We start from the raw sequence: 121,896 nt of genomic DNA, 5'->3' as shown, positions 1-121,896 counted from the left end.
TACACAAGTATGAATTTATTATCTATATATCATATACATATATATAAATTATATATCAATAAAAAAAACTAAAGCCTTATATTACAAGACACATTATAGTATTGCTTAAAGTAAAACTATTTAATATTTTAATAGTACACATAATAATAACTAAAAAAAAGAAAATCATTATGAACAGAATTACAAAATAATTCGATATAAGTACACTTTAAACTACAATTAGTATCTTTACATTGCTTATATGTTTTAAATAAAATAAATTCAGTCATTTTGTTTAGACAAAAGCAATAAATTATATGTTACGTTAAAAAAATCATTTTGTAAAATCAAAATGATATAAAAAATAATAATAGACTATTTCTCTTTCAGAGATACTCTAAACATATTTAAAATATAAAATTATATTATATAGACTTTACGTATAGTTAAATTTACCACGTTCCAATTTAATTTTATACAACGGAACGTTTACTGCAATTTGATAACCTAAAAGGCTCAATGGTATTGCCAAAGTATTCTAAATATGACTGATATTCACCGAGGTCTAATCCTGGGTCTCTATTATACACTATAATATGTTCAATTAAATAATATTCGAAGCATAAGTGCGAACGAGCTCATTAAAAGTCTTCGTTCGCCGCAACACTACATCTACTTTTGTTGGCATATCTAGCGTATGACTTTCAAAACAATTATACTCATATAAATATCTATATTATATTCATATATATATATATTATAGTTAAAGTAAATAACATCTATGACTTTCAATTTGACAATATATTGAATATATTATGTATAAGTAATCTAAAGAGATCTTTTAACGATCCTCTATTTACAACTAAACATATATTATACACATTTAAACGCTCTTTTTAAACATATTTACATAAAAGATAGTATTGGTAAGCTTTTTTCCACCTGTAGAACATGTTCAATTGGCATGTTATGATAATATATTATAATACAAATAGAAAAATGTGTAAAATGTAACTTGAAAAGTTGAAACTATTTTTTTTATATTATATAATTTTTGATATATTTTTTTTTATTAATGTTCAGATCCTAAAATTACTCAGATGTATGTATATAAACAATGTTGAAATTTTAATATGTAACATGTCATCGTTGAATTCATATTCGCATAAACTACTCTTGACTAGATGACATTCGTTTACGTATCATGTAAAAGATACACATATTTATATTCACCTAACCTATGATATAACTATAAAGTATACAATGAAGGTAGATTCATTAATAATTAGTCTCACAGGATCCAATCTAATTATTAACTAATTAATGACTAACGATAGGAAATTTATGTACATACATTTTTGAGTCATTTACTTTGCATTTTTAAGATAATGATGGTTTGCTTGTAGCCTGTGAGATGCTGCTCTTTTGGTCACTTGTTCACACCTAACAGTTTGGCTGCTTCGTCAGCAGACGATAACAATTTGTTGATCATACCTCTGTCGCTGATTCCGAGCAGGTTGCCGATCAAGTCTCCTCCGGATTCGACTTCACTCTCTTGTGCTTCGTTGTCTTCGCTCGAATATCTGTTCCTGTTCAAGATGCTGGGTCGGACGTCTCTCTTGTTGTGGATCTTGAGCTTTCCTTCGTATAGCTGAGCCGGCGGTGAATTGTTGTTGTTTACGTTGCTCGGTATCTCCGGACTCGACATGTTCTTTGTTTGCACCAATAGTTGATAGGCGCTTAAGAGATTCATGTTCTTCGACGATATTGGAGTAGAGGTGTTGGCGTGAGATGAATAGTTATTCGGAATTGGAGATAGAGTCCTGGTTGAGTTTGTAGAATTGAGCGTCGAGTTGGTGGTCGGAGAAGGAACGTCTTCGTCTCCGCTGGCGGTGGAGAGATCTTCGCAGCTCCTATTATCATACATGGAATGCTTTTTGCGATGACGCAGCATGGAATGCTTGAGAGTGAAGCGGCGACCACACATGTCGCAAGAAAACGGTCTTTCTCCAGTGTGGGTTCTCATGTGTCTTCTCAGATCTTCTGCTGACCAAAAGCGGCGCATGCAAAATGCGCATACCACCTATGAAGAAAAAATAATTAGTTGACTCATAAAGGCATCAAAATAACACAACATATTTTTTCCCACAAAGATAAGATATCATTTTTTTCTTTTAAAAACACTTTTGTTTAATTTTTGTTTGAGTAATTAGTCAATAAAATAATAAAACAAAACAATTTTTTTGACAACCAAGCCGTTTTAAAATATTGAATTTATAATTAAAATGCTGCGAGCGTTGAGAGTGTAACGGACCATTTCTGCTTGAATTGTACAACCTCAAAGTATCTGTGGAAGGAACGAAATGCTCGGAGTGTCTTTAAGACTTATTTAAAACACATTTGCTTAGAAGATTTTAGTAGTAATTTGTCAACAAAATATTAAAAAATCACATGTCATTCTATTTCTACGATTGATTATGATATGAAATAAAACATAGTACAAGATGATCTAATTCGAGTTAATTATGTTGTCAGCACTATAAATCAGACAGCAGTCAATAATCACGCGTGTTGAAAGTGTCAAATGTTGGTGTGCAACAGAACATTTACGAAATTGATAGCTTAAACATCGCTCAACGCATTAAAAATTTTACACGTTAAACATAAAATAGCATCAAAATAATCTTACCTTTCTGTTAGCATAATCAGGAAATTTTCCTCTCAGTTGTTCGATGTTCTCTTCACTTCCATGTTCCTCCCCTCCTTCGCTTCTATGACCAGAATTAGAAGAACCCAAGTCTTCTCCGAAAGAAACACTGCTCTCCAAAGCTCCTTTACATAGAAGTAATTTATATTCTGCTCCATGCGAATCTTTGATGTGATCCAGCGCCGATTGCCTTTCACCGTAAGATCCTTCACAAAGATGGCATTTGAACGGCAAGTCTGAATTCTGAACACTTGACGACGCTTCTTGGTGATTCATCGGGCTGCATTTCGACGAAGAAATCTGATTTTCCCAATCGTTCTTCTCGTTCGAATTATCGACCTCCAATTGACGGGGAGACTTTTCGCCGTCCGATGAGAGTTGCGCGTCGTTCTCGCAGCTCTCTCTCCTCGAGTGAGTGCCGTCGGTCTTGGGGCTCTCAGGATAGTTATCAGGAATGATCACGTCGTGCTTGCAGTGCATGTGCTTCTTCAAATTGCTCAGAGTGGCGAAGGTGCTGCTGGGGCAGCTGGAGCACTTGTACGGCCTCTCGGGCACGTTCCTCATCATGAATCCTTGATTTCCCAACTCCGGGATCTGAACTGCATCGGAAGAGTTGATCATAGACGTGTTTTGAATCGTCTGCTGCGTCGTGTTTCCGTGTTTGCGCAGAAGGTGACGATCGCAGTTTGATTTAGTTGTGAATAGCAGCGGGCAATGGGGACACTTGTATGGCTTTTGTCCAGTGTGAGTCAAGACGTGACGGCGAAGAGAAGAAGACCACGGGAATTTTCTGTGGCAATACGGGCAAGAGACTCTGTTCGGAGCTAAGCTGTAGGCAGACTTTTTCTTTTGCGGAACTTGAGTTGTAGCTTCAGATTCAGATCTGGAATAAGAATAAAACATTAGGCACATAACAAAAAAATGGTTAAACACAACATATATTAGAGCTCAACATACCTATTTTCATCGCTACCCGAATTATTTCCTTCACTGGTAGATCCAGAAGAAGCTACCAATCCTTCCTCGTCCTCTTCCGAGCCCTCTTGTTGTTCCTTTTGTAGCGACTCTGAAGACTTTGAATAGTCATTCTTGAAATACTTTCCGAACGGATCTTGAGAAGCTGCGTTATCTAACAGCTTCGAGACCGAAACAAGATCTCCCTCTTCGGATTTTATTATCGGTTTATTTTCGTTCTTATCAGATCCAATTTGAGATACGAACGTTGGAATGTCAGTTGATTGAGATGTGACCACGTTCTGCGGATTTTTGCTTATTAAATTCCCAGTTATCTTCCAATCGAAATCCTTGGACGTGTCGTTTTGAGTTGTAGCTGTCATCAGAATTTCTTGGGCGACTTTCTTCGCCTTTTGATTACTGTCGTGCTGAACTATCTTCAGTGATTTTTTATCGTCGATTGACTCTTCATCAATGACTAGAGTGTCTTCTTCGTCTTCATCTTCGTTATCGCCGTTTACGATAGTCTCCATTCGATTTTTGATGTCAACGGAATGTGAAGATTTCAATTGTTGAGCTAATATGGCGTATTTGACTTCGTCGGAGATCATGTAACCTTTATTCAGCGGAGAGCCTGCTGAGTTGACAGGTGAGCCCGATCGTCTATCGTCTTCGTGCGAATGCAAGTTTTTTACATAATTTAAGTGACTTAAAGAGATGTTTTGAGGAACAATGTTTTGCGGAACTAGAGATACTGGATTTTTGCGCGGTAAGCTACCGAGAGAGGAGCGCTGCCTCTGAGACCAATATTGAGGATGCTGCTGTTTGATATGGCGTTCCATATTCGATCTCAAAGTGAATCTTGCGGAGCAGTGTTCGCAAGAAAACGGTCTTTCAGTTCTATATCTTCGTTGCTTCTGTTTAGGCATCAGCACTCCGTTTTTAATCACCATCTTCACCGAATTAGGACTTTGACTCGATATTGTCTCTTTTTTCATTATTTTTGGAGATCGCATCATAGGCGACTGCATATTTTGCGTATACTGAATTCCTTGATTATCCGTATTGATGTGCAGCTGCTGCGGTTTGGAATCATCTTCGGATTTTATGATTGGATTCGGCGTGTGATTCTTCAAATCGTTAGCGGTCAAGTTGTTCAAAGCTTGTTGTTGAAAAGCTTGAAATCTCTCCTTGGTAGCCATAGCGATGTTATTTATGATGTTATGCTCCATTCCTACAAGTCCTCCTCCAGACAACTGCAGTCCTCTGATGATCTCCTTCTGAATCCTATCGTTCATCTCGACCAAATTTTGCGTTGTATTTTGAAGAAACGGATTCGTAGGCAAAAAGTACGGATTCAAAGGAAAAGATGGCGGAATTCCCATTCCTGCAAACGGACCACCAGCTCTTCCGTACAATTGTGACAATTGATAAAAATTAGCAGTCGGATCTAGCTTTGGAACTCCTTTAAGAAGTTGTTGTCGTGCAAGCAATAATTGAGTTTGCTCAAGCATGTTAGGCATCGGCTGATTGTTGTTGTATTCGAGAGTCTTCGGTAAGTAATTATCGCACTCCATCGCGTGATTCGACTTCTCGTCCACCTTATCCCTCTTTTTCTTGCTTAAATCTAGCACGTCTTCTTGGCATTCGTTAGTGCTGAGATCCATAGGAGCTTCAGACATATCTTTGGTGTCGAACGAACTGTCAGTCGGATCAATCTCTTCGTCGTCGGAATAGTTTTCCTTTTCGTTATCAGACTCTGTATATTCCGGTATTTGGGTAAGCTGTCCGAGCCCTTTGACCTTTATTCTAGGTTGGGCGATTTCTTCAACGGGTTGATGGTTTTTTAATATTTCTCGCGGCTGAGGAATAACGATCGATAAGTCTCTCGGTATAGGTATCGGTAGAGCATGATCTTGGAAGTTGAGAACTTCTCGAGGAAAATGAGAGATAGGCGTGGTTCTCTCGGTCTTGATTCGATCGACTTCATCGCGGCGGTCGTTTTCTGGAACGTACAACTGTGGACGCTTAAGCTCTTCCCTTGAAATATTCAATTTACTGTTGACTTCATCGTTGTTTGGATCTTCAGACGGATGGTAAATGATCGATCGTTTCACGTCATCTCTGGTTATCTTCGAGTGTCTATTCCGCAAGTGACGCTCGCAATTGGCTTTGGTGGTGAAAGCATAATTGCATACCGAGCATTCATAAGGACGATCTCCGTTGTGCGTCCTCATATGACGAACGAGGGCCGCTTTGTCCAAAGAAGAATGAGGACACATATTGCATCTATAAGGACCGGCACCGTTTCCACTGAGATGCACTCTATTGTGGCCTTTCAGAGCTCGCAAATTCGGAAAAACTGCGGTGCACAATCTGCAGGGGAACTCTCCTCTCAATTTCATCTTGCGGAACTCCGCAGCGAACACATCTTGGACTTCTTCTTGCTCTTGATCCTTATTCACATCGCGCGCTTTTTGAGTCAATTGTTCTAATAATCCCCCAGCTGAAGCAACAGTTAGTATCGACTGAATATCTGCTAGATCTCTGGAATTATTATCAATGAAGCGGCGAGCGTCTTTAGGCATGGAGTAAAAATCGTTGTTCAGCTTAGTCTTGAAATCAGTCACACTTCTTTTCTGTTCAGATGTAGGCGATTTGTTCTGAAGATCTAGATTGGCGAAAAAGTCATCGCGGCGGATGTTTTCTTCCAATTCTGGAGATTTATTCTTACGTTCGTCTTCTGCTTCAAATTCATCCGAGTTACATCGTTTGAAGTGGATTTCCAAGGCACTCTCGCAAGGAAAATCTCTCGAGCACAACTTGCACCTAAATTTCTGTTCAGTGACCGACTTGTGCACACTTTGTTCGCACACTGTCTTGGCGATTTCGGGGAACTTTTGACTGGAAAAGTCTATGAAAGTACAGTCATTAAAACCGGACACGGAATTCGAATTGACTTTTTTCTTGTTATCTTCCTGTTCTGAGTAGTGGGCCATGTATTTGTGGTGATTCAGAGCTCTATAGCTCTTGAAACTTAGGTTACATGAGACACACTTGATTAAGAAATCTGGATGAGCATCTTCCATGTGATTTTCCAAAACATTCAAAGATCCAAAGTCTTCTCTGCCGCACACGACGCACTTGAGTTTCATTTCAGCGATGAAATTGTTGTTGATCGTCTTGGATTTCTTCTTACTGCTAGGCGAATGTTCTTCTTCGGCGCTATTGTCCGCACTGCCGTTGTTGTTGTACTCGCATCTGCGCTTTCTTGAACTTTTGTTTTCGACCGATTCAGTGTGGTTATGCTTTGAGCCGGAGGATCCTTCAGATTCATCCGAATCTGAATAATGCGAAGTGGTCTGCTTGTGGGTCTTCATGTGTCTGAGAAGACCGGCGTTGGTGGTGAAGGTTGTATCGCACATTTTGCACTGTAAAGATTTTTCGCAAGCGTTGAAGTGTCTCTCCAAGGCGGCGCTGGTCGAGAAAGTCTTGTCGCAAGTCTTGCAGGCAAACTTCTTATCTAGATCGTTAGCTTTTAAATATTCTTCTTCGGGCGAATGATCCGCGTCTTCGACGGTCTTAGTTTGCCTCCTCCTGTCTACTGTAGTCTCCTTCTGCTGGTTTCTGCTATTCTTTGGCATAGTTCTCGTCTTCTTGTCTTTGGTATCGGAGAGTGACTTGTCCAGATGAACATCTGAAAGGTTCGAAACAGACTGTTACATAAAACGGTTGATACGGCACGATCATGCACAGGCGACGCAGGATGTATGCGGTCGAAATTAGGTGTTTTCCGATAAGAACACTCCTTAGAGATTCGTTATCGTTTCCTAGTACATCGTGGTCTGAGTGTTGTTAATACGTCAAAAAGTTAACGATTCTCAACCGAGATCTGAATATACGCGAGATTTTCGGAATTAGCGAGATTAACGCGTTCGTTTGAAGTTTGATGTTTGATTTAGTGGCTACGAAGATAAGGATTTAGTCATCGCGTTGTGAATTAATCTGAAATTTTCCGCGAACATTGGATCATATCCCTTGGCTTTTACGTCACCGCTGGGCTGCGGCCGCGGGCGTGTCTATTGTTTCTTACAAAAAAGATAATAAAAACATTAAGGATAATTTACGGTAGTTGCATTCCTGGTAGATAAGTAATTAACTGTGTACGTTCGGACTTGAGATTGTCGCATGTCCTGATATGGACGAGTACAATGCATTTAAAAAAATGCTAAATTTATATTTATTATTATGTATTCAAGTGCAATTATTTGTCAGTATTACTAAAAATATTTATAAGAATAAAAACAGGCATACCTGATCGTAGAACTCTGGATGCTGTATTTCCTGGTTCGGTGACTATACACGACATACCCTGCATCTCTCGCGTGGAATTGCGTCAGATCACCTGTAACAACGACAAAAATAAATAAGATGAGATTATTGCGTTTTTCCGTTAGTCGGAGTCATATATGTCAGTTGCACAACATCATATCGCTCAGCTTCGAAGCTTATCTTATCTCTTTCGAGTTCGATCCCCGATCGTTTAACAGCGTTCTTTTTACGGGATGTGGTTTTGAAGACGCACTGAGTGCGTCACTCGAGCGAAATACGTATGCATAAACACACGCACAATGCTCATTAAACAAATATTGTAAAGACTAAGAGTCACCAATGCCTCTGTCCATTTTTTGTATAGAACAATAAATGCATCTGGTCTATGTCAAGCCAAGCGTTTTCCGAACGATTGGGAAATAAATAACGGCGCCATTGTCGTCGACAAATACGGTCTATAAAATGTGTACTTTGTATCTGTGGCTCATCTCACGAGCACTATATATGTACATGCGCCGATCTGTTTGCACACCTGTATATCTATCTTATCGTTTCGACAGGTTGGTCCTATTCCGTTCATCTCGTAATACGCTTTGAACAAATATGTAGCAATTGATTCTTTAAAAAATAATAACGCGACACAATTACGCAATACCTTTTGTTAATTGTGACGCTGCGCTTGCGAGTTATTTTTTAAGACAATTTGCGTTAAAAGCATTATTAACCTTTAGAAGTCCAAAGGCATGTACATATGTCATGCCCAAAATGGTTTAACCATTACAGTTCAAAGGCATCTACGTCATGCCCAATATAATTTATATTTTTTAAAGTCATTTTAAATTACTTGATGATAACATTTCTAGTATTTTATTTTATTAGTTACTCAGAGATAGTTCTATCAATATATTTCGGTAAAAAGGATTTCAAATCAAATTTGGATTTTGGAAACAATTTTTCTGTGCCAACCGCGCAAAACCTAGACGTGTAAAATGTTATCCGTGGTTCTCAATTTAAAAAGTTTTGCTTTTACATTTACGTACAAATTTTATTTAAATAAATTAAATTACTGTTTTTCATTCAACTTAATATTTTGACAATATATTTTAAAAGCATTAAATCCGAATCGGAGAAGTTGATGTTGACGAATCAATTGTCATATATTTATTATTTTGTGCCGCAGTTGTTCGATAGCTTTTTTCAATACATTGTTCATGCTAAAGGATATTATATATAAAGGCTGATCCAATTTTTAAAAGACACAGAAATTTAATGATATCTTCGTTTTTTCTGCTTTTTTTTCAGGTTGTGGTCCCAACATCTGGAACGGGTACAGGGTATACCTTAAATAAATTATATATAAATAATTGGTAAGAAGCGTTATTTCTGTGATTAAATAAATTGAACCACAGTTTACTACATATATTCAGAAATAATCATGTATCAGATTTTTGAGTTTTATACATACACAATTACGTGATTTGTGAACGTATCATATTTTATTTAAGCAACTAGTCTTTTGAATTTATATGGCATTGTTGCATTAATAGCTATATTTTTAATTAGCACCAATATATGATACACATAGTGTTTTGATAAGTCCGAAATCCCAATAGAAAAGTATGGCAAAACATTTCAAAAGGGTATTTCGAAAGTATAGATCAGTCTTTAATAGTAATTATTTTAATGAGCATATATTTTATTTAATATTATAATTTAATATATTACAATATTAATCATAACTAAAAATATTTTATTCCCTTTAAAACGAATTGGGATCATATTTATAGCATTGAGATATAGGCGTTTTAATGTTTGCGGTATGTGATAGCAATATGTCAATCACGAGAAAAAATCTAACACAGAAGATATGATCATGAAATAACAAGTATAAGCAGGCTCAGATTATTATATAAAAACCGTCCGATCGTAAACCAAAATTTTGACTTGACACCAGACACCTATTGACCTCTTATCGCATTCGGCGCGTGTTCGAGATCTTAACCCGTTATCTCAAATCGAATCGTGTGCACAAGCACATGCAGCTCACGAGCGTGTCAATTCCACGATAATAATAATAAAATAAAATCAAACAGGAAAGTCGCGAGATCCTGCAGTCACCAGTTTGTTATACCACTTAACGAATCCGCATCCGCAACTTGGTAGTCCGCAAAACGCAACATCCGTTTCCGTACACGGAATCTCGTGATTTCGGAATCGGCTTTTGGACCACCTTGTGTACATAGCAGGCAGCATCGAGAATAGAACCTGTTTTGAGAAGAGCATGACAAGAAGTAGGGGAAAACCGCCCACCGCCCATAGCGCCTGCCCACTTCGATTGACCCTTTCCACTTGGAAAATTAATTCAAATGGCCATTGTGTTAGATATGAATAATCGGAAGTCATTGTTTATATTTATTGTCATTTGATCAGTGTTAAAAATACTGTTCATGTCCAACATATACGCAATACAATATACATATACACGCTATAACTGTGATCGTATGCGGAAAATTTGGTGTGTGGCTAATTTTAAATGCGCCAATTACTCAATGTTATGATGTTGTATTTTTTTGATTAGATATATATAATGTTTTGTAATAGACGATAACGTCAATTGATAGAGGAAGAGATAAGTGTGCCAATTGAAAATGTTAATTTAATAGAATTTCATAATTAAATGATAAAAAACAGTTAAAAAGAAATTTTGGAAAATTAGTTTCATTTTTTTTTAATATTTTTAATTGAATTTTAAATTTATTTTACAGACAAATAAAATAGTTTCGCAGGCGTTATTCCCAAAACTACATATTATTGCCAGTTTGCGTCACTGTTTTGATATATATGTTATGATAAACTAGCTTCTCAGAAATTACAAGTAATCATAAAAAAGGGGCTAAAGAAAAATGTATTCAATTGCCGCAAAAAGCGCGGCAAAAATTGTCAAAAAATAATCTAAAAGATCTAACTAATATTTAATTTTGACTAGTAAAAAGTTTTCGGTCCTTTCTATGAAATTAGGCAATTTACACTCAAACCATAGACATAGTATATAAAATAAAATGTTTATTAAATATTTAAATTTATTATTTTATTAAATAAATATAATATAAATTACATATATTTAATGATTATTAAATTATTGAATTAAAAATATTATTTAATAATAGTTAAAATTAGATATGTAACTTTAATATTAATCAGATAGATTTATGTGTTTGAAAGATAATTTGATTTTTTTAATATAAATTAAAATATTGATTCTCATTTTGCACTCTAGATGCAATTTTTTATTTCTTGCAAAAGCAAATTTGTATATATAAAAAAAAAATAGAAATCGATTTATATGTACTATATAATATAATTACGTGCTGGGTTAAGATATGACATTATTTAGGGGTCTTTGAGTTTTTTTCTTGAAAAAAATACTATTTTTCTTTGTAGGTGATTTATGATATAAACTTATTTTTGTATATACATATTTGTTACGTATTTCTACATTTCTGTATAATAACTACGATGTTATATGCATTTACTCGTTTTAGCACTTGTTACATTTCGACTTTGTACTAATTTGTATATGTACACTAAGTATACATCACCGGAGCGCTCTGCTCCACTATTTTAATACTTAATTTAATACATATCTCAGAAATAGCAAATAATCATAAAAAAGCGTCTAAAGAAAAAATATTCTAATGTCACTAAAAGCAACACTTTAAATGATTCGACGCACTAAAATAATAATCAAAAGCCAGAGACGTAATTTAAGCTTTTTTTTAAAAAAGGAGGGAGATGTAAAATTTAATTTCATTAAGATTAATAGTATTTCATTAAATTACATGCATTTTTCGGGCCAAAGTGTGTTTAGAATCCACGTCAAAAGCAATCAAATCGTGTCGTCGCCTTCGCAGTGGAAACTATCGGTTATCTAGCGTCCATATTAGAACTTTTTTTAACAGTATAACGATTTACAATCATAAATAAGAATCAAACGAAGCACATCTAAACCGAATTTTACCCAATAAAAGAGCCCTTCTCAGAAGTCAAAAATCCACGTCAAAAACAATGTAATCGTGTCACCGCGGTGAAAATGCTCGATTATCAAGCGTTTATATTTAGAATTTTTTAACAATATCACGAGTTAGAATCGAATAAATTACATCTAAACCAAATTTTGCCCAATAGGAGAGCGCAGAAAACAATTATCACTTCTCAGAAGTCAAAAATCCACGTCAAAAGCAATGAAATCGTGCCGACGCCGATGCAGTGGTAACGCTCGTTACCGAGCGTTCTTCTGAGAAGTGATAATTGGTTTTACGCTCTCCTATTAAACGAAATTCGTTTTGAATTTTCTTTGGCCAATACTTTCATGTAAGAAGTCAGTAGTAATATCAATAAGGATAGCTATAATATTTTTAAAACATATTAATATCGAAGTGGAAACAAAGTATGGAGCAATATGCGAGATGCGACGTCTACCGCTTATTTTCACCTCAGAGAAATATTTTAGACTTGATGTAATGAATGTTCTAAAACTATAATTACTTTTAGAACTTGCATTAGGTTAGGTTTGGGTTTGAACAGAAAATAGACGTTTCGCAACTGTCAAATAGAGTTTCATAAATTTAGACCGGCATATAATTTCGCTAGCGCCTATCATTTAAACTATATGTTCACTAGTAAAAATAAATATCTACCTGTGAAAATGTATTCCAATATGATTTCACTAAAATGATTTATTTAAAAAAAATATTTTTAGGATAGATTTGAGACTTTTTTTGGGGTTTAAAGAGCCAGTGGTTGCTTTTTTAATATATCAATTTCATTAAATGATATGCATTTTTTTAGCTAAATTCAAGGGAGGGGAGCGAATGCCCCCCACATGCCCCCACATTTGGCAATATTTAAATATAAAAGTTCCTGCCAACAATGGTTGCAATAATCAAAACAAATACTGTTTTAAAAGCGATTTGGAAAAAGAATTTCTGAATTGCCGCAAAGAAATAAGATAATTCGTTATGTATACGTGCCAATTATAAATACGTCATTATTTTAGTGCTTTAAATGAAGTTTTTCTTAAGTTTTGTCATATTTTAAAATAAAACTATACGTGTTGGAAAATTGGTTAAAATAAAAGATCAAAATCAGCGCATATTAAAATCTTATTGGCAAAGAAGTATAAAAAAATGCAATCGCGGTGAAATATTTAGTATCGTTATGCGTCACGTGAAGCCGTAAAAAATGAGGCATTATTCTGTAACTAAAAAATATACTCCTAGCACTGCCCACTAGAAAGTGTAGATTTTTGTGTCTTACAGATATTTTTTTAGCTAATACATTATTTACTAATTTAGAATTTTATGAACAGAGTTATGAATAACGAAAATTTTTAAACAAGATGTCGGATCAGATTAAGTAACGAATTAACATAGTTCATTTTTCAGAATATTAGTTAAAACTACAACTTCATGTGTTATCAAAACCCGTTATATCCCATATCTATAATATATATAGATTATCATCTTGACCGAGGTGATAAAGAATGCATTAATATTTTTTCAAGTTATTTCACGGGTTTTTCCTGTTGTATTATATGTATTGAAATATATTTAAGAAATTACCAGATAAATAAAATATAATTATTAAAAATGGCATTTCTATATGAATTTTAAATAAAAGAAATTTATAAACAAGTATATTATAAAATTATAATAAATCTATATTGTTATTAAAATAATAATATAAAAGCTATTATTATATTTAATACAAATATATTTTATGTAAGAAAATGTTATGTATAAAGCAATAAAATAATATAAGATATAATAATTATAAAAGCAGTAGTTATATAATACAATAGCAAAAACAAATAGTAAGCTAATTAATGTATGAATAATATTTAGCTCACCATCGCAGAGCAGATTTGATCTACGTCCTCGCTCGTCCGAGACGAAGATCGGAATGGCCTTAAGCCTTAAGGGCTCGCATTTCGCGCACAGCTCATTGTGTAAACACAACCTCATTGGTCTACGAATCGTGTTTCGTAATCAACAAACATCTGACCCTCCTGCCTTATCTTTCACAACTTGGCTACCTGGAACGCTTTCTCCTAAGCGAAAGAAAACGAGACGCTTGCTCGCACAAAGGATTTTCCTTTAAAACGCATACATATAGATTGTTTTCGAAATCGAAAAATATGGAAGAAAAACGTTTGAGCAGATGTCGCTGCTATTATTCCGGAGCGTTCACAGCGACTTTGCTGAATTTGCTGAAGAAGCATTAGCGATCTGTTGTGCGAAAAACAATGCGCTAAAAAAAGCAAACGGCTTGTTTATGTGTTTTGTTTGCTGAAAGAATGAATGGAGAAACATAACAACGCGTGCCATTATCAACAGGCGAGATTCAAACGTCAGGCGAGTTCGTTGTCTATGCGCGCTCATAATTAACACGTTCGCGGCCACATACCGCTAATTAATTAATAAAAATATTTTTCACACCGAATGCTTATCAAGTAAATGAAACCATTGAAGTACTTGAAATATTAAAAATAATTAAATTATTATAGTTTATTTAAATTATATATCAAAATATTTAGCTATTAATTATAAATTAGCATTAAAGCTTACACTTAATAAATATCATCATCATGACCTAGATCGATTATTTAAAACTATATATTTCGATATTCATCCGCGAGATTAGGAAAACATAAAACGTTATTCCAGTTACAATGAAAACTGAGAAACACTAGATTCATATGGGATTCAACTTCAGGCTTTTCAGGTATTAGTCATTAACTTACCAATATTTTATAGCGTTAAAATGTGTAAATATTTGTCTAGGCATTGCATCGCGAAAATTGAGAAAATTGAGAAAAAAAAACAATTGTTAATTTTCAGATATATACATTTTTGAAAATAATAGCATATTTTTACATATGAACTGATATTCTACTTCAAAAAGTGTGTGAAGATTCCATTTTATATGCGTAACCATAATTTTACTGTGATGTATACCGAGTGTGCATATCATCTTATTACAAAAACATTTTGGAAATACAGTACATTTTTAAAAAAATTTTGATTTATAATTTATAAACTTTTCTTAAAAACTTTTGTTGCATAAGATGATTTTTATAGGTACTTTTCTTTTATGGTAAGATTTTAAATATTTTTTTGCTTTAGATTCATTATGTTTTTTGTTTGAAATTTCAAAATGAATCGTATCTATCAATGATTCGCACAATATTCCATTTTTTAAAAACACAGCAAAACTAAACAAACATAAAATATTTAAAAAAAATACACGAAACAATAAAGTATCGCATTTGAAAATATACTATAATACATAACATAGTAATGGAAAACGCAAACGAAAGGAACAGACTCATTCAGCCGCGCAGCGTAAATTTTTTCGACAATTTACACTTTTTAAAAAACCGCTACATTCACCTGATAGAGCAGAACAGATATTTTGTAAAGCCTTTAATTAATTAAAATCTCAAAAAATTGCAGTACCTACTGCTAAACAACCCCCCACCCTACCTCTTCATACATTTTCATACAAAATAATCAGATCTAAAACTGGTAAGATTTCGTGGAAATGCATGAAAAGAATCTATTGTAAAATCTAGGCAAATAAAAATATCTCAACAGAATTAGAGGGAGACACTCGATATTAACAAGATAAAAACGTAACATAAGACTTTCTCACGGTTTGGTCGACGTGCACATTGCTGAATTTATCAACAATCTTTATCTATAAAAAATGACGCTTTTAGTTAAACCGTTCGATCTGTATTTATTTAACAAAAATATAAAACGCGACACACACGACAATGATTCATTGAAAGTTATAAAGAGCGCTTATCGCATCTCGGCGTCGAATTTTCCTTTTCATCTGCCGCCATTATTCACGCATAAAACATAAAGTAGTAATTGATAAAAAAATGTACATGCCTCAAAATCGTCGCTCTATTGCCAAAGCGCACAAAACAGCTTCGTTCACCATGACGCCGCGGCAACGCATGCGTTTGTTTACGTCGATGACAGGTGACAACACTACGCGATCTTCGAGTGTACGAAAAGCTCCGGAACGTCCGAACTCGAGCGCCCGTCACGCGTGAATGATAACAGATGAGCGTCCAGGGAAGATCGCCGATAATCAGCGCCACAACCCCCACCACTCGAAATCGTACGTCGCGATCTTCGCCTCACCTTTAACGTCCTTTGTTTATTTTCGCGTATGGCAACACGGATTAATTATTCAAATTTTTTTTTTAATGGGAAATCATGGTCGTTGATTTGCGTTTTAAGGCGTGTGTGACGTTTAATCATATGATGAAACGACTGTACTATGTTAATCGTTCTTTCTCTTTTGTTTTAATTTAAATTAAGTCTTAAACGGCGGAGAGAATATGTAAATTAAAGATGAAGGATAATAATCACCGAATTTCATCTATATAAAAAATATTATCAGAGCCGCCATGTGTCACTATGCGATTAAATTAAAAACGATCTCGTTTTAAAAGTATTGATCAACCTTTTTCAATATGGCAACATATTCATATTTTAGTTTAGTTATTAAAAAATATTACAATTTTTCTGTTTTAAAACAAAAAATCGTAACACTATAAATATTGATCCTAGAGAAAAAATAATAAGTGAAAGAATGTTGTATTTTTTATAAACTTTCAATTTAATGCAAATAGTACTAAATTATGTGGTTCATCAATTTTTTTTCTTTATGTGATAATTTGTGCTTACGAAAAAAATATATGTGTATTAATTTCGCCATTTTAATGATTTCTCGTTAAGCTCGGTTATATTGATTGATATTAAATTGTTAATTATAAAACGAGTTTAATTAACTCAAATTCTCGATTATATCAAATATTTATGTGCTGATGATTAATTTCAACAACATAGAAATTTAAGGTTTATTGAACTGTTATGACATACCTCACCACACAATTGTGAAAGTATTAAGGGTCTGTGTGCAATTAAATGAAATCAGGTGTACTAAGCAAAAAAACTTTAACCGCGGACCTGCTGAGAAACTATCGAAATACTGCGAAAGCTAGGTTATTAAACTTAATGGAATATATTAGAAAATAAACGAGAAAGGTGATATATGTGCGCATATCACCGATTCTAAGAAATTCCTAATCGTACAATCCATAACCTTCGCAGAAAAAATTTGCGACTTGAAAGTAAATTATCATAATTTAGAAGAAGTAATCTTGTGAAATTGTTCATGGTTATGTGTCAAGCAATGAACATTACGTATCATTCGCGATCAATAATGTAGTAATTATTAATGTGGATATACCGAAATTTTAATTAAATTGAAGTATCGCTTTAGAATGATGTTCAAGATCGAATGGTTTCACAGCTATAAGAAGAGATAAAACCGGCTTATCTACGATACGCCATAACCTTATCGCGACCGACAATGGTCAATTGAGAAATAATGGTATTTTTTTGGTTCCAGTGTCAAATTGTGTGCTCGCTTGATCATTCGTGTCTTAAAAGATAAGAGTGTAAAACTGATTTTGAATAAGTACTTTGTTCTGGAATTATTGTCACAATATTTGCTTTCGTTGTCTCGCGAGATGGATCGCGCACATTGTTCTGAGAAACTTGGACCACCTGTGTCAATTTCAGAAGGATGTGTGTACCGGCAATGCGAGCAATAATATACAATTGTGTGATGAAATTTTAGATCTTTTACTCTGACGCTGATCACCTGCGACGGTTGAAGGAACTCTATAAGAGTTCAACTCTGGCGAGAACCCGCAATAATGGCTCTGGCCGTTGACTATTTTACATGTCACTGAGTCACGGATGATGCGTCACAACGATGCTAAAGAACTATTATAAAACAATAATACTAGAGGGTTGGATTTACATGACCATTGCAATTATATGGGAGAAATTATTGCCTTCAAAGAAAGAGACTTTTCTAATATTTATTACGTGAATTATTAGCAAGTATTTTTTAATACAATAAAGATCTTTGATTAGATGCATTAGAATCAATATCAGATTTGTCACATATGCTTACTTTTAAGTAAAATGCAAAATATTGTATAGTATTTGTCTAAGATGTTAATAAATGAAGAGCTAGACTTTTTAAAAGATTGTAGATCAAATGAAATAGTTTATAGTAATTTTATTGCATCTCACATTCCATTAGCAATTACTTGATTATGTAAACTAAAATCAATAACAGATGGGTCAAATTTATTTACTTTCAATTAAAATGCAAAACATTGTATAGTATTAGTACAAAATATTTATATAAAAAGAGAGAGGATAGTGACAGATTCTAGATTATAGTTAAATCATTTATGATAGGTATTCTTGCATTTTACATTTGATTAGCAATTAAAAGATATTGTTTTAAGGCCCTTTGATTACGTGAACTAAAGCACCAGATTTGTTACATTTACTTTTAAATAAGAGTAAAATCATCACATTTAAATGTAAATTTATATATTACTACGGATGGAAAAGTTGAAATGTGCCAGATAAATTATGTTTTCACCGGTAAAAATATATTTCTACCAGTGAAAATATATTCCGATAAGATTTCGCTGATATGCCATATTTAAAAAAATATTTTCGGGTTCGATTCGAGACTGTTTTTTTTTTAATTTTCTTTGTGGGATAACCCAAGAATTTCCGGTTTAGAGTCAGAGACATAATTTCACCTTTTCTTTGGGAGTGAGGCAAAATTTCGCAAGTCTTTTATTATAAAGATTTTATTAAAATTTATAGTATTTCAGTAAACACATTTTTTATAAATTTTAAAAATATAGGTAAATCTGCAAATATATTGTGTCACATATATTCAATTTATGGAAATATCATTAATTAATCCGAGAATGCATCTAATTTTGCTGATTTTTTAATGTGATATGCTCATGATATTGACGACTAATAATAGTAGTTCTATTTAAAATAGTAGTATTAGAATTTCTAATTTTTTAAATAGTATGCAAACTAATAATGGGACCGGAAATTCATAAAATTGCTCTTCTTAAATAGTTTGTGCCAATTAATTGATGCTGATATGCAATTTACATAGAAATTATTTATCACTACGTTACAAAAGCAATTCAATTGAATTGCAATATTGAAATTTCCTAATCGTCAAATTCTTGGTAAATCGGTCAGTTTAAAAAAAATCGTTGAATAACAAAAATCACCCAGAGATGAGATGATTGATGCATTTCATTAAGATGATTCATTCGAGTTCTGTCGTCGACACGCAGCAATAAAATTATTCTGAAGCGAAACAATGGTCGCTTGGAATTCTGTCGTACTTTGGAACCACGCACTTCCAACGACGAAATGCTGAGGATACAAGAAGTCCAAGTCTAATCAAATATACACGAAAATAATTTAAAATTATATAGATCACGTCTTTAGATAATATAAAATATAGATAGCTATTTTTACTGAATTTCTCTCATATCTAGATACAAAAAAGAGATTAGAACTTCGCTCAATACGGTTTAAGATTACCATTATTTACGATATAATCAGATCTATAAATATGTTTCGTTAAAACGTGTGTATATAATATAAATAATTTCTTAGTCTCCTTGCATTCTCAACAAGATTAAACCGTAAAATCCAAGCAGGATTTTTCGAATTTTCTCAACGCGATTTCCGTTTCTTGTGGTTTTATCGATAGCTAGCGGTTTCCCGTGTACAGACCCGCATTAAGGAACAAGTACAATTTAAAAAAATTATCCGATGTCCAATTCATCATTCCGATGAATATTAGCAGGTGTGTACGATCCGCTTTCACCTTGAAATTTTGCTGCGACCGATTCTCGCGATGGCCGCTGCTGCAGTTTCGCAATCGATTTGCGAGCAAGTACATACGATATAGGTAGCACATAAATTATTGTCATGTCTCTATCTCTGACTTTGTGTGTATGTGTGTGTTCGTCGCTTATAAAATGCATATATTGTATATCGACTGGTGTACACTAATCGCATTTAACTCATTATCTACTCTTTCATTGCGTTTTTCTGAGAAGTTTCGTAAAACAGGTAAAGTAAGATGATAAGCTGATACATAAAAAATGGTTGTTAATAAAAAAATAACAATGAGTCCTTTACACAGTAGTTAAATATATTATTAAAGAATGCTTTTCTTGATCGATATATTATATAAATTTAGAGCAATATACAGACAAATATATGATAGTCGTATTAAGATGTGGGGGTTTACTAAATTTTTTTTTACTTAGAAGGTTTGCATTAAAAAATTGTTGTTAAAAACTAATATTAATAAAATAAAATAATAAGTCGCTCTAGTTATTGCTGTGATATATTGTTCGTATATTTTATATTTTTTTTATTTATTATTCAATATATATGAACCATTAGCCTATTTTTTCTTTAAGGATAAATATTCACGTAATCATTCAATTATTGTTTAGTGGGTTTTTCCATTCTTTATTCATATCTGATTTGGCCTTTCAATACCTACATATTGTTAAAAATAAATATCTCATTTAACTCTCAGATTACCGGCATGTTTAATACAACTGTATTGGAATTTTATGTATTATTTTTAAGGGCTATGAAGATGATACTTCATGGTCAGTATTCAGCACGTAAGTGTATCGGAACGATAAACGCCACTACACAAGGTTGTCGATATTGGAGACCTTGTCACTACAAGTCGTAGTTAATATTTGTATTAAAAACATTCATTACCGTCAAAACACTGCCACAATTAATGCAGAATCGTTCATTGTCCTTATCGCGAATATTTTAAATGAATGCGGTTTTTGATCGAGACTAAACCATACAACATTGCCAATGACGTTAATTGGTTTTTAATTATTATGATAAACTTTATTCGCCTTCAAAAATCGAGACGTTCTTGGCACATTTTTTCGTTATGGGTTATTAATACGATTGACGGTTATGTTATAATAATGGGTCATAATAACCGTTTGCCCATGTCATGTCATCATTGCGATTCAATTTCTAAACTTTCCCTTTTTTGTAAGATCGTTCATTCACTGCTATGGGTGATCTATTGTATCTCGTTCGTGCTGTTAACTACTGCAATTTTTAATCTATAATCATCGATCTTGTAGAACGTCTCATCTAATTTACACATGTGATTATTGAGAGGTCTGGTATGCGAATACGCAAGGTGCGTTTCGTTAATTCTGAGAAATACGTCGTTTTGATGTATCGAAATGAAAGCATGGTGAAATTGTCTCAATTTTCGAATTAGTCCATCCATAGTGCGAATGATGACGCTTACAAAATGTTAATCAATAGAATCATCAGGTGTGATACTTTTATGTGAGTTTTAAAATGTCTCGTAGTTAGCAATGCTGATAACATATTTCTAAGAAAATATTAAATCAGTAATATTAAATAGCCGATGAAAAAAATCACATTGCTTAAACGGTATAGTTTTTATATATGAATAAAATGTTTTATTGGATATTATAAATAATATACAATCAAATTTTATTATCTGAAAGGACAATAATTAGTAGCATTTTTTTAATATCAATATGAAAACAATTTTATGTGTATAATAAATATTTCATGAAAAATTTACCTATTTAATTTTGTTTGAAATAGAATAATAATAAAATATATAATATTATTTTTTTATAAGCAATATATATATCCAATCAGAAAAGTTGAGGGGGGGGGGGGTTAAATTAAAAATCAAATTTATTGTTACGTTATTAAAAACAATAATTAAATTAAATTTCTTTGCACGTTGAAAATTAAATATAATATACAAAAATATTTTTATGCATAATTCATCATCATTTTAAAGAAATTAATATTGATTCCATACAAATTAATTAAAATGCAATATATTCTCTATAAATAAAAATAAATTTAAAAAAATATTTTTAAAATTGCTAATTAATTTATTAATTAAAAACATAAAATTTGAGATATTATTTTTGAGATAAATTTAATATTTTATTTTCATGGCATTTTAAAAGCAAGTACCTTAATGTACGTTGAAGATGCAAAATATAATGTGATAAGTGTTTTTCTAAAATAGTTTTTTTTATTTTTTATTTTCTTCTAAAGTTGTTTTTAATTTATTGCTGTTTAAACTAGTAAAAAAAAAGCATAATTAATATAATGTTACTATTGTAAAACACTAAATATATTTTTAACACTACATAGATTTTTATTTTAGGATTTTGAGGAAAACAGCTCAGGAATCTTTGCAGTGTAACGTTTTTCTTTTATTAAATATCACTTATTCTCTAATTGCAATTTAAATTTGACTAACGTATTAAAATTAAAAGAATAATAATATGGCTATGACTGCTCAACATTTTTTTATAACTATAAACGTAATTTTTTTTTAAAATTATTTATCAAATAAAATTCTACATATATTTATGTATTGAGATATTAAAGAACATTTTTTAAATATTTTGTTGTTCTAAAATATAATATGGGAAAAATAAAATATAGTTTTAATAAAAAATGGCTAAATCTTCTCGGTTTGATAAAATTTTCTATTAAGTAAATAAATATAAAATGCTATTTATTTTATGTAGTATAAAATAAGTTTACTTAAAAAATATATTTTTCAAAATTATCCTGTTTTATTTTAGAAATAAGTGATTGCTGTCTGAAACGGGGAGGTAAAATTCAACTCATATTCATATAATGAAATTTTAAGAATTTAAAAAATATATTCATAACTTAGCAAAAATTAAAAAAAATATTTTTTTATTTTATGCTAAGAATACCTCTATGTGAATTAAAAAAAAAATTCTAAAATATTTCTAAAATATACTTTATGAAAATTTTATTCCAAAAAACACGTTTATATAATCACATAAAACTGTGGATCATTTATTATTTTACACATATTTTATATGAGACGTTGAGAGAAAGGGGAAGAAGAAATTTCTATTATTTTGTTGTTATGGAATTTTTAGAACAATTATTTGCTTTTTGTTAACGAAATTAGCAAAATATTATTCGTTATTTATATAAAACATTATAAATTGTAATTAATTATCCATACAAAATAAGTATATTTTTTTTTTTAAATATTTTTTTCAAGTTTATATAGTTAGCGATATAATACATCTTATCTAATCATGGGAAAAAGAGAGTGTAAAAGTGACGGACGGGGGGGGGGAGAGTAATAAAATTATATCAATGCTATTGAATTTAAAGAATAAAAATATATCGTGGTATATATAAAAGCAAACATAAAATACAATATCTTTTATACAAAAACTTACTGTCTGAGATAATTAATTAGTATCAAATGCCATTAATTCTCTAAAAAAAATTAAATTATTTTTATATTTTCACATAAAATTTGTAATATGTAGGAGGGAAGGGGGAGGCAGTGACTCAATTTAAATTATTAATTATTTCTTAATTCTTAAAGATTAATGTATGAGCATCATTTATCAGTAAACAAAAAAAAAAAAATTATTTGTGAGAGAGATACTGAAGCGTGAAGAAAAATAACAGTTGACTCACAAATTAGTTGCAGGCGCTTAAAGGGTTCAAACAATGTTTAATTTTTGGAATTCTAAAAATATAAAAATATGGTATGTATAAAGTAAATATGAAATAAAATATATTTTTGTTTAAATATTTAAGAAATTCTTTTTTGTCTGAGATGATTTATTATAATATATATAATAGTATAAAATTAAATCTCTGTAAAATGTAAGTTTACTTTAAAATTAATCGTTTTTATATTATCAATCATTCTAAAAGAAATTTTAGATGTTTTTATTTTGCGACATGTTTTATTATAATATAGTTTTAACGAGAAGGAAGGGAGGGATGGAATTATTATAATGATTTTAATTATGTTTATGTTACGAATCTCTTTGAAAGTAAAATATTAAATACAATATATTTTCGTTTATAAATTTTTATCTAAACTAAATAATTTAAATAATAAGTTATTCTCATTAAAATAAATTAAAATTCCATTTTTATTCTATTATTTTTTAAAGCTTAATATGGATATTATACAATATTTTTGTGTTACTATTATATTTACACGTTGCTTGTTTAAATCAATATAGTTTTAATTATATATTTTTTTTGTCAAATAATGCATTAATCTTTTATTGCACATGGGCACTTTTATTTCACAACCTTGAAACATATTCATGGGATGCTTTTGTACCGCAACTCTGTTCAAAGATTTTTATATACCTGGTTAGGGATGGTTCATTGACATGGGGTTGCCGAAAGGGATTTTTTGTCACACTTATCACATTGTGATAGTTTTACTTAATTATTATAAATGATTCTTCAGCGTTTGAGTTTAAAATTTAAAATTTATATAAAATTAGACAATAATTTACTCAAGCCATAGATAAAATCCGTTTTATGATATTTGAGCTGATTTGCTGTTAATATCTTATATTTTTAATTGTATTGAAGGACTTCTTGCCTTTGATTTGATTGATTCAAAAGAGTTAAATTGATTACGTATTCATAACTTTTATGATGATGTTCATAATGCCGCGTGAGTCGAGTTTGTTTGCATTCTTCACTACGAATAGATTGGAATGCTGAAAGTGAAGATTTTTTCTTCATCATCCGAAATCACATTCAATCATCTCGCTTCTGCACCCATCGACGGGCGAAAAAGTGAAATCCGCCATCATCGTGCGTGGTGCAAACAGAGCGTGCAGAATTGGCGACTTCTGGCGGTGGCGATAATAAGAGACGAAAGTGTTTGGTCATCATCGCGGATGTCGCAAGGTGATGAACTTAAAATGGGAGAACAATTCAATTATCCCCGTCTATATTGCTTTGAGTTACGTAATGAATTCAATATTAATCATATACGATACGGTAAATCGCCAGTGAAATCGCCGTTTGGTTAAGTAATCATAATATTGCTATTCTTCGCAAGCCGCACTGTTACCATTCATTACCATACGTGTGTATAAAAATTCATGGTAGAGCGCCACCGGAGAGTGGCGCAGAGCCATACAGAGATGACAAGATGATTTTTTTCTTTATTTATGTATTATCATTATCGCCGAGCATGGAAAGTCGTCGTTATCGTACGCTTCGAGAGGCAGGCTAGTTTGTTTTCAAAATTTACCACCAACAAAAAAATACGGCATGGTAAATTTCATGGGTTTTGTCAAGCGTGGTTTAGGTATACGAGAACGAGAGGGAAATTTGACATTAATCGCTTCATTAATTATTACAATCGTTAGGCACAAATTAGGTTATATAATTTGCGTGCGATTGTTTTGCAATGCAATTAATCGAGAAATTCATATGTATTTTCAATTAGATGATTAAATTAATTACACTCATTTTTTCATTTATAAGTACATTTCCAATTGGAGCTATTTTCAAATGTACTACCTATAAGTAGCTAGTAATAATAATAATCTTTTTTGCCACAAATAAAAATGTAATTAGATTTAAAGTCAGAATTGCGTGTTGATTGAAAATCTCTCATTATCGTTTAATTTATAATTTAATGGTTTTAAATATAGTTTCAATTGTTTTCATTATTTAAAAAATCGTTTTTTAAATAATTAGCCCAAATATTTACCAGATTAATTTAAAAAATAATAATAAAAATCAACAGAAAATTACGACACTTATCATTTTCTCAAAAACGCTCTACATAGAAAAAAAACGATTAAGAGCGGTCTCATTTTTGTCCGTAAATATATTATCCTATGATGTACATTAAGTGTACATATAAAAATAAGTTGCGAAAGTTATTACAAAATATTTATTATATAAATATTCAAAGTCTAAAAGTTACAAGTATTGTAATATAAGTGCTTAAAAGGAGTAAATGCACTTGACATATGTATATTTACTAGATTTATTACCCGCCTTTGTTCGTAATAGACTCATTCTTTATTCTTTATAATAATTTTATTTATCTTTGTCTTAAAAAAATATTTAGTTATATACAATAGTTTTAGTATTGTAGTAGCACGTAACTGGTCGTTGCTGTTCAGTTTCTTCAGCGCTTTTATTGCCACGTATTGCAGTGTATCACATTTTCAGTCAGTATTTAGCTGCTTTTTCAACTTAAAAGTTGGAAGGTAAAACTAGCACAGTTGACAGCCAGAATTATATATGCTAATGTCACGTCGCTACTGTTCACCGTTTGGGAGGAGTTACGAGGACACATGTATTTTCTGTTTTATATTATAGATATCAATCTCAAACGCTCGTCACAAAGAAGACAAGCAAACTCTGGCGTTTATTAGTCAGGGTTTTTAAATCCTATTTATTAAAAAAAAAAATTTGGCAAAATATTTATTTTATTTAAAATGCATATGTATTACCAATAAATAACGAAAATATGACTTTTTTTATAGAGATATTCACATAATAAGATGCCATGTACACTCGATATACATCATATGAAGGCACAGGTTAAAGCTACTTTGCATCATAATCTAGCATGATCTATTGATAAATATTATTAGATTTATTTTATTAGAATTTTTACTGTATTTTTAAAGCTTAAAAATATAGTTACAGATTGAACATTTGCATGTAAGTTAGAATTTAAATCGATGTGTTTTATTTTTGCCCTAAAAATATAGATGTAAAAATTTATTTATGTTTAAAAACTAAATTATTACTTTTATTTGTTTGTTGAATCGTAATAAAGTATGTTTCATATAAGTAAAAAAATAAAAATAAATTAGAATGAAACAGAGTTAATTATATTCACGAAACATAGTCAAGATTTGTGACTTTTGAGACTCTCCAGAGAGAATAAGGATGTAGTATATAATGGAAAGCGTATACACATGCTTTTCACTTTAAAGAGCTTGCGGTTATTGCGGCTCTTAAGCCAATGTTTAATAGAAACTGTGCGTTAACTAGCAAAAATATAATTTTAATATACAAGTATCGAAACCTAAGATTAAAAACCCTCAAATTGATTTAGAAGCAGAGACACGCATTTTAATGTTTAAAGATTATAAGCTTAACATATTTTAAAGTATTCTTTGATTTGTTTAACTGCTTTATTGTTCACTTAAGGAACGAAATTGAAACGCATTTATTAAATGCAATTATCAAAACTACAATAGTAGTAGTATTTGTATTATGTTATATAAATTAAAAAATATGAATATATACAGTTTCACAATGGCAACTTCTGAAATATAATATGTGAAGCAGGCCGTGGTTAATGGTCGAGCTTAATTAACGTGAAGATGAAAGCGGAAACTGCAAATGAAACGCAACAGATACGAAAACGAGAGGTCCGAAAAAAGTGTCATAAGAGCGGCCGTGACGAAAAAAACTATAAAAAATGAATAAATAAATAATTAAACAAAAACGAAATCTGAGGCAAGGCCGACATTGAATTATATGGCGAAAATTAAAAAAATATAAATCATAGACACTTCCTAAAGCGATGTTATTATATAAAAATATATTTTAATTGAAAAATATGTTAACACCATCACCACGCCTCTCCTTTTGTCGTTCAGGGACGGCGCGTTCGAGATTTTTCAAAGTTGAATATTTATGAGTAAATCTCGTTCTGATTAATTACTTCGGCGTATGTGTTGTTTTTCGATTGGGATTGGAATTTATTCATTTCTGTATATTTTTAGTTAAGGTTAACAATATATTTAATTTAATATTATGAATTGGATAAAAATTATATTTTTTTGTAATAAGAATAATAAAATAAGAAGCTAAAAATTACTGGATTGTAATATTTACATTTTCGAAATATTTCTTGACACATCGTACTTGTTTAGATGTGTTTACCTTGTGCCTACGAGGCATTTCTCTACAAATCTTAGAAAGGTGCTCTATTAAGACTAAATTGATAATCAAACAATTCCAATGCCATCTTTGCAATTATGAAAAAGAAGCTCGTTGCCAATAACGCGCAGAACGCTCTCAACACAATCGCTCAATTGCGGAACACTAAAATAACCTGTTGTTGCAAACTCGGACAACTCCGTACCATGGTCTTCTTCTTCTACATTAATTAGAAAACGTCCATGTGGAAGATAGAAAAAATGAATGGTGTGTAGATACATATTTGATGTGGTGGGCGATTTTTTTTGTAGGAGACTCGCGTTGTCTTGGCACGCCTCTCGTTTTTTGACCAACGATCCGATCATGACCAATGAACGTTTGGTTCGTCAGTGACGAAACAGTGTCCGTGGTCGTTAGGAACACGAAAAGAATGTTTCCCTTGCATAAGGCCGACTTGAGCGGGTCCGGTTTTGAAATCGTTCTGCCACACATGATTGAAACCTACTCTGGCATAATCATTTCAGATGCACGATCGTTATGAAACTATAACTTTAGATATGGAGCAGTGAAAATGATTATTTTTTGCAATATATTGATTAAGAATAAATATATTTTTTAAATATAATTACATAAGTAGATCTTAAGATCTTCTTCATAATCTACATCGTGAGTACATCCAAACCAGTTTGGAATCATGGTCAAATTTGTGCAAAATAATTTTAATAACCCAATGCACGATTTATTATCTTTTTCAATGAAATATTCTTAGTAAATATACTCCACAGTAAAACTATGACTATAATGTCACTGAGTAAATTATATTTGCTTCAAAGACATCATATTTACAATTTTAACAATTTTACACTTGTGTCTCTCGAATGACGAGCAAATCACATGTGTACGTATGAGAGAAATTCTTCATAAAAGCACATGCGTGACGTAACTGGTGTAAAACCATCACTTTTCTTAAATTAAAAATAAAATACAGAGTGATTCATATTTTATGTGAGGCAGTATACTAAACAATCCATATATATTTTTCAGCAATATTGAGCCACTAAATGTATATGGTGCTACATACAGAAGTGAAAATATATTTTTATATTTTTTATTACAAATCTGACTATCATGACATGATAAGTTTCCCCAATACATTATATAAATAATAATTTAAAAAGTTATGGTGTATACCTAAAACATATGAGCACCATCCCACATACATTTTTCAAGCTCATAATTTTTTTTAGCTTGAGCCCGCAAAGCTCGAAAGGCAAGCGGGCTTTTTGACGCTTTCCAAAATTTGTGAACGACATACTTTTTTTTTGAGTATTGGGATATCGTTCCTTGAAAACCATTTTGGGTATACCAATAAAAGTACAAAGTAAGAAAAAGCATCAATATTCAAAGAATTAAAACTGTTTATCGTGCCATAAAAAAGCTTTGATAGGAAATATGTGAGAAGAATGTGTTTTATAACTAGTTAAATACATTCATTATGTATGTATACCTGACTTGATCTGGTAAGTTTTTAAACAGTAGAAATTGATTACCGTAACAGATAAGAAATATTATTACAACATACTCCACATGCTCCTGAACAAAATGTATATAAATCTGAAATATCTAATCTTTTAGAATTCGAATCACCCTTTATTCGCAGAGGTGTTTGTGCGCGTTCAAATATTCATTGGTATTTGTTTGTGTATGTTTGATTTGTAACACACAAACGCACAGCGGTCGATTTGAGAATCGTCAGGTATTTCACGCTCGGGTTGTGTTGAAAACGGCAAAAGAAGAACACGCATCGTGGCGTGTCCCGTCTCTGTGGCTGTACAGCAGGGTTGCCTGACGAAAGGCGAAACAGGATGACATGATAGCAGTCGATCGTGTCACAGTGGCGCAATTGAGCGAAAGCGCAGTGAAGAAAAGAGATGAAAAGCGATCATCGATCGCGCGATATCGTTGATTGTAGCGACGGATGTTTTAATTAATTACTTTATCGTGCGTGCGCAGATTCATGATGATGGCGCAGACAGGGCGCGCGAAACCACGGCGCGCTATTTGAAAACAAATCTACTTTTATGCATAAAATACTTTTTCCATGAATAAAATATTCAATATTATGAAAATTGCTGGTTGTTGTCACATACAGCATTGAATTGTTATGCAATTATAGCAATTTCGAAATCATATTTTGGTCTCGTTTGAACGCTCAGATTGATCAGATATTTATATAATATTTTGTAATTGAAGTGTCATATTTTAATTTTGCATAAAATAAATCAAGATATGCATAATATAGGTATCTAAATCAAAATTTCTTTTAGCATATATATTACATTTTTAAAATTTAAAATTAATGAATATATATACATATATTTTTTAATTAGACTCACAGTAGCTTACATAATATTACAATTGTATATATCGTTGATGTAAATATTTTACGCAATTTTCGCAGTTAAAAAATAAAATAAAATATTTACTATAGGCTTTTTTAATAGTTAACTCTCACCAGTTTATCGCACATCTAAATAATATTCACTATGTCAGAAATACATGTTATTATATGTTGAATATATAGTCACTTCTTACAAAAATATAGAAAATCAATAACAAAATAACTGTGTGATACATCCATAGATTACGTCGTTAATAAATAAATATTATTAATATAATTTTATATTGAAAATGAAATTTTAACTTTTATGGATATATTTATACCTTTAAAAACGGCCAAAGAAACGTGCAATCAAAGTATGTATTTAATGTAATCACCATGTTAATATTTATTTATTATAAACTGAACTAAATTACACCAAATTTATAATAAATATATTATATATTTACAGAAACATGTTTGCTAACATAAGAAATAGGCATACCATTAAATATTAAAACACGATTTGCTATTTTTCATTGAGACTATTTTATTTCTTTCAAGGAAATTTTGCGATATATTTTAAAATGTACGAAACACGATACACGAAATATGAATAATTTAATAATCAAAAAAGCAAGATTTTGAGCGCAAAGTGCGAGCATATGAGCGTACAGCGCAATATCTAATGAACTGATATTATATGTTTTTAGTCGCAGTATTTATTATTTTTTTCCTAAAAAATTCAATTAAAAAATAAAATAATATATTATTTTTTTATTAATTTAGCACCCAGAGATGATAAGGGGTAGAGTGCAAAATGCAACTTTACCTTTTAATTATATAAAATATTTATAATTATCTTTTAAGTTAACAATTAATAATAATAATAAAAAAGATTTCAAGGGTAAATTGTCAGATTATGAGCGCATAGTGCAAAACATTTTGTAGACCGAAATTTTATGATTGTTGCTGAAGTATTTATATTTTGTTTTGTGAAAAATTTCATTAAAACATTATATATTATATTTTTATTTTCAACTAATGAGCAAATATGTTTTTTATTTATTATTTTTAGTACCTCAAAACAGTGAAAGATCGATCGCCGTACATGTACGGCGATACCGCTCAATAGGTTAATAATGAATTGTGAGTTACACTATAAAAAAAAAGCAATGTTTCGAGCGCGAAGTACTAGATTATGAGTGTAGATTGATATTATATACTTTTTTCCACAGTAGTTATTATTTTATTTTGTTAGAAATTTCGTATATTATGTGTATACAGTATACATATTGATCGATAATTACAGATAGTTTCCTAGATTTTCCTAATCCTATCAAACTAAGTCATGCATCCATGATATCAAATATATTTAATATTGAGCTAAGTTTTAAAAGTTAATATGAGAAATGGCATATATGAATAAATCAAAAATAAAATTTATGTTTAATATCATGAAAAATTATATTTTCGATGATTTCTATGGACATAGTTGCTAATAATAATTAAGTGTTTATAATATTATAAAAAAATTAAATTGCTTTATTAATCATTCATGCGAATTTTCACAAAACAGCAGAAGATTTAATTTTTGAATGAGGAATACTTATTTTTAAAAACAAGTGAGGATGTAAAATCAAAAGAAATTTTGAAAGAGCTCTGATAATATTATTGACAATATCAACAACGGTAGTCATGACTAAAAAAATCTTAGTAAATCAATATAAATTAATCCTGCGCGTCGCGATTGTAAAATCTGTACAATATTTTTTTCACCTGACTCCCGAATTTTGTGCAGTATGTTTATAATAACTTTAAGCAAGAAAACTATGTAAACCCGATTATTAAACAAGTGAGTATAAAAGTGATGTTCTATTACCTGACTATATATATATTTTTTAATATGCGGTGAAAGTCCAAAATATATATTTTCTCTCAAAAAAATTCGATATTTACATTGATTATAATACGGGGCTAATTTTAAATGCGCACCTAATAATTTATATCCAAGAAATGTTATTATTTATAATATATAAACATATGAATCAAGCATATATAAAAAAATCGATTGTCATTGTAAAGTAATAAAAAGTTTAAAACACAATACCGTTCGGGAAAACCTACGGCGCCATTTTCTCGCCGACCGACCGGCGCTTCCGAGAAAATTCAAAATGGCGTCATCTCGCCCCTAGTGCGGAGAGAAAGAGGCACTCCCCATCCAACCCCCGCCGCCCACTGGAGATTAGTCGCTTTCCTCTCTTTTTGGAGGAGCCAACGCCCCGCGAAAGCCTCCCTTTGGGCGCGCCACCCTCGGTCAACCCTATTTCCAGCCGGTCGCCATGGCGACCTCTTTTATACCCAACAGATACCTCCCCGCCCACGCCTACCCCCACCCCACTACTCTCCGTCTGCTCTTATCCGCCATTTTCATCTAAATTCCGCCGTTCGAATTTCGTTTTCGTTCGCTCTCTTGTGTGTGCATGAATATTCAAATGGCGATAAAGAGCTGCTTTGTTTTATTTTTCTTGAATCAGAAATTAATTATAAATAAATATACATCGAAAGATTAAGGTTCTGCTTATCGAAAAATCTTGATATACAAGTAAAAATATATTTTTATTATTAAATATAACTATTTATATTGTCTAATCAAATATTATATAGTACACTTATTCCAACGTTTATTATAATTTAAAAAACATTTGTGGAACGTACGCCATCATAGTTCACTTTAACCTTATCTTTGCTAGCGAAACGTTGTTTTTTCAATATCCTCTTTATCTGCGGGAACAGACAAAAAATCACAGAGGGTTATATCTTATGAATATGCCAAAAAAATATGAGTCAGTGCGTTGTCGTGGTGGTAAATCATAGTCGTTTTACACATATTGCATGATCTGGTGGTATGAATTAGTAGTGGAAAATACCATTATTATCAACTAAAACAGTTGAAAGAACATTGACATTCGATCGAAATTGATATGCTTTTTTTATTGGATCTGTTTTCCTGTCATAATCATAAAACTATGATTTGTCACATGATATAACGCGTCAAAGCAATTCTAGATCGTTAGTGAATTCATTCAACAATTGCTCAGATTTTTTTATAAGTCTGTTTAAGAACGAATTTTGCGCAAAATCTTAGTAAATATAGCTTTGAATGAATCACATGAGATAAAAACTTCTTCAATAATCTTCTTTGGAGATTATCAAGCACAATGTTCTTAATTTGGTTGATATTTTCATTGGTAATTGATGTGCTTGGCAGCCTATCTTTTTTGTCATTTTCAATGTCTTCTCGATCCTCTTTTGCCAAAAGCGCCCTTTAAAAATTTTAACCCATACTTTTACTACTTTTTTTATATTTTTACCATTTTGATATATTAGTACTAAATTTTTTTTTATTTCCCATGTTTTTACTGTTTTTCTGATTCATTAGTAGAAGGGAATAAAACAATTTTCTGTAAATTTGTTAAAATCCCTGTATTATACTTTTTGTATGTCGAAAATGTTATATATTCACCATATTCAATAGTAGAAGGGAATAAGACCAATTTGTTTCTGTGGACATTTATGATTTTTAAATTTGTTTAAAGTTCCTGTTTTTTTGTATATATATTTACTATTTTAATATTTTATATTAGTGAAAAAAAAATAGGATCAAATTTTTGCTGTGGAAAATTTTGTTTAAATTTTGTATAGACACTTTTTTTAAGTCGAAAATGTTATTTATATATCAATGTCCTTAAGTATGATTTTGTAAGCTTAACTTATTTTGTCATAATTGCATAGAACTACATTTTCTTTACACTATTTTTAAACATTTTAACAAAATAGCAATTATCATCAAGAAATTTGATTCAATTGTCAAAAAAAAAGTTTTAAAATAATCTACCACTTAAAATATATAGAAGAGAACTAGATAAATACATATAGTATTTAATTATGGTAAAGCATACAGTTTTTTGTCATTATTATTAAGTAGACATATTTTAAGTTTGCTAATTTACACACGTTATTATAATTTAGCTCTAATCTGCAAAAGAGCCTCTGGACACATTTGAAAAATATTTTTTCATTAATTTATATTTAGCTAATGAGATGTATTTGACTCTCTTTGGACATATTTAATACCATTAGAACAAACACTTCATTATTTATTTAGTAACAGTCACCATTTATAGAAATGCAAATGCCTAAAAACGAATTTCTTGATTCCATGGTCTTATAAATGTTTTTTAGCACCAAACGCGTGCCAAGGTTTTTAAGACTAACATAGCGTAAAATTAAATCTAATTTATTAATCGTAAATATTCAGTTTTAACATGACAGGGGTTAGCCCAATGCGTTATCATTATAACGCATTGTAGTAAACACAATCAATTAAGTAAGTAGTGAGACACCGGACTGAAATCAATGATATATATTTTATTAATTATAAATTATTATTATGGCTCATAAGATGTCACATGTTTTATTATAATTATTCACTATGATATTCATCCGTGAGATTTGAAAAATCTAGGAAAACCTAATATGTGATAATCGATATCTATAAGCATTAATTAAAATTTAAAAATACATTAGTGATTCAAACTAATTAAAAATCAGTAAATTGAAAATTTCAGGCAGAACCGATAGTAAATTAGTGATTTATAGAACAACGGATGGCTTCAAACACAGTCTATATGATCAATGTCACTTATTCCTATAACAACATTTTTCAAGTGCATCGCTTTAAGCGATGTATTTCAGCGAGCTTTGACAGTATTAATTCGTAATACATATTATCAAGTTTTTAAAAATGTCATACAAATCTCAAATATTAATTGTCTTTATTCAATGCATTAAATATTATGCTATAGGAATTTATATACATATTATTTTATGGAAATGGTAATGTGTGATATTTAAATTAAGTTTTAAAATCTATAAAAAATATCTTAGTACTTTACTTGAAAACATCTGTCTAGAGTCTAGACAAAACCTTCCCCTAATCGCGACACATCAAATATTGATCCAAAATTAGTCGAAAAAAGATGTATCATGTTACCTTATGTGAAAATCTATGGGCGGTTTACCTGAAACAAACAAAAATAGAACATTAACACACATGTTTGATGTCGGAAAATCCGTTTCGGTAATCAAAGTTATTTTCGTTAACATTTTTTACATACATATATGCATAAGAATCAGTGGGCGTTTATTCGTCATTTCATTAGATATCAACGCGTGATCGTAATGTGACTATATTTAACCAATAATGTGAATTATTCATGATTCATGAACGACAAAAGTCGATGCCGTGTATTTTGCGGAAAAAAGAAAATCCTAATCTACTTATGGACTCGGCCGGTGCGCCATACTATCTGCAGATCATTACTGCTGAACAAAACCGGATTTTTAAAGCAAACAAGCCAAATAAGACTAACTTTGGCATTATTGTATTGAGGTTAGAGACGAATTTTGCCTGCAGTTTGAAACGGCGCATGTTACATTATGAAATCGGTGGTATGAGATCGACCTTCTGAGCTGTGCCTGAGGCTCCCGGAAAATGCCTGAAACTGAGGTCAATGCCGGCTCGTGACCGTATTATTTTGCAATAAATTGCCACCATTGTTTTCTAATATGCGTACGATACTTATCTAATATGTCTGTTTATAATCGGCAAACTAATACGATTTTAGTAGTGCAACTGAGATACATAATTAAATCCTTAACGCGACTAATTAATTTGTCAATAAATGTTTGATTTAATTGGTTACTAGTAATAAATACTGATTATTGATTTTCATGGATGAGGGTACTAGGTTTTTTGGTGTTATTTTTATATCATGTGTAAAAGTTAATGATAAACTCCTACACATAATTACATACTTATGTCGATGTAATTGATTCACAATTCTATATAAAACTATAAAAGGACTATGTAGTAAATTTTTACGTGTTAAATTTATTTCTAAAAATACAATCATTACACATGTATTATATTTATATATGCTCACTATGAATTTGCAATTGAAAAATAATTTGACGAATGAAATAGATATCTAGTTATTGAAGCATGTATCATTTAATTAGAATTAGTATTATAATGGCTTCTCTTTGTTTGACTGAATTTGCTAATGACTAACACCAGTCATTATGTTTTATTGCATTTTAAAATCAGATCGCGAATAAGATACGCCTTATTCATTGAGACTTTGTCCGCAGTAATCTAATAAACATATATAATTCAATTTACAAATACACGTCTATTGAATTATTGGTATAATAAATTAATTTGCATGCACGTCCACGAGTCGTCCTTGCGTCCAAGCTACGGCATTATGAGGCGGCTGTATCTAGGTGGCTACGCCGTAGCCGTCGCCATAGCTACGGCCCGTCGACCGGAGGCCACCGGATCGATACCGAGGCCTCTCCCTCCGCAGACAGATACACCTTCATCTAGACTAGCCGTTCGCCACCCCTGTCCAGATCTCCCTCTCGGACAGGTGTTGTTAGCAATTACCTACGAACGAGAGGCGCCCAACCGGCGCCAATCTCACGCACACATCAAACGTTTACAAGGGAGCGTATTGTGTCTAGTTTAGAGGTGAAATTCGCAAGTTGTCGATTGACAACCGCTGGAAGGCAGCGTACGTGTCGGCGGTGAGATAAGGAAACTTTTTCTCGGAAACCGAACCGATCCCAAGTCGTTCAGATTACCGATTTTCGGTCGATTTTCACCATATCTGATCGTGTGTAAACAGAGATATAGCAGAAGACGGGCGCGCCATTAAAAATTCAACGACTTAATCATTATCGACGACTGGAGCAGGTTATTTGCTTATTGATTAGAGTCGAAAAATACGCTTAGTGGTTATCGGATTTCGTGTTTCGCCAAAAGCAAATTTCAACGATCGTACAAATGTGTATTTTATGATCAAAGACAACACTCGAAATATCCATAAAAATACTTACAATCGATCATTTTAATTCAGATTTTATTTATGAAAGTCTTTTACAAAGTGTACAAAAGAGACCTGAAGTTTATTTTAAATTGATTTTTTTTACTTTATTTATCCCTTGATTTAAGTGGTACTCGTTTTACGCGGTTAAGAAAAAACTTTTTTTTAATACAATGTGTTCTGAGTTTTTGAAGTGCACGCGTGTCAAAAAATATACATGAATAATAATCGATTGTTTTATTACTAATTTTGTTCTATGCCTTGATTTACGCATTATTTTTTGGAACGTATCTACCGCGTAATTCGAAGGATCAGAAAAAAATAAAACATGAAATTTAGAGAATATTTTGAGTTCAATTTTCGATTACTAAAGATTCGGACTTAATTATGAATATAAAATTATTATAAAATTTTGTATAAAAAAAATAGTAAAGATTCATATGTTTTATTTTTTTAATAAAAATATTGTTACAGCAGAAAAAAAATGAATGAGCTTTAAAGCTTTAAATCGTTAATATGACTCATTTTTATTTTGCTTTAAAAATAATAATGTATGGATGAACACACATACCTCGATTTACGCGGCTTTGCTTTAACGCGTTTAATAAAAAAATATTTTTTAATATAAATTGTAATCGTGTGTATTTGACGTTTAACTGTGCTAGATAATTTTGATAAGACAAATGAATTCACTTCGAAAAATATTGCTATAGTTATACAATTAGCCAGAAAATTTAAATATACTAAAGAAAAAAACGCGCTGTTAAATTTCTTATATGCGATAAAAATTAAATATATTATATAATTGCCAGTAATTAACACATATATATTTTATAAATATATTTTTTATATTTTCATATTATATGCGTTGTTGAAACAATTTTTAATTAATTAATCTTAATTAGGATGTATCTTACAGAAAGATTTTAAAGAATAGTATATTGATTAGTATTATCTGCTTTATTATAATTTTTAAATGATGGAAATATATGTGTGAAAGTAGACTGAATATATATTGATTTTGAGATATGGGTTATTAGTAAAAAAAAAAGTTGAGCCTCGGTTGTTGAGATGATCTATTATTAAAGCAATTGCAGATACTTATAAATAATTATAAATAAAATAAGTTCCCGATTTTTTTATAGGTATTATAGATATCTGTATATTATCAATGTACATAGAAATAAGACGATGATTTGTTATAATGAAAGCGAATAATCAAAGGACCCGAATGGATCGATCTTCTTTCATTCATTACAGAGCGTCAGTTTTAGGCTCCTGTATTTATATCCAAATATGCAGAAAAATGGCAAAAAACAGCTGTTGCTACTTTACATTTTCATATCTTGAACAAGATGAAGATAAAAAATCCTCTTTGGAGTATTAAAAAAACGAGATTAAAGTAATGTTTAATGACGTAACTCTGTGGAGATTCCCTATATTTTTGCAATCTGCCGATTCTCACGCGGAGCGGTTTCTTCTCATCTGAATATTATGTAGTTCTTAGATTACCAAAGCAAAGATTAGTCTGATTGGAAAAATCGTAAACATTTTTATACATTTAAATACTTCCGATATTTATTAAAAGCTTTTTTATAAAGCGTGCATATTTTAAAACATCTGGTACGGACCCGCCCTATTTTGTGCAGCGGTATAAAATTGCAGTGCTTGTAAAACATTTAAAAATATTCGTATAAATTTAATTTTTAACAAAAGATGCTCTATGAAAATTATCGCGATAATTTTCGCGATATAGGTTTTTCATGGGTCACCTGAGCTTTCTGCTCTTAGCGTTATTTATAAAGGACATAAATACGGCAGTTATAAATTTGAGTTTTCTTCTGTATGCCAATGATCTAATTTTTTTAGATGCATTAGATCTGTTGCATCTGTTGTTTGCCATTTAGGGCTGGAAAGTGTCATATTGTGTAATTTTCTCGATCTTATTCCCAATCAGATTATTTTTACGATCTCAGCGAAAACGTTTTGGCTAAAGAAACTTCCACTAAACTTCTCTAAATCACCTTTAGGAGTAAGCGGAGATTCTCTCTTCACGTAAATGACGTCTTTGTTATGATGAATCATCGTTTTTGCGTTAGCAATGGGGAATTTGTTTCACCATGACGATTTGTTAGTTATTCGTGTCCTCTATAATACTTTAGTCCGTAGCATTGAAAACCCAAATGCTCTTTTAATCGAAAAAGTTTATACCTTTATATGAATATACTTGGTAATTATTAGTTCTTGAATCTCAACGCCTTTTTTTAGGAGCTTTGCGATACGATTCGCTGGATTCTTGCCCAGTATTTTTTAAGAAAACTAAATCGTCAAGGTTTTATAAATACATAAGATTGCAGTTGTAAATTTTGGCACACTTCCCAATTTGCACCCTGGTTTTGCTCTAAATTCAATAATCTCAAAACACTGCATCAAGGTATTTTTAATATGTGTAATACGTCCTCGTGATTTTAATTTATTCATATGTCACTACCACTGAATTATTATTTAGCTGAATAAGCAATATGCAAACACCACATATGCGATAACAATCAAATTTCAGAGAATATGCACAATACTTGAATGATCGGTTCATATTCAATGATCTCTCTCGTCGATAAGTCGCCAGATATGCTTTCGATATATATTGAACTATTTGCGAAACACTCGAAATTTCTATTGCGCGATCCGCGGTTTTATCTGTGTATGATATTTGCTTTGGCGCCAGCGGTCGCGAAAGAGCGGCTCGCGGGCGTGTTTTATCCCACTTTTTGGGAAGCGCCATCGAGACAAATCCCCGGGTCTCCGACTGCGAAGCCTTATCTTGCTGCAGTCACGGAAAACCTTTAGACGATTTGTATGGCTTTGCATTATGAGTGCTACGGGATTGCGTTGGAAAAGTCGTAGGATGTATCATGTTCTTTAAAGACCTAGTAATTAAAATATGCATTAAATATCAAAAATTATTAATAATAATTAAAACTCTTTTGCAAAACTAGTTTCGTAGTTAAAAAATACTGATGTATATATATAAAAATGATATGTATACATCATATAACAACAATAACTACACAATGTGTCCGTTTGTCCCTAGTCTACTCTTTCATTTCGGAAAACCTTCATCATCATCGGTGATTTGCGGAGACAGCAGCTCAATTCTACGGTCTGGTAGTCACAATGGAGGCTGCTATCACTGCTCGTTTTTAACGGAAAATCATCAGAGTATGACCGAAGGGTAGCCCGGTCAGATCTGGGAATGTACACATACATACTCACACAGCAGTGTTCAATATGCGAGGGTCATAAGATTTTTACGATCCAAGTCACAAAGAACGCGGCGGTTATTCGGATAATCTAAAAAATAAACGCACAGTGCACCTGCGAAATCAAACAGGAAATTACAAACGCACTAGGGGATGGAAAATAATAGGGGGCGATGAAGCAATAATACCTGATATTTGCTGTTACAAATAAATTGACATCGATCTTATCTTTATCTATGACGTTAAAGGATCGATTTAATCTATTCGCAGAAGTATGCTCTTTTAGGAATATATGTACATATGTCTTAACTTATCAGAAAGCAAATGTTTACTCGTTTTATTTTTAAAATTGGTTGTTTGTCGCTAGTTTGTCGTTGCTAAAAAATATAATGTACACACCTTTGTGATTTTTCGGTTTGGAAGCAGAAGGGGTGCTGAACAATCACGCAAAGGGGGTTGCAAGGCGAGGGTGCTAATGCAGACAGGAAGCTGGTGAGTTAAAGTTACGGTTGAGTGATGACGGGGGCGTTTTGGATGACTGGGAAAGGTGATGCTGACTTCTTATTGGTGTGCTTTGAATCATCAATGTTCACATAAACATAATATGATTTGAAAGAAATCGAATGCCACTAGCACTATTTTTATCATTAAATACTATTTTTAATCTGATTACAGCGAAAACGTAAACGTATAGAAACATCTCTTCAAATAAAATGTTAAAAATATGTGACGTTTAGTAAAATTATCTGACATGTCATTTTGCATGGTTAATTTATTTTTGTTATCAATTATATTTTTTTATTGAATTATTTTCATTTGCCAGTATCTTGCTTTGATTATGATTATATTGAGCATATCAAAATATCCTGAACTAATTTATGTAATTAGCAACATTTTTTTAAAGTATATATGTAGTATATATGTCTACATATACACATGTTTTATGTATAAATATATGCTTTTCGAGTAAAATAATATGTTAGTTATATTTTCTTATATTACAAGTAGGTACCCAACTTTATGATAGATCTACAAAATGTAGTGATTAATTGATTGAGAGCTTTCCACATAATACTAATAACTCTCAATATTCTATTTTCTATTGCCATAACCTACACGAATCATGTCGCCAAGTCACTAATTACTGTATACGTTTTAACAACGTTTACGTTGTGATTATTTACCGTTTCCGCTCTCGTATTCATATTAATTCATCACCGTATTATACGGCGCGTTATCGTCATTTCACTTTCGTGGTTATTCGCCATAATTGGCGTCCATTTTCTAGGTTTCCTCATCCAAGAATATGGTGCGACTCGACACGGTGCGTGATTTTATTCTCTTACACACGTATCCACTGTATGTACGTATAAAGAATATATACATATATAAAAAACAACAATTTCATTATTCATATATTATATTTGTACAAATACAATTATACGAGTATGTAACGTATAAAACACACACACATAAATTTATGCGCATCTCAGCGTTTCACTTTCACCCATCGCAAAGCATTATTTGCTACTTATATTTAACATGTTTGCTTTGAAGTAAAAAGAACTAGACGTATGAGCTGTGCTTGTTTTGACAGTTGGTTGGTAGAAAGACACAAAGATGTAAATAAAATAATATCGAACAATACCTTTAGGGAGATATTATTATTACGTCAATTTATAGATATTTACTGTCATGTGTGTAGATATACATACATACAATGTATATACATATGTGTGATATAATATATTTTATATGAGAAGGCTCTGTCGTGGGCAGGAAATGATAAATTAGAACGGTCCGAATTGGGTGGGAGCAATTGGTGGTTCGGGCTATTTTACAAAGAAACGGAAGACGAACGATGGACTGGTCGATTCTTGGCTCTTTTAGTGCTCGAGATAAATTGCTTGTATTTGACAGGTAAGCACGAAAACAGGGCTGTCCTATCATATGTATACAATATAATTTCAGAATTATGATTTTTATAAGCTCGTGATTACAGTCAAATCATACAGCTTATATTTTCAAGCAACATTGTCATACAATCGATTAATATCTCTTTACATAATCACTGCTGTTCAAAATATAAATTAGTACAATCACCTACATTTTTAAAAGGTAAATAAATTAGATTCGCAATATATTTAAGATGTAAAAAGTAGGGTCATATATTGTATTCAATTAAATATTTGTTTTATAAAATGTAACATTTTATATATAAAAATATTTACTACATGATTAAGAATATTAATTTAGTATAATTTAACGCAGTTCCCACGTATATTTATTTTATATAAAAAATGTTTTTCAGTGGCGCTGACCATCAATTTTACTTACATGTACGTAAACGTCATCATTGATAGCTTTTAGCATTTCGAGCATTTCTGAAGGGAAGCCGACAGACCGTGAATAAGGACGCGAGAGTGAGCACTGAAACCTTGTTATTGTATAAAGCTTCCATACAAGATTTTTCTCACAAGCGTATAAAAAAATTTAAAAGCAATTTTCGATCTATCGCGTCTCTCGAGATCATTATCTGGAACGTCGCATCATTTGCATTCATCTCCGTAACGAAATGACATATAATATTACATTAATGCCTCGTTATGTCGGCAATTTTGTTTGTATGTTTTTCTCTGTCGCAATCTAGAAATGTACCACAACAATCACGATGATTGTTGTCGTGAACAAGATTGATGCGAAGAATATTTTATCGGCGATACCGGGAATTTTTTATCGCAGTATCCTCGTGTCGAAGTCGCTTTTCTCTGTAAAATTAATTACATTTCACACCTGAACCGTCTTCTGGCATCTTGGCACCATTATTCACGATTCGTGGAACCGAAGAACACAAGTGTTTGCGATTCAAAGGTGCCAGTCGCTCTCTTTGTACGTATTGTGAGCATTTTCATCGTATCTTGAACGATTTTCTTACAAATGGCGATGATTTGCTCGTTTTTAGTTTAGATTTTCGTGAAATGTTTATTCACACATATAAATATACATACACAAAAAATATAATAATAATTTAATTATTATTTACAAGGCATTTGTAATATTTGGCGACATTTTTTACTTGTTAAAATCAAATATACGTCAATTACGAATAATATTGTTTTTTTTTGCATAAATTTATAGATACTAACACTGTTTAATAATGAAATATGATAATATACATGAAACTACCAAATAAAAATATTTCATGAAATATTGTTATTTGGTAGTTTTAAAATGGATTTTTATATTGTGAGGATAAAATTTTATTTTGTGTTTTAATCACTTATTCCATTAGAATTTTATATATGTTACAGTGAATGTGTATTACCAGTGAAGTTATATTTTCGCTGGGGCTTCAGTGAAATCATATTCGAGCACATTTTCATATTTCTGCGAGTGAAAATATAATTTAACTGAAAGGCGCTAGTGAAATTAATTGATAACGAAAGCTAATTCCACTCAAAATAAACGGAATTTCTAGGTTACAAATAATTAAATAGCTCATCGTTAATTGCGTAATGTTTTTTAAAACATTTATTTAGACTAGCTGTCGGTACCTCACTATCGTGAGGTACCGATAGCTAGCGAGTGTGCGTATACCGGACCCTCAACTTTTTGGGTTTTAAATATAATTTTTGCTTCGTTCTGATTTTTAAAAATATTTTTTAAAATTAAATGGTTCAAATTGGACATTACTATTTAGAATTTTCAATGATAGACAAAATAGTTCAATCTATAAAAAACTACTTAGCATTTTCAATTCATTTGAAAATAGGTTTACAACTTGACTAAATATTTCCAGAAGAAAACATTTTATATTATTTATTAGATTTACAACGTTAGGTTTTATCGTTATATTGAAACTTAGATATTTAATGATAAATCTAAATATTGTATATCATTTATGAATAGGTTTAAAACTTGGCTAGATAATAATAAATTAAAAATTGTACTATGAAATTTCAATACAGCGAAGCTCACGGAACCAATGAATAAATTTTGGTATACTGAAAATTCGTTATAATGAACGTAAGGAAGATGATATATTTTATTTTTAATTATCACATTACTACAACATCAAAATAACCTCTTATAAGGTTGACAGATAGTTTTTTGCCCATTTTTAAGGATACTGTATGAAACAATAAAATTTGTGAATAAAATGTTTTATAAAAAAAGTTTGAGGGTCAGCGAAACACCTGTAATGTCGCTTTTGAACACATCTGTCACACACCACGTCAAGAACGAACTGAATTTGGAGAAATATTGTGTAAAGTTGCAACGTCATTCTTAAATTCGGATTAAAATATTTCGTTATACTGAGATCAGTCTTCGTTATAATGAAAACATTTTGTATGCAAGTTTTTCGGGGACAAATTAAAGATTCGTTATACTGGGAATTTTGTTATTTCGGTATTCGTTACAAAGAGATTTCGTTGTAATATTTTTTAAAATAGGTTTGTAACTTTACTAAATATTATTAAAACTAAAAATATCAAAATGTTTTCAACATAAAAAAAATATTAAAACGTAACATTTTGTATCATTTAAAAGTAGGTTTACAGTTTAATAAATAATATAATAATAAATAGCATCGGTTACACATCCGCTCAAAAATATTACTGATATGAAAAAATATTTTGTTACACCTTACTAACGCTACAACACAATCGATCATATATAGTTAGTGCAATGTGAGTGATTATAAGTCATTGATTGTGTTTTAGCGTATTTTATGTGTTTGAGTGCCAGTTTTAACGCTGCATAACACAATTATATCATAAATTTAAATTTTCGTAATAAAAAAGTTTTTTGGTGACACCATAAGTTACTTTATAATTTAAAAAAAATATTTCTATGTTTTATGTGTAAATATAAAAGTCAGTTTTTAATTACATTTACTAATGAGAAAGAAACAATAAACTAAAGATATCAAGCACCTAATCTGTTACTTTAGACCAAAAGTGCGTTTTAAAAATATTAATAATTTTGAAACCTTTGTCTTTTTTGATTAAAAAATATTTTGATTTACATATTTTTTAAAGTAAATGTTTTTCTGCGCAGCATTATATATTTTAATAATTAATGAGTGTAAAAAGTTTTCACTATATTTAAAATTAATAATAAACTAATGATATTTAAAATCTATAATAAATTAATAATATTTAAAATCCATAATAAAATAAAAAATATTTTTAATGTTGAAAAAAATATTTTGAATAAATCTTGAAATTTTATTCTGAAACTTTTAATTTAAAAAATATTTAAATTAGTGTTATACATTTTTGTGTAGTTTACTTTCAAAGGCGTCAGTAAGAGGGATTTTTGCAATACTGTGCGCTTAGTAGTTGGTTGGTAATGAATAGTACTTATTTTGAAACTTTGCCCCTTTTTGTTTAAAATATTTTTTAAAGCAAAGTTTTAAAAATTCTCTAAAAACTAAAACTTTAAATTGCCAACGTTCGCCAAAATTTAGGTACATATTTTTTCTGTATAGAGAAGCTAATACATATCCACATTATTTATATTATATTTTAAATCTATAAACTAAAAAAATATTTTAAAAAACATTTTTTTTTGTATTTGATGATTTTTATACATATTTTAATAAATTTTATACAATTTAAATCGTTAAAATAAAGTTCGCTCGTTAAAATCAATTTCGCTCGTTAAAATCAATTTAGTTCGTTCTCAAGCGCGGGACTTCCCAAATTTGCTTTGACAGTTCTTCTGTCATCTGGCAAGAAATATGTTATAATCGCGACATTTTTGTTACAAAGTGACAATTGAAGATGATTCAAGTGATGCAGCATTTGAAATTATAGACAAAACTATAAATTGCGGGTGTGCCAGTAAGTGTTTAGTTATAAATGAATAATATAACACGGTTATTCTAACAAAATTACTATTAACTTTCCAGGATCTAATATTAAAAGACAAACAGCGGTGATTTGGCAATTAAAGGTATACATACCGAAGTTAATTAAACATATTACAATGCTAGTAATAATAAAAAATATATGACATATTGTGACAATTTTGTAGAAGATGAAAAGATGCCAATCTACGTGTTTAATCCTCTACAGTACATCCATCAATTGTGTTCTTTGGTTGTCGTTTAAATTTAATTTATGGATTATATTAGTAGTAATAATGTGTTCAATGTTTACTCTTGATAGGAGTCTTATTGTTTTTTAATTATTTTTCAGAAGCAATGATGGAACAATTTGATGACCTATATGGCTACAACGTACAATTGGTATATATAAACAAAGAGTTAATCTTCTCATGTTGAAGTCACTGTCAGCAAGTATTATCTTTTTATAAAGAACATACTACATAAGTTTGATGTAACTGAATATCTTAAATTTAGCTATTCAGAAAGAGGAATGATGGCACAGAACAAAAATTGTACATATTTTGCCACATCGGAATTAAAAATAACCCACTCTTAGATATTTTGGCTATCGATTATTCCAGGTATGCAATCACATATTTATAATCATTGTAAAATGTCGTTTATTAGATAACATCCAAGAAACTACACATTTATAAGCTGTCCGACAGCGCCGATTTGATCGACATTAACTTTCAATCCTCACATACTAAGGATATATTACACGTTCATGTTTAAAACATAACTGGTTAATTTAAAATTCTTAAAATCTAACGTATATATGTATTAAATCGGAAAGCAATGATAATGTTTATGTAAAATAAAAGTAAAACTCACTTTTCGGCCTCGGAGCCCGGCGACGGGATTTCAAAATTTGAAGATTTCATTACAAAGATTGTTTTATGATTGTTTATCTAATTTAATCAATGTATTCTTCTTATCCTCAACACATTATGTATATATTTAATTTTCATAGTTATAACACACCTAGTTAGTTTGCAATCCGATTATTTTTAAAAGTAAAACTCACTTTTAGGCCTCGGAGCCCGTCGCCGGGAATTCAAAATTTGAAAATTTCATTACGAAGATTATTTTATGATTGTTTATCTAGTTTAATCAATGTATTCTTCTAATCCTCAACACATTATGTATATATTTCATTTTTATTCAGTCAAATGACGAATTAATGAAAATTATTGTCGCGTAACAAAATTTTATTATTAAATAATAATTATTTAAAAGTGTTGTCACGGTACTATCTATTTGAATTTGAATGCTTATTTTTCATTGGTCGACGCTATTTGAATATTTGAATGCTTATTTTTGATTGGTCGAAACAACAGAACGCATTACCGGCGGCTCGAAAATCAATCAGAACAAATTCAATTTTAATTTTTATTATTATTTATTATTATAATTAAATATATTTCCTTTGTTTACGTGTATTGTTACACACTGTTAATACAAAGCGATACGATTTACAGAGTATAGAATTGAACGGAGAATGTTTCATTGAAAGTTATGCGCGTCCGGAAGCGACGACGGCTTAGAACAATTATATATAAGATTAAATAAATAAAAAATGTAGCAAAGTTTTTTGTAAATAATTTAATATGAATATCTTGAATAATAATTATTAAGAAATATAGTGTAAAAATTATTTACTCAAAAATTTTATAGATAATATGTTACAGCGAATATGTATTACCAGTGAAGTTATATTTTTACTGGCGTCTCAATGAAATCATATCAAAATGTATTTACACCGAAAGATATACATATATTTATACTAGTGAAAATATAATTTAGCACTTTACATATCATATGCATATAAAAAATATGCAAAACAGTTTTTAAGTTTGATGAAATATGTAAAAGGTTATCTATCAGGCATTTAATTATATTAACTCAAACAAATAATGGGAAACATCGGCTCTAACCGATTATAAGAAACTGGCCGAATTTTCGTGCCATCCAAAAATTTGTTATTTTATGACCGACCGTGTCATAAAATCTGTATTTTTTAAAACTATTTTAATTATTCGAAAATAGGTATGTTTTTAGCGCATTTTAAGAACCATAATACACGAACGATCTTTCCATCGCGAAAAAGCCGCCCCTAAGCTAGTGCCGCCCGGGTCGGTCCGTCACCCATAGCTACGCTTCTCACTACACAGTTACCGAACTTTAACATAGTAGACATTTTTTGTATAATTTAACTCAATTGCGGAAAAAAGAGTAGATTTACTATATACAATTTTATTTGTCTCTAAGTCATTAGTTACTATGTCTACTAAATAATAAAATATAGCATATGTTTGATGATATATATAGAAATAAAGTTCAAACAGAAGTAACTCTCGTTAAATATTCTCATTAGCAATACAACTCTTCGATCTTGCGTGATTCACGATTTCAGATTGGTACGTCGATGAGTCACCTCACCGGCGCTGGTGAGATTGAGGAGCGTTTGTTGCCATCGGACCCGTACCCATGGTAACCCTCAAATTTGATGTGTATATGTGTGTGTAGCCAAACAAGGTTGTGTCTCCCGTATGACATGTTTACGCTGTCGCGGAAAATTCTACGTGGAAAATTGTCTACGCACACACGTTTGTACTGCACGTGTGTGTGTCGCCACACGACGTTTCAATTTTAATGTTGAACGGTACGACGACGATAAACGCTTCTTATCCTTGCGCTTTATCTTTGTGGGTTAATTTCTTCCTTCTGCGGCTTCTCAGCCGTCATACACCTGTCGCTGAAAGTGGCGATAACTCACCTGTTCGACGCGAGGCGATCACGACATGGCGATCAATTGTGTTATTGAATATTTATCGCTCAATATGCATATGTGAATATGTGTTTTAATTGATATTTGCGATAAGACTGAAGAGATTTACCTTCATTTGTGTGTGTTTATAATAGGCTGTACCTATTCAAACTACAGTAATATACATACTTTTTAATACGTTAAAAATCCGCAAAGGGACACTATCGCACAATGGACAGATTGTGAGCGTCACATAAACTTTTGATATTAGTGCGTCACGTGACCACATATTCACAAATTACACACACCCTGCACACATCGCATACCTACTCAGGTACTATATAGAGTCATTATCAACGACACATAAAAATTACTGGCAATGCCAACTTTCACGTGAGAGTAATTTGGTACGTAGGACGAGAACGTAAAAGTATGGGCTGGCACGCACCGCATGAAAAGGGTTTTTCCGGATTGTCCGGTTCCGGTCGACAAAGGGCGGGGCTTAGCCACTATCCTGTCACGAGAGATTAAATGAAATAAGTTTGATGATCCCGCATTAAGTGAATACACATAGCATCAAAATAGATTTAATGTTGACTTAGTCATTAAACATATGCACATTTTATGTTACGATAAAACAATATTTATAATTTATAAAAAAGACCAAGTGTTCAATCCATTATTATACTGAGCTCGCAATGTGTACGTGTGAATTATTTATTGTTCATGGGTAATGTCATGTATGGTGAAAAATGACAGCTCTAAGCGGACGTCGCCCGTCAAGCGTCAGACACAAATAGTAAAAATGGCAAGTGCTTTGCTATCTAGATATGAAAAAATTGAGTAAAGATACTTCTTTCAATATTATTCGAAGTTGTAAAAAGATTTATTATTGTTTAAATAGCAAAATTTAAGTATTGTTCTCTGTATATATGGGATTAAAAACTGACCATAGTTGATTGTTAGTCAACTTTCGTTGCTTTCTGTGTTTTGAGATCGAAATGCAAATGTCTAAGTAACGCATTTCTACACGCACGAATTTCAAGACATCTAACGTTGGGTCGGTTATAAATAAATAGTATGACTGACCTCTTGACCCAGTTTGAGTTCACACAATTTACAAAATCTCAAATAATTAAGGAAATACTAAGCAGAAAATTCTAATAATTTATTGATTTTCAATGTTTTTTATTCATTGAGTTTTTACAAAACATATAGTTTTGATGAAAATCAATAGTTGTTTAATTACCCCGTTATAAAAAAGCATATCTGCATTATGTATAAGGGTAATCAAAAAAAATAATAGAAATTTTCAACGCAGTTTAATCATGATACTTTACAAAAAAATATTTTTAAGGTAAAAAGTGCTATGATTATCATTTCTTATAGAAAGAAAAATATATAATTTAAGTTATATTTTTTTTTAATAAATTAAATTGAAAGTAGCATTACTTTATCGTGATATCAGACTAAAATCGTTAAATTAAATTGTTAAAATAACAAAATTATAACTTTGATATTGACAGAATGATTTTACTTTTATTTTTTGATTTTGATTTTTAAGAATAATTATTTGTAGACGTAGCACAAATAAATATAAAATTTGCCGAACGTAAATGAAATAGATCCCCTCTAAGATTTTTTAATAATATATTCTTCAAATCTTAAAAATATTGATTAGATGAATGAGTTATTGCTTAATTACTTCAATCGTCTTCAAAATTAGGCTTTAAAGGCAAATAAAAGTATAACGGTATTTTTATGTTATGTATTGAAAATAATAGCATGTTAAATTAAACTACAATTTTAAGCATTTAATCATTTAGATTTATTTTAATAATGTGGACTTTTAAATTAGGCATAAATAATTTATGGATATATTTAAAATTAATGGAATTATAAGTAAATGGAAATTTGTCTTAGCTATAATTAAAATAGGTAATTTTTGCTTGAACTTTGAATTAAATTTTTAATAAAAAACATATTTTTCTAAAAATATAAATATATATGTATAAAATAAACAAGCCAATAATTATAGATGCGCTGTATATTTAAAATATGTTAAAAATTATTTGTGTCATTTTTACTATAATTTTTAAGTTATACTATATAAAGATAGCAATTTAAATGAGCAATATATAAAATAATTTGCCATAAAATGAATTGCTTGTGTATTACTAATGAAAAAATTAAGTGGTAGCGAGCGAACATTGTTAAGAACAGTGAACACCCCACGAATCTTTTTCAGAAGAAAAAATCCAAAACTTTTACTTTACATAAACGCACAAACAATTCGTTTTATATAACAAAGGATTTATTTAAATGCACATATATTTTTAAATTTCCTGTAAAATCACTCCCGTTTATTTATAATATGTATGAATACATTGACATCAGCATTTTTTTTTAAATCTAAATTTTATTCATTGCAAGTTCGAAGAAGATCATTAAATGTATGTCATTGTGTAGTAATATATTAAGAGCGTACCCAAAATATTTATGGTGTTGTAATATTAGGATGATTTTTTTTATATGATATTTAATTAGATAATCGTAGATTTTACTTTAAAATATTTTTTTAATAAAAATATAACTGAAATTATATTTTTTGAGAAAAAGATTTTTTTTGAAAATAAACATATGCAATAAATTCTTAGTTTATTTTAAAATATGGTGCGTTTAAAAGTAGCCTGATAATAAATTAAATATGAATAAGGTTTAAATTTAAAATATTTACAATATTACAAATATAGTAAATATTAGCAAAGTAAGTGTACCCAAAAATTACGACTAATTCTTGGAAGAATAGTATAAAGAACATGGTTTTATCTAATAAGCTAATTATAGCTTCAACTTTGTACTGTTTTTTTTAAATATCGAAAGAAAAAAAATACCTACCTAAAAATATTTAAAAAAAAAAAGATTTTTCTAAGAATATAAATTCATATAAATAAAACAAGCCTATATTTTTAATTACTTAAAAAAATTGCCCATTAAAAATTAGGATAATATAAATAAAATAAAAATAAGGCATAATAAATAAAGTATTTATACCTAAAAATTATGTAAATAACTTAGAATTTTTACTGTATGGATTTTTTTAAAAATGTTTAAACAGATAATCATTTAACTGATGTTACTTGAAAATTTAGAAGAAAAAATCTATTTACCTAATGCAAAATATTGTTTTGAGAAAAGTTTTTTATAATAATATATATTTTTAATTATTACAAGTCTATAATTGCTATTTGGTTATGTATATTGCGCATTTAAAAAAAAGGTCAATAGAATAATTAATAAATAAAAGTAAATAAGGTCCAAATTGAAAATATATTCAACATTACTTCGAATGTGGGATACTGATAATAAAATAGTAATAATTTTTGGGTATACTAAGTATACCAAAAAAATATTACCAATTCTTGGTATATGGAAAATTCTCTAACATGTTAATTTTATAAACAATCTCTAATATTAACTTAAATAAAAAAGTATAATTAGCAACTGAAAATATTTTTTTTATAAATCCTAAAAATTTTTGAAGAAAGAAAAAGTAATAACAAAACAAGCATATTAAAAAAATATTGGAATTCTTTTGTTAGATGTTATTTAATCAGACAAATTTCTGTTTTAACTTTGAACCTACATTTCGTAGGAATATTAAAAAATATATATATATCAACCAAAAATATTTTTTCTTGAAAAAAGTTTTAAAAATTTTTAAAGAAAGAAAAAGTGATAATAAAACAAACATATTAAAAAAATATTGGAATACTCAGTATGTTGAAAGCTTTTTCAGATATATAATTTTAATTTAAAATTCATTTTTTTTTAATATTAAAGAAAAAATCTATGTACCTACCTAAAAATATTTATTCAGAAAATTTATTTTTTAAAGAATAAAAATATATTATAAATACAAAGTTATAAATTGCGCATTTAAAAGTAGCCCGATTGTTTATTTAATATTTAATTCTAATACAAATATGAAAATTTTCCCACGATTTTCCACGATTCTTGTTGGATTCAACCACCGGACGTTGCGTACCCCTCTCTTTCGCTTTTTTTCTTTCAGCAGAGGGAGCTCGTGATTCGATTACGATGATAATAGCAATTCATCATGCTGAAGCTTATTAGCTAATATATCATGTGACATGTGTAATCCTGGTGGGTACGGTCGCCATTTTGTGTGCCTCCCGCGGGAGAACTGGATCGGACAGGTGGCGCAGGTGTCGGCGCGCCCCCATTGGTCGATTCCCAACCATCTGCACCAAACGCTTGCTCTCCCTCGCATAACCCTAACATTGTATTACTATGTCCCTCTTTAACGCCAACTCCAAATTATTATCTCGTTCTATGTTCAGATGAGCATCTTTAAAGGGCCTCTCAAAGCGTGGGACTACCTAACCGTATAGAAATTTACCGACAGTTTAATTAAATTTTGGCAACGTTGTTTTACGCTAGGGTCTGCGTGACGTGTGCGCCTTGATACTGGCTGTATAATTTCATAAAACAGCCGAGAGTGTGAAATAAGTTATTGTATGATACATATGACGTATAATCTATATGTAAATATGTTTGTACTAGTACAAAGATAAGTAATAATTTAAATAATAAAACTATAAAACCCTAACAAACATCAATATAATCATTAATTTTGATTGGCGCTGTAAATTCATTGAAATGGCAAAGTTTTGCGATAGTGCGTTGGTTGGGAAGGGCGCAAAGTTTTGGGCTACGGAAATAAGCAAAGTTTCCCCGACTGAAATCTCGGGGATGAACCAATCAAGGGGAAACAACACGACGTAATGATTTTCCACGAGTCCTGAGAAAAGCCATGGGTTTGCGTGACTGCTATCGCTAGCTGGCATCACGCAAGATTTCTTACTACGTAGGCGGCCATTCGGAGAGACGTATCTTGAGATAGAATCGCAATTTCGGGATAATAAAATTTACTTTTGGATGATTGCGCATATGACATATGTATTCGAACTATTATGAATGATTGCGGTATCACGATATTTGTTGAACGAAATACATTTTAATTTAAGAAATGTATATACAGCTGTACTATATTTGAAGAAGAAATGCTAGCGAATCAAGATATTTGCGATACCTTAAAAAGTAATGGGTCAAAATAAGAAGCTGTTGAGATATTAATCAAAATAGTAATATTTAAAAATAAAAACGAGAAGTCAGATAATTAAAATAATATCATAAAAGGGCGCGCTGCTAAAAAATTTCATAATAAAAAAATTAGTGTTTTATACTATAACTTTTTTACTATAAACTTTCGTCCGCGATGTGATCGACATCTTTTACTGCTAATTGCCTTCTTACTACATACATTACAATTATGTTTATAAAAAAGTCTGAATAAATATCATTCGCTATCTAAAGATACACATTTTTTTGTAAATAAGTATTAAGAGTATGTTGAAGAAATATTGACATGTACCGATGTAATATTAACATGCCTCGTAATATGGATCTTTCTTATACATACACCTGTACTATCAAATAAAAAAAACAGAGACGAAAATTTTGCACTTAAAAACACTAATCTCCATAAGTGTTAATTAAGCGACTATCAAATTCAGCGCACTCGATTTAAAGTTTGTTATATATGTATTGATATTTTATAAAACAATAGTTATATATTGTGATATTTTCCAGTCTTTAGAATAACAATTCATATGATGTGATATTAATTTATATCCTAGATGCGAGACTAAGTTGAAGAGCCACTGTCCCCCTGACCATTTCGGTCTCTCCGGCGAAAGAAGATGGTTCCGCATGAAAACACGCGATGGCTGGGGGAGCCAGGAGAACCGGTTCGATTATTCTTGTTGGAATTGTGTTCGCCTTCTTATCTGAATCTAAAGTCAAGAGGAGTCACATCCTTCGAGCTTCGGAATAATAATAATAATAATAAACACTCGCCTGCTCAGACACGAAATGTCGCCCTCGCCATTTTATAAGACCAGTTTTTTTCCGCCTGTTTCGCGATACGGACGAGAAATAATTATATTTCTGTGTGGATCCAAAGATAATCGAGGGTCCGACGTTTTTGTTTCGGTCGAGAGCACATGTGTTTGGCATTTATGACTTTGGATACTGTGTGTCTGCATCTGGCCGTGTAAAAGCGCTACGCGGTCACCGCAAAGGTATCGCTAATTAAACGATAATTGGACACGTTATACGCATACTTCAAAATTGATATTGAATTTTTAAAATGAAGTAACCTATGTAAGTAAACAAAATAACTAAACAAATAAAGATAACTGGAGCGAGTCGTGTTTTAAGGCGATCGCAATCGCGTCTACGATAAGCGATATTTTGATGAATATGGTTTTAATAATGTCTTTTGATATGGCGATTATTATATTAAAATAAATTATAGATATATATTAATAGATTTGAGTAATATACCTATAGATAAACATTATAGATAATGCAGATAAAAATAACTAAAAAATAGGGTATAAAATAATAAACGATTCATTAAAATATTTACTATAAATTATATCCCCATTCAAAACAATAGTGATAAAAATATATTTTATAAATGTTTTCAATCTCGCATTTCTACACTCAGGAAACGGGACAGATCATACAATTCTTCATTGACGCGATTGGCATGTAGAGAGTAATTATTTACGAACTGAGTATCACGTGCAGATACCTGTGTTAATGAGTTTAAAAGTTATCGATACCGTGATAAAACTATTTATATAGTTATTAAAATAGTATCGATGATATCAGTACATACGGTAATAGTAATTACAGTGACCATATTTTTGTAATGCAATGAGATCGTCACATAAAAGTAAAAAAATGTTTAAGAAAATGCTAATGCATTTGCTCTGACTTAAGAATGAGTATAAAAAAATACCCACATACAAATGTATATGAGAAGATCATAGTGTTTTAATGTGTGTGTGTGTGTATACATCAAGCCTGGAAAATAAGTCAATCGCTGATCGACATATTCACAATCAGTTTTGAAGCCGAATGAGTGTTACTTTGCAACCAAAGAGACGCCAGAAAAGCTGGCAACTATAGATTGGTATAATACAGGTAATACTAAGAAAAAAGCATTCAATACCAGTATTACCGGTATTGACATTAGTATTTTAATTAATCGTCGCTCGCATGATTCACCATGTTAATTCATTAGCAAAACAAAAAAAAATAATATTTATTCAATATATTAATTATTTTAATTAAAACACTTCATTTTTTATATTTTTTTTTCGAAAATTCTTTTCTTTTGAAACAATAAATTTAGAACAACATCGCTTCTGAATGCCTCCTAAATGTTTATACTTAGCGGCAATTTGTTCTAATAAAATATATTACTCATAATTTTTTTGTTGATTATTTGGGTAAAAATATGTCTAAAAATGTACAAATAATAAAAATAATTTTGTGTATGCACCTGCTTTTGTTCTCGCTTCGCCAGACATCCTTATCATAAAAAAGGGACTGATAAGCCGTGGCAGCGCGGTCATTTCTCTGTTAGATAAATATATTATTGGGAATTGCTAGGTATCATTAGACTTGAATGAGATAAAACAAATGTTTTTATTTTATGATCGCATATCGCACAAAACCTCGTTACCGAGCGTTTCCACTGCGACGATTTTTTTGCTTTTGACGTGAATTTTTGACTTCTGAGAAGTGAACTGTTTTTGCGCCCTCCTATTGACTAATATTTTTACATCAGAAGTCCGTTGTATTATCGGTAAGGATAGCTATTATATTTAAAAAAAAAAAATATGCGAAATGCGACGTCTGTAGTTTTTCTTCCGCTTATTTTCCCTAAGAGATAAGTTGGGTTAGCTTGTATTTTGGACTTAAACTTAAACTTCATTAGGTTAGGTTATAAATGTAAAATTGAGTTTCATAGACATTTAAAAGCAGCATATAATTTCACTAGTGCATATCAGTTGGATTATATTTTCGCCAGTTAAAATGTATATATTCTGATGAAAATGTATTTGGACTTCACTAGTGACAATATAACTTTACTAAAAAAAACATTTCTTCGTCGCATGTAAATAAGTATATAATTAAACATATGGAAAGTTTGAAATAATATAATTTTACTAGTGCTTGGCATAAAATTATATCTTCACTAGTAAAAATATATATCTTTTAATGAAAATGTATTCCAATATGATTTAACTGAAATGACATATTTAAAAAAAGATACTGTTTATTTAGATATTCTTTAAGGGTTAATCCGATAATTTCATTAAGATTCATAGTATTTAATTCAATGCCCAAATTCAAGTGGTGGGGGGTGCAAATGCCTCCATTTTACCCCCACTCCTAAATTATAATACGTCTCTGAGCTAATTGCTTTTAAATATTTAAATCATATGACGCTTTTAAAAGTAGCCCCAAGCATAATTGAGTTTTAAATGCTTGAAAAGCTATGATGATTGTGGTTCATATGCCAATAATTAGTCACCGTCTCGATTGCAGAGCAGAAAGAGGGGATGCACCGTTATACTTCGTTTCGTAATTCCTGTCGCGTTCGCGAAGGTATATGTGTGTTTCGTTTTATGAACCTGTAGGTATGTGTGTGTGTCCGTGTCCATGGAGACTCGGCGCACAAACACGCAACGGAAACGGCTTCTCTGTACGAGAGAAGGTAGGAGGAGGTATGAGGAGGCGCTGGGAGGCACATCACCTTTTCGTCCGCAGAGAGGAGAGGTCTCCACCCGCGAGGTCTCCATTCGTGCCGCCCTCTCTCACCTTTTATTGCAGCCACAGTGAATCGGACACACACACACACAAACCATAATATTATGTTTGCATGTGTGTGTCAGTGGCGACCCTTTGTTCTCCACGTTCTGCGATCGGGACATATTGATCATGCGAGATTCTATGACTTATTTTCGGAACTATCTAGTGATTACGAAACAACTGTCGCATGAAAAATAAAACAGTGCCTTATCTGACCCTCCGATCTATGGAGGTATATGGTAAACATCATACATGGGCACACACGCACAGAACGATCATTTATCTAACGATTTTTGTGTGGGTAACGTTCATGCGGACTTACCGAAATGTTGGCAATCGGATAGGATCAACTTCCGATTGAATCCATTATTGATATGGATTACAATGATTATGCTTTTTAATCCTTTTATAAAAAATATACAAAGACAGATGCTTTTACAAATTATTATTGCTGATGTAATATATTTTATTATGAGAATGCATCATGGAGAAAATCAAACTGGGAACCGTCATAAAGTTCATCACATCTCGAAAAATGTGTCGTTTGTCTACCGGAAACATTATCCTTCCAAGAGGTAGAGCATTGACTCCTTAATCATGACTTTTTGGAAGGAATTTTTCGCTTTAAAAGACCTGGGAGGACGTTATTTGATTGCATTTCCCTCCCCCCCTTGATTTTGATCAGAAAAATGCATGTCATTTAATGAAATACTACTAAATAATCAAAAAACGACTACTGACTGACTAACTTTTGATGCCCCCCTCCCCCATAGAAAAAGTTGAAATAACGTCCCTGATTCTAAGCCAGATATTCTCAGTTTTTTTTTAAATTCTCAAAGAAAATCAGTCTCGAATCTATCCCAAAAATATTTTTTTTAATATGTAATTTTAGTAATATCATATCGGAATACATTTTCACCAGTAGATTCACCTTTTTGGATGATGAATCACGCTCTACCTATCTTTGTGTCAACACGTATCTTGCTATTTTTCGGTTCATCAATATTCGAGACATTCATTTTAACAAAAAAATAATAATTAAAAACCAGTGATTCGCGGTGGCAGAATTTATACCGACTGAAGATTTCTTACGAAATTCCATGCTATTTTTTATTAAATATCTGCAATTACTGCAACAACAAATAAAATTGTGATGTAATGAAGGACGTATTTGATCTTTGTAAGTGCCAGAGATGGTTTAAAAAAATCGGATGCTAGATTTCGATAATTAAAACAGTCCTGGAAGTAGACTTGTAAATGTATTGACCACAGAAAGTAAAAATAATCCGATCTAAACTATTCATCAGCTGGCAGAGAAACTCGGATTTCCCAAATCCATCATTCATGATCATATGAAAAAAAATCGGGAAGAATTGATGGTAATTTGTATGGATTCTGCACGAGCTGAGCGACGAGAAAAAAGTAGCTCATGTGCGGATTTCCCGAAAATTCCTAGATCTTGAAGAAAAAACACCGTTTTACACCATCTGGTGAACGGAGGCGAGAAATGGGTGCTATATGATAACTGTAGACGTAAAAAACAATTGTTATCATATAAGCAGGTAGCAAAACCATCGGCGAAACCGGCGGAAAAAAAAAATTAAAATGAATCAATTTGTTAACTTGAGCAACACATTTAGTCGTTTTTCTCTCAATATACCACTCGGATATATTGAGAGAAAAGGATTTGGGAGATTTGAATTATTGGATATTATATAATTATAATTTCGATCGAGCATCACAGTTTAGATTTTCTTAGATTTTTCCAATCTCACGGATGAATAATAAAAATAAAATTGAGTTACGTCGTCCGTAGTGACATATATTCAATTTATGCTGTAATTATAGCTTAAACTTAATAAAATATATGACATTGCTTTCAGTCTTATGTATCACTTCTTTCTTAGTATTTGTTATTGTGTTTACCCCGCTGTAACACATTGGACTAAGCCATATAATATTGCAACGGAAGATTTACAATTAATAATACAGGAGACTAACAATAGTTTTGCGTCGGGTTACTTGATCGTAGCTCTCATTCGCGACAACCTAGGTAGGAGTTCAAGCATAGACTTGGATTAGGCCAAAACTTTTGAGGCTAATGCAATTACTGAATAAAGGCTATAGTTTTACTTCATGCTAAAAAAATTATATCAACATCAAGGCCAGAAGTTCCTGTTTTTTTTTTAAATACCATATTTAACATTCAAGTTTGAATAAATATCTTAGAAGTAAAGTTGGACAAATGAATAAATATTTCTTAGATTAATTTGTTTCAACTAGCTGTCGGTACCTCACTATCGTGAGGTACCGATAGCTAGCGAGTGTGCGGATACCGGAACCTCAACTTTTTGGGTTTTAAATATAATTTTTGCTTCGTTCTGATTTTTAAAAATATTTTTAAAAATTTAATGGTTCAAATTGGGCATTACTATTAAGGATTTTCAATGATAGACAAAATAGTTCAATCTATAAAAAACTACTTAACATTTTCAATTCATTTGAAAATAGGTTTACAACTTGACTAAATATTTCCAGAAGAAAACATTTTATATTATTTATTAGATTTACAACGTTAGATTTTATCGTTATATTGAAACTTAGATATTAAATAATAAATCTAAATATTTATGAATAGGTTTAAAACTTGGCTAGATGATAATAAATTAAAAATTGTACTATGAAATTTCAATACAGCGAAGCTCACGAAACCAATGAATAAATTTTGGTGTACTGAAAATTCGTTATATTGAATGTAAGGAAGATGATATATTTTAATTTTGTTTTTAATTACCATATTACTACAGCATCAAAATAACCTCTTATAAGGTTGACAGATCGTTTTTTGTCCTTGTTTAAGGAAAATGTATGAAACACAATAAAATTTGTGAAAAAAATGTTTTATAAAAAAAGTTTGAGGGTCAGCGAAACACATGTAATGTCGCTTTTGAACACATCTGGCACACGCCAAGTCAATGATGAACTGAATTCTTAAAAATATTTGGCAAGTTATAACGTCATTCTTAAATTCGGATCAAAATATTTCGTTATACTGAGATCAGTCTTCGTTACAATGAAAACATTTTGTGTGAAAGTTTTTCGGGGACAAATTAAAGATTCGTTATACTGGAATTTCATTATTTCGTCTCGCTGCCGCTCGCCCCGACCTTCACTAAGAACCAAACAACCTAACCGTTTTTTAATGATATTGTATTGATTTGTTCTCATTTCGGTATATCTTGTAATTGTCCAGAATCATCCAATCTATGACTAACTGATCCCGCGATCGCAGCGGCGTATGAATCTACGCCTGTGAGTATTTGTGGAACTAATTTTGGCGCCGGCGTGAAACGTCAACGTGACGTCACTATGCCGCTCTAATGCGAGTGTTTTGGGAATTAGCGGCCCGTTTTAACGCTGCATATAACACAATTTTATCATAAATTAAAATTTTAGTAATAAGAACGTTTTTTAGTAACACCATAAGTTACTTTATAATTAAAAAAAGTTGTTTATATGTTTTATGTGTAAATATAGAAGCCAATTAGAAGGATATAATAAACTGAAAATATCAAGCACCTAATATGTTACTTTAGACCAAAAATGCGCTTTAAAAATATTAATAATTTTGAGACCTTTGTCTATTTTTATTAAAAAATACTTTGACTTATTTTGATTTATATATTTTTTAAATTAAATGTTATTTCTGCGCAGTATTATATATTTTAATAATTGATAAATGCAAAAAGTTTTCACATTATTTAAAATTAATAATAAACTAAACATATTTAAAATGCATAATAAATAAAGAATATTTAAAATCCATAATAAAATAAAAAATATTTTTAAAGTTGAAAAAAATATTTTGAATAAATCTTGAAATTTTATTCTGAAACTTTATAATTTAAAAAATATTAAAATTAGTGATATACAATTTTGTGTAGTTTCCTTTTAAATGTGTCAGTAAGAGGGATTTTTGCAACACTATGTGTTTAGTAGTTGGTTGTTATCGAATAGTACTTATTTTTAAACTTTGCCCCTTTTTGTTGAAAATGTTTTTTCAAAGGAAATTTTAAAAATTCTCTAAAAACTATTACTTTAAATTGGCAACGTTCGCCAAAATTTAAGTACACATTTTTTCTGTTAAGAGAAGCTAATAAAAAATTTACATTATTTATATTATATTTTAAATACCGTATAAACTGAACATATTATAAAAAAAATTTTTTTTTAGAATTTGATGATTTTTATACATATATTGATAAGTGTTTTATAATTTAAATCGATAAAATCAATTTCGTAGTTCGTTCTCAAGCGCGCCGGGGAAATACCATTACCGGTATTCCCCGGAATTTCTTATATGTGACAGTTCTTCTGTCAGCGGTCAAGCGCGCGCCGGGATACAGCTTAGTGCGATTAAATAAACAGTGAAATATGTTATAATCACAGCATTTTTCTTAAAAAGTTACAATTGTAGATGATTCAAAGTGATTTACCATTGGAATTATAGACTTTATAATCGAAATTATCAATTATGAGTGTGCCAGTAAGTGTTTGGTTATATGAATACTATATCACGGTTATTCTAACAAAATTACTGTTGACTTTCTAGGATCTAATATTAAAAGACAAACAGCAGTGATTTGGCAATTGAAGATATACATGCCAAAGTTAATTAAACATATTTATTACAATGGTAGTAATAATGAAAAATCTCATATTAGTGTAAACAAAAAGTTACTTTTTACCCAATATATAGTATCGTTTACAGTCAATTTTCAGAATCAATGAGAGATCTAATAACATTTACGCATGGCAAACAATTAATGTATGACATATTGCGACTATTTTGAAGAAGATGAAGATATGTCAATCTACGTGTTTAATCCTCTACAGTAATTTCCGTTAATTTTGTTCTTCGTTTGTCGTTCAAATTTAATTTATGGATTATAATAGTAGTAATAATGTGTTCAATGTTTACTCTTATTATTTTTTAATTACTTTTCAGAAGCAATGATGGAACAATTTGATGACCTAAATGGCTACAACGTAGAATTGGTATATATAAACAAAGAGTTAATCTTCTCATGTTGAAGTCACTGTCAGCAAGTATTATCTTTTTATAAAGAACATACTACATAAGTTTGATGTAACTGAATATCTTAAATTTGGCTATTCAGAAAGAGGAATGATGGCACAGAACAAAAATTGTACATATTTTGCCACATCGGAATTAAAAATAACCCACTCTTAGATATTTTGGCTATCGATTATTCCAGGTATGCAATCACATATTTATAATCATTGTAAAATGTCGTTTATTAGATAACATCCAAGAAACTACACATTTATAAGCTGTCCGACAGCGCCAATTTGATCGACATTAACTTTCAATCCTCACATACTAAGGATATATTACACGTTCATGTTTAAAACAACTGGTTAATTTAAAATTCCTAAAATCTAACGTATATATGTATTAAATCGGAAAGCAATGATAATGTTTATGTAATATAAAAGTAAAACTCACTTTTCGGCCTCGGAGCCCGGCGACGGGATTTCAAAATTTGAAGATTTCATTACAAAGATTGTTTTATGATTGTTTATCTAATTTAATCAATGTATTCTTCTTATCCTCAACACATTATGTATATATTTAATTTTCATAGTTATAACACACCTAGTTAATTTTCAATCCGATTATTTATAAAAGCAAAAACTCACTTTTAGGCCTCGGAGCCCGTCGCCGGGAATTCAAAATTTGAAAATTTCATTACGAAGATTATTTTATGATTGTTTATCTAGTTTAATCAATGTATTCTTCTAATCCTCAACACATTATGTATATATTTCATTTTTATTCAGTCAAATGATGAATTAATGAAAATTATTGTCACGTAGCAAAATTTTATTATTAAATAATAATTATTTAAAAGTGTTGTCACGGTACTGTCTATTTGAATTTGAATGCGTATTTTTCATTGGTCGAAGCTATTTGAATATTTGAATGCTTATTTTTGATTGGTCGAAACAACAGAACGCATTACCGGCGGCTCGAAAATCAATCGGAACAAATTCAATTTTAATTTTTAATATTATTTATTATTATAATTAAATATATTTCCTTTGTTTACGTGTATTGTTACACACCGTTAATACAAAGCGATACGATTTACAGAGTAGATAATTGAACGGAGAATGTTTCGTTTAAAGTTATGCGCGTCCGGAAGCGACGACGGCTTAGAACAATTATATATAAGATGAAATAAAGTCGCGATCGCCGCCCTCGAGATAGCTACGCGCTTTGGTATGCGCATCTCTCAAAGGACAGTCGCTGATCTCATCCCACGTGAATAATTCATAAAGGTCACACATCCCGCGTGGCTGACCTTTTCGCCGCATCTCGGCCATAAAGTAGGTAATTTTGCGTTTGTATGCCACCCTTGTGCACGGGGTGATGGCAAAATGTCAGATGCTACAAAGTGACTGCTACAACTGGGGACAGCACTTACGAAGAGTACAAACACCTGTCACAAACTGGCAGGTAGTTTATAATTATATAGAATAAATAGCACGTATGCACATATATTGTAGTAATATATTTTTAAATTATTGGTTTAGAGACATTGTAAATATAAAATACACATAGAAATTTTTAATTAACAAATTAAACAACTCAGATAAATCTAATAAGTTTTTTTGATTCGCAATGAAACATAATCTTAAAAAAACTTAATAGCAGCAATTAATTATATTTATTCGATAATAATGAGAGTATGGAAAATGTTGAAAATTAAAAAGAAAATACCATATAATAGCACATAATTTAATAAAAAAAAATCAACGCCTTGTTATGGTTACAATAACAACGTGTCGCCAATTTGTTAATTGGAATTAAGATTGTATCGCCCACAATGAGCATTTGTATAAAACGATTGCGTATAATAGTTATGCTCGCCAGCGATGACAAACACTTGGCACGCGATGTCAATTTAGAATCTTAGCCAGTGCTGTTAAATCACGATACGATACCCCTCTATAATTTTTGAGCAAACATATTTTTATTTGTAATTTAAAATATTAATAAATAATATCTAGGCACAGAGTCATGCATGTATGGTACATTATGCGATATTATAGACTCGATTTGAGTGTTGTCAGTCGAGTCGCGTTTCCTGGCAACCCTCGAGGGCCAGCCAGCTACGTGGGGGTGGCTCTTTATCTATTAGTTTGGTCACAATGGAGCCTCTGGTAAACATTACCATCGATTTGTGATTGGTGGAGCTGTTTCACACCTAATGGATGACCGATCGAAGCCTCTCACCACCGCTCAAAACGAAGGGGCGGCGAACGGGTGGCCAAATCATATGTTTGGTATCACGGTTTTTACGACCTCATCATGATTTATGACACACACGTACACATTATAACAGCATATCTGAAAGCTTAAAACTTTTTTATTACCTATTCTAAAAAAAATAAAAATTTCCGCCACGGTGTCATGTCACCGTGTCACCGCTGGGTGACATACAGATTTATGCTTATGGGTACGTGTCAGATTTTTTCACGTTCTAGATTCAATAAGAGTCTTGCAACGATCGCGTGTTATTATCATTGCAGGCTAAACGAAGAAAAGAAAACTCAATGTACGCATTTTTCGAAACATTTATGTACAATTACGCAAATTAGTATGCAATCGATGCACTGGCGTATTTTTTCTATTATGCATCAATAATCATAAACATACGATGCTTATGATGAAATAATAATCATGAATAATCAAGAATAATAAATGAGATTCTTATAAAAATATGATAATAACTATTCCATTTAAAGATTACCAAATATAATAAACATGACCTAAATTTATTAACTATTATAACAATACTATGAGTGTTTTTATTATTAAAAATTAACAATGGATTTCAATTATTTTTATAATAAAAAAATAAAGAGAAAATAAATATATAACAAACTGATATACGCTGCTTAAAACTATACAATTAGTAAATACAAGCAATCCTTAATTATATGTTAATTAAGAATACTTACTATAATATATAAATCATACCAAAAGCAAATTAGCCATTTTTAAAGAATATTTATGTTTTTTTATTTAAATATCATCTGATAAATCTGATTATTTTTATTCAAAATCTAATTCATTTTATTATAAACCAGATCTAGTTCACGTATTTATTACAAAATAAATAAAAAAAAATTCCAAATAAGATTTAATTTTATTTTTATATTGAACTTGTCTTATTCTTGTACGTGTATGTATTGTATTGATTTTGTCTTTATTTTTGTATGAAATTATATTTATATTCAGGCTATTTTTAAATGTCACTTATGCTTATACTGTATTTTGGGTACATATTTATTGATAGAAACAGTATTGATTATATTAATAAGCAATACATTAAAAACAAAAAGCTAATTATCATTATATTCTTAATTTAATTCCAATAAATAATGAAAAAAAACTAAAAAAAAACTTTTAATAGCTATTTTTAATATTAAAAGAAATATCAGCGACTATTTTTTAAATACTTAAATTAAACAATCAAAATTTATGATTCCAAATAAGATTTTATCTCATTTTTGAATTGAACTTTCCTTATTTTTTGTTCGTGTATTGATTTTGACTTTATTTGTATACGAAATTATATTTATATTAAGGTTATTTTTAAATGTGTCACATAATGTTTTTTGTATACATATTTATTAATAGAGAAACTATTGATTATATTATTATACAATACTACATTAAAAACAATAAGTTAATTAATATTATATTCTAAATATAATTATATTAAAAATAAAAAAAATATTTATAAAAACAAAACATTTCAGTAACAATTTTTAATTAATAATTACTAATTTCTAAATATTTAAATTATACTATTGCTCGATTTTTCTAACTTAAAAATTAAAAGAACAATAATCGATTAGCAATAAAATAGTTTAATATATAAAAACGTTTATTTTTTTAAATTTAGTTTGAAAGAAAGTTTGTAAATAATCAATATTAATAAAAAATTTAAATAATTATATTTTTTTGTATTTTTATGTAAATATTGTTTTTTTTTTTTAATTAATTTATTCATTAATTTTACAGTTTTTTGAAATGTTTTTAAAATAATTTATTATAAAAGCATTGAAAAAAGCTGGTAAAACGAAATAATCAGATTTGTAAAAAAAAAACATTTTAGTGAAATTACAATTACATTAATTTATATTGAAAACATTTAGATTGTTTTACCATTATATATATATAAAGAGCACTATAAATATATTTTAATTTATTGAAAAAAACTTTTTAGTATGTATTTTTAATTATATAATAAATAAGAATGACTTTTTTTAATTATTTTAATTGAGCAATTAATCGATTTTTTTCTCAAAAAATAAAAGAAGAAAGTTTTTAGATATAAATATTAATCACTACATTAGTTAGTAAATACTAAAAAAAAGTTATATATATACATTATTATATAAATAACTAATATATTTTACATAAATTATTAAAAATTGATTTATTAAAAATTTAAACGATTACATTCAAGGTCGAAATTTTCTTATATGATTTCAATAAGATTAAAAATTTTATTAAAAATAATTACATAAATAATTTAATATTTACTCTATTATAAGGCATATGTTTTTATTTCTTTTTTATTTATTATGTAATGAATAAAATACCGGAAAATTTTATATAAAATAAAGTGCAAATAATATGCATTAAAATTATGTTAATTTATTTAATATAATATTTAACTAACTAACTATACATATGATCTAATCAAAAACTATTTTTTAACGAAATCATTATTGTTAACGATCGAAACACCTTTGTCCATGATTCAAAACTCAGACGTAAACGAGCAATAAAACTAAATTTATACCCATCGCCCCCGATTATATAATATTAATACAGCGTTCCTTTTGTGCCGTATAGGATGACAGGAGAGAAAAAAACAGATAGCGTGATCGGCAGTACCGTAAATGTCATCTCATTACTGATATTAACATCCTCGCCCCTCTGAAATCCCGCGATGTCGGGAAAAAAATCTCCCCCGAGCGACCGACTCATCCCCAAAGGTAAAAAGCGGCGAGGGGTGGCGCACAAGCCACGATTCGGTACCTATATCAATTTTTATAATTACTAGTTGTTATCAGGGGTCGAGAAACAACATGCAAAAACTATTTTTTATCCTTGAGATTTATTCGCTTGTGTGATAATATTTTAAATGGTATTTGAAGTAAACAAATATTTGCGTCACATTTCTGACGAATTAAACATATTTCTATAATACATCAATATATATATAGACAACATTTTAATCTACATTTTTCTTAAAAATTAGTAGTCGACTAAAATATGTAATAATAATTAAATAATATAAGCATTTTTACAGCTACAAGTGACGCGTAGTTTCCAAATTTCGCTGAGTTTACAGCTAAATAACTCATGGTAAAATATTATAAAAAAGAAAATAGATATAAAACTCATATTTTACGTCTTTCTGAAATGCTGCGAATGTTTAGAATAGAACGAACCATTTATCCTTGAATTTTTCATCTTCATGTATTTGTAAAAAGCGCTTTTACACACAACGGTCAAAACGATCAGTTCTTTATTATTGTTTAACGTTTGTCTCGTATTCATTTTTATTCTATCGATTGTTCTCAAGGGTTCAGCAAAGCTGTTTTATTATCAGTAAGTAAACTATTTTCGATACCAATTGGTCTAAACCTGAATAGTTTAAAATGAAAGATCAAACTAGATAGAGTAAAGTTGGATTGAATGTAAAGGTTTTCCACCCCCGCAATTCTCCCAGAACGTCTGGTCCATTAGGGCTAATTGCGCGTGCGCACCGCTCCCGAGGAAATTACTATTTGAGAAACGGCGGTCGCGTGACGGGGCGCCCGACCAGGGGTGGCCAACCTGGCGCCGGGCGCATTCCCATCGCACGCAAGCGCGGCCGCGACTGAGTCGTCGCCGATTGGAATGTTACCCCGTGGGGTGGCTATGACGAATGGCGCCGGCTCGTGCGAAAATTTGTAGAATCCGGTATGACGCGGAAGACTTCCCGGAACTCGTCCGAGATATACCTTTCGCGAATTGGATCGATTCAGGTGAGAGAGTCGGGAAAGTCAGGAAAAGCATTAGACGAGGAGAAATAATTTACTCAATTTTCACGAGGAGGTCGTTATTTTACCAAAATTCAACATTTGGAATTTGGATATCAGCCAAGTGGTTATGAAATAATGTAAATTGGGGTCAAAGGTGGATATATAGCTTCGTAAACCTTGAATTAATAATTTTCCAGACATTTGGAATATAAAGAGATATTGTTTCTGGGACTGTTTTGTTTTGGGTCAATTACATATAGAACAGGAACGACCAGGACTATAAAAATAGATTTTGTAAGTATTTCGAACAACCTAATTAGACACTCTACTCTAATCTGCTATCTTGTTTTAAAATAACAACTTAAAAAAAATAAAAAAAAAACTGTTTTTTTTTAGAAAATAAGTTAAGAAGTTTAAATAAAATATAAAAAATCAAATTTATATTTTAACCACTTGGACGCGTTAATCAAAAATAATATTTAATTGTTTTTTTTGAAAAATTTAAATGTTATCTTGATACTGTGTTTAAATTCTCTGATTTCTTAAATTTTATTTATTTAAAATGATATTTTATGTTTATTCACAAAAAAAAAGTTTTTTCTTGAAAAGCATTTTTTTTTACTGATTTTTGCGTAAAGAAATAAATAAATCAATTGGGCGACTTTAGTCCATTTCCGCGTTCAAAGGGTTAAGATGATCATGTCTAAAATGTTTCATATTAGAAATTAAAATACAATAAAAATATTTTTTTGTAACATTTTTGTGTAATTTCTATAGGATATAACGGATTTTGAGGGCTTGATAACTGCCGTGAATTAAATCATATCGCCATTAAACTTTTCTTAAAAAAATATCTCGGTTAAGTTCGTTAGACTGCCTGTTCTTGTTTCATAAAGACTATGCAAAACTTCTGTAAAGAAATTCTATGGAAAAAGTAAAGAGAAACGTTATAATATTGTAGAAAATAAAGCAAAATAAATTAAAATATTATTTTTTTTTCTCGAAAAAAATCATAAGAAAAGTAAAGAGGGAGTTACCGTTTTATATTAGAAAATAAAATAATACTTTTTTTATAAAAAAAATCATCATTGAGTATAAAAATTCCTATAGAAAAAAGTAGACGTAAAATAAATTTTATATTATATTATTTACATAAAATTAAACTAACCAAAAAATTTAGTAATATATCATGATTTTGAGGATATAATATTATTTAAAAAAATATCTTGCTGTGTAGTTAGCTAGTAAATTTATATTTAGTTGTATTACTGTATTTAATATATTTAATATAACACTATTTTAATTTATAAGTATTTGGTAAACTTTTATGCAGGAATAGGATAAATTTTAATATTGCCTATAGGATTCTTATTGGAATTATGTAGAACGTATTTTTCCGGACACGAATTTTGCGCACAGATTTTTACTGACACGATCTTTCCATACAAATTGATTTTTATAGACATGATTTTTGCGGACACTTTATTTCGGACATTTATTATTCAGATTTTTTATTTTAATATATTATTAAAATAAAAAATCTGAAGTCAACATAAACATTTTTATTGTTGTATTTTTAACTCCCGAGTTCAATGTAGCACCAGTGTTTTAAAATTTTGACTATTTATATAAATTTTTTGACTTTTATACTATATAGGTATTGTTCTCTCAAATTCCAGATAATGTAATATCTGTTCAGGTAAAGAAAAGAAAACTATTAATTTAAAAGGCTAACTGGGTATGCTATGTTAATTTATATCCGTGTATTTACCATAATATTACTCAGATTATACCGACTTTTATTAATGCTGCAAAATTTCACGACATGTCTGAATCGCGGCCGTGGCACACTAAAATTTCGCGACACAACGATTGAGAAATGCTGTTATACTATTTTTAGAGCAATGCTTGTCACTTTAATTTACATACGGAATTTTTATGCATATATATCACAACTCCTCACAATACTACGTTTTTTCTACATAGTAAGATGTTAATTGCTCATACATTGTCACGTTTCATAACGATATTAATCCATAACGCTTCAAAATCTATCACTGCATTATTATTTCTTTAAAATATTCCGAGTTGAAAGTGTTGAGATTCCGCAGCGAGATCGAATCTCGCGTTTCTGCGACTGGGCGCACGGTATATTATATTCTTACAACACAAAAATTAATTAATCATTTCAGAGGTATAATAAATCATTTGTAATGTTTCAATTTTCACATATGATATACAGCGTGCTCTAAATAAATATTTAGAACAAACCCTCCGCCACGCTCCACTGTTTACTCGCTATACGCAACGTTTAATTGGTAATCGAATATCTGCCCGTGGGAAAAGTTAATATAGAATTCATTAATAGATTTTTCATTATATCATATCATGGCCACCCTTGACCTTCGCTGCGGTGTCACTATGTTTTTTTAATGTAAATCTAAAGGCCAGAGCGATTTGCACCTTTCATTGTGCTCTCACCCCAAAAGAGTTTCATCATTCATTTTGACCGTCTAATCCATTTGACCTCTCTAAATCGACAGACAGGGGTAGTAGCATATACCACACATATTTCACATCAATATAAATAGTAAACAACAACGATTTGCTTACAATAATGGCTCATTATCCAAGTGTCATATCGTGCAAGTTCCCACAGCGATTGTTCTTAAATGGTTAATTGCCATTGTTTATAAACGCGTGTAAATTTTATTATGCTTTATAGTAAATTGATTGAAGATGATATATGAATATATGTATTAGAATTAAAATATACACATAGGGTGTGTACTGTTCTATTATATTGCGAGTGAAAGGTCAACTTATATTTAGTAGCATGAAAGAAGCTGGGGTTGGATTTGTATTATATTGTAATACGTATATTAAATTAATATATATTATAAAACACAAAAATTAAATGAATATTTATATGAAATGTAACGATACAACGTCCGTGAAACACTTCAATGAAAATATATGTAGGAAATTATTAATTAATTTGATATAGAATAAATTGTGTTTTTTTTTTCTTGTGATATTGAGGAAATTGCTACGTTGCGTATAATTTAATGAGTGATGAAACTATAATAATATCAAAAATCATTGTAACACGCCACCGTTGCGTAAATATAATAGGATGTGTTGTATCATCAATTGGGGGAGATTCATCCCTTTGTGGATGTAATGAGATTAGGTGGTGAGATCAGTTTGCGGGGGGCTTTTTCACTCTATTAAGCCAAATTGAACGGATAACTGCTTGTATACACAAATTAAATGGGGCGAATATGTGTATAATAGTTATATAAGTTGCTTTTTAAATGATTGACTTTTATGTTGCATAATAATAATGTGTGGATATGTTTGAAGAGTTAATTATTAATTTGTAGATATATTTCCATTAAAATATTCGATTAGATTTTAATAATAACCCTTATAATTAATTTACATAATATATATAAATATTATTATAATAATAATAATACATATTCAAAATTTCCCATATAGTACATAAAACATATATTAAATAGGATGCGCATAAGAGTAGCTTATGAAATAAATTTTATAATAAAAAAATAAATAACCTTAACAGCTAATCGAATGACTGCTATTAAAATCAAAATAATTCTCAAAAATACACATAAAATACGAAGCTCTTATTAATATAATTTTAAATAATATTGGCGCATTTAAATGTAGCAGGTAAATTAAATTACTTTACAAATTTAACAAATTTTAGTAGGCATAAGAAACATATTTATATCAAAAATTCTGAGTCCTGATAATACAATTTAGTTTTAAATTAAAGATTGTTTACAGATATGACTCAAATATTTTTTTTAATTATGGAAAATATTTAAAAAAAAGCTTTAGTTTTAATATTGTCTATAAAAGTAATCTGTAATAATTGATTGTTATTGTATAAATAAATAAACATCACGATGTTATTAATACATTATCGAAAGAAAGCTACACAAATTAAGATTGTTAAAAAAATGTATATAAAATACAACAGTGACACATTTAAAAATAACCCGTAAGTTAAATTCACATTAAAATAAAAAATGATGGCGCATTTAAATGTAGCCCAATTATATAATTCAGTTTTGAATATTATTTTAAAAGAACGACTCAAATAAATTCGTGTACCTTTTTATTACAAACATGTCGGTATAAAATATGTTACATAAAAACTTAATGTTTTATAATGTCTATAAAAGTAGTTTGTAAAATATATTTATTTGTTATTGTATAAATAAATAAACATTACAAAGCTAATAATGCATTATTGAACTAAATTATAATTGTTAAAAAAATATAAAAATGCATATAAAATACAATAGTGACGCTTATAAAAACAGCTCAGCTCATAAGTTATAGAAAAAGACATGTGGCGCATTTAAAAGTAGCCTGAATAATAAAATTAAACAATAATATATATTTGATTTGTGTATAGTAGCCGAGAAAATATAGATTTTATGTATAATAAATTAACTTAATTATTATGGCGTATTAATCCATTTAGATTAACTTTAACGAGGTTTGATTATGTACAGCAATAAACAATATAAAACTACCTACAATACGATACAAATAAAAGAAAACTATGACTAACCTTATGTCGTGCTGTCCTTCGCTCCTCACAAGTCATCTCATCTTCGATCGACGTAAATCTTCTCCATAAATAAATAAATAAACAATAGTAACAAAAAAATCAACGTTCCATCGTTCGATGCGATGAGGAAAAACACTACACTTTATAAATATTGTCAAATAATGTCACAGTTTGCGTAATGTCACTACGGACAGGTGATATTGTGCGATCACCTCGCGGGCGTACGTCCGCGCATCTCCACGCGCCAAGATGTTTTAACACCTGAGAAGAAATTTCTCCGTGGAACCCTTGCTGACTGCGGGATGATAAACGTTGAGCCTTATGTAGAGGGTTATTAGGTATATTTTATCGTGTCACAGAATGGCGGCTGTTAAGCCGTTCTAGTTTCGAGTGCACGGCGCCAACAAATCAATACAACGTCTCTATGCCATATGTTCATAAGGCCTATTCTTCCTCGCCACATCCGAGATATACATGCTCTATATACGCTCCAGTCTTTCCGTACGACGCTATAAGGTTGATTATTGTTTGACAAGGACGAGATGTGAGCTTCATGTGCTCATTGGCGACGGGGATACGATTTTAGAAAGAGACGGACGATAGTTGTTGGCTCGCTTTTCGGTCGTATACATTGAAACAAAACGTATACTCACACATTTGTAACATCTCCCAAGAGACAATGCGAACACGTGAACGTAACTCGCGGTTGTGTGTGCGTGTGTGTGTGGAGTTAACCTACAAATTCCATCTTGCCCTCGCAGGGGTAGGCAATGTTTTTTTTTATTGTAAACAAAAGTGTGCTTTTTCATTACTTTTTTGAAATATAATAAATAATTATCTATTAGTATATATTTTTTTATATATTTAAGTTAGTTTATCAATAATCAAATTTAAGTCTTTTACATAATAATATGTTGACAAGAATATGAATGATAATTATGAATGTTGAGCCATATACTTTGTATAAATATATATTTAGATAAAAATACATACAAAATGAATTGTTATTCATCGTCTTCGATCGACGACGACGATACACGGCACCAACGGCCGGATCGTATGCTAATACCGGAATAGCGAAGTTCGTAAGGTGTTGTACTTTTAATCCAGAATACGTAGGTTCAAATCAATCAGTTGACTTAGATTTTTATTATTAAAAATCGACCCTTTCTGCAAAGTGACGTTTATTAGGTTGTTCCATAAGGTGCGGGTTAAATGAGTTAAAAAATAAAAGGTGAAATACTTTACTAAATTATATACTCTCTATGTTTGCTTTTTGACATGCTTTTTCTAGCTAAACTCAAGCTATCTGCCAAAATAAAAAAAATCACGTCGATTTTTCTCAAGTTTTTTTTTCACAATTAACTATTTTGATATATCATTTTTAACATCTAAGCTCTATTTCGGACATTTAAAATGTATCTAATAAAGTAAACAACAGAAATGATTAAATCATTTTTTTATTTATCCTAAAAACTATTCAATATTTATCACTTAATTTCATTTTATTTAGATTGACTAAACCTTGATTTAAACAAAAAATAGAATTCCGAATGCATTTTTTTAGAATCAAAAAATTTATATTACAACGGGTCCCGTTGTATATGATGTATATTCGTTGCAGAATTATTTATGGAGCGTTCACTGTTCTGACCAAAACTCACTTGCACCTAATCTGTCCAACAGTTAGATGAAAAACTTGTTATAGTTAACTAATAACACGAAGCGGTCATCCATTCAAGTATTGACCACACTACAAACACAATGTTGCTCAATCTAATTTGTTTTATTGAACATAGATATATTTATTTAATGCTCATGTTTTATCATTGTAATGCACAAACAATACGTTTCATATATTGCTCATGTGAATTGTCCTCTTAATAAAATAATAATTATAAATATTTATTTCGTTCTACCTGAGCTCACGCCTGTAATGTTTCAACGGAAATTCAAAATAAAACATAAACTCAACCAGGGCCGGCGCAGACGTCGGGATTTTTCTGTGGCCCCACGCATACTGCCGTAAGGTTTGAATTCCGTAGATTTTAAATATTTTATGATGTTAAAAATATAACTAGAAACACAAAAAAATGTATGTTTTATGATATTAAATATATAAATATTTGATTAAATAATTATTAAAATCATTTTCGTGCATTATTTTCAAGTCTCAAAACCTCCAGCCGGCCTTGAACATAAGTAAAATGATACTGATAGACACAGGGCCGGTTATAGCGAGTGCGGGATCCTACGCAAGAATAAAGCCCCCCCCCCCCCCAAAGAAAAAGCTATGTAAAGAATACAAAATTTATTCATTAATAGAATAATATAGTATCGTAATTCCAAATATAATTTCAATATAAGCAGTTTGACATTTTGAAAGAAACAGTAACTACACTAAGCAAACTGCAAAAACAGTTATTTGTAATTTCCAATATCAAAGTAATACACTTTAGAATTAAAAATTATATAATTATATAAATATTAAAAGTATGTATTTTATATAGCGACAAAGGAATCCGTACATTATTGAATCCTAATAAATTTACTCCTCGGTAAAAATATTGCTAACTTTAAAAAAGGGCCGAGATAAAATGTTTTCGAATCATTGCTAACAATCAACGTATGTTAAAATTTGAAACAGCAATTATTTCCGAAACATAGACTGTCAGAAGAAAACAAACATGTATATCTTATGGGCCATAGTTTTTTGTTGTGTATTATTGATTTATTACGAAGAAGGAATGATTCATAGAAACAACACATTCAAGTTGTTCTAGTCCTTGATTTTTTACGCAAAGAGTAGCAAGAAAAATATTATAATATGCTATGTTAGCATCAAAAATATAACATTAAATTTCAGTACAATCCCTTTTTAATGAATGAAAAATTATTATCTATTTAAACATATAAGAAAAGTAATAAAATATAATGCAGTTTTAAATATAAGTAAAATTAGCTCATATTTTGTAGCTTTTAAGCACCCCAGAACAACTGTTTTTTGTCGAAAATAATTTATTAATAATTTACAAGTAGGTGTGTTTTGTTTTTTTAACTCTCCTTTAACTCTCCCGTAATGATTTACGTGTTGTTTATAAAGTTTTTCTACTAATAATACTAAATAACATAAAAAAACAATTATGGAATTATGATGCATAAAACTAGCTCGTGTATGATCATATGGCAAGAGTCTTAAAATTATCTATCGTACCGTGTACACGAAGGCGTTACACGAAAGTGGCATTAATACTACAAACATGAAAACAATACATATCTGACTTAGTTTGATCTTTAAGATTAGGTCACGATTGTTGACCGTAAGTATCGTTTTCTTAGCTTGTGTCGCAATAGCAAATATAAAATATTTGGGTAGGAGTTTTGAGAATTTTAAGCCAGATTCACATCCAACGATTTACTACCCCTGTCGCTCCTATCGTATTGCGACGCCGCGCTGTCCAAATAGTATATACTGCACTACGGCATATCGGCGTTTGGAAGGATACGAACCGGTGACCTCTTCCCATCCGGGATGCATTATTTTTATTGTTATTTTTAGACTTTTTTATGATCATGGCATAAGCATTAGTTATTCAGGGGCAAAAAGGCTAATTCAACTACTATAAAAAATGTTTGTTTTTTTCGATCAAGCTAGAGAACAATGCGTGTCGTGCAGATGATTCTGAGATGTTGAACGCGAATCGTATCGCTGAAAGGTAGCCGAGAACAATGCGAAAGAGTTAAATCACATTAGCGCCGCGTCGGCCATTGCATATTCATCAGACGATGGTCAGGAATGTCAGTCAGTCGCTTGCCATTTCTCTTTCTCCGCCATGAAGCTGGACGGTGGCCGAGCGCGATAGAAATTGCGTTGTGTAATTCGAGTAAAAAACGATAAACCGAAAAAGAATGGCTACAATGACTAATATAGTGACGGTGATCGAGAATCCGGGATCCGCTTGTTTATGACATGACAGTGAAATAATCGAACGATATGCGTCTTACCTGTTTAGTACAGTTATTGTTATCTATACTAAAACTAATCAGTCTTTAGATATATTTTTATAATAGTTATACATATAACTTAAAATACAGAATACAATAGATTATATTTGACTAAACAAGACACTGCCTTAACTGACTTTGAAAAATCTGATATTGGAAAAGAACAGCTAAGATGTTTATAATCAATATCTATGATGTACATGTTTAATAAAAATGTTAACTACGTGTAGAGAATTGTAGATAAATAAAGGATTTTAAAATCCAAAAAATACATTTAAAGTTGTACGTAATTTCATATACAGACATATGCAAAAAGTCGAAAAATAAATTAAATGCTATAATCATTTTCTTATCAGTTCTGTGTAAGAAAACCATATTAAATGTACATATCTAGTTAATAAAAAACAACAATCAGAGCTCTTAGTCGATTGATTGATTATTAAAATACCTCATACATTAAGTGGAAAACATATGTTAAACACCCGGACCACAAACTTAAATTTATTAATTATATTTTGGAACATCGCTCTAAATAGCTTGCCGCCATTGCGTACCTTAGACCGATATTTAATTGAAAGGGTGCGCTAACTATAAAAAAAAAAGATTTAATCTATAAGCAATTATTTGCTCGTTATGGAGTAACACCAGTAATACTTGTTTTTCTAAATTACAATTCCTGAATGTTTGCAAATTTTATTTTAATATTTGCTCAATATATTTCCAATATATTAGATAAGTAACTACAGCAATTTGGTAAATAGCTAAAATAAAATATCATTTGATGCTTTCATATATGTTTTTAAGTGTAATTTGTATATAATAAATATATTTGTACTTATAAATCTAGATATTTAAAATCTAATCTAATAATCTGATATTTAACATTTTAATTACTTCCTCTAATTAAACTATCTTATCAATAACAACATTCCAAAAATTCGCCTTCAATTGATTATAATTATTTCAATATTTAAAACATTATAATTATAAATTATCTGAATGTAATTTATTATATAATTTACAATATTTTAATATTAATATATTATTATTCAGTTATGCTAACTTTATTTTTATGTGTTGCTTTTTGCCACCCACTATATATTTTACGACCTTGCACGCTGCAATAATATTCAGTGCTTGAGAAACACCGATTTAATAATATAAATTTGCTTCAGTTTTATTGAAAAATTATACAGCTTCACCGGAATTAATTCAATTCCGTTATTTTAATTAATTTGTTTTTAGATCTAAAGAGTATATTTCCAAAAAGACTTCTTCAAGTAATACCATATAATACTACGATAGCAAATCTTATCAGTTTTGTTTACATTCGAAAATGTAAACAGGCGTTGGTGCATTTGCGAATCGATAACGTAGATTTTAAACTGAAATTGTGATACTTCAACGTACGATTATGTCATAACAGGATGAGTTTATCTTGGCGTATGTACGTCTATAAGTATTTTGTGAGTAAGTGTATATAGTACGCATTTTTTTTCACAATCCTCTTGTGGTCTTGAGACAAAGGACATTGTGACTTTATCCGTGCCATATAAGGTTACATCATTTCCGTCGCGATCCATGCGAGATGATGCTTCTTGAATATATGGCAGATAAGCGACACAAAAAAAATGTATCTGACCATATTTCGATCCTATCGTGACCCTATTTTTCTCCAAACGGAGGTCGCTCGAGTCGTAAGAACGTGTCTGTTTTCTCAATGAGTAACAATTTGATAGTGTTGTCAATTAGATAGGTTGAACGGTAACACGCTTCCAGATATTTGGTATTCAGGTGTGTTTGGAATGAAGAATTTGGTACAAAATATCTGCTCAGCTGGAGGTATCGATAAGCCAAGGATATGTTTTGGAATGTGACTAAAAAGAAACGTCGATAATAGAGCGTTTGAGAGTTTAGAAATAAGAGTAATTATCATTGATAGTGAGTTACTTCAGATCATATGTAAGAGTATTTTTGAGTATAAAGATAGCTGGATACATTAATTAGTTTGCAGATATTTTGATTAAGAACCATAGTATCTCTAAAATATTCTAACTTATCCTTGGATTTTTTTATTATGTAATATATTTTGCGAAGCAAGAGGTTTAACATATCTTCTTAACAGTTTCTATATTTAATATTTCCAAGATAATGGCTTAATAACTACTAAACTAATTTTAGTGGATGGTAATGACAAACCACATATTGTCGTAATAAATTTGTATAATAAATATTTTTTTACATATTTTTAATAATAACTAATTGTTTATTAATGTAAATGATATTTTCCTATTAAATATTTATCATATGTTTCCTGGTATTACTTTTTCATTAACGCTTATTAGATTTAACCCTTTTCCAATGTTTTTTTATGGTAATAGTATATATTTTCAAATCCTGATATAACATCGTACTTCGGACAATCCAATAAGCATTTGACACAATTCATAGTGAATTATAGTGCTAGGTTAGTATTTTTATTAAGTACCTACAGATAAAGCATACGGAAACGCATGTCATTTTACATTTATAAATCAGTAATTTATTTATAATATTTAATTTCACAACAAAAATTAATTGAATAAAATAATATGCTCCATTGTGATTTTTTCTCCAGGGGTCCAGGTCTTATTTTACGGTCCAGAAAAATACAGCCAATCCCGGATAATCGCGTGTAGAGCAGCTCCATTGTGTATCCCCAAGGGTCACTTAGAGATTTATGCACAGTCGAGGGTCGCAAATGACCGTAGGGCAAACTTGACCCCTTTCTCCGCTCCGACAACACCCATTGGTCAGCGTGGGGTCAAACAACGTCTCCTTTGCGCTCTTGTTTATGAGGTGTGCTGTGTTTTTTCTTCTCTTTGACAAATTATTTATTGTTCTCGTGTGTATATGTGTGTGTATGATGAAAGTTGATGTTGCTGGTCTCTCGTTTTTTTTATTATTATTATATTTCATACGAGAATTTGTACGACGAGTACAGTTTTAATGATTAACATGAAACAATCGAAAGTGTCAGCGTCAGCGGACTGTGAAAAATGTGGCTGACTTACATAGTAACGGTGCGAGATTTAGAGTTTTCGACACGCTACGTGTTTAATGCTAGATTTATGCCCATAATCGAGTTATGGTTAAATTGTAATCATAAATATTTCGAATATGTCGTGACTTTTTAAGAAAGAAATCAGTTTTTTTAATACAAAACGTGAAGGTTTTCATGGTATACTTTTTCATATAACTTTAATTTTTAATAATGTTTATCATCAACAATCTGTTTTAATGTTTTTAAATACTATGTTCATCCATTAGCGTCCAAAAGTTTTCTGTTCTACACTACACAATCACTAATAGTAAATGAGTTTCAGCAATGATAACTAGACCAGTTCAAAGGGCTTAGTCTTCTTTAGCCGTCTTTTCAAGTTGTCCATATTGAGGAGTTTGCTGCCTCGATATTGACGTGCTGTTGAAGCCTCACTCACACAGCACTGGCGACGTCTCCGATACATAGGTAACGATGTATGCCTCTTAAGTTTTTTTTAATATTTCCATTTAATTAAGTGACATAAATTTTTCTACACGAATTCAAGGGGGTTTTTGTTTAGTCCACGTCAAAAGCAATAAAATCGTGTCGCCGCAGTAGAATTGCTCGGTAACCTAGCGTTTTTTATATAATATAACTTACAAATAGTGAGAATCGAATGAATCGTAACTAAAGCTAATTTTTACCAATAAGGGAGCGCAAAAAATAATTATCCACTCTCAGAAGTCAAAAATCCACGTCAAGAGCAATAAAATTGTGCCGCCGCCGTAGCAATTGAAAATAATATAATAATATAGCAAATATTATTAAGGGAGAAAATAGTTATATAAATAACATTAATAAATTATATTCATTTGTTTATTTACATGTTCATATTAAAAATAACAAGAGTGGCTAATATAACATACAGTTTTCCCAATTCGTCATAATAGTATGTAAAAAATAAAAAATAAATATTTTAAAATATATTATTGTACAAAAATCAACTTACCAAAAAATACATAAATAATTTTAATAAGTGAAAAAATTATATAAGAAATAAAAATAAATTATCTATAGATTTTTTTTTTGCTATAGCAAACTAATCAATTACGATGTCACGATATCTTAATTTAATTTAAATAAATAAATATATCATTAAGAGTTTACTTTTAAATGCGTTGACTGTTGTGTGAATTCTTCTCATAATCTGGTTTATAAATAATATCTTTTTGAAAAATATGATGACGTTCCGCGCATGTTGTTGCGAATTTTAGATGTTCTTGTGGTTTAAAAAAATACTTAGTAACTATTAGGATAACATTTTGTCTTGTGGTAAGTTGATACATGTAGTATGTTAAATTGTATTTTTCTTATTTAACCACAGTTATTCCAGCCACACTTTTAATCTACAATACAACATATATTAAATAGATTTATTTAATTATTTTTGTCAGATATAAATAAACTTATTAAGTATTAATCAAGTCTTGAATACTTTATAACATTGCTTAAAATTTTACATTTTTGATGGAATGCTATTTATATATTATATATAAATATACATATATATATAATAATATAAAATTATATGTTTACATGCCAATAATATGCAAACATTAAAAACAATTTAATAAAGCTAAAAAACAATAATTAAAGATTTGTTTCACATTAAATATATGATATATGGTTAATTTAATATATTTTTATACTATTGATTACCCCTGTGCTCCAAATACCTTTGATTATTTAATTTTAAACTTTAGCTACATTAAAAATATATATTAAATAAATACGATTCTGCTTTAATATTATCACATTTTGAATATAGTTTTTTGAAATTTATTATTCATTTATTTATTTAAAAATAATAATCCATATTTTTATTAATCTTGGCAATGAAGATATTATTATAAAATAATCATAAAATTAAATATTTACCAATTCACAAAATTACACACACTTAAATGTTTATCTATAAAAGATAAAAGCGGAACTGGAGCGGAAGATTTTTCGCCCACAAATATCGAAAATGGCAATATGAGTAATAATCTCATAGATTAAATTTTGTCACAATATTAGCGACCTTCCTATATTTGATTTGTTTAATATATATATATATATATATATATATATATATATATATATATATATATATATATATATATATATATATATATATATATATATATATATATATATATATATATATATATATATATATATATATATATATATATATATAAATGTGTGGTTGAATGCGTTTTCGCGGAGTAATCCGACTCCTAGAAATATTAACCATATACACCCATACCTCGATATACGGCCGCTCTTTATACGGCCTTTCGCTATAACGGCCCTCTTCAATTAAGGCACGTTTTCGATATACGGCCTAAAATGTTTCGCTATAACGGCAAAAAAACTTTTTTTCGATGTCGATTTTTAAAAAAAATTTAAAAATAGATTTAATTTCAATAATTTTAAAATGAAAGGTGAAGCAGCTAGCGCCGATGAGGCCGCATCTAAGGAATATCCCAAAATTTTAAAGGGAATTTTTGAAAAAGGGGTCATAAACCTGAACAAGTGTTTAACGTAGACGAAACAGGGCTTTATTGAAAGCGAATGCCTGATTGCACGTACATTTCAAAAACCGAAAAATCTGCGCCTGGTTATAAGGTGTGTAAAGAACGATTAACTTTGCTACTTGGTGCAAATGCCGCGGGTGATTTTAAGCTAAAACCACTTTTAATATATTTGTCCGAAAATCCAAGGCCTCTTAAAGGACTAAATAAAAATCAATTACCCCTCATATGGAGATCCAACAAGAAAGCTTGGATGACTAAAGCTACTTTAGAGGATTGGTTCAAAAATCACTTTTGCACAGAAGTGAAAAAATATTTGCGAGACAATAACTTAAGCAACAAGACTTGGCTAATTTTGGATAATGCACCAGGGCATCCTACTAATTTATCCGAACTATCTGAAGATGTCATGATTGAGTACCTTCCGAAAAATACAACAGCTCTGATCCAACCAATGGATCAGGGTGCAATAGCCACTTTTAAGGCATATTACCTACGCCGAACTTTCCGACAACTTATAAGGGAAACCGATGGTAAATCTTCAATTAAAACATTTTGGAAAAACTATAACATCAAGGATGCTGTTGACAGCATCAGTGAATCATGGAAGGAATTAAAATTAACAACAATGAACCATGTTTGGAAAAAAATATGGCCAGAATGTGTAAAAAGTACAGATGCAGAAGTTAATTGCCTTCCTGAAATTAGGCAAAACATTTTGGATCTAGCACATGATCTCGGCTTTGAAGGTTTGAACGAACGTGATGTGCTTGATCTACTTGAAGCTGATAGGGAACCCCTTTCATATAAGGAACTCATTCAATTGCAAGCAGAACCGGCATTTGATGAAGAGACAGAGCCTGTTGTATTCAAACAGCTAACATCAAAAAAATTGTCAAAAGCTTTTTCCTATTTCGAACAAGGAATACACATCTTCCTTGAAAACGATCTTGACGTCAAACATAGTGCTAAAGTTTCTCGAGGAATTAACTCAGCCATTAGCTGTTATTAATCACTGAAGAACGAAAGAGACAAAAATGCAAGACAAACATCGTTGGGCAATTTTTTCAAGCCAGGCCCATCCTTACCAGCGAAAAATGAGAACGACAGTGATCTGAAGGTTACCATTTCTTTATCGTCTTCAGATTAAAGCCATTTTAAAAAAAATTATGTATGTATTCATACACATATTTTATGTAACATGAAGTTGTTTCATTTTTGTTTATGGATTATTGTTGGTTTTTGAAGTCTGTTATTATTTTATGTACAAATGTATGTAATTGTTATGTATGTATTTTTGATTTAAATGAAATAAAAAGATAAAATTCATTTTAAATGATAAACCATGTTACATTTTTAACAAATATGGAACCGATCATATTGAATTTGTATGAATTTGTATTAGAATAATTGATTCGTTATACGGCTTTTCGCTTAGCGGCCAAGTTTCGTGGAACGTATCTAGGCCGTAAAGCGAGGTATGGGTGTATATATATATATATATATATATATATATATATATATATATATTTATTTATATGTATATAATATTACATTTTCATAACACATATTGCTAAACGATATATGAATCATATAAATATAATAAATACACAGTGTGGATATCATCGTACATTATACGTAAGTTTTCACTCCATCGACCGGAAAATGAGAGAAAACTCGAGCGGTGAACGATAATGCAATAAACATAGACGATGATAATACAATGGGCACTGGTTATTAGCGCAGAGGCGCAAGAAAAAACACTTTCGATTTCGATCGATCATTACACCACACGCCGGCGATGATACTGTGATCGATTTCGATGCTAAGAATCCATGGCGGTTGCGTGTGCGAGTAATAACAATCATGAGTGAAAAAATTCCCGGTGGAGTAATAGTTGCGTTGCGAACTGCACACATTTCTAGGTTCAATGCCTTCGATAGATGCAGCAGATACAATGAACCTTTCATAAAAGTGAAAGATGGTTCATATATTTCATTTTTAGATAATCATTTTTTGCACTTCTTTTTTCTCATTGGTGCAAAAAAGTGCAATATTTATAAAAATAGAAAGTAAAGATACTTCTTATTTTTCCACACGCTACCTATGGTCTAGCATAGGCCCTTAGCTTTAACATCCTGAGGCTTCGCATAGTTTGAACTGCTCCACCTCCGCTCTCGACCTATGCCGTCACGATTGACGGCTGTAGCTGGGCTCTCGGTTACGATTAGTCTCCCTGCTCCGAGAAAGAAGATGGACTATGAAAGGAAATGGGGAGTAAATGGACTTAGTGCGCTACGTTTACTCGGGATATTTTTAAGGGAGATACATAAAACACGGTTGACACCTTACGACAAAATATATTTTTAAAGGCTTAAAATATATAGGAAGTAACAAATTATCTACTTTTTTTAGCATATGCATTCATCGTCAATGGCAGTACCGACTCCAGTGATTTACCTTCACCTCTACAGCCGCCGGAATCTTCACGCTTTCTTCTCGTCGCGCTGCCACCTTCACTCTCGCATAATTGATTAATTATCGCGGCGTTTTCACGTGTTTAACATATGCATTTTTTCACTTTTTTGTCCGTGAAATTCTCGAATAATAATTCCGAGAAGTGACAACAATCCAAGAGCATGACTATTACGTGTGCTAATATACACAGTCCATTGTTTATGTCTGACCCAGATGATCCGGCGCCGAGGTTGCTTAATTGATTCTTGAATAGCAATAATCAACAGAAATAGCAAATTTAGAATATTGAGAGCATGCTGATTTAGCTTCTCGCGAATTAATTGTTCAATTCTAAGTAATATTTGATAATAATCTTAGGTCTGTGAGCAGCGTAGCATGTGTATAAAAATATCAATAAGTTATATTATTTTATTGGTAACAGTTTCAAATAGCATTTATACGCTTACGATATCGTTTGTAATTTATTTTGCACGTAAACGTATGAAATCGCTTGTAAAACACTTTTCATGGCAACATAAATTTATCTGAATGTTCCCCATCACTTACGATTAGCGTTCTGTATTTTTCATTATATATATTATTTATATCAGATTTTAAAATACATATAATTCAATGACGATTATCTATCTACTTATATGTAATTTTAGTAAAAATATATATTGAAAATATAATAGAAAGTCACAATAAATGCATTTATGTTAAACCGAAGGAAATATAAATAAAGCAATAATATGCTTTCAATTTATTTAATATAACTAAATGTAAAATTAAAATAATTTTTATTGGCAAAATATATTGTACAAATATCTGCTTTAAGAACGTTTGGTTAAATTAATTTGGTTATAAAAGTAAAAAGCTTAAGTAAATTGTAATGATATATAATACAAATAAATTATAAATATTATAATATTTACAAAGTAAGAATTTATAGAAACATTAAATATGTAGCAAACATTTAAAAAACTTGAGAATCTGTAAATAAATTTTATTTATATGTTTGACTTAATTTTTTCCGGTTAAGCATTTTAATTTAACAAAGTAATAATGTCTCTACATATATTTATAAATAAGATAAAGATATATTTAATTAATTTATTTATATAACAGTAAGTTTTATTTGGATTTTAATATATATAAATATATATTTTTATATATTCATTGAAAAAATATATACTATTACAGTGTAAAATATATTAAGCTTATAAAATCCTTGTATAATATAATTGGTCACGATCGTTAAAAAAACTATTGAAAACAACTAGGTTATTTCGTGTCCTTCAAATCCTTTGTCTCTTCTTCAGTGACCGTTGATCGAATTTTCGACACATGGGAAATAGAAACTGTAACGACCGCCAGGTAAACGTATAACTTGAAGGTCCAAAACGACGTTACATATGCATTTTTCGTACTCCAGTTTCATTGCGTCGAGGTCACTCGAGGTCTCCAACGTTCTTTTCCTTCTACCTGAAAAAACAAACGACGAGGACTCGAAGGAAGTGGACTTTGCCTTTTTATTATTATTATTATGCACACACAATATAAAATGCAAATTGAATTAGGATATGGGTCGCCATTATAACGACACACATACATTTACAAATTAATATTTTTTTGTTATAATTATAAATCATTTACGAATAAATATTATATTTTTTTGTAAATTTATTATAATTAAACACACACATATTTGTTTGGTATAAGAAACCGTCATTTTTATTATGTCTTGTAATATATAATGTGAGGTCAAAGAAACACTACCTGAGTAATTTCCACAAGGGTGTAGAATACCCCCGGCGCTACCATTGTGCGCCGTTAAAGGTCCGAAAAGGGTTAAACACAAGCGATAGAATAGGGTATGAAATTATTTCGAGACCGTGATGACCTCAGGTCACTTGGGTACCGTTTTAGATATTTATTATATTTTTAATTCTTCCCCAACGCATGCGCAATAATTTACTTTTTTAATTTTTTTTCATAGAAAATATATTTACAAACGGAAGATTTTCGTTCGATGAACCGGTACGGCGTTCCGGTGCGTGAAGCACAGGTTTGTGTTATATAAATTGTTATCATAAGATTTACGGTTGTTAATCTCCACATGTACGTTCGTAATTACCTGAAAATATTTAGAAAACGGCGCTAAATTACTTTAACGACCGTTATTTAATAAAATATTATATCCATATAAAAAATCCAGTTGTAGTATATATTAATTTTAAAAATATATATTAGGGGTTAGAATGACCCCGCGCGAGTCGGGTCGGACAACCCCTGGTGTTAATCCAAGAATTACACACGGACCACTCGTTTCTTATAAAATATACCTGATATATTTCAACAAAATATATGCCATGAACGAGGGACTTTATGTGTGTATTTTAAACGTTAGAAGGTTGTTCATAAGATAAATTAAAATTTATTTTAAATTTATATTAATATATCAAGAAAATAAATATTCTCTGTGATATTATATCTATTAAAACAAAAATTGTAAAATATTTTTTAAATTGATTATATGATAAAATTATAATTAAAAACCTCTAAGCTAGAGGTTCGCCGATTCCTTAGGAGTCCGTTAAGAAAACTCAGGGGTCTTCTTAAGACATATCAACTTCATCAGAAGTAGTTAAAAAATATTCAAGAAATGAGAGCAGACAAAAAAATGGTTTACTATCACACAAAAGTAGAAGTAGATACACTGGCTTTTAATAGGCGTTTATTAAAACTGAGGAGTTTCACTTTTTATGGTAAAGAAAAAATCACATTTTTAATTATTCATTAGGATATTCATCAGTAAGATTCGGAAAATCTAGGAAAATCTAATCTATGATGATCGATAAAAATTATAATTATATATAAACCACTAATTTTAACTCCCGGATACGATAGAAAATTAAAAATATTAAGGTCCATATAAGATTTGAACCAAGGTCTTTTATGTATTAATCAGTATACCACTAGTGAGAGATAAGAAAAAAAGTTTAAAATTCCTACTGTTAATGATGTATTATTTTTTTTTAATAAGATAATAATTTTAACTATTGATAAAAATATTTTTATCAACATTTTGGCTCATTTGAAAATAGCTCAACTTTTATATATATTAACCAGAAATGGGGCACACTTAAAAGTATATATTAAATAAATTATAACTATAACTTTAGCAAATATGTACATCTGTTCATTATAAAAATTAGCGTAGAACCCTTTAAGAGCATTTAATAAGTATAGTTTTAGATTTGTTAAATAAATAATAATTTACAATTTTAAAATATTAGATTTATACGCAAAATGGCGCATTTAATATTAATAAACTTTTTTTTAATATAGAAAAAAATTAAAGCGCAATTAAAAGTAACCTGAATTTAATATACACTGTCTTCTAGTTTGGTATTTGTTAGGTAATGTGTTAAATTATGATTTTTAATGTTAAGGCACAGTGTAACTTTTCTTTATTTAATATGTAAGTATACAGAAAAGAAAATTAGTTTACAATCAATTTATTTTCATTAAAAATATGTATTATTTTACAATATATATTATATATACATTTAGTATGAAAACTTATTGAATTATATGTAAAAACAAAATTCTATTATAGTTTTTCTTATCATATAATATCTATGAATCTAGTACATATTATGTACTTACATGTAAGTTCAATCATATGTAGATTATCTGATGGTATCACTATACTTAGATATTGTAATGTCAACTATATATTGTATTATAGTAGTGTCCTTTCTGCGGATTACGTCAAACACTTACGCACACACATGTTGACAAAATTCGTTTTCTTTGAGTTTCGTTTACATTCTAAAGTACTCTTTTAACCATCGGTCAACAAAGGCCGACGGTTAGCATCGAAGAAATTAAATTAACGGTCATACAGCTCCACATGAGTTGGTCGATTTAAATCGCATATATTATAGCATGACAAACAAAAAGGATGGGCACCCGAAAAAGTAGATCACCTATATATATTTACGGCTAAAAATTCTCACACTCGATTTTTCGCTCAGGTAAAGACAACGGTCAGTTTCCATATAGGTCCCTCCTGGACGACAATTCATCAAAAAGTTTTAAGCACAATCAATGAATCATGGGAACCAAATTCGCAACAAAACTTCGGTCAGAAATGGGTCGGACACGGTATGGGAAAATAGCGATAGTCAGGCGAAACTAGAGCTGCGGAATGCAAATTATCAATGTCCGAAAGTGTATCCTTTGTCCTTCCGGCTATTAAGCGATCCGCGAACCTTTTTTGGCGAAATCCCCCTTTGACCATTGTAGGTAAAAAATAAACTGGAACAGGGTCAGTGCGGCTGCTCTGATTGTGTCAAAAATCTACCTGACGCCAAAATCGTGGACACAATGGCCACCGAAAGGGAGTCCGATGAACCGTCCGTTCTTAATTAAGGTCAGACGGTCACAATGCGAATTTTTACCTGCGGGTCAAACTGGCCCGGGATGACCCTAGATTTTTTGTATTCGCTTTGACCCGCGCTCGAGCTTCCCCTATGGTCACTTTAGGGAATGAAATTGAAATTTGTATGTCGACACAAACACTAACATAGACTCGGGCTACTATTAAACAGACAATAAAAATCAGTTAGAAAATATATTGAAAGAAAAGGTAATTAAGATTAAGTCATTTTTAATATCTGTGGCGTAAAAATAATGCTATAAAATAATCAAGGAAGAGATTGAGCTCATCTAAAAATGTTTCTTATAAATATTGTATTTTAATCCTATTCAAAGAAAACACGACTAATTATCAGGTAAATATTATGAATATATTTTGAATAATTTTTAATGTCATAATATGATTTCAGAAAATATGTCGCAACGATGGCTAATTTATATATTTATTTGTAGCATAGAAAGGGTTAGATTTTACCTATTATTATTTATTCAAGAAATTAAATTACGATGTTAAAAAATGTCATTCTTGTCATGAGGCCCGGAATCATTGTTTTCCCATTGCTCTCTGTGGCCCTGTCCATCGATAGATATAATCTAATTATCAAAACGAAAAGGGGAAATTTATTTCAGTTAAAATGTTTTGATTTGCTTTAAGAATATAAATTATTATAATTAAATAAATAAGTAAATAAAATATGTTGTTTTAAATAATATATATATATATATACATAATGTTAGATGTAAAATGGCTATTCTCAAAATTTTTAATTATAATATTTATTTCATTAAATTGATCAATTATAATGCATGATATTAATACGGAAATAATTAGGCATATGCGTTATTTTAACATTTAAATAACTGTAAAATTTATTACGTGCTGACAGAACTCACACACGATTTTTAGCGGATTTCCTTTAGTTTTGATTGAAATAAAATCTTAGAAATATTATTATTTTAATATATTAATAATTGAGGAAAATTTCAATTATCAAGTATACGCAAAAAATAATTTATTCAAATGAAAAACTATTTTCTTAAGTTCTTTAATACGAGATTTTATTATTTTCAATACTATAGACACATTTTACTTTTAGACGGTAATATTGAGAACTATTATCTCACTCAGAACTGATAATTCTTAGGTCGGTGCGCATAAAAACGTAAAGCGGACGTCAACTGGTTGACACGGCTCGTTTTTCCTCTCGTACTTTAGTCTGTTTATCGCCTGTTTTTCATTGTCTTTATTTGGATCCGACGTGACAGTTAGCCGCGTTCTCCTGTATAGTGATTGGTTGAAGTTGCGCTTGAAGAGCATTATCGAAAACAGGTTAACAATGGCTCATAAATATGCAAAGAAAACGATATGACCCGTCAAATGTATCTCGTGTCACAAACACGTACATATGTTGCGACACACGGAATATCTATTTCTACAGGCTGTTAGCTTAAACTTTATATATTGCATGGGGACCTTTGGGGTTCGTGGCTCAAAAAAAGTATATCTACATTGTTTGTGGGCCGTTAGAAAAGGTAAACTGGAAAACGTAACGGAAAACGCTCGAGTTCGAATTAACCCGCGCTCCAAGCGACGGGTATATTGTGTAACTGCACGTGTACTCGTTTTAACACGTTCGACTATAAAATATATGTTTTTTATTATAGTTATAAATAGTTATTTAAAAACTAATTTTCAAAGTATAAATAATTATTTTAAATAATACTATAGATTTTTCAAACCTAATTTATTATCGATTTTTCTACTATCAAAACACAATCAAACAACCCTTAGATTATTAAATTCAATTAAAACTAAATTATATATATCTGATATTTTTTTAATAATGTAGATAAATAAATAAACATATGTTTCAATATTTAATCTTTATTTACTATTTTATTTATGGTCTTTTCAATTTTATATATCTATATTATTATTATAGTTTTGTATATATTATTATATATTTTTCTTTCTTGTTTATCGTACTATAGAAATGTAGATATATGCTTTATTTATATCTTATTAAATTACAGTAATACCATATTTAATAATGACTATTTAAACAAATAAATAATTATTACATTAAACATTTGTAAATACAAAGTTTTGTGATGTAGTTAGTAGAATAATTATAAGAAACACTTAAATACGTGTATCACGCATGAATTTTGCCGTTAAATAATAATGGGCTTAAACTAAACTAAATATATATCTGCCTTTTTTAAGTAGATCGCTATTAGATTTAAATATTTATTAGTTAAAAACTTATAAATTTATTGGTTAATTAATACTTTTATATATAATCAAATGATTTTTTGAGTATTAATAATGTTTTAGTAAGAAATTGACTAACACATTTTAGAGACGCATTAAATCTAATGCTGTATTATGTTTTTTGTATATATGTTTATAAATATAATTTCAATGTAATCATACATGTCAAAGTATATATTTAAATCATATTCATTATTCTTACTGTAAATTATTTATTTGGCTCCAATATAATTTTTTTATTTGTACGTTCTTTACTAATAGTGTCTAAATTTTAAAGACAACATAAAAGTTTAATAGATATTACAACTCATTTTCAATTAATATGTCAGTTTATATGTTTTCGTCTTGAGTTATTAAATTATTCAAGTAGCTAGAATGAATAGATTTAAAAACAAGCAATACCAATCAATGTTAAAGTCGGTAAAATTATTTTTTACAATCAATATAATGGACGAAGATGAATCAAATAAATATATGTTTTGATTTTTTAATTTATTGTATCTAACTGAATAACTACAACAAAACCCAACCGACCCTATTATGATGCTGAATAATTTTGATTGCCATTAAAAACAATATTCAAACTATTTTATTGATTCTTAGCGAAGGTGAAAATAATTTAGTGAAAATTATCGTTTATTAGCACATGTTAAAGGATATGATATAACTATAAATAAAATTATCCAAAAGCCAATTTTCTGTAATTGCAATTAATTTTATTACCTTCTTAGTTAGAAGTTATATTTTCAGAAGTATGAATCTAATGTTACTATCAGTTTTAGTAAAATTATATCTGAATACGTTGAAACCTAAAACTAATTAGTTAGTTTTTAAACTTTCATTGAGTTATGTTGGAACAGAAAATAAACGTTTCGCAACAGTTACAGTAAATGTGTATTTTTCAGTGAAGTTATATTTTCACTAGTATAAATATAATCTCTCTATAGGGCCAGTTAAAATGTATCAAACAATTGGTCAATATCTGTGAAACTGTATTTATTCACTGCGTGAATGTTATGTTTTTTAAATTAAATTCGCTGGTGGAATACAGGATTTAACAAGTGGCGTTTAGAATGTGAATTAACCCTTTGAATAGTAACTAAATTTGTAAACATTTGTTAATTTGTTATTACACACATAAGAGTGAGTTAATTTTACGCTTTTTCTCATAATTATTTCTTTTGTAATTTATTTATTATTATTTAATATTGCATTTATAGTAAATAATAATAAAAAAATCAGTGATTCTATTAGTTTTATTGTTTTAATTTATTTTACTACTTTTCTGACATTGGTACGTTTTAATAATTTATTTTAACACTTGTCTATTATTGAATTTTTAAAATTTATTATACATATTTATTACAAATTTTTCGGCTTTTGTGGATTTTTTTATAACAAAACAGAGGCCCTAAATATTTTTTTTATAAAATTAATGTAAAATACTTTTTGTTATATTAATTTATGTTGTACTTTTTTTTTAAATATAATAATGCTGTTTTTTGTTCAGTTATATATGTAAATATAAAACAACTATATTATATATAAATATGTAGCTATCTGGGGTACCTTGAATCAGTGAAATATCGACCGCCGTACATGTACGGCGATACTCCTCAAAGGGTTAAAAGTTTAAAGCAACATATGCAATATTTTCACTCGCATTAAAAGCACCTGTCAGAGAAATTGTATTTTAACTAGTAGAACTACTAGTGAAAATGTATTCTAAAATGATTTCACTAAAATATCGGTAATAAACATTCACTGTAACATATACATTTTTACTATTAATATGTCATACTATATTAGTTTAATGTAATAAAATTATAAAATTTAAATTTTATGGCGAAATAGCAAAATAATTATTTATTTATTTATTTGATATAGCTAATTTTTACCCTATTTTTTAACTAAACATACATATAATACATATTATACCTAACAATTTAAAAAATTTCTTAAATGTAAATATTTATTTCTTATTATATACTTATTAAAATATTGTAGTAAAATATTACTTTCTAAATTATGTATAAATACTAAAACATTAATTTTTCTTGAAAATTCAACTATTCCAATCTATCAATCATACTTTTACAACTAGTAAATCTACTTTTATTTAAAAAAACTTTGCCGACGGGTGGGAATTAAACACAGATTGAGCCGCTGCAGTAGTATTTTTATTGATGTCTTATAGTTACATGTTATTATTTATATGTGTGAACGGACGGTGTGCCAGGCCCGCACCGGCTTGCGAGCCCGCCAGAGTTGTCACAACATAGTGCCGTCAAGTTTTGGCCATAACAAAATTAAGATGAAAATATATATAAATATAAATAGGCCCCCCTACACTACTCTCATTGTCTTATTTTGTAATTTTTGCAATATATTTTTTATTTAATTTATTAAATATATATGATATTGTTGCACAATAATTGAAATGAGGCAATATCTCTTGTAAATTATTTTTTTGTGTTTATATTTTACATACTTTATGCAATTACAATGCTCCTTAAATATTTTTGTCCACAATTACTTCTAAATATTTTATATTATCAACTATTTTTATAATAGAGTTATCTATAACTATTTTTATATTATTATCAAACAAATATTTATGATTAATAAACATAATACTAGTAAAAATAACTACATTTATCTGTGAAATATATTAAAAACAATAATAGTAAAACATGTAAAATACATTTAAATGGCATTAATTTTCTCTGCTTTCAAAATCCATAATTATGAAATATTTTCTTTACCATTCAATATGTATGATATTTTACAAATTATCAATATTATTTAAAGTGGTTTGTACAAAAATAGCTCTGATAAACCTTTATCAATCAAATAAAGTCAACATCCATTCAATCAATCTGTATCGAAATTGTAACTCACGTACGTTTATATATTTTTTTAAGCCAACAAGTGGATGTCATATATTATAAAACACACACTAGTATTTATTTTCAGATAACAAACACCTTTTAGCTTGCGATTCGAGCGAAATGAGTCTTTGAATTTTTTCGTCTCTATTGCCTGGCAAATATTGATCATCGATTCGTCGTCACTTTATCGGTACAAAGTTTTGCAATCGTTCATCTTCGTTGGCGTTTCATAAGCATGTAAACCGAACCAGTTTCGTAGATAATGGTGTCTTTTTCACTTATCGCACTGACACGCTAAAAAACAGTACCTATAGCAATATAGGCACCTACACGTTCCGAAGTCACCGTCAGCCAAGGTGACAAGACACCTCCTCGTTCTACATAATATAATCTACATTGAGAGACGAGCATTTGCATACGATTAAATGACAATTGAGTACTTTGACTTTATTCACACGCGTTGATGTTAGTCAGATACATCTATTAGGGTTTAATTGAGTTGTACGTTAAACAACAATATTATTTGGTATTTTAGTAAAATACAATAAGCCTGAATGTGACCTAGATACAACAGTGAAATAATACTAATATAATAAACATACATATAATAATATTTATAGACAAATATCCTGATAGTTGCATTCGAAATACTCAGTAATATTTGTAATGTGGTTACTCACTAATATTATAAAAATGTAGGTGCAAGCGAATGTATTTAATTAATGTAAATGTGAATGCATTTCACCATCACTAATCATTTATTATTGAAATATATTGTTTATAACTTATTGAAAAACACAATTTATGTGTAACTAGAAATCTGATGTTTTAATTTATTTTCTAACAATACCAGATGCGGATTTGACTATAATTAGAACTATGGCTAGACAGAAACTTTGACTACTGGTATCACTGGTATAAACTTTCAACTCGTATAACATTAAAAGAAGACCTCTTATTTTTAATTTAAAAGCGATTATTATATTACAATAAATCAGCAACTTTAAAATACATTAAAATAAGGGTATGATCTCTTATTTAATTTATTTACAAACGGTTAATTAACAAGAAAACATATTAGAACTTTTTACTACATTAAATATAACCTATAACCAAAACATAAAAATTGTTTCACATGATTATGTCATAGCTCAAAATGTGAATGATGTAATCAGAAGCTTATCGTCTGTTTAAGTTGTATTTCTTTTTTTTCATATCGAAATTATCAAGGATAATCAGTTTAAAATATGTTTTTTTTTATAAAATATTTTTTTAGTTCTATGTTAGCTTAAACTAGTATTTACTTAAAGGCTGTTGTTTATTTATATTTAATTAGTATCGTAAATTGATTTTAAACATTGCTGTACAGAACTATTTTTCTATTAATTTTAAGAGAAAAGAAATATACGAAATAATAAATTATTTAGATCAAGATGAAACTAAAATTAATTTATTGCCTTCAATTAAATGGAAATGAAGCTGAACTTGAATTTAGAAACAATTTTAAAGAATAATGATGATTTTACCGTTTTCAAAATACAAATTATAAGAATAAATAAAATAAAAAATGATATTAAAAAATATTTTAAGAAAATAATTGCGATAAATGGAAAAAGCTGACACTGAAAAATATGTTATAAATGGTAGAAGTATAATATAAAAAATATGTTCCTTAATAAATTTAATCCCTTTGAATGAATCTTAAAATATCTCGCTGCGCAGCCAAATAATGCGCATTATTTTATTGAACAGAATTTTTGAGAATAAAATTTTAAAATATAATCTCGAAATCGTTAGAGTGAAATATTGTAGTATCTAAATTATTTTTATTGAAATTGTCACAAAAGCCTGTTTATGTTATAATTTCAATAATTACTTTTTTGGTAATATATAAATGTTATTTTGTTCTTTAACAAAATATATTTTTATTATTAAACTTTGCATCTCAGATTGCAGCTTTGAATATATTATCAATTTAAGCTATAATCAAATTTATTGATTTGTGTAGTTAAATTGCGATATTTTATTGATAATATGCATATGGAACAAATCTAATTTTTTATGCAAACGTGTTAATATGTATATTATTAAAATGACTATAACTTAACTTCCGCAAATCCATTAGCAAAATTAACTTTAACCCCCCACACTTGATTAATAACTAACTATTCCACAGCGATGAAGACATTAATTATAAAGAGTGTTTTATACGGTCGGGTCGTCTGCGGTTTTTTTCTGTACATTTTGTACTCTCCCAAGGATACACGGAGTCAGGATGGGATCTCTTGGCTGCGGATTAAAACCTGTTTGCACACAAAGGAGGGTCAGCTATTGTAGGTAATGGATAATGACGCATCTCGGTTGACTTCCGCCACCGTGGCTTCTCACATCCGAAAACCGTGGCCAAACACTGAGACAACACATAAATCAGGACAGGAAGGGTTTTATTGTGTCGTAAAAAAGGAGCACCAAAGCAAATGAGATCTGCCCTATGGGCATTGTTTGGGCGTTTAGCGTGAGTTTGCATGTCCAATTCCTTGCGACAATCTACGCGGTTAAGAAGACATGCACCAATTAGAATATACTACATTTAATAAATATTGCCATTATTAATATTTTTATAGAAAAAAATATTATTAAAACAGTCTTAGAGAGCCACATACATATATAGTTTCTGTGTAAACGTTTTGGCAATTTATTTTAGCCTTCTTGTTCATCAAATTCGATGGTTCTTGACTTGATTAAAAAGGCGGAACTACATCAAAGTTTTGTGGCGAATCAGATATAACACTAAAACTAAATGTAATCCAACCTGCTAAACTAGGCGATATATTCCGCCGTAAGCTGATTTTAAGATATAAGCTAAAAATAGCACATAAAGGTGCATTTCAGATTAAATACAATATGAACTATTTTAAACTGTTATTTTTATACATTAAATCAGAAAAATAAGGCAATGATAATATGACAACGTTAAAAGCTTTAAAAATAGTTTAAAAAAAGTCTCGGTAGGATTGTTTGTGAGGCAGTGTATTATTTTTTTACCTATAAAATAGATTGCCAAGCAAATATTTGTCACTAAAGAAAAACCAACAACACGACCAGCTGAATTATATAAATTTATTGATAATAATAATTTTATATTTATAAAATAATTTTGATTGAATTTCATAAGGGATCTATTTTTTTTAATAGACCCTGCATGTATTATATTGTTGATGTTTTCCAAAATTGTGTTGGTTATTTAGGCGATAATATTTTTTCCACGTGTTAGATTTGTATGATAAAGATAATGATTGTAAGCGTGTATATTGTATGTTTATACATTATACAATCTACCATCTAAATAATAATATTTAAAGCAACTAGTTTAAAATAAAGCATATTTAATGTAAAATACTTAATTGCATTATTTTATTACTATTTTTACTAATAAATATCTGTGTAAATAAAATAAAACTGTGTTTATTTTTGTTATTAAATATGCTATTATTTTCTTATCAGATTTCTAGCAATAAAATAGAGAATAATATAGGCATGGTAAGTTTAATGATAAGATATAAAATATTTCCATGAACTATAATAATATATATTTCTAAATATTATATATGTATGTTTTTCATTACTTCACAACAAGAAAGAGAACCATACTTTTATACATATACACACAATACAAATAAAATATCAAAGGGTTAATAAATGTCTACTAGCGACCGTTTCGCGAATATGCAAATTCGGCATCATCTTTTGTGTCCGATAACGGAATTTCGCGAATCGCATTCCCACTGTCCTGCGAAGGACAAAGGTCTGTGCTGGGTCATTAATCATAATTACATCTGGCCAAAATAAACATCCCTTTTGTCGCTTATATATAATATGAAAAGACAGTCGGTGGCTAGGTGTCCTTTCGGCCTAGCCCCACGAATCACAAAGGATATTCGCTCACCCGGAAGTCTGGTCCGTTCTCTACGATATTTTTATAAGAAAGAACCGGTTTTGGCCCTGGACCCGCTGTCCTGTGAGATCGCGATCATCTCGCGGTATATAGGGGAGATTGTCCCTTATGAAGAAATGCAACACGGACCCCTTTTCGTATGATAATTTATCGACAGATGCCCGATTGTCTATCTAATGAGATTATCTATTGTGTCTTAAAGGAATTTCTAAGTTTGATTCTATACTAAATTATTAAGCAAATGGTTTTAGCCATTATTATATTTATATTTATTTGTAAATATGTCTTAAAAAAAGTATATAATATTAGTTAATACATATGCATAAATACAAAAAAATTATAGCTTAACAAGCTGCCAAAAAATTTGTCAAAGTAATATGTATTGATAGTAGTATTTCTTTAGAACGAACAATACACACAATTTATAAAAGGTATTAAATAATAATAATAATAAAGTGTATCACGACATTTTATCTATGAAAACTGGCAGTACATATAAAGCAAAATATACAGACAATTTCATGCCGCTTAAATTAACTACAATACTATATTTGCTTAGTGTTTGTGTATAATAATGAATATATTTCTATACCTATGATTCAATGATACTGAAGACTTATCTCAAATTTTTATTACTTATTTTGCAATATTTAAATATGCGTTTTTTTATGGCAAAGGACTGTGCGTATTTTGCCCAAAATTGTGCTATTCAAAATAATACAGTATAAAATTAATACTTCTCAGAGAATGGTTAAAAAACCTTCACTTAATTCAACATTTTTATAACATAAGTTTAATTCGTTATAAATATATCAGTCAATCATAATAACTAACAAGCTATTAAACGTAATTAAGACTGAAATCAATGGAACAATGATAGTATAAAAACGACTATTTATACTATTATAATTTAAATTTTCATTATTATAATAATTTACGATAAAAAAGTACGACCCCATCTTAAAGCATCATCCCTATCATTATAAAATTCACCCTACAATAAACAAAAAAAAAAACTTTTATGTAATAACGCCGCATTTTTTTCTATTATCTGAACAATAATTACAAGTTTTATATAATACAAGGAATTTCTTAAGGAATCACCCCCTCACATCGACAATGCGAGACTAAAAACGCACGCGTGATGATAGACTTCATTGTAAGGAAGTACTTTGGCTTCCTCTCGAGCTGACCGCTCGCCGCCCAATGGTACCCATCACCTGCCCTCGTTAACGAGGTATCGATATCACCTGCGCACGTGGCTCGTGGAATACACACACAATCGCATGCATAGGCTTCGTGTGAATATCCGCAGGACGCTGGAACCTATTGATCTTTTAGGGTCCCGATTGGTTTCCGACCCTATTCCTTTAATTTATTAATGTTCATACGTAGTTTGCTTTTCATTGAACTCGCGATGTTATGCATGAATATCAATTAGGATATTTCATATCAAAATTATATACTATTTAAAAAGCAATGAAAATGTATATTATAAAAACAATATAAACTGTTACAAAAACTCTTTCCAAACTGTGTTATTTTAAACTTTGGGTTGAACTGAATAGCGACGTTCTAACGACCGATTTCGTGCTATACTGAAATACCCGTCAATGTAATCGTTGAAGAAACTGAACAGCGACATGCTGACGACCGATTATGTGCTACTGTAATACGTGAAGACAAGAAATTGAAAATATTGTAAATATCAAAGTACTAAAATAAATTTAAATCTATCCCGGGCGAAGTATAAAGCTATTAAACTATATTATTTTCTTCTCTTGCTTATCAGTAAGTAAAAAACTGTTGCGCAAAAGTGTCTTTTATTCATTTCACGTGAATATTTCATTGCAATGTGACCGGCATTGTTAGCAAAAATGAGTTACAAAGAAGTAAACATGATCAACACCTACTAAGTAAGTGTGAAACACCAAACTGAAATCAATGTATGTAAATCAGTGGCATAATTAATTATTACTACGTCTCACAATCAATATGTATCACGATATTCATCCGAAAAATTAAGAAAAACTGTAAAATTTATCGGAATTACAATTATATACTATTACGAGACCAGACACGACAAAAATTAAAACAAAAGATTCATACCCAAGCTTTTCAGGTATTATTTGCCGACTTATACTACTGGTACTATATCGTGTAGTTTTTTTTGTGAAAAAATGTTAGCATTATTTTTATATGGCTGTACTTTATATGTCGGTAACTTTAACAAAAACAATATATTTATTAATTTAAGTTTAATTTTTATAACTGACTTTTACATAATAAATGGTGGATGAAAAAACAATAATAAATTGCTATGTTCAGATCCATTTTTATATATTAAGCCTTGACTTACTCAAAGAATTGGCATGAATGTGCCATAAGCAAATACTATAGAATCTAAAACTTTCGGGTCGAAAACTATTTTGAATAATGATCTTATCTAAATAATCCTTAGTAAATTACATTACTAAACTATCAAAGCCGATTATAAATGGTGAAATTATTTTTAAAAAGCAGACTTAATTTGCGCTAAATTTAATATTTTTTTTGTATCATAGAATATATATTGAATGATAAAAATATGATATTGAATCATAAAGTACATAGGATAGGATTATTTATGATTATTATTTATTTTTACTAACCCTGCACAAATGACGGCAAATTCAAATCTTACGTTAGTTTTGGGACACCTTTATATGTTTGTCGCAAAAACTCTATTCAAACAGTGAACAGTAATGACGTAGCCTTTGCACTTGTCATTCTGGGTTGCATTTTTATTTAATCTTTTAAGTTAAAAGTTGAGCTGAACGGCGACGTGCTAACGACATGCTACTGCAATTGCAAAATAAAATTATTTATAATGAATAAAGCATGATCTATCCCGGGCGAAGCCGTGTACTAAAGCTAGTAATTATATATTCTTCTGCAATGATAAAAATTGCAGAGTAAAAAGGTTCAAACATAGGTCTTTCGGGTGTAATAAACACTAACTATACCACTATTCTAATGTACTGGTTAAATGCTAATAGAATATATCAGCTGTAAGTACACGTGACAGCACTCCGTCACAACACCCTGCAGACTGATGCAGTGTATCTTAGTTTTTTGTGGAAACAAATAATATACTGCATATTACAATATAAATATATTAGATATAATTTGTTTTTTAGTGTGTTTACTTTTACAATTATGTACTATTTTTGCAATTATATGATAAGTTTGCATTATTAAATATATTTATCTAAGATATTGTAATACCCGTTTTGATTTTTTTATTTAACAAGGTATTGAAGGATCATAATTTAGTGTAAAAAAAGTTGTGGTGAAATGTGGTTATTATTCATTTTTAGTTACATTTTTATTATAGTTCAGATATATCAAATTTAACTTGAGTTCCATTAAATCATTAGAATTTTAAAATATTATTTGGAATTCTTTAATCTTTGACCTTTAAGACTCGCCAAACGGAAAACTTCTGTCTATCATGGATTTTGGTTGTGATAAAGATAGCAGCAATCAATGAGCGGACGTGGACTGTGCGACACATGTGTTAAATATTAATGTATGCAAATGTTCCAATCGAGCAGAGCTCAACGGCTAAGGTTCACAACCTTTGGCATAGTCATTGTTGTCTCTTTTGTCATCATCGCACTTGGACGAGGTCTCGTGAAAGAAGTGCTGTAATGACTCATTACGACTTCTAGAAAAATAGGTTTTAAACGAGTCGTAAATATCATCTGATTTGTTATTTAAATAGCCTGGAATTAAAACAATGGGTTCTGCCATAAAGAGGTGTCGTATTCTTTATTTTGTTGCAAAACTGGTGTGCTCTTGATTATGTTTAATTAAAAATGGAACCGGTTTGGCATGTTAACGCTTTTTTGGTTGTTAAATTATAGTTTATGCTATTTTTGGAAGGCTAAAATAAAATTCAAGAGTTTATAATTAATTTTTAAATATGAATTTAATTATTTTTTATTGTCCTAATAATACTTAATAATGAGGCAATGTGAATAGTATGTTTTATTCTCTGGTATATTCAATTCAATTGGAAATGTGAAACTTGTATGACACATGTAAGCAAAAGCCAAGTTAGCTAATTAGCTCATAAGGACATATATATAGTCATATTAATACCGTTTTATCGATATTAGTACGACTAAAAATTACAGCAGTTTTCACCAATATCAATATAAATATAGAACGATTATTTTATGCTGCATTGTAGCAGCAGGATTTTTAAGATGGAAAATTTGTTTTTTGCGCATCGTTTTTATTTTTTTATTCTTGTATAAGATAAAATTGTGAAAAAGGATCTATATTTTACACATGCTTCTTAAATTGACCCCTAAATTGTTTTAGCTTGTCAGCGCGTGCGTTGATGTACCACTTACATATCGCCTCCGATGTCATGTTTTTTCTGGAAGAATTGTTCGTTTTTTAACGGAAGACAGCAGACAGAAGAGAGCACCTGCCATAGAAAGAAGAGTTCGTTACGGCATATGTCGCCGAGGGACTCCCCGCTCCGAAAAAACAGGGGTAAGTAAACAGTGAAGTCATGTCTTACAATAAATACTACTAAAATAATGGATATTATAAATTGCGTCATAGTTTTGCAATAAGTGGGTTTTGTATTGTATCGTCTGTCAGAGAATATATTTTTTCCATCCCTGGAGGGCGCTCACCCGTAACCTAGAAACATCTCAGCTTCTACCTGCATAACGGACATAAAGACGATACATGCTATCAGCGACATGAGGGTGAGGTAGCCCCGAAGGTAGTTAAATGATGTGTAAGGTCAATGGCATCGGACAACAAGGCTGGTGCAACCGTCCCACACCTATCAGCTGGGTGCTACCAGCATTTCCTGACGCGAAACTCTATCTCAGGTAAGCACGTCCTAATTGATACATTTTTTATCGTAGGTGTGCGCTGAAACAGTAATTATTAAGTGTCGATCTTTTAAAGTGTGGTACGGTGAAGTAGTTTAAAAAAATAAAATTCATTGGAGTTACAGTGAAATCATATCCGAACACATTCACCGGTAAATATGTTTCTAATAGCGTAAATATAGTTTAACTAATGAGCGCTACTTATATTATATGCTGCTCTAAAATGTCTATGAAATTCAATTTGACAGTTGCGATACGTCCATTTGCTGTTCAAAACAAAACGATAATTATTAGTATTACACGTTTTTGAAGCCATTCATTCTAGGTCAGGCATGTCAAACCCGTGGCCCTCTGACAACGACTCGATTTTTTATAAACTTAAAACATTAATAACTTTTTTTTATGTGAATAATTTACTTCTATTTTTATACAATTCGGTTAAAATTTAGCATTCGAATAATTAAAAATATAGCAACACTAATTGAGTTTTAAATCACAAAGTAGACCAAAATGTTAAGAAATTGTTAGAATTTAAGTAAATTCTTCAAGAACAAAGTGTATTTACTAAGCTCTTTGAAGACTAGTTATATATTATCACATTTAAAATCCTTTAATTAATCGGAGTTTATAAGTGAATATCAAAGCAGCGGAAGTGTAAAACACAGAAGAATTTAAAAATTCAAAAGACTAAGCTGTAGCCAGCAGAACCAATAAAATTGCAGAGAATTTGGGAGATCAGTTAAGTCAACGTAAAAGTGAGTGAAGTGCTTTTGGAACTTTTCTTATGCACGATACAACCTCTGGAGCTGATATTTTTGATGCACTCATAAATGATCTTAATAAATATAATTTACCATGGGAAAAGTTGGTTAGTGTTGCAACTGATAGTGTACCGACTATGCCGCGTAATACTAAGACAGTCATTGCAAAATTAAAAGAAACATACAAATAATGCGGTAACAATTATTTAAAAAAAGTTTGAATGAAGAAAAAATGTACAAATAGTAAAAAGAATTTTGTGCATGCAATCACTTCACCAGCCATCCCTATCATAAAAAAGCGCACTAATATTTCTGTTATATAACTTATTTACTAGGAACCGCTAGGTATCGTTATATTTACCAGAAATAAACCAAATGTATTGATTTTATGTTGACATGTGGTACATACAAAAAAATATCGAGCATATTAAATTCAATTTTAAGAAATTGCACCGCAATATCAGCCAGTGGCATTTTTCGGCCCTCTTAGGGTAATATTATTCTACTTTGATATCCTACCCAGATAAAACTACTTAGCTTAATCCTCTATAATGTGCATAATTTTATTCTACGTTTTTGCTTTCAAGTAATATGGTATGATCGCAAAGCGATTGTGCATTATGAAACTCTTAAACTTGGCCAAACAATACCAGAAAGTTCATATTGTGATCAGCTGAATCATTTATATGAGAAAGTAAAAAAAGATCTGCATTTGTTAACAGAAGACGAATTGTTTAACAATACGAATCTCGAAAAAAGAAAGGCTTTATCTCATCCACTTTATTTTACAGACCTTGCTCCTTCCTACTACCATTTATTTTGTTTGATGCAACACTTTTTTGCATCAATGCTTTTAACATATTATTTAATGCTAATGGAATGAAAAAAAAAAATAAGTAAGAGAATGTTATATTTAAAAAAAAAATTAATAAAATAAAAATATTTTTTTTGTTTCATTAAAAAAACATTTATTTTAGAATTACATAATATTTTCAAGGTCATCCTATGTATTCAGGTCATTATTAAGGATTTATATAAAATTATATATTTCGGACCTTTGAGAAACATCTGTATATTATCGCCCCAAGCAATAATTAAAGCAAAACGCCCGTCGCCCGTAATTCGAGACTCTCGCGAGACAATGAACGCGTTAACTCGTGCCGGAGCCAATTAAAAAAAACGCACATTAACCGACCAGATTACGTCGTTGTCTCGTCTGCCAGAAAATCTGACGGTGCGTTTCAATTAATTCCAATTCTGTGTTATCCGATTAATTAATTGTCGGGCGGACGGATAATCGTTTTGCGTCACCGAGTCCCGCCAGGAAAATGGGAAACCTTATGAATCATTTGATGGGAAGTGGCGGATGTAGAGCCACACTGGTGGTGGAAGTAGGATGTGTGGGAGAGATCGATTTCTTTTACGAACAGATGACACGGAACGTGTGCTGCTTACTATTTTTTATTTCGTTTATATACATTTATATTAAGATGACCAGATTTACAAAGCTTTTATCCGGCATGTAATCTACAACATTGGTCATCAAACTCGATAAGTATAAAAAATAACTGTCTATTTTCATTATTACATGTATTGTATACATATTATTTGAGCCAACATAATAATTAGGCCGTCGCCGTCATAGTGGGCACGCCGACACAATTTTATTGCTTTTGACGTGGATTTTTGACTTCTGAGAAGGGATTTTTGCGCTCTCCTATTGACTTAAATTTGGTTTGAATCTACTTTCACCAATACTCTCATATCAGAAGTCCGTAATAATATCGGTAAAGATAGCTATCATATTTTTAAATGCAGGAAAACTATTAAGCAACATGCGAGATGTGACGTTTGTCTGTACTTTTTCTTCAATTTACACTATTTCCCACCGAGAGATAAGTTGCCTTAGTATGTATTTTGGACTTGAACTAATGAAAGTTCTAAAACTATAATTATTTCTAAAACTTCATACTTTCAGATTTTTTCAAATGGATGTTTCACAACTGTCAATTTGAGTTTCATATACATTTTAAAGCAGCATATAATTTCGATGTCGCTGATCAATTAAATTATAATTTCGCTAGTAGAAATATATATCTACTGGTGAAAGTGTATTTAGACTTCACTAGTGAAAATATATTTACTGCAACATTTATACATCGCGTATAAATAAATAATTATAAAGTTGAAATCGAATAATTTTACTAGCATCTGCCATATAAATTATATTTTTCTGGTAAAAATATGTATCTACCGGTGAAAATGTATTCCGATATGATTTCACTGAAATGATGTATTTAAAAAATATTATTGGAATAGATTCGGAGCTGTTTTTCTTTGAGGGATAGCTCGTTAATTTCTGGTTTAATATCAGAGACGTTATTTTAGATTTTTGCATGAGATAGGAGGGGGCAATTTTTGCCAAGTATTTTTTATAGTATTTCATTAAATTACATGAATTTTTCTGGCCAAATTCAAGGGGGGCAAATGCTTTCACCTGCCCTACTCCTAAATCGTCTATGGACTACGCTATTCTGACTTTTTAATTTAATTAATTCAATAATGGGTGAAATATCAGGCGGTGGTGACGAATTTAAGCTTAACATATAGCTTCAAAATCTTCGTTATTTTTAACTATTCAAATATCGAATCTATTCGTAAAGTTATGAAGAATCAAAAATTTAAATTTGCATAATGAATATAAGTTCATACACATATAATGTAATACTATTATATGTTATAAAATTTTAATTTTAAATATAATACAGTATTAAGTTGATCAAACTTTGAATCAGTACGAAGTTAAATTTTAATTACACCTGCTGCCGAAAAGACATTAACTCTGTATGCTTAAAAAATATTACCGTAATAAATTATTTTAGACAAGCTAAAAATAAAATTATTTTCGTTTTGTTTCAAAAAATATAAAAAAGCAATACTATTAAGAAAGTCCACAGCTGCAAATTAATAACTTATAAATATGAATAATTTCTGGAATTTCGGCAATTAAATTAAGATTTTTTATTCACTATTTTGTTTGTCGAATATTAATTATTGTGTTTATGGCTGTTATAAATATCATAAAGATGAGTAAGATCAATTTCATACAACTTCGTAGAAAAAAATACTACTTTCATTGTGATAATACATAAAGAGTAAATTTGTTTATATTTGTATAAAAAAGTATTTTTATTACAAATACCTGGACAGGTATCTGAATAAGGCAGGCAAATATATAGTCGGTATTTGAACATTTGTATTTATAATCTCCAAAAGCGCTCAAAGAAGGTTATGTAGGAATTGATATATTATGAGCTACTGCCATTAAACAAAATTATTGATTCAACTAAGCACTGCTCAAAATTAACCAAACTGAAAAAAGCAAGCGACAGTAAAAGGCTAGAGTTGGCCAACAGATAGATTATGTTTCACCATGACAATGTTAAACAAAAACAAGACAAAAATTGGTGCTTTTTGCAAAAAGTTTTAATGCATCCAGATCTTGCACTTTCATACAAGCATTAGTTTATAGCTTTGTAGAATTATTTTAATGGGGTCCTAGCAAAACAATTTGAAACAGTTTTTTGCCAACAATTATTTTTTAAGAGAGTATTCTTTCAGTTACCATAAAAATATGCAATTAATGGCACAGTGGCACATATATAATATATTATGTTACAACCATATAACGAATATAACATATTATATTACAACCCAATATAACATATCATCATATACTGATCGATTTTAAAGAACAAATTGAGCTGGTTAATTTGAGTCACATAGCGATAAATTCTAGATCGTTTTCTAGATATCAGATTTTTTTAAATTATATGTCGCAACTTATTTTTCTGCGCAACGAGAAGTTTTCAAGATTATTTTTCAAAAACATTGAAATTTAAGAAAACATTTTTTAGAAGCTAAAAAATGATGTTAATGAAATGCTTTAGGATTTTTTTCTTTTTATTTCCAAACAAACCCATATTTGAACTAACAATTTTTAACAAGTTCTCAAATAATTCGAATCAATAAAAGTTGTTTTACATATATTTTTAATTACGATATGTCTGCTCTTTATCTAATTCATTTTATATATAATAAATGGATTAAATATAGATTAACTTTTAATTTTTCATATGAATTATGCTAGTCAAAATATAACAAATTTTATTTGTCACATAATCAATAAATCAGATAAGTAATAGAAACGTAATTATAACTACAAAATTATGTATTTTTACTACTAAAAAATAATTATATGCATTACATTAATAAAGTATGAATATAAAAAGGTAATTTTCTCTAAAATATGTAATCTCAATTCCATTTGATATTTTATGACTCAACAGACTTAATTAACGATTAAGAGCTACTCGAAAAATTCTGACTCATTATCTCATACATTAAATATAATTAAGAATTTATAATGTAGTTATATGATGTATATAGATATTTTTATTGAAAATATTCATAAATTATGTGTTTGATATTATTTTTTTGATTAGGATTTGATATTATCGAATATTTTACACAAGCCTTTATTCCAGATAGTCAAATAAATTAAGTAAATCTGGTAAAAAAAAGATCGCATCTCCTAATATTTATATGTATAAAAAATATTTAATAAACAATTTACATGAATGATAACTTATGTTATGGAGAACATAAAAAACATAAATTCTGTATTTATAATACTATTTAGGTTCAGAAGTCTGACGCCTAAAATTATTATATTATTATACTATGATTCATATTTTTGATTTTCTCTTAAACATAAAAAGTGTTGTTATTAGTTATATAATAAAATTATAACATAATTGTATATATTTCATATGAGCAAAAAAATTATGTTCCTCTCATTCTCCTTAAGCATTTGCTAAGTTTTAAAACAATTGAGGGCTGCAAACCATTCGATTCTTGATCCTCACACAATTTACCATCGAATTCAATCACGCTCTCCCATCGACAATCTTGACCATGTCTTCTCAAACAGTCGCACCGTGCGATCTTCACGGTCCATGGAACAACCGGTAACGACAATGGCCACAAGAACAAACCACAACTCAGTTTCATTATGTCGCTAAAACGTTAGACCACATCTGAAACAAGCATTCGATATCATATCTGTATTTTTCTAAAATTAACTCTACGATAGTTGGAGCGTGTGAAAGATGCAACTCTACCTAGAAAAGAATCCGAGACGCAAAATATTATGTCGAATATGATAGATGCGATAGATTCTCGTTTCGAGTATCGTGGGATAAAATATGCGCATTTGATATCTTAACATAGCGATAAATCGTATTGTTGAAAAGCTGTCGCTGGGTACATCTGGGTCAACATGACGACAGTTTGAATCAATAGAATCACTACAATAATAAAATATTTGTACTAACTAATATTATTCATCATCGCGTTCCAAGGCAAAAAAATGTTTTTAAATTGTAGTTAAATTATATAATTTTAGCTTGTTATATTTTTACGATATAACTATTGTACATAAGAGTTTTTGAACGTGGAAAACAAGAAAGCTCTACAAATTCCGTTTGAGAAAGACATACTTAAGTTGTTGTTTACGTTTGTTGAGTAATTATGAAGTGTATCGCTTGCGTAATAATGAGATCTTGAAAGGTTTGGCGTCACTGAAATTCAAGAACGGACTTTTGTACGGATTCCAAATCTTTAAGCTCACATCTACGCGTGGATGTACAGAAACATATTATACATATATGTACATCTACTAAATATGTGAAGAATAATATGAAACAAATATTTTTCTTAAATATTCATTTTGTGTAATATTTTGCTAATTAAAAATTTATATAAAATATATTTATATGTTAAGGTCTAAACAATACATAAGCTAATTTCAGAGAGTTTTTTAACATATATAATATTCTCTATGCTGAATGTTTTATACTTAACATGTATGACCTAGCTCTATTTAATGAATCATTACAATAATTATCCATGGGATTAAGCAAATCCAGGAAAAGTCAATCTGTGATGGATCAAAATTAAAATTATATTATACCCACTAATCCGATTTCACAGACACAATGATAATTGAAAAACTGGAACCCAGTTCTTTTAGGTATTCGTCACCGACTATACCATTTGTCTATAGTACTCGTTAAAATGATTTAATTTCAGAAACTCTATTTCAATAACTTAAGTTAATTAATGCTCTTTATAAAATAATTTAAGGACGGAATAGCGTAGTCCGTATCGTCTCAGACTAGTAAATCTGAGGTTACAGGTTCGAGTGCCGGCAGCGCAACTCAAATTTTTATTTGTAAAAAATGCGTTATTTTATCGATGACACGATGATATTGCTTTTGACCTGGATTGGAAATTGACTATATGGCAACACTGAGCAGCAAAGAAGACACGACTAATTATCATATTGTAATAATTTTTAATGCCTAATTGAAATATTTCGCATAAAATATGTCGCAACGGTGGCTAATTTTTATATTTATTTATAGCGTAGGTAGCTTGTACCTATTATTATTTTATCAAGAAATTATATTACGATGGTAAAAAATATATAAATTGACATTTTTGTCATGAGGCCTAGAATCATTTTTTTCCGAGGGTTGTGACAGCTAAATGGGGCGAGCCCTAAATCTCCCTCTAGAGAGGCCATATTCAGAAAAGACTTACACAGAGGGCATAAATATAGCGTCCACTACAAATTTACATTTGAAATGCAGCTCCAGATAACACTTCAAGAATTTCAATTACAAAATCTTTTTAGTTTTGCCATGTGTATAAAAGACGGTAACCGCTTCTCTTTTCGTATCAAGCCCTGCTCTAATTTGCCATCTTACATCCAGAGACGACTGGATCTTTTAGATACTGAGACAAAGACTAAGACAAAATCGATAGCAAAACTGTGGTCTGCGAAAAATTGGCGAAAATATGTTTAAATGTACTGGAAAATTAAAAATAAAGCCAATTTCGAATATTAAAGAGAGTAATAAAATTTGTGATTTAGCGGTAAGTTTATTGTTTTTTTTATGGTTGTATAAGATTTTATCTGTCTTCCCACATACATATATCTTCAAACACCAATCGTTATTACTGTGTACATGTTTTCGAGCAAAGTAAAACAACAAAAATAACCAAACATCGCTTTATCATCTAGAAATATTTCACCGCAAAGTCCTTTCGCGCATAGAAGCTGTTTGCGCACGTTCTTTATCAACCAGTGGGATTTCCGTTATCAAACAACAGACCGGAGGTGTTTGCGGTTCGGCCGTAACAGTATCCATCGTCTCCCAGCTCCACCGCAGCATCCCGTACTGTCCAAGGTCGTGAGAACACTTCGAGATGACATCATCGCTGGACCATTGAAATTGCCAAACAAAACCTTCTTCACGGTCAATGCTCATTGGTAGATGCAATGAAAGATATTTTCTGTTTATTATTACTAGAAATAAAAAAGATAATCATCGTATTTGTACCACGCACGTATCCTATGCTCCATTCTGTGTATCAATCAAGCTCACCACTTTCACGCATACGTATGACTTTAATTAAATTGAAAACTCTTTACTACCACCTACTCATTATCGATAGGCCGTGCATAAGAAAAAACAGTAACAATCGATTCGCTACCGTTAGTCGCCTGGGCGTGACAATCAAAAGATTAGTATGCAATCAGCGCAAGCAAAATGAATAGTTGAGAATCAGTGCTTACTGACACGCTAAATGTCACCTCTTCCTCTCATTTGAACGGTAAAAATAAATAAAAAAAACGTCGAACAGTCATCCTGTTCTCTTAAACTGTATCATTTTAGTGTCTGACTTGACCCTAAATTAACATATTGAAGAAAAAACGGACGGAAGTCGCCGCCGAACTAATTGACTACCGTCTTTTTAATTTTTTCTTAGGTGAAAAAGGTAGCGATATAAAATAAAATGTCCTATCTTTGTGAGACTACTGGATTCATGTCGAATTCCAGATATTACGCATATGACAAAATCCCGTTCTTGAGAGTAAAAAAATGTATTAGATACGCAAAGCACGATATGGCCGTTTCAGTGTCGGCACGTGAAGCGGTACGTTGTAGTAATTATCTGTATTTTATTATTAAAAACAATGTTTTTATTTATTTGTCACGTTTTTGACTATGAAATCTCGGGAGCTTTGACCAGCTACACGTGTAAAATAAATATAAAATTATATATGTTTCCATAAATATACTTATTTTGTCACATTGGTGAAGCAAAACTACGCATAAAATAAATTATGCAGATATTAATATAATAAGAAATTAGTTAAAAAAAAGTACATAATAAAATAAATTTACCATTTTCAAATTTTTATCTACAAATACAAAAGATACTCAAAATTAAACAATGGCAATATTAGCAAAGATGATCTATTTACAGAGAGATTCAATTGTATTTTTTTTACTTTAACTCTTTTGGCTTGATTTGTTTTTTTTATTTACTATGACAATATAATAACAGTAGATATAAGTATACAATACCAACACTATCAGATCAAAAAATCTTATACTTAAGTCATGTAAATACTGAAATATCAGATTTTAGGTTGTTTATGAGTTATTATTATTAAATACATTTAATAACTGCTAACGAGTTACCTTTTGTTATTTAAGGGTTGCTTTCAGTTTTGATTTACAATAAGTGCACATCCTCCACACGAGCGAGAGATAGTTGCGTCAAGCTGACAAAACAACAGAAAAAAGACATCTCGTCTAGACAATAAAGGAAGCAGATAAAAATCGTCGAAGGACTAAAGGTAAAAGCGCAGTAGAATGTCGCCGGAATGTATTTTTTGAAACTAATTTCGGTCATGTGTCAATACCTGTGTCCGTGAGGAGTTATCAACAACGCAAGTCTTATTTATCTCTTGTGGACCAAACGAGACATGAATAATTTGGACAAATACCTCACGGCTGTTACGGATATGCACCTCAGTCAAAACACACGACTATTGTCCTCCGAAGGCAAACACAGGCGTGACAACGGGTGATGCTGTGTTTGCTGATAGTAATAATAGAGAGAAGAATGAGGAGAGTAAAAAAAACACGTCGACAGGATGGAGAGATGATGTTAGAATGTATTTTTACCTGAGATCAAATACGCTCTCGGAATCGAAACAATCCAGACGCTGTCATCTGAATGTTAATCGAGATGAATCTACGGCGATTTGAATAATAAAACATCTTTCTATTGTGGGATGAGTTTTTGGAATTGGAAAGATGGGTATCTAAAGTGCCGAAACTTCTTGCTCTCGAAGAAGTACCTACTCAAATTCTAAAAATATATTAAATTTATTCAATTGCGCAAAAAGAACATTTTATAACGCATAAATATTCACAATTATAATAAATTGAATATATATAATTTATTCATTTACAGCTAGTAGAAATATTAATTAAAGGTAACTCAAATGCATATTTAAGTGAACCAAAAATGTAGGAAAAGTCGTATCAAAAATAATACTCAAAAGCTTAAAAATACTATACACATAAATACTAGAAATATTTTAATGTCAAGCAAATAACATTTGTAGAACATAATTTTGATAGATGATTATTGTTTTAACTCCAATGAAGAAAATATTGGGTTAAAAGAAATGCTATTTCTATTTATTTTATGCGCAAGAGAATATAACATAATAATAATTGTTTTTAGGAGTTAAAAATATATATAATGAGTAATTTCAATGCTGTGTTATGTGAATAGATTTCCGATAAAACATTTTACTGGTTTAATTTAGGATTATACATACAATATAATAATAATGTACAAAAAATAATTAACCACAAAGATAGGATACTTCTATTTACATTAAAAAACACAGTGATTTAAACTATATATTTACTTTTTCCCTATAACATTTTGTTTTTGTTATTTTATATTTTTGATAAAATTCATTGTTTTATTAACGCGTTTGAAATATATAATGTGGTTTTTTTAATTTACTTTTTTCATAATTTACATTAATATAATGTTTTACTTTATAAATTTAAAAATATTTATAGCTGGACTTATTTTTTAGATTAAAATTATGAATTTGTATGGTAAAAAAATATTTTTTAATTTTATATATTTGTAAAAAAAAATACTAAAAAAGATATAAAAACATATTAAATATAATAGTTTTGGTCTTTATTTTTTCTAGCATATGTTTTTGTGTATTATAGATTATTTTAGCCATATTTATATATAATCTTAATTTACAATCTATATACTTAAAATCAACACGTTAATACTGGTTAAGACCGTTATAACCAGGCTTCGAAGGACCAGCGAAACACTTGGATGATTGTTTAAAGTAGAGTTTTTTAACCTTTTTTGTTTGATTGACTCATTTTCGAGTTAAATAAAAGTAAAATAAATTCTCAAAATCAAGTAGTAATATTTATTTTTACACATTTTAATGTGAAAACTGCAGTTGCTTATTTTGGACAAAAGCGTTAAACTGTGGTGTAGTATTTGACTAGATAATACACATGTAAAGTTTGAGATCTTATCGATTTCAAGATTTTGCTTTTATTGTTACAAGTGTAGAAACTCACGATCCGCATAGATAGATTATTCTAAACTAAATTAAAATTTTCTGTACGAGCAATTTAAACTTATCAAAAACAAAACCATATCTACTAAAAAAAATAGGAAATCCATAGAAATTAGAACGAAAGGGAGAAGATCCAAAATAAATTAACATCTACAAAACAAAACTGAAAAATTAAATCATTAAGGAAAGAAAAAAATATTCTCTCTAACAGTGTTTTAAAAATAAAAAGAGATAAATTTACATTATACTATTAGTATATTATTCTGCCAATGATGTAACTACGGAAACACGAAGCTAAGAAACAAATAGCAAAAAATAATTCATTGTAAATATATTTACTTTTATATTCTACATAGTCTATGCACAATCTACATAATCTATATGTATAAGCTAAATCTGAAGTCTATATCTTTAATCTACATATTCTATATATTTCACAAGAACATTTTGTGTTTTATATAAATAATTTATAAGCAAATTTAAAAAAGAGAGATGCATATATTGAAAGATAATTCCGAATATCACACTTGTTATAAGACATTTATATTTATTTATTTCATTTATCTTTTACAGAATCATTATTAATCTTTAAAACATTAATATTACAAACTTTAAATTACAATTATCATGATATGTAAATGTATGTACATATACATTTAAAAATATATGTTCAAATTTTTAGTTTATCTTGAATATGTAGCTAAAAATATATTAAAAGGTGCGCCTCATCGATAGCAGTTTACTGATAATCGATTATCAATGTGTGTATAATAAAAATAGTTAACATCCAACAAACGCATCACATTGTTTGACATTACTCACAATAGAGTTCGGTTGATGAATCATATGAGATTTTTCTTTTACAGTCCATGACTCACAGAATCATTCGAAAAAAGGCACAGGTATCGCGTGTAAGCTCCAGCTAAATTTAGGTCATACCTAAAAGTATTACAGATGAAAATGTCACACACAATTTTAACGAGCTCACTTTCTTTCGTGATCCAATTGGATATGCATCGAGCAGGTGAGCTAAAATTGCGTGCAATGTTATCGTCGCATGATCCTCGGGTATGTCATCTCAAAGTTGAATTTCACCTGTACGTATGGAAAGGGGAGTAAAACGAGTAGCGAACCGTGCTAAGGAAACTGTACATGATGAGGGACAAAATTACAAATTATGCTCCGCTGGTTTCTCTTCGTATAATATACTTCCTCCATACTTATCGTGCGGTGCGTAGATATGGCACGCGTCACAGATTGATAGATCTTTGATTCGTATAATCACTTGGATGTGGACCCAGAAAAGCGTGCCGCGGATCTATAGATCGCCGCCATGTGTGACGGACGGCGATCGATCAGTAATGTCGCGACCGACGATTAACTGGCAAAAGTTAACCACGGGTTTGAGACAATCTTGTGTGATGGTTTAGATCTTGAATTATTGTATTTATGGTGCGGAAAAATATTGCTGCGAATTTTGAACGAAATCGGGGCATGAAGAACGCTGTACAACTACATACTCAAAATGTTCAAATGGAATACCCAAATTGCAACTATTGAACTAAATGGATCGTAAAGCCAAGATGATCGGAGACGGAATATACAACTATGCAGAGCTAGGACGTTTATTGAATGAGACTAAGAGACACGAAAAATGTGAGAAATGATTATGATAATCTGGCTGTGCATAAACTTAGAAGGAATTATAAAACATTTGATTTTCAATCAAATTTTATATAAAAAATAAAATTTATAAGAGAGTTCTCTAATCGATGTTTAATTTCAGTTTCTTGCAAATTTTGATATATGCTTTTTAAATTTTTAAAATTATGAGAATAAGTTGAAGAAATTTGCAAATAACTAACTTATCCCTTTAGCGCGCAAAGGCCGAAATCGGTCGATATATCGACCGACGACATTACGGTCTATAATTCAATACCTATCCATAATAAAATCATCCTTAGCATTAAAATATGTCGTCGAGCAAGCTCTTTGGTTGATATATCGACCATATAAAATGAAGTTGTCGCTATCGGCCAAAAAACGATAAAATCAAAAATCAAATTAAAACATTAAAACAATCGCAAAGAATTATTTTTTATTATTATTTCTTTATATGTTTATATATTTCAAACAATAAATTATATTTTTGTGCCACTATTTGATCATTTATTATATAATAAATATATTCTTAAAATATGACCCTAAGTCAATATATCAACCGACAGATACTTCGAAATTTCCAAAAAAAAATTTTTTTTTTTAATTTTTTTTATTAAAATTACTTTTTATATATAATAAGAGTTTTAAAAAGCAATTTTTCAACCCTTAATTCCAAAATAATTAATTTGCGCGCTAAAGGGTTATAAAGCAATTACATATCTGACCCTCATTACTAGACAGGTTTACCCAATGCGTCATGATGACCATTATGCAAACAATAATTATACAATTAAACATTTAAAACAAAAACTGTTAAAAAGATAAACACCATCCCACATATATTTTACCAGCTCCTCATAGCTATCGCCAAAAAAATTCTTATGTTTGGCAAGATCGTTGAGAAGCTGGAGGTAAGAGGAGCGACAGGCAAGAATAAGGGACGCGATCGATATTCTCAAGTGCACTTTTAAACACAGTATTGCCCGGTTGTCGGCACCGCCCCTTAACAGCTTTTAAAAGGGCTTCATTGAGGCACTATAGTATATAAATACGGATACGACCCGTACTGTATATCTATTTCTCAAAAAAGTTCTTTGAATAATCTCTAACAACAAAGAGTACTTCGTTTCACTTGGATTCCTTTGGAGCTATAATTCTCCGTGATAAAGTAGCACTTAATATACTACTCATTAATTTAGAGAACTGCTTCTGATAAAATTGGAAAATTTTGCTACTGTTGGCAAAAATCTGTTAATAGATATTCGTTTTTCATTAAAGTAGCAAAACCAAATTTATATGATATAGACCAGGCCTGTCATTTTTGCGGCCTAAACAATCCCAAGTCATTCATATCTCGAAAATATTAAGCGCCCAAGGCAAAAAAGTCATCTCATACGAATGCTGGTGGGAGCTAAAAAATTTGATTCGATTAGAGGAGCTACCTTCTCTAATCGAACCAAAATGTTCGTGGTACCCTTTTTATTTTTTTGCGGCCCACATTAAATTAAAACCATCGAGTTTGCTAAGCGTTATATAGACAACCCGATTAAAATTATGGTATATTCATAAATGCAAGGTTAGTTTAAATAATTTTTAGGCTCATGCCCGCGTCCGATCTGCACGGCCGTCAACGGTATAAAACAGAGCGCAAACGCGCACTCAGTTTGGTTCTAGTCTCTAAGCAATAATTACCATTTTACTAAGCATGCTCTAAATTGATAATAAAAATAATTTATGTGCAACTAAAAATGTTAAAAAATATAATTTTGAGTATATATGTTACAAAGTTAAATAAGAATGTAATTAAAAATGATTATTAATTTTATTGATTCATAACATCTTCTGTAGATGAAGATAGTAAAAAATTAGTAATTCACTGCAAAATTAATACAATTAATAGTTTTACAGTGTTAAAAATATATAAAAATTTAAATTCACCTAATCGATTTTGAGGTGTGAGAATAATATTGTATCTTCAAAAAACAGTATGTTAATCATATATTATAGATCTACTTTCAATATAAATTAAATTATATAATTATTAAAAAAAAAACATGAATCAATGTAATGCGTTACACTCTGATTTAAGAGTTTTTTTTATATCAATTCATGATCATATTTTTTATTTAGATTTCTTGCTCCTGCAAATATTGCCTAAATTTAGGGTTTTCTGCGTTAGAAGAGGTTTACTTATTAAAACTATTAATAATTAATTTTAGACATAAATATATTAAAGCAATATTTAAAAGTGCTTTTATTAAATAGCTTTGGCATGCCTTTTTATATAAAATTTACAACAATTTTCTGTGCTTAAAAAAATTCTGTGTGTGCTATTTAATAGTTCTACAATTGAATAATCACTTTATAATATGTCTTAGACAAATGTCGGGTTTTACTCATGTATATGAATGTATAAGTACTTATAAAGGGTGCAAATTGCATTGTTTACAAAAGAAAGTTATGCAAAAATTACATAAGCCATTAACGTGTATAATTTAATCCACACATTGAATAATCGTTTATGTGTGTATGCTATTATATGTACATACCGACACCCGACGCATACATTATCGCGTTTAATTTCCTTCACGGTTGAATCCCTTTCTGCTCTTCGAATTCCTCTTGGTAATATTGTAATGCGATGGGGTGCCAGTCGGTACCGGAAGGACGCCAACCTGTTCTTACCACCAAAAAACTGAACCATTGTCAGGGGATAATTTATTTATAGATCGATCTATGTGAAAGCATCGCTAATTTAGATCGGAAACGTTCGAGCGTTGACAAGGAGCAAGAACGCCATCATTGACATTAAAATTTATAGTCAAGAGAAAAAATACACCGTGGACTTATTCATGCAGATCTTTCAACTACGGATATTGAATTAAAAGTTGGACAGGAGGACAGGACGTCATGGAAAAAATGACTCATCGAATTGCAACGGAAGTCAAAATGGAGACGTCCTGTGATAAAGCCTTAAAAAATAGAACGACCATCGGTCATTTTTGAACCCTTTAAACTCTAATTTAATCCCATAATAGCTTTGACTATGCCGTCCTTTTTCAACGACAATAGACTTCCTATATTATGTATTTTTTGTTGCGTTTCTTGAAACAATCTTAACAGTTAACAGACAAAATAAATAATGGTCAAGCTTCTCAAGGTATAGACTACATTGTCTCGAATTAAATTCTTTCTCCCAGATGTTGCTTCGCTAATTAAAAATTTGAACCCGGGTCACATAGTAGTCGCAAAGTGCTTCCTGTCAATTAAATACTGTTTTCAGGCAAAGAGTAAAGTCGTGTTTGTTCTTGTAGCCGTGCTCATCGACGCTTAAAATAGTAGAAGGAGTAGAGGCAAAGTGTACCAAAGAGACCAACTGTATTAACGTTGTCAGAGGATGGAGGCTATTAGCATGGTAAACCGGAAAGATAAGAAAAACTAGTCGTTTATATTCGATAATTGCCCGTTGGTAATCTATTTTGACTGGAAATGCGGGAAAACTTGGTGACTGTGACGCTAGCTAGTAGAAGATAAAAACAAGACGAGCTTTGTGAAATACTATTCTATATGAGCATATTACAATAGATAAGCCAATAGTTTTATTTTACATAAACAACTATATATATACGTAGGTTTTATAATTTACTAAAAAGGCGTTCTACAAAATAATTGTATATCCAGTTTTTCAAGAAAAAGTTCCTTCGTATTTAATTATTAGTTTAGATATACTAAATTGTTTAATATTTTTTCAGTTATTAGTTAGTAGTATAGATTTTTTAACAATGGTGTGATATTAAATTGCAAATAAAGCTTAGAACATTTAACGGAATTTTTGGTGATATATAATATTTATCTGATCTTGAGGTTTTAATTGCTACTTCTTTAATCTGATGAAAAATTACAATCAAAAGTATTTTAATGATTTACCAATGCCCAGTACGTCTTTCTAATAATATACATATTATAAAAAACGTTTCTATTGACCGATAAAAGGATTGTTTCCATGTGTATTTTTATCGCTGTGTCAATAAACATGATTTATCACACCCTTATTGGTAGTTTGTATGAAATTGGCAATGATTATATGTATATTTCTAACCATAAAAACTAAAAATATTACGTATACTGAAGAATAGTAATACTTTTTCATAATATCATGTAGTTCTAGATTATTTAAAATAAAATTATTTTTCACTATATAAAGTTTTATAGTTTCATTTTTATAATATGGATTAATTTTTTTATGTTTAAATTTTATATTACATGCATAACATTTATGTATGGATTATGATAATAAGATATATTAATTATGTATTACCCTAATTTATCACAGTGATAGGTATAAAAAACTTTTACTCCAATTTTTTATAATAATAAAAAAGAACAATCTAATATCTTCTGTCAACTGATTAATTTCACTATAATTGTATCAATATTTTTTATTAATCTGTTTAAAATTTAAATACATATTATAACCATTATATAATTGGCTACAACTATTTAACAATTCAAAGGAGTAAAACTCATTTACACAATTGTGAAATCACAGTCAGTGAATCAATATTCATATAAGAGAATAGGAAATTGTATTAAATTTATTAAATATTGAAATAACTTGTTTTTATACCACCCAGATGAAAAATAAATAAAAGGGTTAAGAAGTATGTAGTATTTAATTAACATCTGCATTTTTCAAGTATTATTAACCTCAATAGTATATACATTTTATAAAAGATACAATTTTGATATTTTGTATTAAATATACATAAAAGTTAATCATAAATCTACCATGTTATTACAAGACAATAATTAAAACAAGGATACATGTATTATCAACATTGTATGCACT

General features: G+C 30.0%; 1 protein-coding gene across 3 annotated transcripts; it reads right to left on the bottom strand.

Moving 5' to 3' along the window:
• Window positions 1–1,334: 1,334 nt before the first annotated feature.
• Window positions 1,335–73,788, bottom strand: peb (zinc finger protein pebbled). 3 transcript variants are annotated; one of them, XM_088201256.1, is made up of 5 exons: window positions 73,533–73,788; window positions 7,955–8,045; window positions 3,644–7,337; window positions 2,669–3,569; window positions 1,335–2,062 (listed from the first exon to the last, which is right to left on the bottom strand). In XM_088201256.1, exons 2-5 carry the CDS (start codon window positions 8,016–8,018, stop codon window positions 1,409–1,411), a joined length of 5,313 nt encoding a protein of 1,770 aa, XP_088057382.1. In that variant the 5' UTR covers window positions 8,019–8,045; window positions 73,533–73,788; the 3' UTR covers window positions 1,335–1,408. The 3 variants fall into 3 exon arrangements, with proteins under 3 accessions (XP_088057382.1, XP_088057383.1, XP_088057385.1); XM_088201257.1 differs by lacking the exon at window positions 73,533–73,788 and adding an exon at window positions 15,931–16,099; XM_088201259.1 differs by lacking the exon at window positions 73,533–73,788 and adding an exon at window positions 13,881–14,060.
• Window positions 73,789–121,896: the final 48,108 nt, after the last annotated feature.

Source organism: Plectrocnemia conspersa, unplaced genomic scaffold, assembly GCF_051122295.1.
Source record: "Plectrocnemia conspersa isolate PC_06_02 unplaced genomic scaffold, ASM5112229v1 ptg000013l, whole genome shotgun sequence".
Taxonomy (NCBI): Eukaryota; Metazoa; Arthropoda; class Insecta; order Trichoptera; family Polycentropodidae; genus Plectrocnemia; species Plectrocnemia conspersa.
Note: the sequence above shows the minus strand (reverse complement) of the source record. Positions and strands in the feature narration are given on the sequence as shown.

Excerpts from the sequence above, each read along its gene's own strand:
- peb (XM_088201256.1), bottom strand. The coding sequence starts at position 8,018 with ATGCAGGGTATGTCGTGTATAGTCACCGAACCAGGAAATACAGCATCC. Across the intron at positions 3,570-3,643 it reads TCGGGTAGCGATGAAAATAG|ATCTGAATCTGAAGCTACAA; the intron begins GTATGTTGAGCT and ends TTCTTATTCCAG. Across the intron at positions 2,063-2,668 it reads CTGATTATGCTAACAGAAAG|GTGGTATGCGCATTTTGCAT; the intron begins GTAAGATTATTT and ends TTTTCTTCATAG.